The 144,179-nt window shown below is 44.9% G+C and overlaps 1 protein-coding gene and 1 long non-coding RNA gene across 3 annotated transcripts; one reads left to right on the top strand and one right to left on the bottom strand.

Moving 5' to 3' along the window:
* Positions 1-63,771: 63,771 nt before the first annotated feature.
* On the top strand, positions 63,772-134,291 carry LOC141096553 (uncharacterized). The gene is made up of 3 exons (XR_012233712.1): positions 63,772-64,035; positions 76,673-76,784; positions 132,998-134,291. It is a non-coding gene; the product is annotated as an uncharacterized lncRNA (long non-coding RNA).
* On the bottom strand, positions 68,719-132,482 carry UFM1 (ubiquitin fold modifier 1). 2 transcript variants are annotated; one of them, XM_073583260.1, is made up of 6 exons: positions 132,327-132,482; positions 119,946-120,002; positions 105,291-105,348; positions 101,755-101,794; positions 100,821-100,853; positions 68,719-69,196 (listed from the first exon to the last, which is right to left on the bottom strand). In XM_073583260.1, coding segments are annotated over exons 1-6 (216 nt in total). In that variant the 5' UTR covers positions 132,329-132,482; the 3' UTR covers positions 68,719-69,170. The 2 variants fall into 2 exon arrangements, with proteins under 2 accessions (XP_073439361.1, XP_073439360.1); XM_073583259.1 differs by lacking the exon at positions 68,719-69,196 and adding an exon at positions 90,251-91,791 and having other exon boundaries at positions 132,327-132,480.
* Positions 134,292-144,179: the final 9,888 nt, after the last annotated feature.

Below are 144,179 nucleotides of genomic sequence, written 5' to 3'. Positions count from 1 at the left end.
CATTCGGTGGTGTACAGAAGTCTTGCCCAATACAGCCCTTGTTCATTTTTATAAGAGTCAGCCTGTCAGCATTGTCAGTTGACAGGTGGATGCGCTTATCTGTTATAATTCCACCAGCGGCACTAAAAACCCGCTCTGACAGAACGCTAGCAGCAGGGCAGGCCAGGACCTCCAAGGCGTAGAAAGCCAGTTCATGCCACGTGTCCAGCTTGGATACCCAATAATTAAAAGGCACAGAGGAATCCAGGAGGACATTTGAGTGATCTGCAAGGTACTCCCTCACCATCTTCCCAAACATTGCACATCTTGTGCCAGCACCCCTTGCCTCTGTGCCGGCATGATGGGAGGGTTTGAGAAAAGTGTCCCAGAACTTTGCCATTGTTCCCCTGCTTGAGCTGGATTGTACTTCTGTCTCTCTCGCTTGGACTCCTTGGCTGTACAACAAACTCTGACGTCTGCTGCCGGCGTTCTCACATGGGAATTTTTTCATTAATTCTGATACAAGGCCCTATGGAACAGCAACATTTTTGTACACCTCTCTGCCTCTGGAAGAAGAGATTGAAATTTCTCCTTGCAGTGTGGGTCTAGAAGTGTGACCAACCAGTAATGAGTGTCACTGAAAATATTTATAATGCGAGGGTCACGGAAAACGCAGCACAACATAAAGTCAGCCATGCGTGCCATACTGGTAACAGGCAAGACTTCCGTGTCCTCACCAACAGGACAACTGACCATGCTGTCCTCCTCCTCTTCCCTGTCCTCAGGCCATCCCCACTGAACAGACGGTATGACAGCTGTGCTTGTAGTAACGTCTGTAGCGCATGAAAATAGCTCCTGGTCCTCCTCCTCACTGTCTACCAATCCACGTTACAACGACATGAGGCTGGGCTGAGTGTAATTACCCAGTATGTTTCCTTGCTCCATGATCTCTTGCTCTGCCTGCAATGCATCATCTTTAATTGTGAGCAGAGAGGTTTTCAGAATGCTAAGAAGTGGGATGGTGATGCTAATTATGGCGTCATCACCGCTCACTATCTTGGTGCAGTAGAGTTGAGCGAAACGGGTCAGTCAAATTCAAAAGTCGCCGACTTTCGCCAAAGTCGGGTTTTGCCGAGCGAAACCTGACCATAGCGTTAGGTTGGCCATTCGGTCGCCGACCCGAGCGCCAAAGTCGGATTTCCCAGAATGCTTGCACGTGACTTTTTTCAGCCACTGAGCAAGGACGTACACTGTGGGCAACGAGACGACATGTGCAGTGTCCGGGGAGGGAGAGAGAGAGAGTTTTCGTGCACTTTAAAAAAGCGGTCCGGCATGTAGGTGTGTTTACTGTCCTCTACTCCCTGCCGACTTTGCTTCCCCATTGACTTGCATTGGGTTTTGAGTTTCAGTCGGACCTTCGACTTTTCATGATAGTCGGCCAATTTCGTTCGACTCGACTTTTGAGAAAGTCAGGTTTCATGAAACCTGACTCGACCCTAAAAAAGGCAAAGTCACTCATCTCTATGGTGCAGTCCTCAAAGTTCTGGAGGATGGTACATATGTCTGACATCCATGTCCACTCCTGAGGTCTTATGTGTGGAGTCTGAACTGAATATCGATGGCCTTGTTGATGCTGGTACTCAACAACTTCCCTCTTCTACTCACAAATTCTTTCCAACATATGCAGGGTAGAGTTCCAATGCGTGGGGACTAGAGTTGAGCGATACCGTCCGATACTTCAAAGTATCGGATCGGAATGGATCGGCCGATCTTAAAAAAAAGTATCGGTATCGCCGATTCCGATACCGGAAGTCCCATTCAAGTCTATGGGACTTCCGGTATCGGAATAAGAAAAATCCTGTTTTTCCATTGTACAGCCTCTCTGGGGTCTGTACGGGCCTTTCGGGGGGCTGTGCCGGCCTGCCAGGGGGTCTGTGCAGGCTCCGGTGGGCTGTGTCGGCCTGCCGGGGGGCTGTGCCGGCCTGCCGGGGGGCTGTGCAGGCTCCGGTGGTTTGTGCTGGCCTGCCGGGGGGCTGTGCAGGCTCCGGTGGGCTGTGCCGGCCTGCCAGGGGGCTGTGCCGGCCTGCCGGAGGGCTGTGCAGGCTCCAGGGGTCTGTGCAGGCATCGTCCGATGGGACTACAAGTCCCATCGGGCGATGCCTGCTACCATGACAGTGATTGACACATTAGCCAATGATGGGACAGTAGTAGTCCCATCATCCGGCTAATGTGTTGAATGTAAAAAAAAATAAAAAAAAAAATTACATGCTACATACATACAACATGCATACTACATACATGCTACATTCATACTACATGCTACATTCATACTACATATATACTACATGCAACATACATACTACATATATACTACATGCTACATACATACTACATATATGCTACATACATACTACATATATACTACATGCATGCTACATACATACTACATATATACTACATGCATGCTACATACATACTACATGCATGCTACATACATACTACATGCTACATACATACCACATATATACTACATACATACTACATGCTACATACATACTACATATATACTACATGCATGCTACATACATACTACATATATACTACATGCATGCAACATGCATACTACATATATACTATATGCTACATACATACTACATATATACTACATACATACTGCATGCTACATACATACTACATATATGCTACATACATACTACATACATACTACATGCTACATACATACTACATATATACTACATACATACTACATACATACTACATGCATGCTACATACATACTACATGCTACATACATACCACATACATACTACATGCTACATATATACTACATATATACTACATGCATGCTACATACATACTGCATGCTACATACATACCACATACATACTACATACATACTACATACATACTACATGCATGCTACATACCTACTACATGCTACATACATACTACATATATACTACATGCATGCTACATACATACTACATATATGCTACATGCATGCTACATACATACTGCATGCTACATACATACTGCATGCTACATGCATGCTACATACATACTACATACATACTACATGCTACATACATACCACATATATACTACATACATACTACATACAATACATTCATACAATACATACATAGACATACAGTACATATAACATAGAGTAACATACTTACCAATACTTGTCACATTGTTCCCCGAAGCCATTGTCTTTTACGGAATAAATATTAACATAACAAACCACAAAAATACTCACCCACGATCCGAAGCAGTCCACGAGTGTGTCCCACGACGATCTTGGGTAGAGAACTGCAGCATCAGCTGTTGCTGCCGTTCTCTACGGGCTGCAGGAATCCAATGACGGAAGGTAGGTATCCTTCCGCACTGTATTCCTCCGCCACTTAAAAAAAAAAAAGTCCCTAGTCTCACTTTATGCCATTGCTGTGTCATTGGATTCCTGCAGCCCGTAGAGAACGGCAGCAACAGCTGATGCTGCAGTTCTCTACCCAAGATCGTCGTGGGACACACTCGTGGACTGCTTCGGATCGTGGGTGAGTATTTTTGTGGTTTGTTATGTTAATATTTATTCCGTAAAAGACAATGGCTTCGGGGAACAATGTGACAAGTATTGGTAAGTATGTTACTCTATGTTATATGTACTGTATGTCTATGTATGTATTGTATGAATGTATTGTATGTAGTATGTATGTAGTATATATGTGGTATGTATGTAGCATGTAGTATGTATGTAGTATGTATGTAGCATGCATGTAGCATGCAGTATGTATGTAGCATGCATGTAGTATATATGTAGTATGTATGTAGCATGTAGTATGTATGTAGTATGTATGTAGTATGTATGTAGTATGTATGTAGCATGCATGTAGTATATATGTAGTATGTATGTAGCATGTAGTATGTATGTAGCATGCATGTAGTATGTATGTAGTATGTATGTAGTATGTATGTGGTATGTATGTAGCATGTAGTATGTATGTAGCATGCATGTAGTATGTATGTAGTATGTATGTAGTATGTATGTGGTATGTATGTAGCATGTAGTATGTATGTAGCATGCATGTAGTATATATGTGTTATGTATGTAGCATGCATGTAGTATGTATGTAGTATGTATGTAGTATGTATGTGGTATGTATGTAGCATGCATGTAGTATGTATGTAGTATGTATGTAGTATGTATGTAGCATGCAGTATGTATGTAGCATATATGTAGTATTTATGTAGCATGTAGTATGTATGTAGCATGCATGTAGTATGTATGTAGTATGTATGTAGTATATATGTAGTATGTATGTAGCATGTAGTATGTATGTAGCATGTATGTAGTATGTATGTAGCATGTAGGATGTATGTAGTATGTATGTAGTATGTATGTAGCATGTAGTATGTATGTAGTATATATGTGTTATGTATGTAGTATGTATGTGGTATATATGTGGTATGTATGTGGTATGTATGTAGCATACATGTAGTATGTATGTACTATGTATGTAGTATTTTTTTTTTTTTTTTTAACATTTAACACATTAGCCGGATGATGGGACTACTACTGTCCCATCATTGGCTAATGTGTCAATCACTGTCATGGTAGCAGGCATCGCCAGATGGGACTTGTAGTCCCATCGGACGATGCTTGCACAGACCCCCGGACATCAGCACAGCCCCCCGGCAGGCCGGCACAGCCCCCCGGCAGGCCGGCACAGACCCCCACAGGGTGCACAGACCACCGGCAGGCCGGCACAGCCCCCCGGCAGGCCGGTACAGACCCCCACATGGTGCACAGACCACCGGCAGGCCGGCACAGCCCCCCGGCAGGCCGGTACAGACCCCGGGCAGTCCACACAGCCCCCCGGCAGGCCGGCACAGCCCCCCGGCAGGCCGGCAGAGACCCCCGGAAGGCCCAAAATGACGGCGCACACACCGCGCATCATGATGACGTCAGGCTGTCAATCAACTTTGAACTTCCGATTCCGATGCCGACTTCCGATATTGAAAAAATATCGGAAGTCGGTATCGGAATTCCGATACAGCAAGTATCGGCCGATACCCGATACTTGCGGTATCGGAATGCTCAACACTAGTGGGGACATCACACACCAGTCGGTGAGCTGAAAGCTGCAAACGCTGCTGAAGCCCGGCAAGGGCAGCTGAAGCTGTAGCTGACTTTTTAAAATGGGCAGATGGCATACTTTCACTAGCAGATCCAGCAGCTCTGGGTAGCTTTTGAGAAAACGTTGAACCACGAGGTTAAGCGCATGGGCCAGGCAAGGTACATGTGTGAGCTCACCTTGCCTCAGAGCCGCCACCAGGTTCCGGCCATTGTCACACACAACCATGCCTGGCTGTAGGTTCAGCGGTGTCAGTCAAATATCTGCTCTTTCAGCACTGTTTCCCAACTCTTCGGCATTGTGTGGTTTGTCACCTATGCAGATTGGCTTCAGCACAGCCTGTTGCCACTTGGCTGAGCAGTGCTGCAGTGCTTCCAGCTTCTAACTGATGTGTTCATTTCAGAGATGGAGGCTGAAGAAGAGAACGAGGAGGAGGTGCAGGAGCTGTAGACTATTGGGGCAACCCTGATTGATGCAGGGCACGCAATCCTCGGCATGGGGAGGATGTGTTCGATCCCAAGGTCCGACAGGGCCCAGATTCCACTACATTAGCCCAGTGTGCCATCAGTGAGATGTACCATCCCTGCCCACAGGAACTTGTCCACGTGTCCGTGGTTAGGAGGACTTTCCCAGTAACAGCATTGTTGAGGGCACGGGTAACGTTGTGGGACACATGCTGGTGTAATGCCTGTACGGCACAACGGGAGAAATAGTGGCGACTTGGGACTGAGTACCTTGGGACGGCCGCCGTCATCAGGTTGCAGAAAGCTTCCATCTCAACAAGCCTAAAAGGCCACATTTCGAGCGCAAGCAGACGAGAAATGTGTGAATTAAGTACTGTGGCCTGTGGGGCATTGGCTGCGTATTTCCGCTTGCTTTCCAATGACTGGGGTATAGACAAAAGAAGCCTGGGCTGGGACAAGGACTTGGACGGGCTTGATGATGGTGCTAGTTGACTGTGGGCAACAACAGGTGCAGGGCCCGAGGCATCATCACAGGCATGGTGAACTGGGGATTGGCATGTATGCAAATCAGTGGAAGAAGCAGTGTTGTCACCTGCAGACAGTGTTTCTGGAACCTGGGGTTTGGCCCACAAAGTCAGCTGCTTTGCTGCCATGTGCCTAATCATGCTGGTGGTGGTCAGGCTGGTAGTTTTGCTACCCCTGCTGATGCGGGCATGGAAAGTGCTGAAATGGCCTGTTTGGGGTTATCGGCAGAGTCTTTAAAAAATAACCAGACTTGGGAAGATCTAACAATTGGAATAGCAACTTCCGTCATGTTGGTGTTACGGGGAACAGATGCACGCCTTCTGTCTGCGGCCACCACACTGCTTCTTCCTGCCTGTTGTGGTGATATGCCTCCTTCCCCATGTGTGCTGCTGTCCTCGCTCTGCATGTCCTCCTGCCAGGTTGGGTCAGTCACTATGTCATCCACCACCTAGTCTTCCACATCTGCACCCTGCTCCTCCTCCTGACTTTCCAGCAATTGTGTCTCATCATCGTCCACATCTTGTGACCGTGGCTGCTCAAAGATTTGTGCATCGTTACATGGAATATCATCTTGCCCCACTTCAAGTGGAGCGGGCGAGAGGCACAAATCTCCAAATGGGAAACTGAATACTGCTCTTCGGAGTGTCCGAGTGTGAGATCAGTTGTCTCAGGGCACTCGGCATCGTGGGAGGAAGGAGGATCAGTGTGAGTAATATCCGGTCCACACTCACGGCTGCTCAGACTTGACCGTGTGGAAGACATGGTGGTGGTGGCTAAGTGACTAGAAACATTATCCGCTATCAAACAACCGTTTCACACTGCTCTGGCTTCAATAGTGGTGTGGTGTGGTCCCCTAGAAACTGGTCGAGCGCGACGATGTGGGTCTTCACTGTGGCCCACTTTCAGTTTTGCCACGGCCTCATCCTTTGCATGCACCATCAGCATCACGTCCACTTCCCCGTCCCTTGCCTTGTCTATTTTAAATGGACTACTGAAATATTTTAAAAGCTCAATACAAATGGATTTATTTGGAGAAAAATTATATGTGATCAGTATGCCTGCAAAGCGAAGATTTTTCCACCACAGATACACCAGGCCTCAGCCTGAGTTAACTTTTTTGGAGATTTTGTGTTCACTTTTGAAAACCCAAAATAATGAGTAGAACAAGGCTAGCAGACAGAACTATCCAACGTATGACTGCGAAGCAAAGATGAGATGAGATGAGATGAGCTGTCATGGAGATACCACACCAAACAATGTGTGGCCTGTATAATTTTTTTTTCCTAAATACTGCTGTATTTAACCCAAAGTAACAGCCAGGCAGGCAAAAAAAGAAAACAGCCGTAAACTGGCCAAACTTTGAGCATGCACAGATGTGAACTGGCACGGAGATACCACACCAAAAAATGTGTGGCCTCTATTTTTTGTGGGGCTAAATACTGCTGTATTTAACCAAAAGTGACAGCCAGGTAACCAGGCAATAAAAAGAAAACAGCCATAAAACTGGCCAAACTTTGGGCACGCACAGAGATTCCACACCAAAAAATGTGTGGCCTGTAGTTTTTTTGGGGGCTAAATACTGCTGTATTTAACCAAAAGTGAGGGCCAGGCAAAAATAATAGAACATCCGTAAACTGGCCAAACTTTGAGCACGCAGAGATATGAGCTGGCATGGAGATACCACACCAAAAAATGTGTGGCCTGTATTTTTTTGGCTAAATACTGCTGTATTTAACCAAAAGTGAGGGCCAGGCAAAAATAATAAAACATCCGTAAACTGGCCAAACTTTGAGCACGCAGAGATACAGTATGAGCTGGCATGATGATACCACACCAAAAAATGTGTGGCCTCTATTTTTTGGGGGGGGCTAAATACTTTGAGCACGCAGAGATATGAGCTGCCATGGAGATACCACACCAAAAAATGTGTGGCCTGTATTTTTTTTTGCTAAATACTTTTGTATTTAACCAAAAGTAACAGCCAGGCAAAAAAAAAAGAAAAAAGACGTAAACTGGCCAAATATGAGCTGGTACGGAGATACCACACCAAAAAATGTGTGGCCTGGGGCTAGCTATATACGGCTAATATATCCCACAGGTAGCAGCAGCACCAGAATGCAGGAAGGGAATGGACTCTCTTGATGTATGCAATGATCTATATACACACATACAGTGCCTGTAAGCCTTGCACTGATGTGTATACAGCAACGTACACTACCCTGCCTACCTAACACTGGAACCTACACTACCGTTCAAAAGTTTAGGGTCATTTTGAAATTTCCTTATTTTTGAAATTTAACCACAGTTTTTTTTCCAATGAAGCTAACATTAAATGATTCAGAAATAGACTCTATACACTGTTAAAATATAGTAGATGACTATTCTAGCTGCAAACATCTGGTTTGTAATGTAATATCTTCATAGGTGTATAGAGGCCCATTTCCAACAACCATCACTCCAGTGTTCTTATGGTACTTTGTGTTTGCTAACTGTGTAAGAAGGCTAATGGATGGTTAGAATACCCTTGAAAACCCTTGTGCAAGTATGATAGCACAGCGCAAAACAGTTTTGCTGATTAGAGAAGCTATAAACCTGGCCTTCCTTTGAGCTAGTTGAGAATCTGGAGCATTACATTTGTTGGTTCCATTAAACTCTCAAAAAGGCGAGAAAAAAAGAACTTTCATGTGAAACTCGACATTCTATTCTTGTTCTTAGAAATGAAGGCTATTCCATGCGAGAAATCGCCTAGAAACTGAAGATTTCCTACAACGGTGTGTACTACTCCCTTCAGAGGAGAGAAAAAACAGGCTCTAACCAGAGTAGAAAGAGAAGTGGGAGGCCCCGCTGCACAACTGAGCAACAAGACAAGTACATTAGAGTCTTCAGTTTGAGAAATTGACGCCTCACAGGTCCTCAACTGGCAGCTTCATTAAATAGTACACGCAAAACACCAGTGTCAATGTCTACAGTGAAGAGGTGACTCCGGGATGCTGGCCTTCAGGGCAGAGTGGCAAAGAAAAAGCCATATCTGAGACTGGCTAATAAAAGGAAAATATTAATATGGGCAAAAGAACACAGACATTGGACAGAGGAAGATTGTAAAAAAGTGTTATGGACAGACAAATCTAAGTTTGAGGTGTTTGGACCACACAGAAGAACAATTGTGAGATGCAGAACAACTGAAAAGATGCTGGAAGAGTGCCTGATGCCATCTGTCTAGCATGGTGGAGGTAATGTGATGGTCTGGGGTTGCTTTGGTGCTGGTAAAGTGGGAGATTTGTACAAGGTAAAAGGGATTTTGAATAAGAAAGGCTATCACTCCATTTTGCAATGCCATGCCTTACCCTGTGGACAGCGCTTGATTGGAGCCAATTTCATCCTACAGCAGGTCAATGACCCAAAGCACACCTCCAAATTAGGCAAGAACTATTTAGGGAAGAAGCAGGCAGCTGGTATTCTATCTGTAATGGAGTGGCCAGTGCAGTCACCAGATCTCAACCCCATTGAGCTGTTGTGGGAGTTGCTTGACCGTATGGTACGCAAAAAGTGCCCATCAAGCCAAACCAACTTGTGGGAGGGGCTTCTGCAAGCATGGGGTGAAATTTCTCCAGATTACCTCAGCAAATTAACTGCTAGAATGCCAAAGGTCTGCAATGCTGTAATTGCTGCAAAGGAACCATTCTTTGACGAAAGCAAAGTTTGAAGGAGAAAATTATTATTTCAAATAAATATATTTTTTTTAACCTTGTCAATGTCTGGACTAGATTTTAAATTCATTTGGCAACTCATTTGATTAATAAAAGTATGAGTTTTCATGGAAAACACAAAATTGTCTGGGTGACCCCAAACTTTTGAACGGTAGTGTATATACTTCGGAATTAGTCCTTAGAAGGACTGTTGGTTTAGCTGGATGTGAGTATTTAGGATGCTAGACCCCACACTAACTAAGAAATCCCCAATTCTGATCCTATCAAGGCTGCAGCACTCCCTACACTCTCTCAATCCGGAGCTGAATGCGCCGAGCAGGGCGGCATCCTGTCTCTTATACCCTTGATGATGCTGTGCGGCCAGCCAATCACTGCACAACCACAACTAAGATGGCTGTGGCGTTTCATAGCCTGGCAGACAATCCCTGCAACGTGATTGGGTCTCTAAAGTCCACCAAAAATGCTGGGTGGAGACCTGAGTTCCCGCAGAGTAATCCCGGAAATGCTCAGTGCTCGCCGAGTACACCGAATACAGTGATACTTGTGCAAGTACCAAGTAGTGGCGAGTATGTTCGCTCATCACTACTTAATGCACAACAAACTCATTTTTTAATTGCTAGTTCTGTTGAAACCAAGTTTATTTTAATAAAAGAAAAAATGGTCAACTGCAGCAATGAAAGCGTTTTTGTGAGTTTACTCCACCGTAATGTAACAAAGAAAGCAAAAGTGTATGGATGACAATAAAATTCAATCCTGAAAAATGTTTCTATTAGAGTTGAGCGACTTTTGTTTTTTTAGGGTCGCGTTTCGTTTCATGAAACCCGACTTTTCCAAAAGTCGGGTCGAGCAAGATCGTCCGATTATAGGGAAAAGTCGGGGTCGTCCCGAAACACGAAACCCAATGTAAGTCAATGGGGAATAAAAGTCGGCAGTGAGAGGAGGACAGGAAACACACCTACAGTGCCCATTTGAATGCCAAAAGCATCAATTCTTCTTACTTAAGCTTGTCAACCTTAATTAACTTCATAATACAAGTTACGCACTGAAAAATGGGGGTTATTTGGCTAAAGTTGTGGGGGGGGAGGGCTGGCTGCAGGTTTTCATGTGCCCTGGGCGAAAGAACGCCCCTTTAACACATACCACAACTCATCATGCTCCGATACGGCAGAGAAATAGCGGTATAGTACAATGAAAAATACCTCACTTTTTACATCTCATGACGAGGCCCATCTATTTCTCCATACAGAATCATTGGTCCCATATAATGTTTGAAACAGTATATGATGAGCTCCACATAATGCTACAGTATATGTTGGTCCCCATGGATGAAGCTCCACTGTCTTATGGGCCCAAATAATACTCCAAACATAATGGGCCCCATTTCTAATGCTCTAGTGTATAATGGGCCCTGTAAATGCTGCTCCAGTGTCTGATGTCCACCTTTGGAATGTTCCAGTGTATGGTGGGCCCCATCTATCATTCTCCAGAGTATAGTGCTCCCCAAAAATTGCTGTCCCAACATTGAAAACAATCAAATAAGTCTCCTCGCTAGGGAATCCCTGTACTTGTCTGGATTCCTCGTCGTCCCCATCTTCCATCTCACTGCACAGTATTTCAACTTTGCAAGTGTTGTGATCCTGAGCAAGCAGGGGGGGCCCACTCGTTGGCGACGGCACTGGCACAGGGCCCCTGATAGTACGGTGGTGTGTCTGATGGCGGGTGGGCCGAACGTGCACTTTCATCTGCAGCTTCCTCTTTGTCACCGTGTAAGATGGAACTGTATATGGGAAGGGTAACCTGAGTTTCATCAGGGTCAGATTCAGGTCGTGTAGCGTGCGAGGGGAATGTAGTGGTCTGGGTCAATGTACCAGCAGATTCATTGAGCAGTGGCTGGGCATCAGTGCACTTGTGTCGCCCCCAGGAGTACGGTCGCCACAGTGGCATTACCTTCTTCCTAGGGAGTGTGATGTCATGCTTGGGAGCAACGAAGGATCTCTCTAGCAGGTTAACTGATTGGGCGGCGTTATTCCCACGAGTTATGACCCTCCAAACAGCGTTCATGAAGGCAAAGTGTTTGTTTTACGTGGGCAGTATGGTTGCAAAGCTGAACCTTAAAGGAATGTCCAGAAGGGCACCACCAGGAGTGGAGCCTACGGTTAAATTCGACTCCACCTGGGAAACCTCAACCATGCCAGCTACAGAACAGATGCACACATTGCAAGCTTAATTCCGTTAACGAACGAGACTCCGTCATGCCCCGCGGTCCGAGTCCGGCTTACTAGAGGGACACGTGAGGCTCTGGCACATGAGATTGGCCAATAACTGGTGTGTCATGCCCTTACATGTCCGTGGCTGCATGTGCGCTACACTGAAAAGGCCAGCGTTTGTCGCTTACAGGTGCAGATGACCCGCTGAACAACGTTAGTGATGGGGATCACTGATTACAATTATTACCCGCGAACAATGATTTCCCAGTAAGTGCAGGTCAACCGCAGTTCCGGAATTAGGCCTAACCGTCATTCCTGAAAAAATGAAAAACTTACGTGTGCAAACCACAGGTGCTGTAGCTTGCTTAACAGCTCGCCAGCCGTTCTCACGCCCAGTATGGATTACACGTGATTGCACAAAGGTGAGAAAGGGTACCGTATCCCCAGATAACATGTATGGATAGCGTACACATTCAAAATATATGTCTATACATCAGGAGGCAGGCTCAGACGGTGTTAGGCCCAGTATGGATTGCACGTGATTGCACAAAGGTTAGAAAGGGTACCGTATTCCCGGAAAACATGTATGGATAGCGTACACATTCAAAATATATGTCTCAGGAGGCAGGCTCAGACGGTGTTAGGCCCAGTATGGATTGCACGTGATTGCACAAAGGTTAGAAAGGGTACCGTTTCCCCGGATAACATGTATGGATAGCGTACACATTCAAAATATATGTCTATACATCAGGAGGCAGGCTCAGACGGTGTCAGGCACAGTATGGATTTGACGGCCCAGACTACACAGCGGAGGAGCAGGGAGAGGTAAAGATTGCAAATGCTGGGGCCCTGCCCAAGCAAGGGGGGCCCACTCGTGGGCGTCGGTACTGGCACTGGGCCCCTCATAGTACGGCGGTGTGTCTGACGGCGGGTGTGCACCACCACCGTCAGAGACACTTGATTGCACTATGAAGGACCCTGTACCAGTGCCCGCGCCCAAGAGTCGGCCTACCCACCTGTCCAGGGCAACGGCACTCGCATGGTGTCGTGCGCTAGGTGGTGACCCCGGCCATGGGGGGGGGGGCAGCACAGTTAGGGAGTTTTAGAAAGTGGCATATGTTGATGTTGGACATTCAGCTGATGCAAAAGGTGAAATAGGTCAAGTCCCAGGAAGAGGTGGACCAAAGCAAGCCATTTTTCTGTCACCCTATGTGTCATCAGAGGAAGGTGGGACAAAATCCTTGGAAACCCATGCGTGGTTCATTTTAATGAAGGTTAGATCATCCACATTTTGGGTTGACAGACGGGTCCTTTTTTCTGTCAGGATTGATCCAGCTGCACTGAAGACTCTTTCCGATAGCACACTTGCAGCTGGGCAAGCGAGCTCCTGTAAGGCATATTGTGCCAATTCAGGCCAGGTGTCCAGTTTAGCGGCCCAATAGTCAAAGGGGAATGACCTGTGTGGGAGAACATCGATATGGGAGGAAAAGTAGTTTGTAACCATAGTTGACAACTGCTGTCTCCTGTCACTTTCCATCGACGCAGTATTACCAGTTGTGTGAGCGGTACTTGAAAAATCAGTCCACAACATTGTCATGAAACTCCTGTCTCCAACGCCACTTCTGCTGTGTGCACCACGAACACCTCTGCCAAGCTGCCCCCGGCCCGTACGGCTCGTGTGAGAACCATCACCGCTGCTGTGTGCTGGGAATGCCTCAAGCAACCGATTTACCAGAGTTGCTTGTTTATTAGCCAATATTAGGTCAAGGTTCTCCTGTGGCATGATGTTTTGTAATTTGCCTTTATAGCGTGGATCCAGGATGCTGGCCAACCAGTAGTCGTCATCGTTCATCATTTTGGCAATGCGTGGGTCCCTTTTTAGGATCTGCAAGGCATAATCTGACATGTGGGCCAATGTTCCCGGTGTCAATGATGCACTGCGAGTGCTGGTTGGAGGAGCACTTTCTGGCAAATCCACATCCCTCCAGTCACGCACAAACCCTGTACCAGACCTTGCCACGCCAACATTTTCACTTGCCCCACGAGATGCATCCTCCTCCCCTAAGTAATCATCCCCATCATCCTCCTCCTCTTCTTCCTCCACCTCGTCCAGGAGAGGTCCCTGAGCAGACAATGGCTGAATGTCATCAAGGATTCCCTCCTCCTCTTCCTCCTCATCAACATTGGCTGCAGACGCCTGCTCCTTAAGGTGCGTCAAAGTTTGCATGAGCAGACGCTTAAGTGGGATGCTCATGCTTAGGATGGCGTCGTCTGCGCTTACCAGCCGTGTGCATTCCTCAAAACACTGAAGGACTTTACAGAGGTCTTTCAGCTTCGACCACTGCACACCTGTCAACTCCATGTCTGCTCTCAAAGTGCCTGGCCGTGTATCCTCCCACAAATGCATTATGGCCTGCCTCTGCTCGCACAGCCGCTCCACCATGTGCAGGGTGGAGTTCTACCTTGTTGCAATGCCGATAATGAGCCGGTGGTTGGGAAGGTGGAGCAATCGCTGTAGCTTCTGCATACGAACGGAGTGTACAGGCGACCGGCGGATGTGCGCGCACAGTCTTCGCACCTTCTGGAGCAGGGCTGTTAACTCCGGATAATTTTTGAGGAAGCACTGCACCACCAGGTTCAAGGTGTGAGCCAAGCAAGGTATATGGCTGAGTTTTGAAAGGGCTATGGCTGCCACAAAATTACGGCCGTTATCACTAACTACCTTGCCTGCCTCAAGATGTACACTGCCCCGCCATGACTCAGTTTGTCGCTTCAAGTACTCGGCCAGCACCTCGGCGGTGTGTCTGTTGCCCAAACACATCATCTGCAACACAGCCTGCTGACGCTTTCCACTAGCTGCTCGATAGGGGGACACATCGTGTGCAACAGTGGCAGCTGCAGATGGAGTGCTCGTACGACTGCGCTCTGTGGACGAGCTTTCGCTTCTGGAGGAGGAGGAGGAGGAGGGTCGAATGCCTACAGCCAACTGTTTCCTAAACCGTGGGCTAGGCAGCACTGTCCCACCACCGCTGTCCCCTGTGGACCCTGCATCCACCACATTAACCCAGTGCGCAGTGATGGACACGTAACGGCCCTGGCCATGCCGACTGGACCATGCATCAGTTGTGAGGTGCACCTTTCCGCTCACTGACTGCTTGAGTGCATGGACAATGCGGTCTTTCACATGATGGTGGAGGGCTGGGATGGCTTTGCGAGAGAAGAAGTGGCGACTGGGTAGGTCATAGCGTGGTACTGCATAGGCCATGAGTTCGCGGAAAGCTGTGCTTTCCACCAACCGAAAGGGCATCATCTCAAACGAGATTAGTTTGGCAATGTGGGCGTTCAAACCCAGTGTACGCGGATGAGAGACTGAGTACTTTCTTGACCTACTCATAGTGTCTGGGAGGGTGAGCTGGACTTGAGAGCTGCATATGGTGGAAGTAGCGGTGGACAGGGCGGACTGAGAGAGGGTTGATGATGGTGATGGAGTTGGTGTTCTTTCTGATGGCCTAGAATCAGTCTTTCGTTGATATAACAGTGGGATTCCCTGACTGCTGTGGCCTTGCAACGACACCTCAACATTTGCTGCTGTGCTAACCAGTGGGCTTACAGTGGGGGAAACAATGCAGCGTTGCTGACTACCTTCGTTGTGATCAGTTGCACATGTGGCACTTGAGGTTTGGTGTTGTGTCCACGCTTGTAAGTGCATGCTGGTTAAATGTCTAAGCATGCAACTGGTATTCAAATTTTTCAGATTTTTCCCTCGGCTAAAGGTCTTTGCGCACTTCTTACAGATAACCTTGGCCTGATCATGAGGATTTTGTTCAAAAAAGTGCCACACTGCACTCTTCCTACTTTGGCAGACATTTTGCGGCCTAGCACGCTGTGATCTTTTGACCCTCTGGACAAGCTGTCCAGCAACTCTTTTGATGTTTGGAACCTGTCTTTGGAGTGCTCCGGGCCTGCCAGATAACAGCTGTTGCGATGTCGATGTCTGCTGTGGATGCTCCTCATCTGAGCTATTGGAAGCAGCACCCTCTTCCCCCAATGGATGCCAATCTGGGTCAACAACTGGGTCATCCATCACCTCCTCTTCTATGTCATGTGCACCTTCCTCTGTGTCACCGTGTATGGTGGTATAGTGTGCGGGAAGGGGCACCTGAGTCTCATCAGGGTCAGAATCTGGCTCTGTACACTGCGAGGACAATGTAGTGCTCTGAGTGAATGTACCAGCAGAATCATCCATCAGCGGCTGTGCATCAGTGCACTCCATGTCAGATTCATCTTGGCCTGGGTAATTCACCATTTCACTTGATAATCCAGGCATGGTATGTGAAAACAGCTCCATGGAGTAATCAGTAGTATGGCCTGCGTCATCCTTCAATCTTGGTTGGGGTGAAGGACACAAGGAAAGGTGTGGTTCATGAACATGAGCCTCCAATGACGACTCAGTGCTTTTACGTTTTACAACTGAAGAAGAGGAGGCGATAGAGCTGGAGGCTGAGTCAGCAATGTAAGACAAAACTTTTTCCTGATGCTCTGGCTTTAAAAGCGGTTTGCCAACTCCTAGAAAACTAAGCGTTCGAGGCCTTATGTAGCCAGACGATGACGCAGGCTCAGCACCTCCTGCATTCGGTCCTATTTTGCTCTTGCCACTACCATCAGATCCACCACCAACACCATCATTACCAGCTGCCAACCCCCGCCCAATTCCACGGCCTCTTCCACCAGCCTTCCTCATTTTTGGTAGAAATGTAGACAAAATCCAACAAACTATATAGTAATGTAAAACAAGGTACAAGGTGTCTATAGGACAGGGGAGATTTTGAATTTCTGCAGACACTTGTGGACACTGGACACTTTTGGATTGTGTGAGGCCCAATGAATATCTGAGCGCTATGTGACAGGCTCGATGGCACAGCTGTGACCAAAGTGACTAGAGGATAAGGGAGATTTTGAATCTCTGCACACACTTTTGGACACTGGACACTTTTGGATTGTGTGAGGCCCAATGAATATCTGAGCGCTATGTGACAGGCTCGATGGCACAGCTGTGACCAAAGTGACTAGAGGATAAGGGAGATTTTGAATCTCTGCACACACTTTTGGACACTGGACACTTTTGGATTGTGTGAGGCCCAATGAATATCTGAGCGCTATGTGACAGGCTTCATGGCACAGCTGTGACCAAAGTGACTAGAGGATAAGGGAGATTTTGAATCTCTGCACACACTTTTGGACACTGGACACTTTTGGATTGTGTGAGGCCCAATGAATATCTGAGCGCTATGTGACAGGCTCGATGGCACAGCTGTGACCAAAGTGACTAGAGGATAAGGGAGATTTTGAATCTCTGCACACACTTTTGGACACTGGACACTTTTGGATTGTGTGAGGCCCAATGAATATCTGAGCGCTATGTGACAGGCTCGATGGCACAGCTGTGACCAAAGTGACTAGAGGATAAGGGAGATTTTGAATCTCTGCACACACTTTTGGACACTGGACACTTTTGGATTGTGTGAGGCCCAATGAATATCTGAGCGCTATGTGAAAGGCTCGATGGCACAGCTGTGACCAAAGTGACTAGAGGATAAGGGAGATTTTGAATCTCTGCACACACTTTTGGACACTGGACACTTTTGGATTGTGTGAGGCCCAATGAATATCTGAGCGCTATGTGAAAGGCTCGATGGCACAGCTGTGACCAAAGTGACTAGAGGATAAGGGAGATTTTGAATCTCTGCACACACTTTTGGACACTGGACACTTTTGGATTGTGTGAGGCCCAATGAATATCTGAGCGCTATGTGACAGGCTCGATGGCACAGCTGTGACCAAAGTGACTAGAGGATAAGGGAGATTTTGAATCTCTGCACACACTTTTGGACACTGGACACTTTTGGATTGTGTGAGGCCCAATGAATATCTGAGCGCTATGTGACAGGCTCGATGGCACAGCTGTGACCAAAGTGACTAGAGGATAAGGGAGATTTTGAATTTCTGCAGACACTTGTGGACACTGGACACTTTTGGATTGTGTGAGGCCCAATGAATATCTGAGCGCTATGTGACAGGCTCGATGGCACACCTGTGACCAAAGTGACTAGAGGATAAGGGAGATTGGATTGCTTTTAAAAAAGCAGTTTGCAGAGCAGTGGGTAAACAGCAATGTCAGCCTGTCAGGAAGCCTTAAAAGGCAGCCCAACAACCAACACCACTGATACACCACAATATAGCCTCCCCTTGCACTGCACACACAGTGACTGGTGTGTTGTGCAGGCCAAATTGCTAGCAGCAGAAGCAGTTTTTTTTTCTTCTCAGCAGGACAAAAAAAAAAAATTGGGATTGCTTTTAAAAAAGCAGTTTGCAGAGCAGTGGGTAAACAGCAATGCAGGAATGTCAGGAAGCCTTAGAAGGCAGCCCAACAACCAACACCACTGATACACCACTATATAGCCTCCCCTTGCACTGCACACATAGTGACTGGTGTGTTGTGCAGGCCAAATCGCTAGCAGCAGAAGCAGTTTTTTTGTCTTCTTCCCTGCCTAACGCTCTCCCTACAGAATCAGCAGCAACCTCTCCCTATACTGAGATCGGCAGAAGTAAGATGGCGGTCGGCGTGCACGCCCTTTTAGACCCCCTGTGACGCCCACCAAAGCAAGCCAATCACTTGCATGCCCTTCTGAAAGATGGTGGTGACCCCTGCCTATGTCATCACGTTGCCCACAGTGTCCGTGGATCCTGATTGGCTGAAAAAGAGCGCAAAACAAACTTTTGAAACGCGACTTTGGCGCGTAAGTCGCCGACCTCGTGGCCGACCTCATCCTAGGGTCGGGTTTCGTTTCATGAAACCCGACTTTGCCAAAAGTCGGCGACTTTGAAATTTTTCGACCCGTTTCGCTCAACTCTAGTTTCTCTGCTTTTTTCAGTTTTAGAGATCACAGAAATGTTAACAGACCACATAACACTATATATCTGAGAAATGGAAGCCTACAACATTTTAAAGGTTTTTCACTTTCAGCGATGACAGACATGTTCACAGTCCGCGTAATACTGTATGTGTGAGAAATAGAAGCCTACAAAATTTTTAAAAGCTTTTGTTCACTTTTAGAGATCACACAAATGTTCACAAAAATCACATAACACTGTATGTCTGAGAAATGGAAAGCTACAAAAAATTTTTAAATATGAATAGAAATTGGGAAAAGAGAAAGTGCAATAGGGTCTTATCCAATGACAATGGGGTGTCAGGAAAAGGGGGATATACACTCACTTTGCTGAGTTGCTAGATAGCAAATCACAAACGGCATGTAACAGCTGCTGGACAGATACCGATCGAAAGGACGACCACAAGTATAAAAGAAAGACGAATGGAGGTATCACTTATGCGCTGCTGAGATGGAATAATTAGAGTAAAAAAATTTTGTCCTGATGAAGAGGTTCTGTTGTGAGTTAATTTTCCCTCTCCGTCACTGAGGCCTGGTGAACTCCCTATTCTAGTGAAGGAAGGTAGTGAGCCTGATTATCAGGCACCTGGTACTAATGAAGACGATTGGCTGAGTGGAGTCACTGACTGGATTTAAGGCAGCCTACGCCCTTTCTGCCCTGCGGGTGATTTCTCTGTGGACTCTTGGATACCAGTCTGATTCCTGCTCTCCTAAAGCTAAGTTTTCTGTTTTGCCTTTTTGCATTTAAGTTTTGTTTTTGTTTTTCTTGCTTTTTGGATTCTGCCACTCCCTGCTGGAGTGTGCAGTGTTCCGTTAGCTCTGTCTCCTGAAAGTATCTGAGTGCTGATTTAGTTTTTGAAGCTTAGTTGCTTCAGGGCCATTTTTATATCAGCTTGTTGGCTTTTGTCTCTGATAGGGTTTTGGAAGATTGCAGACAGCAGCCTTCCTATCCGTTCCTATCTAGGTAGTTTTTGGGCCCCGTCTTTGCTCAGTCTGTCTTTCTTTCTGTGTAAGTGTTTTCATCTTGCTTCACCGTCATTATATGTGGGGGGCTGCCTATTGCTTTGGGGTCTACTCTGGGGCAGTTAGATTTCCCCTTTCATTCTTTAGGCCTATGTATCTCTCCGGCTGTGATCGAGGGGTCTAGGTCATCATAGGAACCCCCCACGGCTACTGCTAGTTGTGTTTATAGGTTCAGGGGTCTGCAATCTGATAGTTGCCAACTTCTCTGGTTTTCTGGACTTAGCTAGCATTTCTGTTTTTGCCTCCTACGGTGACTCAATCATAACAGAATCACCCGCCTAACCGCAGATCCTTGGGTACTCAATAGCAGGAAAGAATTGTGTTTAAAAAAAAAAAAGGAGTGTGTATATTCTTTCCTCTATATCTCTGAGGCCGTAGGGGGAATTTTTTTTTCTCTCAATGGAGATAAAGCAAGTGTCTGATCGTGTGGAGCAGCTCGCTGCTGAAGTGCCAGGAATTTCCGCCTATCTTGCTCGTTCACATGCTGTTGAACCAAAGGTCCCCACACCTGATGTATTTTTTGGGGATCGATCTAAATTTTTGAGTTTCAAAAATAATTGTAAATTATTTTTTGCTTTGAAGCCTAACTCTTCAGGGAGCCCCGCGCAGCAGGTTAAAATTGTCATCTCTTTGCTGCACGGCCATCCCCAGGATTGGGCGTTTTCTTTGAAACCAGATGACCCTATTCTGACTAATGTGAACTCATTTTTTCAAGCCTTGGGGTTGTTGTATGACGAACCTAATGCTATTGATCAGGCTGAAAAGACCCTGTTAGCATTGAACCAGGGTCGAGAATCTGCAGAGTTGTACTGTCAAAAGTTCCGAAAGTGGGCGGTCCTTACTACCTGGAATGATAGTGCCTTGGCTGCTCTCTTTCGGAAGGGTTTGTCAGAAGCCGTAAAAGATACTATGGTGGGATTTCCTGTTCCCTCTGGTCTTGACGATTCTATGTCTTTAGCCATTCAGGTTGATCGGCGTTTACGTGAACGCAGGATTACACGAGAGGTGTTGCCACCGGTTGAACAGACGTCTGAACCCATGTAATGTGATAGAGTTTTGTCTAAGGCGCAACGTCAGGAATTCAGAAGGCTTAATAAGCTGTGTTTTTTCTGTGGAGATGCCTCACATATTATTTCTGTTTGTCCTAAACGAGAGAAACGCTTTGCACACACGTTTTCTGTTGGTGGGGTTCAGCCTAAGTTTTTTTTGACGATTACTCTGATCTGTTCCCTGTCCACATTTTCCGCCAAGGCTTTTGTGGATTCGGGAGCAGCGCTAAACCTAATGGACTTGGATTTTGCTAAACGTTGTGGATTTCCGTTGACACCTCTGCAGACGCCTATCCCTTTGAGGGGGATTGATGCTACCCCTCTGGCTAAAAATAAACCTCAGTTTTGGACCCAGTTGGTCATGCGGGTCGCCCCAGACCACCAAGAAAATTGCAGATTTTTGGTGTTGCATGGTCTGCATGATGCCGTTGTTCTGGGGTTTCCCTGGTTGCAGATTCATAATCCAGTTTTGGATTGGAAGTCTGTGTCTGTGGTGAGTTGGGGTTGCCGGTGTACCTTTAGTGAGGCTCCGGTTTTTTCCACCTCTCCTCAGTCGCATGAGGTTCCTGACTATTTGGCGGACTTCTATGATGTATTTAGTGAGAATGAGTCTGCGTCCTTGCCTCCTCATAGGAGTTATGACTGTGCAATTGAACTAAGCCCGGGGTGTAAATTTCCTAAGGGTCGGCTCTTCAATTTATCTGTACCCGAGCACGAGGCTATGCGGTCCTATATTAAGGAGGCGTTGGAGAAGGGACATATTAGACCATCCTCTTCACCCTTAGGTGCCGGGTTTTTTTTGTGGCCAAGAAGGATGGTTCTTTAAGGCCTTGTATTGATTATCGTGCCCTCAATAAAATTACTATTAAATATCAGTATCCGTTACCCCTGATTTCGGATCTATTCTCTAGAGTCAGAGGTGCTTGCTGGTTTACCAAGCTTGACCTCAGGGGGGCGTATAATCTTATCCGCATTAAGCAGGGGGATGAATGGAAGACGGCGTTTAATACTCCGGAGGGACATTTTGAGTACCTGGTGATGCCTTTTGGGCTCACTAATGCCCCTTCTGTCTTCCAGTGCTTCATGAACGATATTTTCCGAGACTTTGTCGATAATTTTTGATTATCTATCTGGATGATATTTTGATCTTCTCCAAGGATTGGGATGCTCATGTGGAACATATTCGGACTGTGTTCCGGATCTTGAGAGAGAATTCTCTGTATGTCAAAGGATCAAAATGCCTTTTTGGAGTGCAGAGGATTTCTTTTTTGGGATTTATTTTGTCTCCGTCAACTATTGAAATGGACCCGGCCAATGTACAGGCCATTTATGATTGGGTTCAGCCCACTTCTTTGAAGGCCCTCCAGAAGTTTTTGGGTTTTGCTAATTTTTATCGGAAATTTATAGCAAAATTTTCTAGTATTGCCAAACCATTGACTGACCTGACCAGGAAGGGTGCGGATGTGTTGAATTGGTCTCCGGAGGCGGTTGCTTCCTTTCAGGAGCTGAAGCGTAGATTTACCTCCGCCCCGGTTCTGCGGCAACCTGATGTCTCACTCCCGTTTCAGGTAGAGGTGGATGCTTCTGAGATTGGTGCAGGAGCGGTGTTGTCCCAAAAGGATCCGGTAACATCTAAAATGAATCCCTGTGCTTTCTTTTCCCGAAAGTTCTCTTCATCTGAACGTAACTATGATGTGGGGAATCGGGAACTGTTGGCCATGAAATGGGCATTTGAGGAGTGGAGACATTGGATGGAGGGAGCCAAACATCAAGTTGTGGTCCTCACTGACCACAAAAATTTGATTTACCTAGAGTCGGCTAAACGCTTGAACCCTAGACAGGCTAGGTGGGCCTTGTTTTTTACACGTTTTGATTTTGTGGTCTCTTTCCTTCCTGGAACTAAGAATGTCAAGGCAGACGCCCTCTCTAGGAGTTTCTTTGCTGATTCTCCTGTGGTGACCAAGCCTGCCACCATCTTAGGCGAAGGGGTAGTTCTTTCTGCCATCTCGCCCGATTTGAGACTTGCTCTGCAAGAGTTCCAGGAGGACAAACCTGAGCGTTGCCCCAGTGGAAAGTTGTATGTTCCTGACCAGTGGAAGAAGAGAGTGATGTCTGAAGTTCATTGCTCTGCATTGACTGGTCTTCCAGGTATTTTTGGTACTAGAGATCTGGTGAGTCGCTCTTTTTGGTGGCCCACCTTGTCTCATGATGTCAGGAATTTTGTGCAGTCCTGTGGGACTTGCTCCCGGTCTAAATCTTGTTCTCGCTCTAGTGGGTTGTTGATGCCTTTGCCGGTCCCCAGGAGGCCATGGACCCATATTTCAATGGATTTCATCTCTGATATGCCGGTCTCTCAAAGAATGACTGTGATTTGGGTGATTTGTGATAGGTTCTCTAAGATGGTTCATCTTGTACCACTCCCTAAGTTGCCATCTTCCTCTGAGTTGGTGCCCCTGTTTTTGCAACAGGTGGTTCGCTTGCACGGGATTCCTGAGAACATTGTATCTGACAGAGGAGTTCAATTTGTGTCTAAATTTTGGAGGACGTTCTGTTCCAAGTTGGGAATTCAGTTGTCCTTCTCCTCTGCTTTTCACCCTCAGACCAATGGGCAGACAGAGAGAACAAACCAGACCTTGGAGTCGTATTTGAGATGTTTTTTTTCCGCTGATCAGGATGATTGGGTTTCATTTTTGCCCTTGGCCGAATTTGCTTTAAATAATAGAGCTAGTTCTGCCACTTTGATGTCACCTTTTTTTTGTAACTTTGGGTTTCATCCTCGATTTTCTTCAGGGCAGGTGGAGCCTTCTGCCTGCCCAGGTGTTGACACTGTGGTGGAGAGAATGCACCAGATCTGGGACCAAGTGGTGGATAAGTTATCTCTCTCCCAGGAAAAGGCCCAGCGGTTTTCCAATCGACATAGGACCATTGGTCCCCAGTTTAAGATTGGTGATATGGTGTGGTTATCATCAAAAAATATTGCTATGAAGGTGGCTTCTCCTAAGTTTAAGCCTAGATTTATTGGACCTTACAAGATTGTGGAGATTATTAATCCGGTCTCTTTTCGTTTGGCTCTTCCTGTCACATTTAAGATCCATAATGTGTTCCATAAGTCCTTGTTGAAGAGGTTTGTTGAGCCAGTTGTGCCTGAGGTGGCACCTCCGGACCCTGTATTGGTTGAAGGTAACTTGGAATATGAGGTAGAGAAAATTCTGGATTCCCGTCTGGCTAGACGGAGACTCCAGTATTTGGTTAAGTGGAAGGGTTATGGTCAGGAGGATAATTCCTGGGTCTCTGCCTCTGCTATTCATGCCAAAAGATTGGTGCGTGCCTTTCATCGGGCTCACCCTGATCGCCCTGGTAGCGTTGTTGAGGGTTCGGTGACCCCTCCTCAAGGGGGGGTATTGTTGTGAGTTCATTTTCCCCTCCGTCACTGAGGCCTGGTGAACTCCCTATTCTAGTGAAGGAAGGTAGTGAGCCTGATTATCAGGCACCTGGTACTAATGAAGACGATTGGCTGAGTGGAGTCACTGACTGGATTTAAGGCAGCCTACGCCCTTTCTGCCCTGCGGGTGATTTCTCTGTGGACTCTTGGACACCAATCTGATTCCTGCTCTCCTAAAGCTAAGTTTTCTGTTTTGCCTTTTTGCATTTAAGTTTTGTTTTTGTTTTTCTTGCTTTTTGGATTCTGCCACTCCCTGCTGGAGTGTGCAGTGTTCCGTTAGCTCTGTCTCCTGAAAGTACCTGAGTGCTGATTTAGTTTTTGAAGCTTAGTTGCTTCAGGGCCATTTTTATATCAGCTTGTTGGCTTTTGTCTCTGATAGGGTTTTGGCAGATTGCAGACAGCAGCCTTCCTATCCGTTCCTATCTAGGTAGTTTTTGGGCCCCGTCTTTGCTCAGTCTGTCTTTCTTTCTGTGTAAGTGTTTTCATCTTGCTTCACCGTCATTATATGTGGGGGGCTGCCTATTGCTTTGGGGTCTGCTCTGGGGCAGTTAGATTTCCCCTTTCCTTCTTTAGGCCTATGTATCTCTCCAGCTGTGATCAAGGGGTCTAGGTCATCGTAGGAACCCCCCACGGCTACTGCTAGTTGTGTTTATAGGTTCAGGGGTCTGCAATCTGATAGTTGCCAACTTCTCTGGTTTTCTGGACTTAGCTAGCATTTCTGTTTTTGCCTCCTACTATGACTCAATCATAACAAGGTTCTGTGTGACCTCGAAATGCGTTGACTTTTTACCTGTTCTAATAAATGTTTTTATTCTAAGGATATTCCATCTCAGCAGAGCATAAGTGATACCTTCGTTCGTCTTTCTTTTAAAAAATTTTAAAAGCTTATGTTCACTTTTAGAGATCACAGAAATATTCACAGACCAAGTAACACTTTATGTCTGAGAAATGGAAGCCTGCAAAATTTTTACAAGCTTTTCAGCAGTTTTACAGATCACATAAATGTTCACAGACCACGTAAAGCAGTATGTTTGGGAAATGGAAGCCTACAAAATCTTTAAAGCTTTTTAGCAGTTTTAGAGCTCACAGAAATTTACTCCTCACTACAGAATATTGTATGGCTGAGAAATGTAGCCCAGGAAAATATTTCAATGACTTTTGGGTGTGTTATATAACACAAAAAAAGGACCTCAAAACACATAATACTTGGTGGATCAAAATATATTAAATTTTTTCAGCCACCACAAAAACTGCAGCTATAAATTTGTCAATGTACTACACATGCCTATTTCCTGTCTATAGACTGGATTCTGTCACTCTTCCTGCTCCTGTGACTCTCTCTGACTCCCTAAGCTAAATACAGATTGTATGTAATGCAAACAATTAGCCCTTAGAAGGGCTGTTAGTATGATGACTCAGCTTCAGCACCAGTATCTATGCTACAGGACTCTGATTTGTTATACTGTGCAGACAGGTCTAGACAAGAACTCTCACTCTCCAATACGAAGTGTCACATAGCTCTGCAATGACGTCAGGGCGCCGAGCCAGGTGGCGCCTGTCCTGTAATAATCTCTGCTGATGTCAGACAGCCAGCAAATCACAGTAATGTCACAACCAGGATAGCTACGGTATTATAATGACTTTGAGTTTTACATAGAGCACCACCCATTACTCATCGAGTAACAAGCACAAAAAGAACCGTGATACTTGAGTGATAACCGAGTATTACAGAGCACGTTTACTCATCCCTAATCAAAACACATAGGATCACTGGATTTTAATTTTTTTTGTATTACTTGTGTTCATATGAATAAAATAATTCTAAATGACTTTGAAATGCAGGGGTATCTGACCTTTGAACTGGCTGCTCTTACTCTCTGGATAGTGAGGACAATGGAGAGGGCTAAAATTCTAATGTCACTGAGCGATGAAGCCACCATCCAGTCAAGTGTATTGGTGAGTCAGGGAGTTGTGGTGCCAGCCAAGGAATGTGTGTGCTTCTGCAGGCTAGTCAGCTGGTGTAATTAGCTCCCTTCGGTGACGTATGTGCAGAACTACACCTTAAAGGGAAGGTGCCGCAATTTTATATAATTTGCAAAAAAAGAGTAAGTAACAAAACATGTTGTTTCAGCAAATGTACTAACTAGGATTTATGGTTTGTTTGTAATAATGTTTTAATGTAGCCACTGGGTGCTGCCATCTTGATTTGCAGATCTGTGGAGGACTCATACAGTCTGCAAATATGGCCGTCCCTGGACATAGGAGACTGTGGTCGGTTCCCGACCCAATCTCTAACATTGCAGCCTCATTAGCAGTGAACTGGGCACGCCCCTGTGGGCTGCACCATTCACTGCTGTAGGTGTGGCTGGGCGCCATTTTACTGTAGCCCAGTGCTATCTGCTGAGCTCCACTTTCTGCACTGTGCTTCCTGCTCCACTGTCCTCCTGCTCTGTCTCCGCCTCCTCACACACAGCCCCAGTGATCTCCGGTAATCTGACACCTTCCCTTTTATGAGAGCTTTTATGGCTGTCTGAGGAGGGCAGTGACATATACAGCCCATAGTCTAGTGTATGGGGGGGCAGTTACACCAGTGTGGGCATATCTGTAATACTGTCCTGTGTGATACAGTCTGCTGAGCCGTGTATCTAATCCTCTCCTCTGTGATACTGACAGCTGAGCGTGTATCTAATCCTCTCCTGTGTGATACTGACTGCTGAACTGTGTATCTAATCCTATCCTGTGTGATACTGTCTGCTGAGCCGTGTATCTAATCCTCCCCTGTGTGATACTGACTGCTGAGCTGTGTATCTAATCCTCTCCTGTGTGATGCTGACTGCTGAGCCGTGTATCTAATCCTCCCCTGTGTGATACTGACTGCTGAGCTGTGTATCTAATCCTCTCCTGTGTGATACTGTCTGCTGAGCTGTGTATCTAATACTATCCTGTGTGATACTGACTGCTGAGCTGTGTATCTAATCCTCTCCTGTGTGATACTGACTGCTGAGCTGTGTATCTAATCCTCTCCTGTGTGATGCTGACTGCTGAGCCGTGTATCTAATCCTCCCCTGTGTGATACTGACTGCTGAGCCATGTATCTAATCCTCCCCTGTGTGATACTGACTGCTGAGCTGTGTATCTAATCCTCTCCTGTGTGATGCTGACTATGGAGCCGTGTATCTAATCCTCCCCTGTGTGATACTGACTGCTGAGCTGTGTATCTAATCATATCCTGTGTGATACTGACTGCTGAGCTGTGTATCTAATCCTATCCTGTGTGATACTGTCTGCTGAGCTGTGTATCTAATCCTATCCTGTGTGATACGGACTGCTGAGCTGTGTATCTAATCCTCTCCTGTGTGATACTGACTGCTGAGCTGTGTATCTAATCCCATCCTGTGTGATACTGACTGCTGAGGTGTGTATCTAATCCTATCCTGTGTGATACTGCTCTCCTGAAATACTCTGTGCTGCTGTCACCCTGCTCCATCCCCCATATATCTCCCTCTGTGCCCCCCATAGACCAGCGCACTGCTCTCCTGAAATACTCTGTGCTGCTGTCACCCTGCTCTCAGAATCCTTTCTGCCTGCCATCCTCGATGACTGTCTACTTGTCAGTATAACTGTTCAGTCACCTTCAAAATGTCTAATCACTGTGTTCCTAGATGTCATCCTCTCTTCTCCCTTAGCAAACACCCAGAAGGGGGGAGAGGAGTGACATCACACCCATGTCAGCAGACTCCGCCCATAATTACTGCAAGGCAGTAATGTGAGCTAGTTGTACACTAGGTTCTTGTGTCAACTTTCAGTAGCTGCTCCCCCTAGTGTTAACAAGTGGAAATGCCAAACTTTTTAAAATTATTTTTCATATTTTGCTAAATTATAAACAAATGATAATATTTTTTTAAGAAAATTTAAACATTAATTCTTTAAAATGTTTTCAATTGCTGAAAAAAAAATTTTTTGATGGCACCTTCCCTTTAATTAAGCTACTAGCTATCTGCTGGGAGATCTAAGTTATAAGTGTATACTTGCACTGGTTTGTGTCTTCTGTTGAACTCCGCTACCTGACCTAGTGGTTTGATACCTGTTGCTGACTTTGGAATGACATAATCATTCATTTGTTTGATTATTCTGACCTTCTTGTGTAGTCTGCCCATGGGAGCTGAAATAAGAGCTGATATATTTCTATGACGTTTACTCTTACATAAGAGTTGTATAATAAATATTTTGTCATCATTGGTCTATTTCTCCCTTTATTTGGGTTTTGGTTTTTGATCAAAACAGCCACATCACAAAGAAATTAACAAATAATTAATTGTGACTGACTCATGCATTCCTGTGATTTAACATATAGTTGCTATTGCCTTAGCTTTTCCTACCTTATTCCACAGATGAGCATGGCATTGATTATCTCCGGCAGATGATCTGAAATCTTCTCTGATACTGCCTGTGCCTTCTACTCAATTTCTTGTTCTCTGCTTATTAACTTTGGCTACAATGCCACCTTTACCACCTGCTCCTTGAATACATCGGTAATGAGGTCTGGCCTCATCCAATTGTTCATCCATGGGGATACAGCTCACATTTCACTGAACAATGTCAAACAATGTCAAGAATACTTGTTTTACTGTCTGATTTCTTCATGCAGTTCTGAGATTCCACTCAGTCACATTTAAGTGATAGGTTAAATGTCATGTTCTGTACTCTATGTATTGTGAATATTTTAATGATATACTTGCTATACATACAAACCATGCAGCCAATATCAGACTGGGTTTTCTTGAAACTAGAAGAAATAAGTCTGAGGGCTCACCTCTTCCCATCCACAGAACTATGAAATGTCTACTTTTAATGTCCAAAACCATGATAATAATAAGATGTATGAATAGCAAACATTATTTAAAATTGGAGGTTTCACGTTTATTGATATAAAAAGTAATAGAAAAAAAATTGTTCTTACATACAAACATTGCAACAGCAATTACTTAGGGCAGTATCTTTAGAAACGCTAAAGATTCAGAAAAAAAAGTAAAATAAAGTTTTATAAAAAATACAGCAAAATCTGTGGTATTGAGGGGTTAAAGGCCTTTAAAATAAAGATGTCTAAAAAACATTTTACAGGCAAAGCAGGTACTGACTGTTTTTTTATCTTCACTTTACTGCTTCAGCCAATCGATTTATACAGAAGATTGTCTGTTAAAATAATCTTGTTCCAACTGCTGAGGTGGTGCTTTGAGGCCTCAATCAGATGTGTTTATATCTACACTGCTCAACAAAATAAAGGGAACACTCAAATAACACATCCTAGATCTGAATGAATGAAATATTCTCACTGAGTACTTTGTTCTGTACAAAGTTGAATGTGCTGACAACAAAATCACACTAAAATCATCAATGGAAATCAAATTTATTAACCAATGGAGGCCTGAAATTGGAGTCACACGCAAAATTAAAGTGAAATGTAAAGTCCTTAAAACAAGACTAAATGAGGCTCAGTAGTGTGTGTGGCCTCCACGTGCCTGTATGACCTCCCTACTTTACATCGCCTGGGCATGCTGCTGATGAGGTTGCGGATGGTCTCCTGAGGGATCTCCTCCCAGACCTGGACTAAAGCATCCGCCAACCAGTCTGTGGTGCAATGTGACGTTGGTGGATGGAGCGAGACATGATGTCTCAGATGTACTCAATCGGATTCAGGTCAGGGTAACGGGCGGGCCAGTCCATAGCTTCAATGCCTTCATCTTGCAGGAACTGCTGACACACTCCAGCCACATGAGGTCTGGCATTGTCTTGGATTAGGAGGAACCCAGGGCCAACCACACCAGCATATGGTCTCACAAGGAGTCTGAGGATCTCATCTCGGTACCTAATGGCAGTCAGGCTACCTCTTGCAAGCACATGGAGGGCTGTGCGGTGCTCCAAAGAAATGCCACACCACACCATTACTGACCCACTGCCAAACCAGTCATGCTGAAGGATGCTGCAGGCAGCAGATCGCTCTCCAAAGTGTCTCCAGACTGTCACGTCTGTCACATGTGCTCAGCATGAACCTGCTTTCATCTGTGAAGAGCACAGGGCGCCAGTGGCGAATTTGCCAATCCTGGTGTACTGTGGCAAATGCCAAGCATCCTGCATGGTGTTGGTGTGTGAGCACAACCCCCATCTGTGGATGACGGGCACTCAGACCATCCTCATGGAGTTGGTTTCTAACCATTTGTGCAGACACATGCACATTTGTGGCCTGCTGGAGGTCATTTTGCAGGACTCTGGCAGCACTCCTTCTGTTCCTCCTTGCACAAAGGCGGAGGTAGCGGTCCTGCTGCTGGGTTGTGGCCCTCCTACGGACCCCTCCACGTCTCCTGGTGTACTGGCTTGTCTCTTGGTAGCGCCTCCAGCCTCTGGACACTACGCTGACAGACACAGCAAACCTTCTTGCCACAGCTCACATTGACGTGCCATCCTGGATGAACTGCACTACCTGAGCCACTTGTGTGGGTTGTAGAGTTTTCCTGCTACCACGAGTGTGAAAGCACAACCAACATTCAAAAGTGACCAAAACATCAGCCAGAAAGCATTGGTACTGAGATGTGGTCTGTGGTCCCCACCTGCAGAACCACTCCTTTATTGAGGGTGTCTTGATAATTGCCAAAAATTTTCATCTGTTGTCTATTCCATTTGCACAACAGCATGTGAAATTGGTTGTCAATCAGTGTTGCTTCCTAAGTGGACAATGTGATTTCACAGAAATGTGATTGACTTGGAGTTAAGGCCCCGTCTCACATAGCGAGATCGCTAACGAGATTGCTAATGCGTCACCGATTTTGTGATCTTGCCTGCGATCTGGCTACATGTGACACTCAGCAGCGACTGGCCCCCTGCTGGATATCGCTGATCGTGCAGGAATGTCCTGGGCCATTTTTTCATCGTCGGCGTCCCTCTGGCCAGCATGCATCGCTGTGTTTGATTGCTGGATCGTTGCTACGTCGCTGAAGAGATCTGCCTGTTTGGCAGCTTACTAGCGATCATTTAGCGACGCACCAGCGATCCCTACAGGTCGTATCATTGTCGGGATCGCAGGTGCGTCGCGAAGTGAAACGGGACCCTTACACTGTGTTGATTAAGTGTTCCCTTTATTTTTTTGAGCAGTGTATATGAGGGTGCTCACATGTCCATGTTGTTTGCTGTCCTAGTATCTGCAAAAAAGTAGACAAAAATATTTGAGTAGAGATGAATGTATCATTTGAAATTCAAGTTTGCAGGTTTCAACTAATTTTCCCCCCAAAATTGATACACAGTGAATAAATTTGCATGAAACACATACTTGAAAAGCCTGTAATTGCCTGAAGAATATGTGTAGAGCATTGGGAGTTCACCTTAGGTTGCCTCCTGATGTACCCTAATATAAAAGTGTAGGGCGAAACGTGTTGAGGTGATAATACCAAGGTGTGACAGGGCCGATTATCAAGGATCTGCACCTTTGTTAGACTGTGAACACATTAGTCCCATATTGAATTACAGGGATAATATGTGTCTAGGAGGGGTGGCTTCTAGGGGCCGAATGAGTGTGAGATGAGCTATTCAGTAAATGGATGTCATTCTCTTACCTTAAGGCTGTGTGCCCACATAGCGTTTTTTAAGCGTTTCTGCAGCGCTTTTAGACAAGCATTTCTGCTGCAGAAATGCTTAAGAAAAGCATACAATTGATTTTTAATGAAAAACGCACATGTTGTGCCAATGGTGCGTTTTTTACCGGTGCGGAAACGCTTAGCGATTAAAAACGCAGCATGTTCATTAATTTGGCAGAATCGCATGCGATTCCGCATACCATCAATTATATGGGCAAAAACGCTTAAGAAAACGCATGCAAAAACGCTTGACAAACGCTTACAAAAGCGCCTCAAAAAGCGCATGTGTTTTCCCGGGAGCAGGGTGTGCGATTCTGCTCAGGTTTATTCTGCTTCAGAATCGCTGCGTGGGCACATAGCCTTAAGGAGTTTTTAGTTGTAGTCTTTCAATCTAGTGACACTATATCAGAACACTAGGTGGTGCTATAAATGTGTCACTGATTTTCTAATGAGATTGACACATTTAATGATGTGTAAGAAATAGAATGATGACATTGGCTGGATTATAAGAACCACATTAATATGTCCAACGGTGAGAATGTGCAATAATATAAGCACTTTAGCCTATTGATTGTCTTTTTATGAATTGGCAGTCAATAATTATGAATGATAATAATAATAATAATAATAATAAATTTTATTTTTATAGCGCCGACATATTCCGCAGCACTTTACATTTCAGAGGGGATTTGTACAGACAATAGACATTACAGCATAACAATAATCACATACAGTAGATTATAACAAATACCAAGAGGAAAGAGGGCCCTGCTCGCAAGCTTACAGTCTATGAGGAAAGAGGTAGACACGAAAGGTGGGTGGTAACAGTTACCCTGATTGTATGGACCAGTCATAATGTTAAGTGTGTAACAGTACAGACACAGAGGGCTAATGGAGGCATAAAGCATGTGGGAACATGATGCGGGGAACCTGGTTATGGTAAAACTTTTGGCTCTGCCACACAGGGATAGATTAGGTTAATGTGTTGGGGTGGTAGGCCAGTCTGAATAAATGCGTTTTCAGGACACGCTTAAAATTGTGGGGATTGGGGACTAATCGTATTGACCTGGGAAGTGCATTCCAAAGAATTGGCGCGGCACGTGTAAAGTCTTGGAGACGGGAGTGGGAAGTTCTGACTATTGAGGATGCTAATCTCAGGTCATCAGAACGGAGGGCGCGGGTAGGGTGGTATACTGAAACAAGGGAGGAGATGTAGGGTGGTGCTGAGCCATGGAGGGCTTTGTGAGTGAGGGTAATAAGTTTATACTGAATTCTGGAGTGGATGGGTAGCCAGTGTAATGACTGGCACAAGGTAGAGGCATCGGTGTAACGATTGGTGAGGAATATGATCCTGGCTGCAGCATTCAAGACAGATTGGAGGGGGGAGAGTTTGGTAAGAGGGAGACCGATTAGAAGAGAGTTACAATAGTCGAGACGAGAATGAATAAGAGAAACAGTAAGAGTTTTTGCAGAGTCAAAGGTAAGAAAAGGTCGAATTCATAAATGTTTTTGAGGTGCAGATGACAAGATCGAGCCAGTGATCGAATGTGGGGGGCAAAGGAAAGCTCGGAATCAAGTATGACCCCAAGACAGCGGGCCTGTTGCTGGGGAGTAATAGTGGAACCACACACAGAAATGGCAATGTCGGGTATAGGTACATTAGTAGAGGGAGGAAACACCAGTTCAGTCTTTGACAGGTTCAGTTTCAGATATAGTGAGGACATGATATTAGACACAGCGTTTAGACAATCGCCGGTGTTTTCTAGAAAGGCTGGCGTGATGTCAGGAGAAGAAGCGTATAATTGGGTGTCATCAGCATAGAGATGGTACTGGAAATCAAATCTACTGATTGTTTGACCAATAGGGGCAGTGTACAAGGAGAAGAGGAGGGGACCTAGAACCGATCCTTGGGGGACCCCAACAGTAAGGGGAAGATGAGAGGAGGAGGAACTGGCAAAAGATACAGTAAAGGAGCGGTCGGAGAGATAGGAGGAGAACCAGGAGAGAACGGTATCCTTGAGGCCAATGGAACGGAGCATAGTGAGGAGGAGCTGATGATCCACAGTGTCGAATGCTGCAGAGAGATCCAAGAGAATTAGCATGGAGTAGTGACCATTTGATTTAGCTGTTAGCAGATCATTAGAGACTTTAGTGAGGGCAGTTTCAGTGGAGTGTAAAGAGCGGAAACCGGATTGGAGAGGGTCGAGAAGAGAGTTTTCTGAGAGATAGCGGATAAGACGGGAGTGGACCAGGCGTTCCAGGAGTTTAGAGATGAAGGGAAGATTAGAGACAGGTCTATAGTTAGCGGCACAGTTTTGGTCGAGGGATGGTTTTTTAAGTAGTGGATGTATGATGGCATGCTTAAATGAGAAGGGAAAAATACCAGAAGAGAGAGGTTAAATATTTTAGTTAGGTGAGGGGTGACAGCAGGGGAAAGGGACTGAAGGAGCTGTGACGGAAACGAGTCACTGGTGCAAGTAGTTGGGCGAGAAGATGCAAGGAGCCTGCTTACTTCTTCTTCTGTGACTGGTTCAAAATCAGAGAGTGAGTTCGATGCAGTGGGGGAGGGAGGACAGTGCATGGTATGAGGTGATTGGGAGATAATTTCCTGTCGGATCTGGTCAATTTTTTCTTTGAAGTAATTGGCCAGATCGTCAGCTCGGAGCTCCGTGGTTGGGGCCTGTACTCTTGGATTGAGTAGAGAATGAAAAGTGTCAAAGAGACGTTTCGGGTTATTGGACAGTGAGGTGATGAGGGTGCTGAAATAGGTTTGTTTGGAGAGGTGAAGGGCAGTGTTGTATGTTCTAAGCATAAACTTAAAATGGATGAAATCTTCGGGTAGACTGGATTTTCTCCACAGACGTTCGGCGCACCTGGAGCACCGCTGCAGGAAACGTGTTTGCACCGTGTGCCAGGGTTGTCGCCGTCTGCGTTGTGGTGTTCTATTTATAGGGGGTGCAAATTCATCCAGGGCACTTTGAAGTGTTTCATTGTAATGCTTCAATGCAGAATCAGGACAGGAGAGGGAGGAGATAGGGGCCAATGAAGACTGCAAGTTCTTCATAAATTTCTGGGTGTTAACGGCCTGTATGTTTCTATAAGTATGGACAGTGGGGGTGACCTGAGCAGCATGGCAGTTCTTGATAGAGAATGAAAGAAGATTGTGGTCAGAGAGCGGGAGAGGGGAGTTTGCAAAATCATCCACTGCACAAAGCCGAGAGAAGACCAAGTCGAGGGAGTTTCCGTCTTCATGCGTTGGAGAATTAGTAAGCTGCGAAAGGCCAAATGAGGAGGTTAGAGATAAAAGGTGAGTAGCAGATGGTGAGAGGGGAAGAGCAATGGGGATGTTGAAATCACCCATGATGAGGGTAGGGATGTCACAGGAGAGAAAATGTGGAAGCCAAGTGGCAAAATGATCCAGGAACTGATGGGAGGGGCCGGTAGGACGATACAGCACCGCCACTCGCATGGAGAAGGGGGTGTAGAGTCTGACGGCATGGACCTCAAAAGAAGGGAAGACAAGTGAGGGTACTTGAGGGATAACCTGAAAGGTACATTTTGGTGATAGGAGCAGACCAACGCCTCCACCAGCTCTATTGTCTGATCTTGGGGTATGAGAGAAGTGAAGCCCCCGTACGAAAGAGCAGCAGCAGCGGTAGTGTCTGACTGCTGGATCCAGGTTTCAGTAAGAGCCAGGAGGTTAAGAGAATTAGAAAGGAAAAAGTCATGAATGAAGGAGAGTTTGTTACACACTGAGCGAGAATTCCAAAGTGCACAATTAAGAGAGACAGATGGCATGCAGGGAATATTAATAAGATTAGAGGGGTTTCTGAGTGTAGCAGTCGGGAGGTTTGACTTTCTATAACATGGGGGACCAGGGTTGGGAGCAATGTCTCCTGCGACTAGGAGAAGGAGGATAGAAAGAGTGAGCAGATGGTTAAGTGATTTGTGAGAGCGTCTCTGATGTTGAATGGTGGGACTGACTGGATCTGTGCAGTTTAACAATGTGAAAAGAGCATGAGTGCTATACATAGGAGAGGAAAGAAGCGAGGGGCCAATGTGGATGGAGTGTAGAGAGTTAATGCCAGGGCTGTGGATGTGTGTGAATGCAGCGGCCAGGATTAAAATTACACAAATGCATATGGTATATATTTGTTGTACTCCAAATGTACAGGGAGTAGATGTATATAAATGTCTTACCTGTCTCCTGCCCAACTGCCATGTTATAACTGCCAGTACTTTGATAAACTGTACTTGGATAAAGTGTGCATAAATGCCCCCTGCATAAATGCTATCCCAAAGCTATGTCTGAATATATAGGAGGATAAGACTTAGAACTTTTTTTTTTTTTGGGCTCTCTCTCTTCTCGTTAATCAATCACACTAAATTGAGACACCAGGACCCAATAAAATGTTGTGGTCAAATAAACACATGTCCAGCACTACATGGATCATAAAGCACTTTGAAAAGTTTCTTGACCTCACAACATAAGGGGACAAGCAGAGTAAGTTGAAAAAAACTATATACCATATAGAAGCTTGCAGAGTTGAAAACACAGAGATAGCATTCAGGATTAACTGCTTGCTGACATTGAATGGAGACACAGGAGTGGATTCAGAGCAGAGATTGGAAAAGCTGGTTACCATATAGAAGCTTGCAGAGTTGAAAACACAGAGATAGCATTCAGGATTAACTGCTTGCTGACATTGAATGGAGACACAGGAGTGGATTCAGAGCAGAGATTGGAAAAGCTGGTTACCATATAGAAGCTTGCAGAGTTGAAAACACAGAGATAGCATTCAGATTTAACTGCTTGCTGAAATTGAATGGAGACACAGGAGTGGATTCAGAGCAGAGATTGGAAAAGCTGGTTACCATATAGAAGCTTGCAGAGTTGAAAACACAGAGATAGCATTCAGGATTAACTGTTGCTGACATTGAATGGAGACACAGGAGTGGATTCAGAGCAGAGATTGGAAAAGCTGGTTACCTGTATGAAGAGAATAGAGATGCGTGTCACATTCATCCATGTTATAACTGCCAGTACTTTGATAAACTGTACTTGGATAAAGTGTGCATAAATGCCCCCTGCATAAATCATATGAATGATATATGCACATGAATGATATATTAATATATCCTCAAGATATGGGTACGGTGCAATAACTGTTAAGCACATCTCGTAATAAAGGATACCTAGTGTTACTTTCCCTCATTATTAGAGATACAGTGGTGTAGGAGATGATTAGAGGGAAAGGTTCATGTTGGAGTGTGTCCATGAATCTGATTATATAGTGTCCTAATTTTACCTATATCATTGTCCTCAGTAAAGTCCCAAGAATAAGGGTCTGGTGGACAGATTGCAGATAAGCACGATGGATGATTTATTAACAATACTATTAAAAGTTAAGTTTTATTATTTTTCCACCACAGTCAGTGATTTGTGATTGAGATAATGATCTACTTTCTCCTCGCTAATACCGTTGCTAGAGGCAAAAGGAAACCAAATGTGACTTGCGTTTGGCACTACTACTGCTGGGATGGTTGCTGCCGACACTACCGGTGGTGCTAATGCTACTTTTGGTGGCAACCACATTCTTAGCTATAATGCCAGGTTTTTTCTATAGCACTTCCACATCCAAGTGGTGCCAAGTTTTGGTTTATCATACATTTTGGACAAAAGTATAACATTTGATTTGCTTATAAACCTTTTCAACAAACTTAATCAGAGGTCTCCTCTACTTGTCAAAAAAAGCTCAACACAAAATAAAGAGATCGCTATGTAGGTACATGCATGGAAAGTAATTTGTGGCAAGAGCCAACAGTATTGTTATGGCATCTGCGATTATTAAATGCAACTTCTCAAACAGTTGCATAACTTTAACCTCTAACAGTTGTTTTTTGTTTGTTTTTTTCTTTTTTTTAATTATTTTTAAATAACGAAGATCAACCAAAATGAAAACTAATTTAATGAAACTACTTGCAGCTTCACGACCGGTAACGAACAAGCAGCAACAATGGCAGTATGGTTGTGGGGTGTATGGTATCTAAAGTAGAAAATTAAGACAGGTATTCCAAAAGTAAAAAGGGACCTTTTATATTAAAGGTGAAGAAAAAAAAAGGCCTCGTATGTCTACAAAAATTAGATTACCAGCAATTGTAGGCAGAATCGCATCCCGCTAGTACCTGAAACTGGAACTGAAGCTGAAACTGTAGCATGTGTACGTGTCTAATATTAGACTTTTAGAGCAGTGAAGAGGGCTCAAAAATTATTTAGAACATCGTGCACACTTCAGTAGGCAAACACTTGTGTTAAAGCTTCAGTATTATGGATATTTATATTTATTTTTTTAAATGGAGTTTCTCAAAACACAGGGATCACATATTCATTTACAAACAGAATTTCAGAAATTAAGTTCAGTTGCAAAATTTGGTGCTGATGAGACGGCTACAAGAGTTCACAGTGTGTCACCTTAATCTTGGATTTTTATTCCCAGGCTGAAACTATCACTCCCATTCTCAATATTGTATATAAGCATTGAAGTAGTAGGCCGGGGTCACACTAACCGATGCAAATACGGTCCGTAGATTACAGGTGTAATACGGAGAAACGTCCCCTAAATAGTGCTCCGTATGTCATCCGTAAGCAAGGTGTGGTTGCGTATTCTGCGCATGTAAGCATCCGTATGCCATCCGTATGCTGAGATTTTCTCGCCGGCTTGCAAAGTGGACATATAATGGAGCCCTATGACAGGTTTTATAACACAAAAGAAAGAATAGATATAGACACATAGAATACATATATATATATATATATGTCATTGAGACACATATATATTTATATATTTATATTTCACAGAGTTCTTCATAACAGAATAGCCGCTAATTCAATTGCCGGCTTTTGTCAAATCATTCCCCAACCCGACATGAAATGACACATGGTTTACATACAGTAAACCATTTCATTTCATGTTTTGTTTTGTATGTCTTTCATTAGTAATTAGATGAGGGTTGATGTGTAAAATTTGGGAGGTGTAGGTGTTAATTTAAGGGGTTAATTCGTTGTAAAAAAATGTGTGGGCTCCTGTGGTAATTTGTCAATGAATTAACGAATTACAACGAATTAACCCCTTAAATTAACACCTACACCTCCCAAATTTTACACATCAACCCTCATCTAATTACTAATGAAAGACATACAAAACAAAACATGAAATGAAATGGTTTACTGTATGTAAACCATGTGTCATTTCATGTCGGGTTGGGGAATGATTTGACAAAAGCCGGCAATTGAATTAGCGGCTATTCTGCTATGAAGAACTCTGTGAAATATAAACATATATATATATATATATATATATATATGTTTCTCAATGACATTTGTATATATATATATATATATATATATATATATATATATATATATGTATGTTTTCTATGTGTCTATATCTATTCTTTTGTTTGTGTTATAAAACCTGTCAGTGTGATTTTACTGTATCTCGCACTGAATTGCCGGCTTTTCTAAAGGACACTGGGTGCGTATTTCTCGCAAGTCACACATCTGATCCGTGTGTAATGCGTATTTTTTGCGCACCCATAGACTTGCATTGGCGTACTACGGGCGTAGTACGCTGACAATCACAGCATGCTGCGATTGGCACTGACCGTAAAATACAGATGAGAAATATACGGCTGTTGGGAGCTGCCCCATAGAGAATCATTTGTCCGTGTGTAATGCGTGCTTTTAACGCCTATCACTCGACCGTATTCCTCGCCAGTGTGACCCCGGCCGTACACCACAATTGCATTAGGCATTTTTCTATCCCTATGCTGTGTGCTCTGAGCTCCAATCCCTAGACAGTACAGGTGTAAAGATGGCATTCCTTGGCTAGCCCTTATATTTTATACTGCCTATGATAGCCCCCAATTGACTGTGTTGCATCATGTGATCGAATTGTTACAGGGCCTTATGAAGAAGCCTGTGCTTCCATACCTGATGCTATTAGCACTGAGCATGCAGCATGTGTGAAAAGGCATTGGGCAAAACGGCTCATTCAAATGAATGATGTCTTATGCATGTGAGCATGTCAGTGATTTTTCCATTTGAGAAAATCCGTCCTGGTTTCATCAGTGTTTCTGATCAGAATTTCATTAGATTTTCTTTGGCGTGTCAACAGCATTTCATCAAAGTTTGGTCTGATAATCACAATTTTTTTTGCTGATAAGAAAAAAAAAAGTTTTTCCACCTTCAAAGTATCAGTCCGTGAAAAACGGATAGCACGTAGATGGCATCCGAGTGCTGTCCGATTTTTTTTTTTCATTGCCTAGTTTGATCCAACACTTGGATGATTAGCTTCGGCCATGCCTACACAGACCACTCGGTCTGCAAAAAAAAAATCACATACATGTGAACAGCCCCATATACTATCATAAATATGAGTGCTGTCAATGAAAAACACAAGACTCGTACATGAAAAACTGATGACTGAAAAAGCCCAAGGTCTGTGAAAAAAACAGAACAGCACACCTCATGCGCTGTCTGTTTTTTACTATTTGTTGGGCAAGAAAAGGTTGATTTTTTTTCTTTTCACATACTAGATGAAAAACTGAAGGCATACTAAGGCCGGGGTCACACTTGCGAGTGTGATGCGAGAAACTTTCGCAAGTCTCTCACATCAATACTCGGCACCGCCGCCGGCACTCGGGACTGGAGCGTGCGGCTGCATGTATTTCTATGCAGTTGCATACTCTGGTCCCGAGTGCCAGCGGTAGTGCCGGGTATTGATGCAAGAGACTCGTGCAAGTTTCTTGCATCACACTCGCAAGTGTGACCCAGGTCTAAAGGTAAAAATGAACAAAAATTTATGAAAATGGCATCCAACACACTGATAAAAAAAACTTGACGTCTGAATGAGCCTGATGGCTGACACTGAGAGTGGGAAAGTCTAGTTCCTGATTTTGAGAAACTGCCAAATGTGGTTGTGGTTAATATCAGTGCTATGCATGCAATCTCAGCTATAGGCCGGGGTCATACTTGCAACTGCAATGCGAGAAACTCGCGCAAGTCTCTTGCCTCAATACTCGGCACTGCTGCCAGCGGCACTCAGGACTGGAGTGTGCAAATGAATGTACAGCTCTGGCAAAAATTAAGAGACCACTTCACAGTTTTATAAAAATCAGCTTCTCTACATGTCTGACAGCCATTCCATTCCAGTGTCAGTTGAATTCCAACCAGAGTACACCTCATTCTACTTAATGTGCTTCTGATTAGGTGATCACCTGAACCAAATCTTATTTAATGAAGGAAAGTATAAAAAACCCTGCTGTGGTGTTCACAATCCTCTTGCAATAGGACGAGCTGGATGGCAAAACAAGTGCTAGTAATATCCCAAAAGTAATAGGAATGAAATAATAACTTTTAACCATGCCAAAGGAGTTGAAAGAAATGTTTTGAGTAAGGAAAAGAGGGGCTCAATTCTGGCTTTACTAGCAGAGGGATGCAGTGAGCATCATGTTGCCTCCATCCTTAAAATTTCTAAGACGGCAGTCCATTACAACAAGGTCAAGCAGCAGATATTGTGGACAAATACACAGACCGGCAGAGGGCAAATATGACTCTCCACTGACCGGGATGACCGTCATCTTATTCAAATGTCACTCAGCAATCACAGGATGACATCAAGTGACCTACAAAAGGAATGGCAAATGGCGGCTGAGGTGAAGTGCATGGCAAGGACCGTTCGTAACAGGCTCCTAGAGGCAGGGCTCAAGTCATGTAAAGCTAGAAAAAAGCCTTTCATCAACGAGAAGCAAAGGAGAGCCAGGCTGAAGTTTGCCAAAGGCTATACGGATCGGACCATAGAGGACTGGAGTAAGGTAATCTTCTCTGATGAGTCTAATTTTCAGCTTTGCCCAACACTTGGTAATCTAATGGTTAGACGGAGACCTGGAGAGGCGTACAAGCTACAGTGTCTTGCACCCACTGTGAAATTTGGTGGAGGAGCGGTGATGATCTGGGGATGCTTCAGCAAGGCTGGAATTGGGCAGATTAATCTTTGCGAAGGACATATGAATCAAGCCGCATACAAAATTATCCTGGAAAAACAGTTGATTCCTTCTGCTCAGGCAATGTTCCCCAACTCTGAGGACTATTTTTTTCCCAGCAGGACAATGCACCATGCCACACAGCTAGGTCAATGAATGTGTGGATGAAGGACCACCACATCAAATCCCTGTCATGGCCTGCCCAATCTCCAGACCTGAACCCCATTGAAAACCTCTGGAATGTAATGAAGAGGAAGCTGGATAGTCACAAGCCATCAAACAAAGAAGAACTGCTTACATTTTTGCACCAGAAGTGGCATAAGGTCGCCCAAAAGCAGTGTGAAAGACTGGTGGAAAGCATGCCAAGACGCATGAAAGCTGTGATTAAAAATCATGGTTACCTCCACAAAATATTGATTTCTGAACTCTTCCTGAGTTAAAACATTAGTATTGTTGTTTCTAAATGATTATGACCTTTTTTTCGTAGCGTTATTTGAGGTCTGCAAGCACTGTATTTTTTTGTTATTTTGACCATTTCTCATTTTTTAAAAATAAATACAAAATTTAGTGCTTGGAAATTCAAAGACATGTAGTCAGTAGTTTATAGAATAAAAGAGCAATTTACATTTTACTCAAAAAATATACCTATAAAGAGGAAAATCAGACAAACTGAAAATTTTGTAGTGGTCTCTTAATTTTTGCCAGAGCTGTAAATGCAGCTGAGCGTTCCCGTCCGAATCACTGGTGGCAGTGCCGGGTATTGATGCGTGATTTTCTCGCATTGCAGTTGTAAGTGTGACCCCGGCCATAGTCTATAAATATACAGAAATGTGGTGCACTTGTATTCTTTTTCTTTGCAGTGTGCAATGTACAGTATTTATTAAAGGTGTGCTTTTAGCATTGATAAATGCAGTGTAACAACTAATCTGCACCTTGCTTCCCTATCCCACGACAGGCAGGGTTTCATCTATTATAGCTTTCCGCCATTCACCGTGGGAAATTGCCATTATTTTCTTGTATGAATAAGTAGCGCTGTATGGGAGTATAAAGCTGCATGCAGTTATGACATTTATTGTGACATTAAACCTACTGAAGTGTCAAAATGCACTGAAACAACCCAATAAGTTAGCAACTATAGCATCAGTATGACTGACATAACATGACAATAATAATAGCAATAAACATAGCGGTAATAAAAAACATCACACATATAAGCACAAATCATTGTAACAGCTCATGCAAATAGCAGCTCCAAACAATCTTCAAGTTGAAAACAGTTATAAATATAACATAGCAGCCATAGCAGTCTACTGTGATGTCAAATGTAACATGGACCTACTTACTCAGCCAACCTCCACAGTGTAGTGTTGTACAGAGAACCATATGCAATATGCCACTGCTTACAGTCATAAATGCTTTGTACTCATGGTTCTCCAATATGTAAAAGCCCTAAGAAAAATATGTATAAAGTTGGACAATAATAAACTAATACCAATGAATAATTTTAACTGACCAATGTTGAGTTTTGTAGTTCAGATTACTACAGGGTACGTGCACACTTCAAGTTTTTGGCGCAGAAATTTCTGCACCATTTCTGAAACTCTTGGCAATGCGACATAAAATACATTTTTGATGCATTTTTTACATTTTTGTGCTGAAAGAATTTACATCCTAAAAATTTAAATCTGCACCAAATCTGTATGTCAGAAATGAGTAATGTGCACACGAGACTTCAGGATTCTCATTCACTTTGTCTGGAATCAGAAAACCCATCAAAATTGCGCACAAAAAACACAATAAAGGCCGGGTTCACACATTCTCATATTTCTGGTACTGTAAAAAACGGTACTGGAGATATCAGTGTCCGTGTGTGTACTACGTGTGTGTACTACGTGCGGCACACATGTGGCATTAGGACCACATGGACCGCCGCCAGGGAAGTAGCGTTACTGTAAGCAGCTGTCCCCTGGCGGCTGGTGCTGAAGCCAGCAGTCATCCATTCTCCCCTGAGAGCAGAGGAGAATGAATGAATGAATGAATGAAAAACTGACTTGGTGTGACCGAAGGACCATGAGAGAGAACGCAAGTGATGAGGTCACTGTGTTAGGCTGGTTTCACATTTGCGTTTTTTAGCGCTGGAAAAAAACGCATACCTGCGCATGCGTTTTTTCCCCTATATTTAACATGGGTGCGCATACCTGCGCGCTGGTAAGCGCATGTATGCGATTTTCATGCGCTGCGTTTTTTTGGGGTGTGCGTTTGGATTTTCCAGACGCAGCATGTTGCATTTTTTGGCCCTGCAAAAAAGCGCATGCGCACATATGCGCACGTTTTGCGCTAAAAATGGCCATTATAGCCTATGGATGCGCATACATGCGCACTGGCATGCTCATGTATGCGTTTTTTTGCACATGCGTTTTTTTTTTTTAACCATGGAATTTAGGGGTTTAGGGTTAGGGTTAGGGTCAGGGTCAGGGTTAGGGTTGGGGTTAGGGTCAGGGTTAGGGTTAAGTATGGTTTGGTTAAGGGTCAGGGTCAGGGTTAGGGTTGGGGTTAGGGTCAGGGTTAGGGTTAAGTATGGTTTGGTTAAGGGTTAGGGTCAGGGTTAGGGTTAGGGTTAGGGTTAGTTTCAGGGTTAGGGTTAAGTATGGTTTGGTTAAGGGTTAGGGTCAGGGTTAGGGTTAGGGTTAGTTAGGGTTTAGGGTTTGGGTTAGGGTTAAGTATGGTTTGGTTAGGGTCAGGGTTAGGGTCAGGGTTAGGGTTAGGGTTAGTAAAGTCATGGTTTGGGTTAGTGTGAGGGGTCAACTAATGTTGGAAAAAAACGCAAACGCGGTAAAAACGCACTAAAAACGCATACAAACGCATAAAAACGCTGCGTTTTTTTCATGCATGCTCATAAAAATGCTTGAAAAAAACGCAGCAGTTGTATGCTTTTGTATGCGTTTTTTCAATGCGTTTTTTTGCGGGAAAAACGCGCTGCAAAAAAAAGCAAGTGTGAAACTAGCCTTAGAGCTTGAACTGCCGTGACCTCATCACTTGCATTCTTCCATGATCCGAAGGTCACAGCAGGTCAATTTTTCATTCCTTCCTTCTCCTCTGCTCGCCGGCAGAGCAGGGGAGAATGGATGACAGCCACGTTCTGCATCTGCCACCGGGGAACAGCGTCTTACAGTAGTGCTACTTCCCCAGCGGCTGTCCAGCGTGCACTGTTCTCCGTGTGCACTGTTCTCCATGTGCACGTGTGTGGCACATGTGTCCCGGTGAAAACAGACATGTCTGCGTGTTTTGCACATGGACACATGGTCCGTGAAAACACGCTGACATGTGCATAGTCTACGTGTATCAGTATCTCCGGTACGTGAGAAAACTGTCACCACACATATCGGAGACATTGACATGTGAAAGGGGCCAAAAATGTGACAAATACACAAGAAAAATGCAACAAAAATAAGAAAAGTGCAACATAAAAGCAATGTGTTCACATAGTCTTGGTTATTCTTGTACCCAGATGATTCATTTTGAAAAGATCATTACTTTTCAAATAAAAAAAATTGTACTGATCTTTATAACTAGCACAACGGCAATTCTCTAAATATATGTTTAACGTGGTACTATTGAGATATAAAAGATATTACAAGTAAAAGATGAGATCAGCCAAAAATGAATAATTAGTAATACTACTTTTGTCTGGTAAAACAGAAACCAGGATTAGCATATTAGTCTATTTATGAAAAAATACATAAAACAATCAATGAGAAAACATGAAATGACCCTGCAGTTGGGACATATTGTTTCTGTGTCCTCTATAACTTGTGACATTTTTGTACTATACCTTGTACTATACCGATTCCTTTGACTCTAGGGATAATGTGGAATAGAGCATTACTACAAAGATTTCTTCTGAGCATATGTAGTAAATCTACCTGTATACATAATTAGAGAGTTATAAAGTATGAAGAATTTTGGTTCTTTGGTGCATATAACAAAGTCTCCAGAAGTATATTTACAGAGCTCCAAATATCTTCCAAAGATATATAGTGTAAAATAATAATTGCATATAAATTGTACACAGTGACCTGGAAATGGTGATTGGAGGTATCCCATGATGAAAGGAAACCTATCACCAGATTTTACTTTGACATGTAAGAGCAGCATGATGTAGGGACAGAGACCCCGATTCCAGTGATAAGTCACTTCCTGAGCTGCTTCAGGGCTGCCATCAAGGCATTACTGCCCTAACTGGCGTATAGGGCCCGATCAGCAGAGAGGGCTTGCATCGGGCCCCATCACCTCTACCAATCGGGCCCCACTGCCCTGTCCCCAGCGGCAGGATGCTGCCGATCAAGTAACTGCACCTGCGTCCAGGACGTCCAGGATGCACAGGGAGCAGGATTTGAGATAGATGGGGTAGGATTGGAGACACAGGGGGCAGAATGGAGACACGGGGCACGATTGCAGACACTGGGGGCACGATTGCAGACACTGGGGGCACGATTGCAGACACTGGGGGCACGATTGCAGACACTGGGGGCACGATTGCAGACACTGGGGGCACAATTGCAGACACTGGGGGCACGATTGCAGACACTGGGGGCACGATTGCAGACACTGGGGGCACGATTGCAGACACTGGGGCAGGATTGCAGACACTGGGGCAGGATTGCAGACACTGAGGACAGGGTTGGAGACACTGTGGGCAGGGTTGGAGACAGATGGGGCAGGGTTGCAGACAGATCGTACAGGATCCTGAGGCAGGAAGTATACTATGGAGACAGATGGGGCAGGATGGGGAGATCATATGGGGCAGAATGGATACTCATGATGAGGGTGGGATGGGAGAACATATGGCTGAATCCAGGAATGATTCACACGGGGGGGCCAGGATGGGGGATATTATTACCAAAGGGGCTAATTAAGGGATATTATTACTGCAGTGATGAATTTATTTTATTTTTTGAGTATAATGTTTTAAATGGGGGGGCGGTCTTGTTACTTTGTAGAATGATACTATGTTGCCTTTATTTCTTCATCTGGTGTAGTGTAGAAGTTGTGAAAAAAATAAGTAATGTGTTCTGCAAGCGGAGTTCTAGATAACTGTGTTATTTCCTGCAGAGACGAGTCCTGGCTGGGAGAAGTGATGGCGATCTGTGCTGGTTGAAAGATGAAAAGCAAAGATGAACTTCACCTAGAGATGTCACTGGTGAGTCAGTGTGTTACCTATACAGTGAGACTATACACTGTATACTATATACAGAGCTCCTGAATAGAGTTGAGGGAAACGGGTCAGCTAAATTCAGAATCCGCCGACTTTTGCTAAAGTCGGGTTTCGCCAATCGAAACCCGACCATAGCGTGAGGTCGACCATGAGGTCACTGACTTGAGCGCCAAAGTCGCGTTACCCACAATGCTTCCAGCGCCTTTTCTCCTCCAATCATCAAGAACGCACATTGTGGGCAACGCGATGACATTGGCAGCGTCCACCACCATGTTAGAGAAGGGCATTCAAGTGATTGGCTGGCTTTGTTTGGCGTCACAGTTCCTATAAAAGGCCGTGACCGCCGACCGCCATCTTACTTCTGCCGATCTTAGCATAGGGAGAGGATGCTGCTGCTCGTTCTCAATAGAGAGAGTGTTTAAGCAGGGCAGAAAAAAAAATTGCTTGTGCTGATAGCGAATGTCACTGTACAACACATCAGTATAGTGTGCAGTGACAGGGGAGGATATATTTGTGTGCAGCAGCTCTGTTGGATATAAGGCTGCCTTATAAGGCTCCCTTATAGCTGCATTGCTGTTTGCACACTGCTGTGCAGAGTGCTAGTTTAAAAGCAAAAATATTTTTATTCCCTTTCTCTGCAGTCACCAATCCTTCATTTTTTCACACTTTTTTGTGCAGCAGCTCTGTTGGTTATTAGGTTGCCTTATAAGGCTCCCTGATAGCTGCATTGCTGTTTGCACACTGCTGTACAGACTGCTTTTTTAAAAGCAAAAATCCTTGTATTCTTTTTTTTCTGCACAATAGATAGTGAGTGTAAATTTTTTCACACACCGTATAGAGGTGTACGCTCCTCACACACTACCGTGTACCGGCTGGTATCATGGACAAATACATGCTATATGTGTGTGACTCCGTAAAAAAATACACGGAGATTAACATTTTTCCATACATACACCGTATAGAGGTGTCCGATTCTCAAACAGTATCGGATATCTGGTGTTCTTATTACGGTCACATCTACGCAGAGTCAGCGCGTGTGTGACACTCCATAAATACATATACGGACATTTCCATTTCTCTATACACCGTATTGAGCTGTCCGATTATCAAACAGTATCTGATATCTAGTGTTCTTATTACGGTCACATCTACACAGAGTCAGCGTGTGTGTGACACTCCATAAATACATATACGGACATTTCCATTTCTCTATACACCGTATTGAGCTGTCCAATTATCAAACAGTATCTGATATCTGGTGTTCTTATTACGGTCACATCTACACAGAGTCAGCGTGTGTGTGACACTCCATAAATACATATACGGACATTTCCATTTCTTTATACATCGTATTGAGCAGTCCTATTCTAAAACAGTATCGGATATCTGGTGTTCTTAGGCCGGTTTCACATTTGCATTAAAGGCCGCAGCGTCGGCCTGTGCGCGGCCACCGCTAAGCCCCACCCCCTGCCATGCCTCCGCCGGTAGCTCCGCCTCCAGGCGCCTGACGCTGCATCTTTATCACTGAGGACGTAGGCCATGTGCAGTATGCGTTTGGCGGCGCCTGCATCCTTTTGACGGTGCGCCGAGCACAACCAAATTGCAACAGGTTGCACCGTCAAAAGGACGCAGGCGCTGCCAAAACGCATACTGCGCATGGCCTGCATCCTCAGTGATAAAGATAGGGGATGCATGACGCATGCAGCGTTATGCGCCCGGAGGTGGAGCTACCGGTGGAGGCGCGGCAGGGGGCGGGGCTTAGCGGCGGCCGTGCGCAGACCGACGCTGCGGCCTTTAGCGCAAATGTGAAACTGGCCTAATTAAGGCCACATCTACACTGAGTCAGCGTGTGTGTGTGATATTCTGTAAATACAGATACGGAGATTGACAGTTTCACCAACAACGTATGCAGCTGTACACCTCTGATACAGTACTGTATATCTGCTTGTTGGATTACGGTGAAATACATACTGGGTGAGCGTCTGTGACTCACAAAATATATACGGAGATTTCACTTCTTACATACACCTTACACAGCTGTACGCTACTCATACAGTACCATTTCTCTGCTGTTATTTTTGGTACATTTTCCCAAACATGAGGAAGTCTGGTGGAAGAGGCCGCAGATGTGGGCGGGGGAGCGCAGCTGGTACTGATGGTTGTGGTGGTGCATCGGCTGGTTCTGGCAAAAGCACAATAGCAGCTAAGGCAGGAGGTGTTGAGCCTGTGTCATCATCTGGCACAAGAAGGCCTTTAAAGTTCCCTTTTCTGGGAGTAGGTAAACCACTTTTAAAGCCAGAGCATCAGGAACAGGTTTTGGCTTACATTGCCGAAACAGCCTCCAGCTCTATTGCCTCCTCTTCTGAAGTTACAAAAACTGCAAGCACAGAGTCGTCAGTGCAGGCCTCTGGTCAGGAACAACACCTTTCCTTGTGTCCTTCACCCACACCAAAAGTGAAGGATGCTGCAGCACACACTTCAGATTACTCCATGGAGCTCTTTTCACATACCATTCCTGGGTTATCAAGTCAAATCCTGAATTCCCCAGTCCAAGATTAATCTGACATGGAGTGCACTGATGCACAGTGCTAGATGAATCTGCTGGTACATTCACCCACATCACTATATTGCCCTCGCAGTCTACTGAGCCCAAATCAGACCCAGATGAAACTCAGGTGCCCCTTCCTGCATACTATACCACCTTACACGGTGACACAGAGGAAGGTACAGAGGAAGGTGCAGATTACATTGAAGACGAGGTCATGGATGACCCAGTTGTTGACCCGGATTGGCATCCATTGGGGAAAGAGGGTGCTGGTGACAATAGGTCATAACAGGAGAAGGATCTGCAGCAGGAATCAACATCACAGCAGCGGTTATCCGGCAGGCCCGTAGCTGTCAAAAAACTTGGCAAGAAAACTAAAAGAGTTGCAGGACAGCTTGGCCAGACGGTCAAATTAGCACAGCATGCAAGCCCTGAAAATTTGTACCATAGTTGGAAGAGTGCAGTGTGGCACTTTTTTGAACAAAATCCTAATGATGACGCAAAGGTTATCTGTAAGAAGTGCCAAAGGACATTTATCAGAGGTAAAAATCTAAGAAATTTGAAAACCAGTTGCATGCTTAGACATTTAACCAACATCCACTTGCAAGCGTGGACGGACTACAAAACCTCAGGTAGCACATGTGCACCTGCTCCGACTGAAGTTAGCCGGCAATGCTCCATCACTTCCCCCACTGTAAGGCCACCGCTAAGCACACCACCTTCAAGAAATGTTGAGGTGTCGGCGCTAGGCCAAAGCAGTCAGGCAATCACAATATTTTCGTGAGGAAACACTGAATCTAGGCCATCAACACCCTCACCATCACCAACCCCTTCTCAGTCCGTCATGTCCAATGCTAGTTCCCCCATATGCACCTCTCAATTCCAGCTCACCCTACCAGACACTCTGAGTAGGACAAGAAAGTACTCATTCTCTCATCCGCGTACACTGGCTTTGAACGCCTACATTGCCAAACTGATCTCATTAGAGATGATGCCCTTCCGTTTGGTAGAAAGCGAAGCTTTCCGAGAGCTCATGGCCTACGCTGTCGCACGCTATGACCTACCCAGTCGGCACTTCTTTTCTCGAAAAGCCATCCCTGCCCTCCACCGGCATGTGAAAGACCGCATTGTCCATGCACTAAAACAGTCAGTGAGTGGAAAAGTGAACCTCACAACAGATGCATGGACCAGTAGGCATGGCCAGGGCCATTACGTGTCCATCACTGCGCACTGAGTTAATGTGGTGGATGCAGGCTCCACAGGGGACAGCGGCGGTGGAACAGTGCTGCCTAGCCCACGGTATAGGAAATAGTTGGCTGTAGGCGTTTGACCCTCCTCCAGAAGAGAAAGCTCGTCCACAGAGCACAGTCGCACGAGCACTCCATCCACATCTGTCAGTGTTGAACACAAGGTGTCCCACTATCGAACAGCTAGTGCTAAGCGGTAGCAGGCTGTTTTAAAAATGATGTCTTTGGGCGACAGTAGATTACTTGCATCAACAAACTGAGTCATGGCTGGGCAGTCTACATCTTGAGCCAGGCAAGGTAGTCAGTGATAATGGGTGGAATTTTGTGGCAGCCATAGCCCTTTCAAAACTCACACACATACCTTGCCTGGCTCACACCTTGAACCTAGTGGTGCAATGCTTCCTAAATAATTATCCGGAGTTAACAGCCCTGTTCCATAAGGTGTGAAGACTGTGCTCGCACATCCGTCGCTCAAACGTCCACTCCAGTCGTATGCAGAAGCTGCGATCACTCAACCTCCCCAAGCATCACCTAATCATAGACGTTGCTACAAGATGGAACTCCCCTATGCACATGGTTGAGAGGCTGTGCGAACAGAGGCAGGCTGTAATGCATTTGTGGGAGGATACACGGGCAGGCAGTTTGAGGGCAGACATGGAATTGTCGGGTGCGCATTGGTCAAAGCTGAAAGACCTCTGTAAAGTCCTTCAGTGTTTTGAGGAATGCACACAGCTGGTAAGCACAGACGACGCCTTCATAAGCATGAGCATACCACTTATGCGTCTGCTCATGCAAACTTTGACGCACATTAAGGAACAGGCATCGGCAGCTGAGGAGCAACAGGAGGAGGAGGGAAGCCTTGATGACAGTCAGCCATTGTCTGGTCAGGAAACTGGCGTGGACGAGGTGGAGGAAGAAGAGGAAGATGAGGAGGAGGATGAGAGGGATGATTATTTTGGGGAGGAGGATGCTTCTCATGGGGCAAGAGAACATGTGGGTGTGCCAAGGTCAGGTACAGGATTTGTGCATGACTGGAGGGATGTGGATTTGCCAGAAAGTGCTCCTCCACCCACCACTGATAGTGCAGCATTGACACCTGGAACATTGGCCCACATGTGTGACTATGCCTTGCGGATCCTAAAAAGGGACCCCCGCATTGCCAAAATGATGAGGGATGATGACTACTGGTTGGCCAGCTCACATCAGCGGAGCTGGTTCTCTCACGAGCCGTAGTGGGCAAAATGAAAGAGGTGTTCGTGGTGCACACAGCCAAACTGGCGTTGGAGACAGCGGTTTCCTGACCATGTTGTGGTCTGATTTCTCAAGTCCCACGCACACGACAGCTAATACAGAATCGATTGCAAGTGACAGGAGACAGCAGTTGTCAACTATGGTTACAAACTAATTTTCCTCCCATATCGAGGTTCTCCCTTACCGGTCATTCCCCTTTGATTAAAACTGGACACCTGGCCTGAATTGACACAATATGCCTTACAGGAGCTCGCTTGGCCTGCTGGTAGTGTGCTATCTGAAAGAGTCTTCAGTGCTACTGGATCAATCCTGACAGAAAAAAGGACCCGTCTGTCGACCCAAAATGTTGATGATCTAACCTTCATTAAAATGAACCATGCATGGGTTTCCTTTTTCAAATAATTTTATTGAAGGGTTTTAACAATGATGGGGAAGGGTAGGGAGATTGGGAGAGGGAAAGGGAGGGGAGGGGAGGGGGATGGGGAACAAAAGGAGGGACCAAGTGGTCCTATCATATTCATGGTAAACTGATAGATTATGATTCAAACAATAACACTTGCATGGGTTTCCAAAGATTTTGTCCCACCCTCCCCTGATAACATAGGTTGCCAGAAAAAAGGGTTGTTTTGTCTTCCTCCTCCTCTGACTTCTCCAATTCCTCCATTTGCAGCAGCTGAAAGTCCAGCCTACGCATCAACATATGCCATTTTTTAAACTACCCTAAATGGGCTGCCCCCCCAGGCCTGGGAGAAACACCTGCCGCACCCGGGCAAGTGCTGTTGCCCTGAAGAGGTGTGTGGGCCCACCCTTGGGCGACGGCACTGGCACAGGGCCTCTCATAGTACATTAAAGTGTCTCTGACGGTGGGGGGGCCCACTCGCCATCAGACACACTGGCGTACTATGAGGGGCTCTGTGCCAGTACTGGTGCCCATGAGTGGGTCCCCCCTGCTTGCTCTGGGACACAGCACTTGCAATACTTACCTCTCCCTGCTCCACTGCCGTGACGTCTTCCGCCTTTCCTGAAAGTGACATTCAGGTTACAGAGCATGATGACATCACATCTGTATGCCCTCTACTGAAACAATACAAGTGCAGAGAGCTTGAAAATGGCAATGCTGAGGAGTCCAGAGTAGAGCAGTGCCCAGCAAGGAGAGGTATTTAATTTTTTTAAATGTTGGGAGCATTTTTTGGGGAGCAATATACATTGGAGAATGATATATGGGGCCCATCATACACTGGAGCATCATCCATTTGGCCCATCATATACTGGAGCATTCCAAATGGGGAACATCAGACACTGGAGCACCATTTATGGGGCCCATTATACACTGGAACATTAGAAATGGGGCTCATTATATATGGAGCATAATTTGGGCCAATAACACACTGGATCATCGTCCATGGGGACCAACATATACTGGAGCATTCCAAATGGGGGACATCAGACACTGGGGCAGCATTTACGGGGCTCATTATACACTGGAGCATTAGAAATGGGGTCCATTATATATGGAGCATAATTTGAGCCCATAACACACTGGAGCATCATCCATGGGGACCAACATATACTGGAGCATTCCAAATGGGGGACCTCAGACACTGGAGCAGCATTTATGGGGCCCATTATACACTGGAGCATTAGAAATGGGGCCCATTATATATGGAGCATAATTTGGGCCCATAACACACTGGAGCATCGTCCATGGGGACCAACATATACTGGTGCATTCCAAAGGGGGGACATCAGACACTGGAGCAGCATTTACAAGGCCCATTATACACTGGAGCATTAGAAATGGGGCCCATTATATATGGAGCATAATTTGTGCCCATAGCACATTAGAGCATCGTCCATGGGGACCAACATATACTGGAGCATTCCAAATGGGGGACATCAGACACTGGAGCAGCATTTAGGGGGCCGTTATACACTGGAGCATTAAAAATGGGGCCCATTATATATGGAGCATTATTTGGGCCTATAAGACAGTGGAGCATCATCTTTGGGGACCAACATATACTGGAGCATTATGTGGAGCTAATCATATACTCTATGGAACATTATATGGGACCAATTATTCTGTATGGAGAAATATATGGGGCTCATTATTCTGTATGGCGCACTAGGTGGTGGCCATAATACTGTATGGAGTAATATACTGTCCGTTTTTTGAGCTATTGTAGAATTTAAAATAGATATCAGTCATGTCATGTAAGCAGTGAAGTATTTTGCATTGTACTATACCTATATTTCTGTGCCGTATCGGAGCATTATGAATTGTGGTATGTGTTAAAAGGGCGCACTGACACTCTTTGGCCCAGGGCACATGAAAACCTGCCGCCAGCCCTACCCCCCACAACTTGAGCCAAATAGCCCCCAGTTTTCAATGCGTAACTATTATTATAAAGTAAATTAAGGTTGCCAAGCTTAAGTAATACAAATTGATGTTTTTGGCATTGAAATGGGCACTGTAGCTGTGTTTACTGTCCTCCACTCCCTACAGACCTTGCTTCCCCATTGACTTGCATTGGGTTTCGTGTTTCAGTTGGACCCCAATTTTTCCCTATAGTCGGCCGATTTCGTTCGACCCGACTTTTAAGAAAGTCGGGTTTCGTGAAACCCGACTCGACCCGAAAAAAGGAAAAGTCGCTCATCTCTACTCCTGAGTATAATGTCACTGGTGATCACTGTATTACCTGTGCACAGACACTGCATACTAAGTACAGATCTCCTGTGTATAATGGCACTTATGGTGATAGTATTGTTTTTTTTATTACTGAACAGTATTGTAGTATTCAGTCACTATGTGGTGGTAATATGTGGTCTGGACATGGTGTGGCGGTATTTGTCCCTTGTATGTGCTATTATTTGGTCATTTTGTGGTGGTAATATGTGGTATGGTCATGGTGCGGTGGCATTTGTTCCTTGTATGTGATATTATTTGGTCACTGTGGTGGTAATATGTGTTCTGGTCATGGTGTTGTGGTATTTGCTCCTTGTATGTGATATTATTTGGTCACTGTGGTGGTAATATGTGTTCTGGTCATGGTGTTGTGGTATTTGTTGCTTGTATGTGGTATTATTTGGTCACTGTGGTGGTAATATGTGGTCTGGACATGGTGTGGCGGTATTTGTTCCTTGTATGTGATATTATTGGCCATTTTAAAAATTGAAAAATAGATAAAAATATACCTAAATTGTATTGCTTATTTTAATAAATGTTTAATAGGTTACAGTAGAGTAGAGCCTGGCCAAAAGTGTCTACAGTGTTATGGTGGCGGCTTAAAAAATATTTTGGCAAAAACAAAAGCTGCTGGCTATATGTGTGATCTGGTGATAGGAACTGTTAATGTGTGATTGGTGAGAAGTGGAGTTTTTCCAAGAGAGAGCGGTGGGGCTGTGGAAAGTTCGAGGGGTGGAAGCAGAGCTGGGGTGGAGCCTGGGCGGAGTCTCAAGTGGGTCCCAAAAATGTTGCCAGTATGTGGCCCTGAAATTCCTGGTGGCAGCCCTGGGCTGCTTGCTAAAGTTTTGATAAAATCACTGTTTTATCTGCTGCAGATCTACAAGTTCTCTAATTGATAAACTCTGTATAACCCTGCCCACATCACTGATTGACAGCTTACAGTGTACACTGTGCATAGTCAGAAATCTACCAATCAGAGGTGGGGGCGTAGTTACACAGAGCTTCTGAAAATGAAGGATTACCTGGCAGCAGGTTTATTAGTCCTCTAATGATAATTTCTTGCTTATAAAATAGTGATTTTATCAAAGCTACAGCAAGCAGACCAGTAAATTATATATCCCTGAAATCCAGGTCTCTTTGCTACAGTGTGCTACTCACAGATTAGGTGGCAAAAACCCAGTGACCCTTTTATTGGTCGATGTACTTTCTGACATCTTGATCTAGTTTGTTAGATAGTGTGATAATGTGTAGAAAGGTGGGCATTCAGTTTGGGGCAGAGAAGCCATCAGAAAATGGCAGAAACATTGCATGCAGGGAATTGAGGAAAAGGAAGTTTCAGCACCTATAGAGCTATAAAAAAGGAACCACTCACTCAAAAAGAGTTAACGTCAAGTTATAGAACATTAGACCTGTAAAGCATTTTAAGTTTATACATTTGTAAAATCAGATTTTGTGTGAGATGAGAATTTTTAATACTGAACATTCTAAATAAAGCGAATTTTCATTTGGTGTACTTTTTAATTTTTTTAAAACAAAAAAAGCCTAGATATTGATCTAACATGCATGTTTTGGTGCTCTCTCATATTCTTTTGATTTTCATTCCGTAAATGCACATAATGTGTTCTGTGATGGTGGTGACACAAGCTGACTAGCCCAGTCCAATCTGTAGATCCTCTTGTACTTGGATAATCAGTGGATTCCTGCTACTGTTTAGACCTGCCCCTGAGATTCGATCCGCTAGAAGTAGCTTCTCCGAGTCCTCACCATTACTGGATTCATTAGATGGACATTCTGAGAGGGAGCAAAAAGAACAGGGAGCACCACAATAAATATGCCACAGCAGTATTTCAAAACATGGTCAATTTGCCTAAATGATTAACAAATTAATTTAATATATTTACAAATTGTTATTATGTACTGTCAGGTTCAACAGAGGAATGTCAAATTTAATTTATCCATCTGTTAATGCACCTCTCTTCTCGCTACTTCTCTGCTTTTCCCCTTTACAAATACCTTCATTGGCTTCCAGATCCATAACAAATCCAGCTCAAACTACTAACATTGACCTACAAGGCCATCCATAATCTATTACCTTCATACATCTCCAAAATAATCTTTCAATACCTACTCACACAAACTCTCTGCTTCTTTGAATGCCTCCTCTTTTCCACACTTATATGTTCCTCACCCAATCACCTGCAAAACTTCTCCTGAGTGTCCCCCATCCTCTTGAATTCTGTGCTTCAACACATCCAATTACCAGCCACATTCAGAATCTTCATATGGAATCTGAAAAAACGATTTCTTCAAGAAAGTTTACAGCCTGAATTAATCCCGCTTCCACCTCACCAGCACTGGAACTGCTGCAACCCCCAATCTACTGTTTGCTTCCATGTACACTGTAAGCCCATGAGGGCAGGGTCCTACCAGTCTGACATTGTTAGTTTGATCATTGTAATTTATATTTGAATTTTGTATGTAACCCCTCCATGGTAGAGCACCATTGAATCAATGTTGCTCTAAAAATAAATAATAATATTTATTCAAAGAACAACCACAACCCCTTAACATGTAGAATGGCGAACCTAGTAGCACCAAAAAACTTAAAATGGTATCCAAAGTTGGACATTTATTTTATATTTTACAAATGAAATGGAAAAAAAACACATCAACTACAAAAAAACACGTTTTTTTTATTTTAGAGTTAAAATTTCTCCAAACCTATAGAGGAACAATGTAGTAAAAAAATCCACACTGTAACATAATGCTGCAGACAGTTCAATGTTCAGGAAGTTAAGGACTTAATTAATATGTTCTATTTAAAATCCAGGACCTCTGACTTCCACTGCCAGTTAAAAGTCCATCTGCTCTGGTTCTGTCTTGCGGTTTCATTTCATATTTAGCTTATTGGTATTCCTGTTCTCTGACTATGGCCCATTCCCTGACCATTCTTTAAACTTTTGATTTTTTACATTGACTGTCATCCTGATACATGACCACTCCTGCCAGCCAGCACCATGTGCCAGCAGCTGACTCTGTGGCTCCAACCCATGGGCCCCTGTGTAAGTCTAGATCCTTGCACAGGCATGAAAGGGGCAAGGCCAGGGGAAGTGACTTGTGCTGTTTCTACAGCTACCAGGTGATCACTGACAGAGATGCAAATAGATTAAACAAAAGTATTATGTTAGAAACAGTATTCAAGAGTGTATATTGTATACAGGGGCATGTTCCATCATTGCGTGTGATTTCAATTTTTTTACTTTAATTTTTGGGGTGATTTGCAATCCAGCCATCAGTTGGTCGATGATTTTGGTTTCCATTTGTACGTCACTTTGTTCTCAGCGAATTGTGCATTTTCTATCAGTAAAGATTTTTAACTTTCATCTTTATAATTTTTATAAGCAGTGTGTAGAGATTTATTTTGTTTCACCACAGTCAAAAAAATGACCCATAAATGGGATTATAATGCTGGATTCTCAGCACAGTCATGTACTTAATATTTTGAATAGTTGTTGTTCTAAAGCAACGTTTAATATTCAGAAGAATACGCACCCTGTGCATTGGAATACTTTCAGGCAACTTTTTGACTGTGCTTATATTAAATTTTGGCTGATACAAACATCTTGAAATAGCTGTAATTTGCATTGTGAGCTTGGGGATATGATTTTTCATTAATGCTCTTTGCAGAATATCAATGCAAATATAAAGGATCAAAAACATCATTACAAGTGACAGTAGCCCTTTCATCGAATATGAATAAACATCCCTTGGTGATAGCAGTTCCATTGTTTTAAGAATAAAAAGAACACAACTTTTCTGTATGAAAATTGTTTATTTCCTTCAGGCCGATCCATATGTACTCTTGCTTTCTCAGGTCAATGGATTCATATTTGAAAATGGAATCTATCTCTACATTGATGGAATTTTTCCAGTTGCATAAAATCAATTACAATAAGTTCAAATTAACCAATAAATTGAAGAGAAATTTAAATAATTTATTTTCGTCTTTGGTTGTGATCATATGACGTTTTTTCACATTTTGCACTGTAAGTGATTGGAGTAGTGCGAAAGGGCAGTGGTTTGGAATTATGCCATAAATGTAACAGTAAGTAGTAGCGTAACCATCGCAGACGCAGAAAGGAGTGACCGCAACCAGGACCGTGTGGGATAGGGGCTTGCCAATGTCAGCGCCTATTTTCAATTAAATGTGTGTTCGAGGATGCACATTCAGCTGAAATGTAATACATGGCAGAGACCAGCCGGCTTCCAACAGTTGGATAAATGCGGAACATAGCATTGACATTATGCGCTGCCCATGGCTAGCCAATGTCAGCAGCAGGCTATAGGCCCATATCATGGGAGTGGAGGAAGGTAAGAAGAATCATTTATTTTGTGTTGAAAAAAACTGCAGGATGGACATTATACCAGAAAGGGGCACATGATAGGGGACATTACACAAGGAAGGGGCCAAGGATCTAAGTAATTATTCCAGAATGAGGGTCATTATACCAAGTAGGTAAACAGGAGTGAAATGACTCAAGTACTCAGAATATACGCCAAAGCATTTGTGGGCAGATGCTGCTATCTAGCAGTCAGAGGCAATAGACATAAGCACCAAAAGAAAGGGCACATGTACAGGAAGAAGACAGAAGCTGGATGGATCAGTGACATGTGACCTGCTGTGAGGCAGCAGAAAAATGTAAAAGACCACAGGGGCCTGGGCAGGAGTCAGTTGTCGCCCAGACTTGTAATAATTCACCTGTGGAAGAGAGACCTGCACTGGGTTACTTCTAAACCCTATAGAAGCGCGTTTGAAAATACAAGGTCATCATCAGAAGTGGATGAAGAAAGGAGTGAAGAGCCTTTATGGAGGATAGGAGATCCTGCTTTTTATGGCTAAGATAACAGACAGCAGAGGCTGTATTGAGGAATGGAACCTTGATCATGTGAACAGAGGCCCAGTTTGAGGAACACAACCTCGATCGTGTGAGCGAATGCACAGTTTGAGGAACAGAACCTCGATCATGTGACCAGAGGAGAGCATGAGTCGTCTCTCAGGATTGAAGGCAACAAAAGTAGGTCAGTCACAGAAGGAACTGTCTGCGGACTAAAGTGAGGGACTTCCGGTCTAGCAGGAGTGTGTAGTGATGCTTCAGTTAGGGCATTGAGTGGTGACTGCCATTAGAAGATGAAGCAGGCTGGAAGAGACCCTTACGGATTCTACTCAGGTAATGATGGCTGACAGTCCAGAGTATCCTTGATATGATGGTTTAGTGTACATTTATACAAATATTTATATATCAATATATGCAGCATGTGCTTGTAAGGACTGGGATTGTATATGTTTTGTCTGCTCTTGCCCTTACTTCTGATGGATTCTGCCCTTAACCAAGATGGAGTTGCTGGCTTCACGGGGCCATCTTGTTTCCTGTCTGAGACTCCTTGTTTCCTGTTTGCTGTATACATAAGGGAACTCTGAACACTATGCATTGCTTGTGTATCTTGTTCTTTACTTGCTGCCAAGCTGGAAGGACTAGCAACCTGTTTGCCCCTTCTACTCTTCGGGATACCCCGCTTGCTCCCGTATCTACGTACCACAGAAGGACTTTGCTGCTATACCTGCTCTGCACCCACCTCTGCTATGGTCTGCTCTCCATTAGGTCCGGGCTCTGGGTCCTGAATTCCGCATTGCTGGACTGGTATTCGCACCCTCAGTCTGTACTATTACTTGTACATACTACTGAGACTGTCTTATTGTCTGCTTTGCATCTGTCAGCTGAAGTGCATATTTCTGCAATAAGATATATATACATCTTGAACTGTGATATACCGTGTCTGTCTTAATTTCTGACCCACGTCATCAGGCTCCATAGAATTCTAGTATAAGCTTCAAACAGAATACACAAGCCACAAAAGATGGAGCTCACTGGGTCAGATACGGTGGAGACACGAATGGAAAAGCTGTGCTCATATGTCACAGGAATGCATGGGGAGCTGCAAGCAATTAAGACTAAGCTGGGGGCATTAGAGGCTCAAACTAATCATAATGCAAATGTAGCTGATAATTCCATCCAGGCTATAACCTCTCGCCTCTCAAATGTGGAGACTACAGCTGCAGCTGCGGTTCCAGTCCCAGCTCCAACTCCAGATCCGGTTTTCCCCAAATTCCCACCATTCAGGTTTGGTGGAGAAAGAGAGAAATTTCGTGGCTTTCTGAATCAATGTCAGCTGTATTTTTCTGCACATGCGGCTCAGTTCACAACTGATCGTCATAAAGTATTAACCATGATAATGCTGCTGACAAACAAAGCTTTAGCCTGGACAAATCCTCTAATTGAAACCAATGATGCATGTTTGAATTCTCTGAATGACTTTATTGCTGCTATGTGTCAGATGTTCGATGATCCTAACGGAAATGTCACGGCAGAAACTGTATTATTAGTACTTTGCCAAGGAAAGCGTCCTGTTGTGGAATATGCTATAGAATTTCGGAGGTGGGTGCTGGACACTACATGGTGTGACTCAGCAAAATATGCACTGTTCAGGAGGGGTTTGTCTGCTACTATTAAAGATGAACTGGCTCGGGGTGAATCACCTACTAACCTGACTGACTTTATAAATCATTGTATCCGGATAGATATTCGTCTCATGGAACGCCGGCAGAAGAAGTGCGCTGAGGCCAATCGTAATAACCCCATATTCCTCCCATCTTCCTCCAGGGAAACTCAAAATAAGTCGTCTTCTTCGTCAGAGGATGAACCTATGCAGATTAATGTGGTTCGGAGGAGTACCATCGACACACGCAAGGAACATCGTTTCCGAGAAAATTTATGCTTATACTGCGGAAAATCGGGTCACTACATTTCGGTCTGTCCTGGAAAAAATCTCAAATCCGCAGCTGCAGTAATCGAATGTGACTTTTCTGATATATCTTCTGTTGGTTCTCAGTTAAATACTTGTAGGAGGGTGTGGCAGGCGAAACCACAGACTTCCCTGACTCGAGTTCAGAAGCATCGTCATCTGTGGGTGAGGAGGTTCTCTCAATAAGTACCACTATGACGGTCTCAGGCGAAGCCGGAAAGGATACACTTTGTACTATTCCCATTGAAATCTGGGTGCAATCCCGTTGGATTACTAGTACAGCCATGATTGATTCTGGGGCTAGCGGCAATTGCATGGACATTGCATTTGTTAAAAAACACGGTATACACTCGCAGAAGAAACATTCACCAGTGTTGACGAAGACTATAGATGGGTCCCCATTGGTATCCGGGCCGGTAGACTCTCAAACTACCCCTCTGAAGATTCGTATGGGAGCAGGTCATTATGAAAAACTGTCGTTCTTGCTAATTTCCTCCCCTAAATTTCCTATACTTCTAGGGTTTTCATGGTTACAGCGGCAGAACCCCACTATCGATTGGAGGGCAAAAGAATTGCAGTTTCCAAGTACACAGACATGATCCCGAGAATTAACTTCAATCAGACCAGGCTCTCACAATGGGAAGACCGACGCTCTGTCCTTAATTCATTCGCATGACGTGACCTCGGCTTCGCCTCCAAGGACCCTACTGTCAGAGCGAAACCCCGTAAGTGTGCTGCACAATCAAGACCTATTAAAAGATATTAAAGAGGCCTACGCCACAGATTCACTTCTGATTCAACCATTTACTCAGGTAAATTTAACCTTAAAAAACGGCCTTTGGTTTCAGAGACAACGTCTGTATGTCCCGGAAACAATAAAATTAAGGGTATTGAAACTAATGCATAACTCTAAGATCGCCGGTGATAGAGGAATTCAGAAAACTCAAGAATTTGTGTCTCGCTTCTTTTGGTGGCCGACTTTCCGGAAAGACGTTCGACTGTATGTGTTATCATGTGAGGTATGTGCCAGATCAAAAGTTCCTCGCTCCTTATCTACTGGACTATTGCAATCTCTTCCTCGACTTCTGATAAACATGTCTGTGCCTGCGGTAGCCGACCGCACTTCATCTCTCCAGGAGAATCTGGAAGTTCCGAAGCAGACACTGGCAGCAGACAGATTCCGTAAACCAGTACCCACATACAATGTAGGAGACATGGTTTGGCTTTCAACGAAGAACTTGAAACTCAAGGTTCCAATATTAGAACTGGGGCAGAAATATGTTGGTCCATACAATATCAGCAGCATAGTGAGTTCTGTAGTCTGTCGACTCAAGTTGCCTAGCTCTTTAATCATACATCCTGTTTTTCACGTCTCTCTGCTTAAACCGTTAGTGGCAAATCCTTCCTCTGGGCGCACCTCTGCTCCTCCTGGTCCAATTCTCATTGACAGGCAGGAGGAATTCATCGTGGAGAAGATCATTAATTCTCGGATCCGTTGGGGACGACTCCAGTATCTGGTAAAATGGCAAGGATACTCGTCTGAAGAGAATTCCTGGGAACCTATGGAGAATATTCACGCTCCTCGTCTGATCAGACAGTTCCACAGCAGATACCCCAATAAACCAGATGTAAGATCATCCAGAGGACATCTTTAAAGAGGAGAGTAATGTAAGGACTGGGATTGTATATGTTTTGTCTGCTCTTGCCCTTACTTCTGATGGATTCTGCCCTTAACCAAGATGGAGTTGCTGGCTTCACGAGGCCATCTTGTTTCCTGTCTGAGACTCCTTGTTTCCTGTTTGCTGTATACATAAGGGAACACTGCACACTATGCCTTGCTTGTGTATCTTGTTCTTTACTTGCTGCCAAGCTGGAAGGACTAGCAACCTGTTTGCCCCTTCTACTCTTCAGGATACCCCACTTGTTCCCGTATCTACGTACCACGGAAGGACTCTGCTGCTATACCTGCTCTGCACCCACCTCTGCTACGGTCTGCTCTCCATTAGGCCTGGGCTCTGGGTCCTGGATTCCGCATTGCTGGACTGGTATTCGCACCCTCGGTCTGTACCATTACTTGTGCATACTACTGAGACTGTCTTATTGTCTGCTTTACATCTGTCAGCTGAAGTGCATATTTCTGCAATAAGATATATACATCTTGAACTGTGATAGACCGTGTCTGTCTTAATTTCTGACCCACGTCATCAGGCTCCATAGAATTCTAGTATAAACTTATAACAGAGCTTCTAGTATAAACTTATAACAGAGCTTTATGTGAATATTGATGTTATAGTGATAGTTGTGTCCAGTATATGTTTTTAGCTCAGCAAGGGTGTAATTGAGTCACACAAGGTTTAGTGAATCTCAGACAGTGGTTACTTGAACCAGAGAAAGTTAGGGATATATAGTCGACGATTAGTTTATTGGTTTCGCACTTCTCAGTGCGGTAGTGCTGGGTTTATTATTTCATAGAGCAGTGTTCATGGCACAAGGGTCAGAATCAAGACCAGGTGGTAACCACTAGGACAAAAGAGAGAGTGCAGGGATCACGCGGTATTGTTAGTTTTGTCATCAAAATATGAATTGTCATTTCTTGATATTGAACCTTGCCTTGCTAAACCTGTAAATGGTTAATAAATAACAACTTGATTTATTTTACCACTGAGCCTGCATTCTCTGAGTCGCTGCATTCCCGCACCTGTTAACACCAGAAAAGTGCTCATGATGGGGGACAGTATACTAGGAAGGCAGGAAGGGGTTAAAGATGGGGGGAATTACACCAGAATGTGGGACATTGTTACAGGAAAGGGCAAGGATAGGGTACATTATTACAGAAAGTGGCCCAGGGCAGGGGACATTATACCAGGAAGGGACCCAGGATGGAGGACATTAATATTGTAATGGGCACAGGATGAGGGACATTATACTAGGAAGGGGACCATGATGGGGAACATTATACCAGGAATGGGGACATTATATGGCTTTAGTCCTAGCCTCTCATGGTTTGTGGCTATCAGACACCTAAAAAACACATGCAGGGATTGCTTTTGCATGGCAGACAATCCCAGTATGTTTTCTTTGTCTGTCTGACAGCCTCAAAACATGCAGAGCAGAGACTCAAGCATGTACTTGAGCACCCGCGATACTCAGTATATACCCGAGCACCCTGATGCAAACTTGAGTAGAGAGCACTTGTAATCAACACTAGTCATCATATCGTCGTCTTTTTTAACTTTTGAAGAAAACATAACCCCAACCCTAGCAATAAGCCTAAGCCCAATCACAACTCTAACGACAAAGAAAGAAATAAAAATTTTAAAATAAAATTAAAGTAATCTCACTTAAGCCCCCATCACACACAGCGATCTCGCTAGCGAGATCACTGCTGAGTCACAAGTTTTGTGACGCAACAGCAATCTCACCAGCAAGATCGCTGTGTGTGACAGGTATCAGCGACCGCCTCCCCCCCGCCCGGTCATGCTGGAATGGCCAGGACATTTTTTTGGTCGCTGGTCTCCCGCTGGCCAGCCCGCATCGCTGCGTGTGGCAGGCAGGAGACCAGCGATCAGAAGCTTGTAACCAAGGTAAACAGCGGGTTTCTAAGCGCCCCGCTAAAGGCCCTTTTACATTTAGCGATGCACCAGCGATCCGACCAGCGATACGACCCGGTCAGGATCGCTGGTGCATCGCTAAATGATCGCTAGTGCGCTTTCACACAGAAAGATCTCACAGCGATGCATCAGCGACGCAGCGCACGATACTCACCTTTCACACACAGCGATCCTGACGTCCTCCCGCCCGCCTCCACGCGCCGCTCGTCTCACACAGCAGGAAGCCCAGCAGGAAGCAGACGACGAGAAATGGAGTCGCCCGATCTCGCGCGATCAGCGACGGACAGCGGGGGAGCCGGTCAGAGGTAAGTATCACACATAGCGATATCGCTAGCAATATCGCTATAACATCACAAAATCACTGACGTTTTAGCGATATCGCTATGTGTAAAACCCCCTTTAGTGAATTAGTTGATTAGTGAACGTGATAGGCCGCTCTGAACAAATGTGTTTTGAGGGAGCGCCTGAAACTATGCAAATTGTGGATAGTCCTAATTTCTTGGGGTAGAGCATTCCAGAGGATTGGCGCAGCACGGGAGAAGTCTTGGAGTTGAGAGAGGGAGGTACGGATTAGTGCAGAGGTTAGTCGAAAGTTGTTTGCAGAGCGCAGCGGTCGGTTAGGCTGATAGACAGAAATGAGGGAGTAGATGTAGGGGGGTGCTGCACTGTGGAGAGCTTTGTGGGTGAAAACAAGTACTCTGAATTGGATCCTATAATGAATGGGCTGCTAATGTAACGACTGGCGAAGAGCGGACGTGTCCGAGTACTGATTAGTACAGATCCTGGCCGCTGCATTAAGTATGGACTGGAGAGGGGAAAGTCGAGTAACGGGGAGGCCAATTGATAGAGCGTTGTAGTAATCCAGGCGGGAGTGGATCAATGCTACAGTGAGGGTTTTTGTTGCTTCCATGGTGAGAAACGGGCGGATTCTAGAGATGTTCTTTACGTGTAAGCGGCAAGAGCAGGCAAGATATTGTATATGGGATGTCAAATGAAATGTCATCAGGGGCAGTGGTTGCGGTCGCAGTCTCTGTCCCCACCCTGAAACTAAGCGTTATCAGTGACCTCTATTTCAGGGGCTGGGCTAGTCCCTGCTCTACTGAGCACGCATCAATTGTCAATTTCAATATATGCACAGTATGATTTTGTCACAGTGCAATATTCTTCCCAGTGCACAGAGACAATGCGCCTCCTCGCCGACTCAGATGAGAAGTAATTAGCTGAAAAGAACGCACCATCAGTGCACATTATAAGGAGAAATGGCTGTCACTTGTGGGGTTGGGGATGGTCTCTGCTTGTCAGATTTTCTCCTTACAATGCTCACTGACAGTGAGTTCTTTTGCTGACTCGGCAGATCCTTTGAGATAGCGCACTGTCACTGTGCTTTAAAAAGAACATTGGACAGTGACAATATTCTACTGAGCATACAGTGGGGAAAAAAAGTATTTAGTCAGTCAGCAATAGTGCAAGTTCCACCACTTAAAAAGATGAGAGGCGTCTGTAATTTACATCATAGGTAGACCTCAACTATGGGAGACAAACTGAGAAAAAAAAATCCAGAAAATCACATTGTCTGGTTTTTTTTTCATTTTATTTGCATATTATGGTGGAAAATAAGTATTTGGTCAGAAACAAAATTTCATCTCAATACTTTGTGATATATCCTTTGTTGGCAATGACAGAGGTCAAACGTTTTCTGTAAGTCTTCACAAGGTTGCCACACACTGTTGTTGGTATGTTGGCCCATTCCTCCATGCAGATCTCCTGATGTTTTGGCTTTTCGCTTGGCAACACGGACTTTCAACTCCCTCCAAAGGTTTTCTATAGGGTTGAGATCTGGAGACTGGCTAGGCCACTCCAGGACCTTGAAATGCTTCTTACGAAGCCACTCCTTCGTTGCCCTGGCGGTGTGCTTTGGATCATTGTCATGTTGAAAGACCCAGCCACGTTTCATCTTCAATGCCCTTGCTGATGGAAGGAGGTTTGCACTCAAAATCTCACGATACATGGCCCCATTCATTCTTTCATGTACCCGGATCAGTCATCCTGGCCCCTTTGCAGAGAAACAGCCCCAAAGCATGATGTTTCCACCACCATGCTTTACAGTAGGTATGGTGTTTGATGGATGCAACTCAGTATTCTTTTTCCTCCAAACACGACAAGTTGTGTTTCTACCAAACAGTTCCAGTTTGGTTTCATCAGACCATAGGACATTCTCCCAAAACTCCTCTGGATCATCCAAATGCTCTCTAACAAACTTCAGACGGGCCCGGACATGTACAGGCTTAAGCAGTGGGACACGTCTGGCACTGCAGGATCTGAGTCCATGGTGGCGTAGTGTGTTACTTATGGTAGGCCTTGTTACATTGGTCCCAGCTCTCTGCAGTTCATTCACTAGGTCCCCCCGCGTGGTTCTGGGATTTTTGCTCACCGTTCTTGTGATCATTCTGACCCCACGGGGTGGGATTTTGCGTGGAGCACCAGATCGAGGGAGATTATCAGTGGTCTTGTATGTCTTCCATTTTCTAATTATTGCTCCCACAGTTGATTTCTTCACTCCAAGCTGGTTGGCTATTGCAGATTCAGTCTTCCCAGCCTGGTGCAGGGCTACAATTTTGTTTCTGGTGTCCTTTGACAGCTCTTTGGTCTTCACCATAGTGGAGTTTGGAGTCAGACTGTTTGAGGGTGTGCACAGGTGTCTTTTTATACTGATAACAAGTTAAAACAGGTGCCATTACTACAGGTAATGAGTGGAGGAAAGAGGAGACTCTTAAAGAAGAAGTTACAGGTCTGTGAGAGCCAGAAATCTTGATTGCTTGTTTCTGACCAAATACTTATTTTCCACCATAATATGCAAATAAAATGAAAAAAAAACAGACAATGTGATTTTCTGGATTTTTTTTTCTCAGTTTGTCTCCCATAGTTGAGGTCTACCTATGATGTAAATTACAGACGCCTCTCATCCTTTTAAGTGGTGGAACTTGCACTATTGCTGACTGACTAAATACTTTTTTTCCCCACTGTATGTCGGAATTGACAACTGGCGCATCCACTGGGGGTTCTCAAATGAAGCTTCCTCAAATAGGTAGTAAGTAAAAATAAAATAAAGCAGTTAAGATAGCACAAAGAAGGAACAATATTGACTTTTAATTAAAGTATATTAGAAAAGACATTAGATTATGATATTAAATAGACATTTAGGATTATAATAAATGTTAGTTTCGCACCATCCCTTTAAATTTTAAATTGTATTTCACTTTTTTTTGTTAATCATTTAATGCTAACCTAATGTTAGACTTTTTTTTATTTTACAACTGATCTAAATTTTGGACATATCACATGTATTTTAGTGCGTATTCAGATATTCATTTTGTACACAAAAAATAGACTGTTTTTCACCTATGTGCTACTGTAGATCCGATTTTCATCCATTGTTTGTCCATGTGTCCATTTTTAATAACTATGTAGATCTGTTTTTCTCGTATTCAAAAAGAAAAAAAATTCAGCTCTTCTCCCATCTTTAAATCATTTCCCACAGTCCCTTTTTACATTTTTTTTCTATATTCTTTATTTCTTCCTTTCTTTCAAGAGTAATAATTCTGTGTATGTACTGAAAGACAGGAAAAAATTCCAAGTTTAGTGAAATTGTGAAAAAAATGCTATTTTGCCACAGATTTTGGTTTTACAGTGTTCTTTATGTGGTAAAAAAAGACCTGGCTGCAAGATTTTCTAAGTTAGTATAATTATGGTGATGACAATTTTCTATAATTGTTTTACATTGTTTAAAGGGGTATTCTCATGTTATTAAATTGCTTTATCTAGATAGCATGAAAATAAGCAGTTTGCAATTGACTTGCTTTTTCTCTCTGTTGTCATATCTCTCTGCTGTCAATGTGAACTTTATTTTTCATACAGCTTGTCTCCATGAACTTATTTCCTTGAATTTTAACTGGACCCAAATTCCTGTTAAAATACATCCATCTCAGTAACCTTACCCCCTCCTGTTCTCTTACAGGTATTACATGTGTATTTGTTTTTTCTCAACCCCTTCTTTACAATCACATTCAAAGATCCATAACATTTTTATTTTTCCTTTGTCATAACCGTATTAGGGCTTGCTTTTCGTGGGATGAGTTGTATTTATCAATGGCCCCATTTGGGGATATTTTTAAAAAACTTAAATAACTTCATGGGAAGTAATCTAATTTTTACATTTTAACTTTATTCTATTCACAGTACTGCATAAATCCTATTTCTGTGTTGTTTGTGTTGTGGGCTGCCAATAATTGTTATGGTAACCCGAGGTCAAAAAATGACCTCCATGATGGCTTGTTAGATCATACCAGGAGCATGGTCTAAAAGGCATTCTGTCAATTTCACACTGATAGGTGTAATTAATTTCAGTAAATGTGTATTGCAAAGCATTACCTTAGTGATCAGACTAATAAAAGTTAAAGCCCCATGCTGATCCAAAGAATAAAGCTGTCTTAGGCTGGCTTCACACTTGCGTTTTTTAGCGCTGCGCCTTGTGCGCTATTGTGCGCATGCACATTGCTCCCCTATATTTAACATGGGTGCGCATGGTCTAGTGCATGCACGCGTTCATATGCGTTTTCGTGCACATGTGTTTTTTGTAGTGTGCGCCTAGGCGCGCCCCGGATGCAACCTGTTGCATTTTTGGTCCATCCGACCTGTCTCAAAAAACGCATGCACATGTTAGCGCACGGAATGCGCAAAAAAACAGCATTACAGTCTATGGGAACGCACGCGTGTGCTAGGACATGCGCACGTGTGCATTTAAAATCGCATGCGTTTTTGAGTTAACATGGTGACAAACTGGTTAAATCGCATGTGCAAAAAAACAGCAAATGCATGCAAAACGCATGATGCGTTTTTTGCGTGCGTTTGGTATGCGCACGAGGTGCAGTGCAAATAAACGCTAGTGTGGAACTAGCCTTATCACTTGTACAATACGGTGAATGATGTAAAAAAACAAACACAAAAAATTCCTGAATTGCTTTTTTTTCCGTCAATTTTGCCAAATAGTGGTATAGAAAGTGATGAAATAATATTATGTGCCTAAAAATGGTACCAATAAAAACTCATCCCGCAAGAAACAAACCCAAACATGACTTCATAAACATAAAAAAATAGACTTCAAAATATTATGATGCAAAAAACCTTTATTTTGCAAATAAGCCTTTTTAGGGTGTGATGGTAGCAAAACCTAAAAATCAATATAAATCTGGTATTGTTGTAATGGCACAGACCCAAGGAATAAAGCTGTCTTATCACTTATCTAGCACGGTGAACAGCATAAAAAATATTTAAAACTAATTCTTGAACTGCTGCTGATTTGTTCATTCTGCCTCCCAAAGATCGCAGTAAGGATTAGAGTACGTTTATCATGCGTGATTACGCCAGGGATCAAGTGTAAATTCACTGTAATGAGGCAGATAGAGTCACTTTGAACTCTTGACTGGTTTGAGATAGGGTGGTGTTCGTCTTCTTAAGCGTCTTTTTAGGCATGCACAAAAGAACAGTCAACCATAATTTTGTGCACCTTTGGAAAGACGGACACCACTGAACAGAGGCCAGGCAGAGTCCAAAGCAATTCTGATGTCTCCTTATAGTGAATAGATCTGTCGGGGTTTAATTTGAATCACATATTTTAGAGACTTAGATTGAAACCCTGATATAAGTGCTCAGCGTAGGTTACAGGATAAATATGGACTGATCCCAAACTTTTTGTAGCCCAAAATGCTACCAATAAATGCTTCAACTCAACTCTCACAAAAAACAAGACCCCACTCACGTCTGTCACCTGTTAATGGAAATATAGGGGGCTTCCACTTTGCTGGTACCACAACGGCTTTGGGAAAATGATTTGGTTCCTGCCAAAAGAAATCCAGTCAAACCTGCACTTCCAAATCAAAATGCTCCCTCCCAACAGTGTGCCTAAACCACAGCTAGCGTACACATGTTTGGCATTACTATTGCGAGGAGAGTTCACTTAATTAGCAGAGTCAATGTCTCCAGAAGCACAAGCTTGGACCAATGTATGAGCACTACAATGGCATCCATGGGTGTTTTCGAAAAGCAAAAGTCTCTATATTTGTATATGAATTCCTAGAGGGGTGTAATTTCCAAAACCGGGTCACTTGTGGAGTGTTTTTGCTGTTTTGGCACTTACGAGGTCTGCTAATGGAGTCAGCAAATTATTGCAGGAACATCTGTGCTTGAAACGTCAACTAACGCTCTCTCCCATTCTCTGTTGTGATCAAACAGTACTGCACTGCCACATATGGGGTATGCCATGTTCAGGTGAAATTGTGAATTAAATTATGGGACCATTTTTACATATTTTTCCCTTGTGAAAAATGGAAATTTGGGGCTAAAACATAATTTTAGTAGTAAAAATGTAAGTGTCAATATATTCAGTCCCAGGTGAATTCACTGATGGGTGTAGTTTGCAAAATGGGATCATGAGGGATTTCTGTTTTGGAACCTCAGGGGCTCTGCCAGTAAAAGGTCATAGCCATGAGACCCGGTGGGCGTGGCTACAGACCATATATGGTGGCCAGGGTAGGTCACCTGGTGTGAATGCTGGGACCTGATTGGTCCAGTTTGGAAGGTCCTGTGAGGAGAAAGATCTCCTCACTAACAGCCTGTGGAGCAGCTGTGTGAACAATGGCAATGTGTGCCTGAGAGCTCCCTGGAGGGAACTAACGTATGCGATGGTGAAGCCGCATAAGGAACCCTGACGGGTGAGATAATGATGAGGCTGAATAGCCTATATAACGGAAGCTATGCTGATATGAACTTTGTGGTGCTTCCTTTGGTTTATGCTGAATAATAAACCTCACGGACTGATATGGTTTTATGGAAAGCCCGTACCGGATGTGATTTATTTGCTGCCAAGCGAGTGTCCCCAACCTTGAATGACAGCGCTACCTCACAATATATATATATAATTGCCTTAAATTGTCCGTCATCCACTTCCATCTGGATGTCCCCGAATCCCACAATCCACTGCGCTACACGGAAGTACGCCAACCATTTTGGAACACTGCCGCTCGGATCCAGGTTGTCGCTGTGATCCCGAATGCCGCTGCGATCCCGATCGCCGCTGGGATGCCAGCGGCTGCTCTGATCCAGGTCGCCTCTGCGATCCCGAACGCCGCTGTGATCCTGACCGCCGCTGGGATCCCAGCTGCCGCTCGGATCCAGGCCACCACTGCGATCCCACCCACCTCCGTGCAGTCACAGCCGGCAGGAAAGACTGCGGCTTGAGGCCTGTGCTGGAAATTGGGTGTGGCCACCCTCTGGTGGCGCCGCACACCATCTCCAGCACAGGCCGCAAATCAACATCTTTCCTGCCGGCTGTGAGAGGGGTGTAACGAGAGGGTGTAATGAGGAGGGAGCAATGAGAGGGATGCCGCCGCCGGACCCCCGCCTGGGCCCACCGCCTGACTACACGCACCAGATCCCGCCGCTGCCTGCCCACCCACCTCCGTGCAGTCACAGCCGGCAGGAAAGACCGTGGCTTGAGGTCTGTGCTGGATATTGGGTGCGGCCACCCTTTGGTGGCGCCGCACACCATCTCCAGCACAGGCCGCAAAACACCATCTTTCCTGCTGGTTGTGACTGCACAGAAGTGGGTGGGCCACCACCCCCAGCGCCACAAAGCTGCCCCGTCGTGATGTTACTGCGCACACATCTAGTGTGTGTATACGTGCATATATATATATATATATATATATATATATATATATATATACACACAGTGTATATATATATATATATATTTTTTTTTTTTTTCATCTTTTACATCTTAAAAATTACAAAAAAGAAAATGGGCTGATGCAAAAGTTTGGGCACCCTGCATGGTTAGTACCTAGTAGCACCCACTTTTGCAAGTATAATAATAATCTTTATTTTTACATAGCGCTAACATATTCCGCAGTGCTTTACAGTTTGCACACATTATCATCACTGTTCCCGATGGGGCTCACAATCTAGATTTCCTATCAGTATGTTTTTTGGATTGTAGGAGGAAACCCACACAAACACGGGGAGAAAGTATCACAGTTTGTAAACGCTTTTTTGTAGTCAGCCAAGACTCTCAATTCTTGCTTGAGGGATTTTCATGCATTCTTCCTTGGAAAATTATTCCAGTTCTTAGAGATTCCTGGGTCGTCTAGCATGCGCTGCTAATTTGATGTCTAGCTGCAGATTTTCAATGATTTTCAGAACAGGGAGTGTGAGGGCCATTGTAAAACCTTCAGCTTGCGCCTTTTGAGGTTGTCTATTGTGGATTTTGACGTGTGTTTAAAATCAGTATCCATTTGTAGAAGCCATCCTCTTTTCAACTTACCGTAAGCTTTTTTTTACAGATGGTGTTATGTTTGCATCAAGAATTTGTTGAAATTTCATTGAATATATTCTTCCGTCTATCGTGAAATGTTTCCCGTGCCATTGGCTGCAACACAACCCCGAAGCATGATTAATCCATGCTCACTGCACCCCTAGGTGGTTCTTTGTGGGTTGTAGTTTACAATATGGGCTCAATTGTGGGGGTTTCTATTGTTTTGGCATGTCAGGAGCAACATGTTGTCTATAATCTGTTTCAGCCAAAATTGCGCAACAAAATTCAAATTATGCTCCTTCCCTTCTGAACCCTGCCATGCTCCCAAACAGTAATTTTCCACTACATATTGGGTACTGATGTACTCAGAAGAAATTACACAATACATTACATGGTCCTTTTTATGCTATTACCCTTTTGAAAATAAAAATTATGGTGCTAAAGCAACATTTTTGTGAAAACAATGTAATTTTTCATTTTCACGTCCCAATCTTATAAAGTTCTGTGAAGCACAAGTGGACTCTAGATGCTCACAAAACTCATACATGAACTCCTTGAAGGGCATGATTTCCAAAATGGGGTCAATTGTGTGAGATTTCTATTGTTTTGGCACATCAGATGCTCCAAGGCATCCACAATTTATTCCTGCCAAAATGGGGCTTCAAAATTCAAATAGAGCTCTTTCCCTACTGAGCCACTCTGTGTACCCAGACAGTTGTTTCTGACCACATATAGCAGGGTTTCCCAACTCCAGTCCTCAAGGCACACCAACAGATCATGTTTTCAGGATTTCCTTTGTATTGCACAGGTGAAGCAATTATCACCTGAGCAATACTAAGGAAATCCTGAAAACATGATCTGTTGGTGTGCCTTGAGGACTGGAGTTGGGAAACCCTGACATATAGGGTATCGTCATACTCAGGAGAAATTGCACAACAAATAGTGTTGTCCATTTTATCCTGTGAAAATGAAAACTTTGGGACTAAAGCAGCATTTTTGTGAAAAATATGAAATTTTTCATTTTTACACCTGAATGTTTTTAAAATTCTGTGAAGCACCTGTGAAGTCACTGCACACCTTGCTGATTTCCTCGAGGGGTGGTTTCCAAAAGGTTGTCAGTTGTGTTATTTTTTTTATTGCTTTGGTACCTCTGGGACTCAACAAATGGGGCATGGTATCCGCAATCTATTTCAGCCAAAATTGTGCTCCCAAATTCAAATTGTGCTTCTTCCTTTCCAAACCCTGCTGTGTGCCCAAACAGTAGTTATTCTCTACATAACGGGGATTGTCGTGCTTAGGAGAAATTGTGAAAAACAAAAATTGTGCTGTGATTTAGTGAGTGTTAGGTTTTGCGCTTTGTAAAAAAAAAAAAGAAAAGCCACTGTGTGTACTCTGCAACCAATATCTGTGGGAGTACTGTGGCAAAAAGCCTCTTTGTGTACTGTGCACCTTCACGTGTGGGAGTACTTTGCAACCCAGCCGAAGGGAGTAATGTGCCAAAAAGCTTGTGTACTCTGCAACCACGCCTGTTGGTGTTCCATAAATTAAAGACTCTGTGTGTACTCTGCACCTCGGCTCCGGGAGTACTGTGCTTTAAAGCCTTTGTATGTACTCTGCAACCCCGCCTGTGGGAGTACTTTGCAGTTAAGCATCTGTGGGTGCGCTGCACCCATCTGTGGGAGTACAGTGCGTTTAAGCCTATGTGTGTACTCTGCTACCCTGCCTGTGGGAGCAGTTCCAAAATGCCTGTGTATTCTGCAGCAGTGTCTGTACTAGTAGTGTGCCCCAAAAATGTTCTCTGCAACCATCTTTTTGTGAGTAGTGTGTCCAAAAATAAAATCTAGTATGCAGCTGTCTCTTTCTGATTTGTAGGCCGTAAAAATTATTTAATTCTGCCACTGTGTCAATATGAGCAGTGTTTCTAAAGAAATGTTTCTACTATGCAGCCGTGTTTTGTGAGTAGTGTTTCTTAAAAAAAAAAAAAAACATTCTACTATGCAGCCGTCTCTTTCCTATTTGTGGGCCGAAAATATCTTATTCTACAGCTGGGTCTATCTGAGTAGTGTATCTAAAAAAATGTTCTACTATGCAGTCATTTGTTTCCCATTTATGGGACGAAAAATATATTTTATTTTACCACTGTGTCCATACGAGTAGTGTTGGTGAAAAAATTTTCTATAATGCAGCCATGTTTTTGTGAGTAGTGGGTTTTTTGTTTTTTTTTTAAACTTCTACTATGCAAGTCTTTTTCCCATTTGTGGGCCAAAAAAATTATTTATTTCTACTGCTGTGTCTATACGAGTGGTGTTTATAAAAAATCTTTCTACTGTGCAACCGTCTTTTTGTGAGTAGTGTGTCTAAAAAAAAAAAAAAGCTAGCATACAGTCCCCTTTTCCCCATTTGTTAGCAAAAAAAACTTTGTACTGTACCAAAAAACCTGTTTGTACTGTGCCAAAAAGTTTCTGTGTACACTGTAGCTGTGTCTGTACAAGTAGTGTGCCTAAAAAATAATTTTATTCTGCCACTGTGTATGTATGAGTTGTGGTCTTTGTTTCGCATCCTAAATAAAGAGTTATACTCCGCACCCGTGTTTGTGGGAGTACAGTGCATAAAAACAAATTTTTGTAAATTGCAACTGTGTCTGTGGGAATATTGTGCCAAAAAAACCTGTGTGCAGCTGATTCTGAACTTCCTCTTCATGTTCGATTTTGTCTGAAGGCAGAAACAGTGATGACAGAGCCGATTGAGCGCTAGAGTCTCGGCACAACACCAGACGAGAACCCCGGTGAGAGCGACTGCCGACACCACAGGAATGGCGCCAGCACGTCAGGTGAGCATAGGCTTTATTATTTTATGGGGGTAAAGAGAGGGGTATGACAAGAATTTGTTACACCGATGCCTCTACCTTGTGCTAGTCATTACACTGGCTACCCATCCACTCCAGAATACAGTACAAACTTATTACCCTCACCCATAAAGCCCTTCATGGCTCTGCACCACCCTACATCTCCTCCCATGTCTCAGCCTACCACCCTACCCATGCCCTCCGTTCTGCTGATGACCTGAGGTCATCATCCTCAATAATCAGAACCTCCCACTCCCGTCTCCAAGACTTTACACGTGCTGTGCCAATTCTTTGGAATGCACTTCCCAGGTCAATACGATTAGTCCCCAATCCCACAATTTTAAGCATTCCCTGAAAACGCATTTATTCAGACTGGCCTACCGCCTCAACACATTAACCTAATCTATCCCTGTGTGGCACAGTCAAAAGTTTTACCATAACCAGGTTCCCCCCATCATGTTCTGACATGCTTTATGCATCCATTAGCCCTCAGTGTCTGTACTGTTACACACTTAACATTATGGCTGGTCCAAACAATCAGGGCAATTGTTACCACCCACCTTTCATGTCTCCCTTTTTCCTCATAGACTGTAAGCTTGCGAGCAGGGCCCTCATTCCTCTTGGTATCTGTTATAATCTATGTGATTATTGTTATGCTGTAATGTCTATTGTCTGTACAAATCCCCTCTGAAATATAAAGTGCAGCGGAATATGTCGGTGCTATAGAAATAAAATTTATTATTATTAATTTGTCTAAGTAGCAGACAACTTCTATAAGGAAGCACTGCACCACCAAATTCAGCAAATGCGCCAGGCACGGGAGGGATGTGCGTCAAACTGACTAAGCCCAGAGCTGATATGGCATTTTGCCGGTTATCGCTCACCCCCAGGCTGTGCTTGAGTTAAACTGGCACCAGTCATATACAGTGCCTTGCAAAAGTATTCGGCCCCCTGGAACTTTTCAACCTTTGCCCACATATCATGTTTCAAACATAAAGATACCAAATGTAAATTATTGGTGAAGAATCAACAAGTGGGACATAATTGTGAAGTTGAACGAAATTTATTGGTTATTTTAAACTTTTGTGGAAATTCAAAAACTGAAAAGTGGGGCGTGCAATATTATTCAGCCCCTTTAACTTAATACTTTGTTGCGCCACGTTTTGCTGCGATTACAGCTGCAAGTCGCTTGCGGTATGTCTCTATCAGTTTTGTACATCAAGAGACTGAAATTCTTGCACATTCTTCCTTGGCAAACAGCTTGAGCTCGGTGAGGTTTGATGGAGATCGTTTGTGAACAGCAGTTTTCAGCTCTTTCCAGATTCTCGATTGGATTCAGGTCTGGACTTTGACTTGGCCATTCTAACACCTGGATACGTTTATTTGTGAACCATTCCATTGTAGATTTTGCTTTGTTTGGGATCATTGTCTTGTTGGAAGACAAATCTCCATCCCAGTCTCAGGTCTTTTGCAGACTCCAACAGGTTTTAAGAATGGTCCTGTATTTGGCTCCATCCATCTTCCAATCAATTTTAACCATCTTCTCTGTCCCTGCTGAAGAAAAGCAGCCCCAAACCAAGATGCTGCCACCACCATGTTTGACAGTGGGGATGGTGTGTTCAGGGTGATGAGCTGTGTTGCCTTTACACCAAACATATCGTTTGGCATTGTTGCCAAAAAGTTTGATTTTGGTTTCATCTGACCAGAGCACCTTCTTCCACATGTTTGGTGCTTCTCCCAGGTGGCTTGTTGCAAACTTTAAACAACACTTTTTATGGATGTCTTTGAGAAATGACTTTCTTCTTGCCACTCTTCCATAAAGGCCAGATTTGTGCAGTGTAGGACTGATTGTTGTCCTATGGACAGACTGTCCCACCTCAGCTGAAGATCTCTGCAGTTCATCCAGAGTGATCATGGGCCTCTTGGCTGCATCTCTGATCAGTCTTCTCCTTGTCTGAGATGAAAGTTTAGAGGGACGGCCAGGTCTTGGTAGATTTGCAGTGGTATGATACTCCTTCCATTTCAATATGATTGCTTGCACAGTGCTCCTTGGGATGTTTAAAGTTTTGGAAATCATTTTGTATCCAAATCCAGCTTTAAACTTCTCCTCAACAGTATCACGGACCTGCCTGTTGTGTTCCTTGGTCTTCATGATGCTCTCTGTGCTTCAACCAGAACCCTGAGACTATCACAGAGCAGGTACATTTATACAGAGACTTGATTACACACAGGTGGACTATATTTATCATCATTAGTCATTTAGGACAACATTGGATCATTCAGAGATCCACAATGAACTTCTGGAGTGAGTTTGCTGCACTGTAAGTAAAGGGGCCGAATAATATTGCACGCCCCACTTTTCAGTTTTTGAATTTCCACAAAAATTTTAAATAACCAATAAATTTCGTTCAAATACACAATTGTGTCCCATTTGTTGTTGATTCTTCACCAAATATTTACATTTGGTATCGTTATGTTTGAAGCATGATATGTGGGAAAAGGTTGAAAAGTTCTAGGGGGACGAATACTTTCGCAAGGCACTGTATGTCTGTTGATTCCCATCCACAGCTCTTGCATGGTGTGTGAATTTTCCCACATATTACTCGGGCCTAAGAAATGGCACAAAACGTCCTGTTACCAGTGTGCACCAGAGGAAGGTATTTCATTCGGGCGCATAGCAGGCACATATTGACAACGGCCTCTGTCTCTGCAGCAGCTACACCACAAGCATAACTGCTCCTATTTGAAGCTCTCCTCATTGTTTTCACCCAAAAAGTTGCAGAATAGTGGTGAGCGAGTATACTCGTTACTCGAGATTTCCTGAGCATGCTAGGGTGATCTCTGAGTATTTGGATGTGCTCGGAGATTTAGTTTCTGTCGCCGTAGCTGCATGATTTGGAGCTGCTAGACAACCTGAATACATGTGGGGATTTCCTAACAAACAGGCAATCCCCACATGTATTCAGGCTGGCTAGCAGCCGTAAATAATGCAGCTTCGGTGATAGAAACTATTTCTCCGAGCACATCCAAATACTTGGAGATCACCTGAGCATGCACTGGAAATCTTGAGTAACGAGTATACTCGCTCATCTCTAGTGTAGAGTATTAGACGGCCTGTATACAGAAAGCGGCCAGCAGATTACTACACTCCCTGTTTTCAGAGTACCTTACAAAAAAAACACAAAAACATTGTTAGTTACCGCATACGCCTTTTCCACCTACACACTGCCACCTCCTCCTCCACCACTTGAATCTCCGCCTCCTGATTCAAGATTATTTCTTTTTTTACTGCTATTTTAAGTTGTTTCCCTATCCACAATTTACAGGACAATGGTCCTGCTTTTACCATCATTTTGCAGCCACCTAGACCTTTCTATGATTTTACAGCCATTTTAAAAGTACCAAAGTTTGGGTTGCCATTGACTTCTATTGGGTTTGGGGTCAAGTTTGGATACCGAACTTTCAATTAGAGTTCGGACGAACTTGACCATCCATGGGTCATCCCTAGTCCTGATTTTTCCATAAAGACCACTTCTAGACAAACTTCTGCAAACATTAAGTGGGTATAGCCGTGTCCAGATGATTGCTGCCAACTCTGAGCTCAAATCCACGCGTGCTTGTAAATGTGATGTGCAAGTCTTCTTCTACTATATTGATTACATGTTAATTAGAATAGACCGTTGAAGACGTGATGTTAATTTGGAGAGATAGCAAGTTAGAGAGATTTCATAACTCTTTTGAAGGTAACATAGATGAGAACATAGCAATCTTAGATAATCGGATAGGATGTAATTGCTTAGACGGCATGTCAGCTCGGTTTACAAGACCTGCTTTTTTATGAATCATATAATGAAATAATGTAGTTATGGTATATCAGTATCATACAGGACTACTGTATGCAATCTGGTAATAAATTGTAAGCCAGGAAGAATGAGAACAGAGATGTTTGTCGGGGAATCTTCCTCCATGTAATCTTTAGAATAGGAGTTGCTAAGGGAATCCATTTCTTCGTTGACATATTAATCAGGAGTAGGGAAAAGACCAGAAAGCAATTTTTCACAGCTCACTTTTTTTCATTTACTTGGTAAATCTGATAAAATGCAAATACGGAACTTGTATGCAACACAGAAAAAGTGTGTATGCATGTAAGAGTGCAAAACAATTGAACAGCTGACGCCTCCTCTAACAATTGACTAGATAGAATGGATGTCATTCAGATGTTAATGTTAAAAGACGGATTCACAATCAAGGGGTGACAATGGTTCCATTCTTCTGGTAGACTTTGCAATTTTACTTGGAGAAAAAAAAGTTGAAGGAGAAACAATGATGATTAGCAAAATGGCTCGATGAGTCTTTGGAAAATTACATTGTGCGTTAATGGTTAGAGCCATTGCAATGCGTCATTGACATTGTGCTTTGTTTTGGGATGAAGATTCCTCTCCACTTATATAGGTGTCAGAAAACAATGGCAAGTAAGGCCTAGCAGTGCTTTTTAGTCTTCATCAGCTTGGGCAACAAGGTATGCTTGATGATGGCTGACACGCCATTACAGGGAAAAGATGGTGGTAAACTGATTGTCTGGTGCACCAGTATCACCCCCACCACACTGGTAAAGAAATAACTAACATATTAAGAGACAGCATTAGTGGGGGTATCTGATCTGGGGTCTTCACTGATCATAACAATGTAAGAGCCGACTCAAGCCCCTTAGCCCGAACATAGGTGGAATATAGAGAACTGGAGGCATTAGAAACTCAAGTGTCGCATCTCTCAGTTGAGTGCTTGGGACTCCACTAGATTTGAGCACATCAGCCAAATTTGACCTGGAAATTCAAATTACATCACATTTATTAAAATTTGAATCAAATTATTGCTAAAAAAATGTTTATTATGCTCAGATGTCTCTCTGGCCCAGAGAAAATAATAACCTGAAGGATTAAAAAATATTATACTCACCTTGTCCTTCACCTATCCTGATGTTGTAGCTCCCCCATCCGGTCCACCACTGGCCAGCTTCCCTCTCTCCAACACCAGTCTTCTCTTCCCTCTATGGGGGATCCGGCGTTCATTATGCCTCCTGTCATTTGGGCCCTACTCAGCATTGAAGAGTGGAGATGGAAGAGAAGACTGCAGGGAAGAAACAATCCAAAGGAGGCCCATGCAGGAATCTGCGGTGCCAAGACAGGCGAGATCAGTATAATGTTTTTTTTATTTTTAAACTAATTGCTGGTCATAAAAATAATAAACTAAAGCAGTGGCCACTAGGCCGTTATTTTGCATGAAATTTAAAAAAAAAAAATCAGGTTATGCCAAATCTGATTTTTTGGTAAAATTTTAAGAGAATTCAAAACAATTCACTTATTTGTAGACTTAACAAAAATCGAAAAGCAATAATAATGCCCAGCTTCAATGTATTGTTTGCTATGGATTGCCTCTGGAAAGTGATGCCATCTGTATACTTGTGCCTTTACGCTTGTCATACACAGTAGATATTTGTTGGTGGATCCTACTAAAAGAATTTATTACTTGTATATTTATAAGGCATCTGAAATTGAGGCACTAGCAGGTGCAGACAGAAGTGGGCCCCTGTGCAAGAACTTAATATGGGCCCTTTACAGCCGAATAGTGCATCAAAATACACAACTAAACATGGTTTGGAGGTGGAAAGAGACCCCCTTACCTCTTGGGCCCCTGTACGACCGCACAGGTTGCACCAATGATATGTCCATCCCTGAATGTAAATAACATGCGTGGTCAGCCAATGTGAATGTGCACAATAATATGAAGTCAGGGAAGATATCACAATGATCTTTTAATTATTATACTCCCCATATTTTTGGAGTATTATTATAGCCCAATGTTCCTCGTATGTCCCTCGGTACAGTAAGTTTCAGCCTGTTCGATCCGCGATTATCTACTCATCAGCATATCGTCATTATCTTCTCTCTGCTCTGAAATGGTGTTACAAATAGCTGTCCGCTTATGAGTGACTCCGCTGTTGGATATGTATGCAGGGCGCATTCTGCACTGGGAAACCATAATCCTGTGTATTAGCAGAAAATATGATTTACAGAGCTTCTATTTATTACAAAGGCGCCTTCCACTACCTTGAAGCAATGGGCAGAGAGCTCATTCAATAAAATGGGATTATTCCACCCCCATGTGATAAATTAAGATGTATTGGATCAATATTCAAAACGGATTTGATTTTACCTTGAGATATTTTATTTGACTTTTCACATTTGCATTTTTCATCATAAGCGTGCAGCTCTTTGTATGTGGCTTGTAGGTCCATTCTATCAGCTGTATGTGACCAGATATCAGTCAGCGAAAAGGGGTAGTGGTTTGAGGATTCAGTACGACAGGGAAACAAAACGGATAGAACTTTATACCCCACTGGCTTGGCAAAAATGGTGACGAGGCTAATGGCAATATTTATGAAATAGCTTCAAGCGGTATCAGTGCTGAAGTGCAGGCTATCAGATGATCAGGCTAAAATTTACGATCTAGTGAAATGAGTTATTAACCCCTTCACCTCCAAGGGTGGTTTGCACGTTCATGACCGGTCCAATTTTTACAATTCTGACCACTGTACCTTTATGAGGTCATAACTCTGGAACGCTTCCATGGATCCCGGTGATTCTGACATTGTTTTCTCATGACATATTGTACTTCATGTTAGTGGTAAAATTTCATTCAAATAACTTGCGTTTGTGAGAAAAACGGAAATTTGGCGAAAATGTTGAAAATTTCGCAATTTTCCAACTTTGAATTTTTATGCCCTTAAATCACAGAGATATGGCACACAAAAAACTTGATAACTAACATTTCCCACATGTTTACTTTACATCAGCACAATTTTGGAACCAAAATTTTTTTTTTTGTTAGGAAGTTATAAGGGTTAAAAGTTGACCAGCGATTTCTCATTTTTACACCATTTTATTTTTAGGACCACATAACATTTGAAGCCACTTTGAGGGGTCTATATGATAGAAAATACCCAAAAGTGACACCATTCTAAAAACTGCACCCTTAAGGTGCTCAAAACCACATTCAAGAAGTTTATTAACCCTTTAGGTGCGTCACAGGAATTTTTTTGAATATTTAAAAAAAAATGAACATCTAACTTTTTTTCATAAAAAAAAAACTTCAGGTTCAATTTTTTTTATTTTCCCAAGGGTAACAGGAGAAATTGGACTGCAAAAGTTATTGTGCAATTTGTCCTGAGTACGCTGATACCTGATATGTGGGGGGGAACGACTGTTTCGGCGCATGGCAGAGCTCAGAATGGAAGGAGCGCCGTTTGACTTTTTCAATGCAAAATTGGCTGGAATTCAGTTCGGACGCCATGTCACGTTTGGAGAGTCCCTGATGTACCTAAACAGTGGAAACCCTCTACAAGTGACCTCATTTTGGAAACTAGACCCCCCAAGGAACTTATCTAGATATGTGGTGAGAACTTTGAACCCATAAGGGCTTTACAGAAGTTTATAACGTACAGCGGTACAATTAAAAAATCATATTTTTTCCACAAAAATGATCTTTTCACCCCAATTTTTATTTTCCCAAGGATAACAGGACCCTAAAAGTTATTGTGCAATTTGTTCTGAGTACGCTGATACTCCACATGTGGGGGTAAACCACTATTTGGGCGCATGGCAGAGCTCGGAAGGGAAGCAGCGCCATTTGACGTTTTTGGCTGGGATTGAGATCGGACACCATGTCGCGATTGGAAAACCCCTGATGTACCAAAACAGTGGAAACCCCCCACAAATGACACCATTTTGGAAACTAGACCCCCCAAGGAACTTATCTAGATGTGTGGTGAGCACTTTAAACCCCCCAGTGCTTCACAGAAGTTTATAACGCCCGGGCGTGAAAATAAAAAATTCGTATTTTTTCCACATGATCTTTTAGTCACCATTTTTTTATTTTCCCAAGGGTACCAGGAGAAATTGGACCCCAAAAGTTGTTGTCCAATTTGTCCTGAGTATGCTGATACCCCATATGAGGGAGAAAACTACTGTATGGGCACACGTCGGGGCTCGGAAGGGAAGTCGTGACGTTTTGGAATGCAGACTTTGATGGAATGGTCTGTGGGTGTCATGTTGCCTTTGGAGAGCACCTAATGTACCTAAACAGTGGAAACCCCCCACAAATGACCCCATTTTGAAAACTAGACCCCCTAAGGAACTTATCTAGATGTGAGGTGAGCACTTTGAACCCCTAAGGGCTTCACAGAAGTTTATAATGCCAGGGCATGAAAATAAAAAAAACGTATTTTTTCCACAAACATGATCAATTAGTCCCCATTTTTTTTATTTTCCCAAGGGTAACAGGAGAAATTGAACCCCAAAAGTTGTTGTCCAATTTGTCCTGCGTACGCTGACACCGCATATGTGGGAGAAAACTACTGTATGGACACACGTCGGGGCTCGGAGGGGAAGCAGTGACGTTTTGGAATGCAGACTTTGATGGAATGGTCTGCGGGTGTCATGTGCGTTTGGAGAGTCCCTGATGTACCTAAACTATTGAAACTCCCCACAAGTGACCCCATTTTGGACACTAGACCCCCCACGGAACTTATGTAGATGTGTGGTGAGCACTTGGAACCCCCAAGTGCTTCACAGAAGTTTATAACGCTCGGACGTGAAAATAAAAAAATCATTTTTTTCCACAAATGATATTTTTGCCCCCAATTTTTTATTTTCCTAAGGGTAACAGGAGAAATTGGACCCCAAAAATTGTTTTGCAATTTGTCCTGAGTAGGCTGATACCCCATACTTGGGGGTGAAACACTGTTTGGGCGCAAGGCAGAGCTTGGAAGGGAAGGAGCACCATTTTTTTCAACTCAGAATTGGCTGGAATTGAAATCAGACGCCATGTTGCATTTGGAGAGCCCCTGATGTGCCCAAACAGTGGAAACCCCCAATTCTAACTCCAACCCAAACCCCAACACACCCTTAACCCTAATCTCAGCCCTAACCCTAACCCTAACCCTAATGGAAAAATGGAAATACATTTTTTTTATTTTATTATTTTTCCCTAAGGGGGTGATAACGGGGGGTTTGATTTACTATTTATGGCGGTTTTTATATTAGGCAGCTGTCGCACGCTAAAAGACGCTGTTTATTGTAAAAATAGTTTTTGCATCACCACATATTGAGAGATATAATTTTTCCGTATTTTGACCCACCGAGTCATGTGAGGTCTTATTTTTTGTGGGACGAGTTGACGTTTTTATTGGTACCATTTTCGGGCACGTGACTTTTTTGATCGCTTTTTATTCCGATTTTTGGGACGCAGAATGAACAAAAACCAGCGTTTCATGAATTTCTTTTGGGGGGGTGCGTTTACACCGTTCCGCGTGCGGTAAAATTGATAAAGCGGTTTTATTCTTCGGGTCAGTACGGTTACAGCGATACCTCATTTAGGTCTTTTTTTATGTTTTGTTGGTTTTATGCAATGAAAACTATTTTATATAAAAAATAATTATTTTTGCATCGCTTTATTCTCCGAGCTATAACTTTTTTATTTTTTCGCTGATGATGCTGTGTGGTGGCTCGTTTTTTGCGGGACAAGATGACGTTTTCAGCGGTACCATGGATATTTATATGCGTCTTTGATCGCGCGTTATTACACTTTTTGTTTGGCGGTATGATAATAAATCATTATTTTTTGCTTCGTTTTTTATTTTTTAAGGGGTTCGCTAAAGGGGTTAACTAATGGGACAGTTTTATAGGGCGGGTCGTTACGGACGCGGCGATACCCAATATGTGTACTTTTATTTTTTTTTTTTTTTTATTTCCAAAAAATGGATTTATTTGGGGGAATATATATTTTTTTTTTTCTATTTGGTGATTTTTTTAAAATTATTTTAACTTTTTTTTATTTTTTTTTTAACTTTATTAAATAGTCCCAGGTGGGACATCACTGTCCTGTGACAGATCGCTGATCTGTCACATCACAGATCACTGTGACAGATCAGCGATCTGTCACAGGCAGTGCAGAAGGCTTCCTCACGCCTGCGCTTTGCAGGCACTGAGGAAGCCAGCTTCCTGCAGGCCCCCGTCGCCATCTTGGATTCGGGGGCCAGCAGGAAAGGAGCCCCCCGCAGCAGCGCTGCACATTGCGCTGCCATGGGGGGCTCAGGGAAGCACGGAAGGAGCCCCCTCCCTGCCGATGCTTCCCTTTAACCCCCGGTACACCGCGATCATGTTTGATCGCGGTGTGCAAGGGGTTAACGTGTCGGGGGCGGTCCGTGACCGCCCCTGACACATTGTGCCGGGTGTCAGCTGTGATAATCAGCAGACACCCGGTCGCGATCAGCGGCGCTCACCACGTGGGCGCTGCTGATCGCGGTAGACGTACTATCCCGTCCATGGGCATAGGGGCCCGGGTCCCATGGACGGGATAGTACGTCGGATGTCAGGAAGGGGTTAAACCAGACAAATGGTTAGTTTGGCTACCTTTAACATTTCGTCATATCAACCATCACTTGGATGCAGCAAAATGGAAAGAAAACATTCTATCACAATTATATATTCTTTACTTAATCAGAATGGAAGAAAGACCCTGTGTTGGCAAATAGACAATTCTCTTAAAAGGGAATCTGTCACCCCTTCTTTCGACTATGGGCTGCCGGCACCGACATCAGGGGCTTATCGACAGCATTCTGTAATGCTGTAGATAAGCCCCCATGTAACCTGAAAGAGAAGAAAAAGGAGTTATATTATACTCACCGGGGGGCGGTCTGGTCTTGGTCCGATAGATGTTGCAGTCCGGCGCCTCCCATCTTCTAACGGTGACGTCCTCTTCTTCCCTTCCTGTCGTGGCTCCGGCCCAGGCGCACTGCTCTGCCCTAATGAGGGCAGAGCAGAATACTGCAGTGCGCAGGCGCCAGATCTATCCCGACGCCTGTGCACTGCAGGACTCTACTCTGCCCTCTAGGGCAGAGCAGTGCGCCTGCGCCGGAACCACGACAGGCAGCAAAGAAGAGGACATCACCGTTAGAAGATGGGAGGCGCCGGACCGGACAGCGACACCCATCGGACTGAACCCCCCCGGGAGAGTATAATCTAACTCATTTTTCTTATCTTTCAAGTTACATTGGGGGCTTATCTACAGTATTACAAATTGCTGTAGATAAGCCCCTGATGTCGGTGCAGGCAGCTCATAGTCCAAAAAAAGGGTGACAGATTCTCTTTAAGAGTCTGAGTATTAAAATTAACAATCTCGGGAACAGGGCACACAAGGGTCAATGGATTAAAAGTGAATATCTGTGACTACTGCTGCATGTACGGTCTATAAGAATGGTGGTAGTTGAAAAGGCAATACTTCATCCCCACGGGAGACTACGGCTCCCTCAAATTCCATGAAGGTCTCTGCAGCCAGACACACAGTGATCTTACATTTTTCATCCTGTTGATTGCTAACATATATTTATGGGACAATCCCTTTAAGCTGCTATACATTAGTTTTGCTGCAGAAGTTTAATATTACATGACAATCACTGAAATAAATAGGCATGTGATGGATAATGGCGACGAGTCAATGATTGCTGAAATTACTCATTGTAGCAGCTTATACAAACTTCTTAAAAAACAATGGCACAAATATAAAAAAAATCTTTATGTTCACATATTACTACAGAATTTTTACAGATGTCCGCTAATCTAGCAAAAAGATAAAGTGAAAATTTCAGACAAAGTTTTTCCTAATTTATTTTGGCCATCAGACTGCACCCTTTATCACCTTCACACCCTTGGACGTACCCAGTATTCTCTCACCTCCGCGATTGGTACTGACGCATCTGGAATAAATACCAGCTAATCCCTTCAGTGAACACTGTAGTAAAAATTAAAAACCAGAGCAAAAAATACTTTTTCATCATACTGCAGAATTAAAAGTGGAATAAAATGTGATCAAAAAGACAAATGTAAATAAAATGGTGTCGCGGAAAAAGTCATTTTGTCCCGCAAAAAACAAGCGATCATACAGCTCCATCAGTGTAAAAATAAAAGCTATAGCTCTCAGAATAAAGCGAAGCAAAATAATAATTAGTGTGTAAAAGCGGCAAAACATAAAAAAAGATATAAATGAAGTATCGCTTTAATCATACTGACTCGAAGATTAAAGCTGCCTTGTCAATTTTACCACACACGGTACGGTATAAAAAATTGCTGCTTTTTTCTTCATTCTGCATCTTAAAATTTGAAATAGAAAGCAATTAAAAAACTTTGTGGCCTGGAAGATGGTACCAATAGAAACGTTAACTCTTCCAGCAAAAAACAAGCCCTTGTGTGACTCTTTCAGCAGAAATATGGAAAACGTACAGCTCTCAAAATATAGAAAAACCTTGTTTGCTTTTTTAGATGAAAACCCCAATGTAAGTGCTCAACATAGACCTCCAGATAATTGTGATCCAAAATGTTATGTAAACATGCATGGAGAGCCTGTGTGTTGTGACTGTAACTCAGCCACGACACGTGCAGCTCCGGTACTGATCAGCAGATCAGCCAGCGTGCTCCAGGTATCCGGGTCCCCTCTGCAGCTTATTCGGTAAGCGATATAGCTGGCGAATAAGAGGGAACCCGAACAAATTCACTCAACTCTACTCAGAATTGAGAACTGTAAAATTTGGCCTGGTCAAAAAGGTGAAAACAGGCTTGGGTGATAAAGGAGTTAAATATTGACTAAACCTTTAATAAATAATATATATATATATATATATATATCTAGATATATATATATAAATATATACACACACACCCTTTTTTTCCTTAATTGCCAGCAAATTGGTGGTCCCCGAAATCCCCCATCAATCACTCAAACCCCCCCCCCACTTCTCCCTGGAGAGTTTCGCAGCTCAGGCAACTGGAGAGCACAACTCCTGCCTGACCGCATACACAGACGGAGTATGGATTTAATATGTATGATCTTGTTGCTTAAGATATGTACCACTTTGTTGGGTTTTTTTTTTTGAGCGACTGGTGGGGGTCTCAGGTCATAAGCCCTATCGATCTGCTTGCAATTAATCGGGCACATAGGTCCCTGGCCACCAGTAATGTAGTAGGGGGAAGACCTTTGTAGGGCAGAGCCAGGATTTGTAACAACGGTACAGCAATCGATTTCAGCTACAATGCCTGCCACCATCTCCCATGGATCTTATATTGCAGGGAATCTGTGAAAACTATCCCCAGCCCCATAGCGTTTATATGGTCATATTTCTCTTAGAAAGATAAATCAAGCCACCTGACTGCACAGCAGACTTGATCTAGAGCGGTGATTGAGCATGTCAGTCCTATAGTCCCTACAGGGAGCTGAAATATGTATTGTTTTTAAAGGGGAATCACCCAGCGCTCCTATTAATATGCAGAAAAATCACAAGATAAGAAAACATTAAAAAAGAAATTTCTACAACTTATACAAACACTAAACTACCACGTAGAAGCAGTTGAATAATATTTAATCTATAACATGAACATTTTTTAGAACATTTATTTCTTAGAAAAAATAAGCAATTGCTTGCTGTATGGTGGATTCTTGAATGAAGCCTTGGTCATATTTTAGTTGATCATATTTGGGCTTTATTGCAGTTCGGTAGCATCTCTTTGTAGGCAGCGGTTATTGGGCACGTACAGAAGTCTATAGGGCTGCACAAAGCTTTGATTTCATAAGAGGGCAATAAAAACCCCCAGTATTAGAGATCATTTCCTGCAGACTTGTCTATAGCCGAGACTCTCTCTGTGTAATACAATGCTGTGTGGAGGGACAGTCATAGGGATTATTAGACATCTGGCTCTCTAGTGCCACCTATGACATTCTCTACACCAGCTTGGAGCTTTGCACATGGAGAAACTTTCACCCACAGACCTCTGTCAGCCAACCAGTAGCCTATTCTGCAACGAGGGTCATGAACATGTGGCAAAATTCATCGTAGTGTCGGTATTGACTGGTGGTTACCTCCAATTGGTGAAACTAGAGAGCAAGCAGTTTTCCTCTTATACGGGGGCCAATTTACATATCTTTTTTCACCCCCCAGAAGGCACCTTTTGACCTGTAAGACTTCCTATATTTGGCAATCCCACCAGGAGAGACTTTCTGGAGGTCCAGAGGGTTACGTATCATAGGCAACACGATGAAGGGGTCCAAAATCGCTGAGAATTAATCATATCGTTAAAGGGGTGAGTTACTACTATGATATTGACGACCAACACTTAAGAGTAAGCTATAAGATATCAGATCGGTGGGGATCAAACATTTGGCACCCCCAAAAACCAGCTGTTACCATTTCTACATCTACACAGCATATGGAGAAGAACCCGAAAAGCTCCATCACATTGTTTTGTGACCGCTACTATTGACCAGAAATGACCACTAAACATTGTGACAGATCTTTGCCTTTTCATACCAAACACAGTTTACATCTGGCCTGTGCTGGTAAGAGCAGATCGGCGGGGGTGTCGGTGTACCACCAATCTGAACCTCTCCTGAAGATAGGTCATCAGTATCAGGTTGGTGGGAGACATCAATATCATGGTAGTGGACAAGCCCTTATATATATTTGCTTTACAATTAACTCCATGTACAAGATAAGTGTTAAAAAAAACAGCAATTCTTTTACATAGTGCTACACATTATAATAAAATATACACTGTGAACTCCGTTCTTCAAAAGTGGCGGACTATATTGATAAGATTTGCAAAAGCAGAATGGTTTTATAGACATGACAGGCAATAATTAAACCTTACAAATCTTTACTCTTCAAAGTCACTTTCATTTTAAAGGGAAATTGACCATACTGAATTAAATCTTAAAACCGACTTAAAATTCAGAGTCTGATCTTTTCTTTAAGCCTGGAATAAATTAGATACTTTTTTGTTTGTTTGCAAAATAAATTTGTATAGTAAGATGTCCGAATATTAACAGCTGCCCACTCGGTCTCTGGGAATGAGTCTAAGTTCTGATCCGTGTTTAAGGAATACATTTCCTAGAAAGAAAAAATAAAGGACAAAAATGAGAATTGAAAGATCCTTCATGACTATAGAATTCTAGCCCTTTAATAATGAATAATTCATAAAAGAAACCACAAAGTACTTTTTAAGAAGCTCAATTTTCCTCCATGCAACAAGGGTGACATTAGAAAGTGTATTGTAAGTGGCTACAAAAAACAAGATTAAAAATGCTACTAAAAGGAACCGTATAATTGAGCAAAAAGTAACACAAATTTTGGACAAGATTTCTGCATTAAAGGGGTTTTCGCATCGATATAAGTGCAGAATGTTTGCACCCATTCAATATAAACCTTTATTGACAACAGTTTCTAGAAATGAGGCGTCGATCAGTGAGTCTATTACATGACCAGTTCAGATTTGTCTCCCCTATATGCAGCGTCGGACTGGCCCACCGGAGAACCGGTGGATTCTCCGGTGGGCCCTGGCATCTGGTGGGCCCTGGCACCTGCTGGCATACAGGGCCAGCAGTTGCCTAGGGCCCCCGCTGCTCCAGGGGCCCCCAGCCAGTGGTGTGTCGCACACCATGCAGCTGCTATGGGGGCCCCTGCCAGCGGAGCAGCAGCGGGTGTCAGGAGGCAGGAGCCCCTGTCCCCGCTGCTAAAGAGAAATGAATATTCACTGCGAAGCAGTGAATATCATTTCAGGTCTCCACCCCCAGAGGCCCCGCCCCCAGCCCAGTAAGCTGCTCTGCAGACTACAGCTGTAAATCAGGGCCGGCGCCGCCCTCAGTCCTCTCTGCTCCTGGCTCACAGCCAGTGGGCGATGACGTCACTACATCGCGCACCCGCTGTGTGTCTGGCAGAGGGGGCAGCTCCTGACACTGAAGCCGGAATCAGCGTGGGAGCGAGGAGGAGAGGTGAGTATTGTGTTTTGTTTTTTTTGTTTATATCTCTCTCTATTTGTCTCTCTCTATCTATCTATCTAGCTCTATATATCTCTCTCTCTCTCTTATATCTATCTTTCTATCTCTATTATCTATATCTATCTATTTCTATCGCTCTATCTTTATATCTATCTTTATATCTCTACATCTATCTCTATATCTATCTATCTATCTCTATATCTTTCTATATATCTCTATATCTATCTATTATGTCTATCTATATCTATCTATATCTATCTATCTCTATATCTATTATCTATCTAGCTACCATCTATATCTATCTATCTATATCTATATATATATATATCTCTATCTAATATCTATATCTATCTATCTCTATACCTATCTATTTATCTATCCGTTATCTATCTCTATATCTTTTCTCTGTATCTATCTATCTCTATATCTATATCTCTCGCTATCTATCGCTCTATCTCTATATCTATCTTTATATCTATATCTCTATATCTATATCTATTTCTCTCTATATCTATCTATAGATCTCTATCTATCTATCTCTATATCCATCTCTCTGTATATCTATCTATCGCTCTATCTCTATATCTATCTTTCTCTATCTATTTATCTCTATATCTTTTCTCTGTATCTATCTCTCTCTATATCTATATCTATCTCTATATCTATTATCTCTATATCTATATCTATTTCTTTCTATATCTCTCTCTATATCTATCTATTTATCTCTACATCTATCTCTCTGTATATCTATCTATCTTTCTATCTCTATATCTATCTCTATATCTATCTTTCTCTATCTATCTCTATCTATTATCTATATCTATCGCTCTATCTCTATATCTATCTTTCTATCTCTACATCTATCTCTATATCTATCTTTCTATCTATCTCTATATCTATCTATATCTATATATTATGTCTATCTATCTATCTCTATTATCTATATCTACCTATCTCTATATCTTTCTATCTTACTCTATCTCTATATCTATCTGTTATCTCTATATTTATTATCTATCTATCTCTATCTATTATCTATATCTATCTCTCTATCTATTTATCGATCTCTGTATCTATCTCTCTCTATATCTATCTCTCTCTCTATCTACCGCTCTCTCTATCTCTATCTATATCTCTCTATATCTATTATCTCTATATCTATCTACCTATCTATCTCTATATCTATCTCTATATCTCTCTCTCTATAGCTATCTATATATTATCTCTATATCTATATATTATCTCTATATCTATCTATCTATCTCTATATCCATATCTATCTATCTCTATATCTATCTTTCTATCTAACACTATATCTCTATATCTATCTCTATATCTCATTATCTATCTATCTCTATCTATCTATTGATCTATCCATCTATCTCTATATCTATCTCTATATCTATCTATTATATCTATCTATTATCTCTATTATCTATATCTATCTATCCATCTATCTAGCTATCTCTATCTATCTCTATATCTCTCTCTATATCTATCTATCTTTCTAACTCTATACCTATCTCTATACATATCTCTATATCTAGCTATTATCTCTATATCTATCTCTATATCTATCTTTCTATATCTATCTGTCTCTATATCTATCTCTGTATCTATCTATCTCTATATATATCTCTATATCTATTTTTATTTATAGCCATCTATCTATATATATTTATCTCTATATCTATCTATATATGTCTATATTATTATTATATCTGTATATCTCTATCTATTATCTATCTCTATCTATTATCTATCTCTATCTATCTATCTCTATATCTTTCTATCTATAGCTATCTATCTCTATATCTATCTATCCATTATCTATTTTCTATCTATCTCTATATCTATCTACCTATCGATCTATCTATATCTATCTTTATATCTATCTATATCTATCTTTATATCTATCTCTATCTATCTCTATCTATCCATTATCTACTTTCTATCCATTATCTACTATCTATCTCTATATCTATCTATTTCTACATCTATCTTTCTATCTATATCTATCTAACTCTATATCTATATATCTATATAGCATTATACCCTATGAGGGGGCAGCATTATACCCTATGAGGGGGCAGCATTATACCCTATGAGGGGGTGCATTATTCCCTTTGAGGGGGCAGCATTATACCCTATGAGGAGGCAGCATCATACCCTATGAGGAGGGCAGCATTATTCCCTATGAGGGGGGCAGCATTATTCCCTATGAGGGGGGCAGCATTATTCCCTATGAGGGGGGCAGTATTATACCCTATGAGGGGGCAGCATTATACCCTATGAGGGGGCAGCATTATTCCCTATGAGGTGGTGCATTATTCCCTATGAGGGGGTGCAGTATTATACCCTATGAGGGGGGCAGTATTATACCCTATGAGGGGGTGCATTATTCCCTATGAGGGGGGGCAGCATTATACCCTATGAGGGGGGCAGTATTATACCCTATGAGGGGGTGCATTATACCCTATGAGGGGGTGCATTATACCTTATGAGGGGGGCAGCATTATACCCTATGAGGGGGGCAGTATTATATTCTATGAGATGGCTGCATTATACTATGTGAGGGGGCTACCCCAACTCCTGCTACATAATTAAGACATGTACAACCTTATATTATACCCGGATATAAGTGTGTTTTACCGCATAATTGGTGGTCTGGTATTTAACTCTATGCAGCTACATAGTGGGCCCCAAGAATGATTTTCTCTGGTGGGCCCAAGGTGTTCCAGTCCGACGCTGCCTATATGTAAACATTAATGATTCCAACACAATGAGAGCATGAGATCTTAAAAATGGCTAGAAAAAAAAAAATCCAAATTTTCACCTATCAAAGGGGTATGATTGTTAGAAAAGTGAGGGTCCCACCAATCACTACAATTTATGTCACTGGTTCATCAGTGAAAGCAACAGTGGAGTGGCTGTTCAAGCTTCCATGATAGTCACATTCATTGTTATGGCACTTGGCTAAACTACTTCATCACCACATTACTTTGTATTGATGTTCTAAAATGTCAGTGCAGTCTTAGGCTGTGTGCACACGCTGCGGATTAGGTGCGGATTCATCCGCGCGGATTTTGTAAAATCCGCAGGTGAAACCGCAGGTCAAAAGACCTGCGGTTTTACCTGCGGATTGCTCTGTGGTTTTGCCCTGCGGTTTATCATCTCCTCAATAGAGGAGATGGCAAACCGCAGGAGAATCCGCAGAAAGAATTGACATGTCAATTCTTTCTGCCGATTGAAAACCGCAGATAATCCGCGCGGAAAATTCCGCACCGTCTGCACTGCGGTTTTTGATTCCCATAGGGAATCATGGTACTGTACACCGCAGCAGAAACTGCTGCGGGTCCGCAGCGGCCAAAACCGCTGCGGAACCGCAGCAAAATCCGCAGCGTGTGCACACAGCCTAAGCAGCTTGCCCAAGATCATGCAGCTGTGGGACGGAAGTTGGCTGTCAGACAAAGGCAGGCTTCCCAGAGAGAACATAACAGAGCTAAACCAGATCTTGTGTATACAAATTAGGAAGCGTTAGCACTGACTGTGCTTCCTCCTCTGGACCCAGAGAACATGTCATCACTGGGTGTATAGAGGGAGCAGGGGCTGCTGTGTGCTAGGAGACAGTCAGCTCTGCTATGTAGGCTGAAGGATGAAATTTTCCTGTAACTGGGGATAATGTACCAGTGCTAGGCTTGAGGGTATACAAGTTGGTGACTCTAGATTAAGCACCTGTTCACACTTAGTTTATACTTGGATGTGACAGTCAGTTTTTTGAAATTTGTATTCATTAACCTTCTGACTGAGCACTCCACCTCTTAGCCGCAGGCGTTTTTAATCACAGCAGTACCATCACCCCTACACAGAGATATAGATTTCAGTCTAAGGAGAGGATTTACATAGGTTCCCATACAGATGAAGAGTTTAGTCTAGGTGAGGATGGGCATTAGGTTAGGGTCCTGGAAAACGAGAAAGGCCTTAACGTGGCTTCCAGGTACACATAAATTGGCCATTTTATGCGCTAAGCTTTATGAATTTTTCATATTTCTAATGCAGTAATGCAATTAATTTTTCATGTTTGCATGCTATGCAAGCTGTGATTCCTTTTTGCTTGTGCTTTGCTATGTAGGCAAAAGAATGAAATGCCCCTGTAACTGAAGGTAATGTACCAGCCCCAGTTAGCTGCTGGGTGCTAGAAGACACAGTCAGCTTTGCTATGAATGCAAAAGGATGAAATTCCCCTGTAACTGGGGCTAATGTACCAGCCCCAGTTAAAGGGGAAATAGGCAAAAAAAAAAATGCTTTAGTATATTTAAATACAACCCTCTCTTAAGGTCTTTTAAGACCGTATGGATGCACACTGTGGAAAATAAATGAAAAAAAAAGAAAAGAAGTAAAAAAAAGAAAATCGAATAAATAACACTAAAAAAACTACCAGTCTGAATCACTTTTTCTAGATCCGCCCCCACTGGAAAAAAAAATCCAATAAATAATGTCTATTGAGAGGGGAATGCAATTTAAAATGTTTTCACTAGTTCCATGTGTTTGTAAAAAAATAAAAATGTGAAAAATGGCCAAGTATTTTCCTTTACATTTTCCTCCAATCAGAAAAAAATAGAAATTACATAAAAATGAAGACCCTTGTTTCGTGAAAAAAAGGGGACAAAAATGATTTGAATAACTGAACAAGAAAATCTTTTTAGCTGTTAAACACACAATAAAACATAAAAATGCACTGGTCTGAAAAGGAGCCAAAACATCCCGGACATGAACTGGTTAAAGTTAATCTCCCGCACAATAATTGCAGCGGTATTGTACATGAGCTTCCGACCACTTCATTCGACTTCTCCTTGCCCTAGTTAGGGGAGAATGAAGAACAAAGATCCCCCATTCTGGAAACAGCAGGGGTCCTAGAAACGGTACCCACACAGATCTAACAAGTAGCACCTTTATCCGATGTACAGGAGATAATTTTTGGACAATGGAATACCCCTTTAAGCCTTACTACTCTTTATATATTGAAGATGCATGAACTTATTTTGGTACTTTACAGAACAGAAAAGCACTCAGTTCAAGAACATTTAATGCTGGAGAGGGTCATTAAACAAGCAAATGACAGGTATATTAATTACACAGTAAGGGACCCCAATTAATTGGTTCACGCGTGTTGAAATTGCATCTTGATTTTCGTATGATGTGTGAAGCTCTTTGCCCACTGTTGCTACGATGCGCCCTGTTGCTGCTGGGACTAAATATTTAATGGCGATGTGGAAAAAACCCATCAGGATGAATTTTATATGACTCGGGATCAAAAGGTCTGAAATTAATTTCGAGACTTGCGTGAACGCAGAGAGAGTGTCGGCTGAAGTCAATTACTGTATCTTCCGACAAGCGAATCACAGGACATGTTTATTGTTGTTCAGGGAAACGGTAAAACACAGTCTGAAGCGTTCGCACTAATTTGTGGCAAATGTAAAGACAAGAAACTGCTAAAGCATCCGTCATGTAGATATAGAAAAGGGAATATTATACCATATGGAAATGAGAATAAAAATAGAAATAAAAGTATGTAACATGTTTAACAATAGGAGAAATTTATCTCTAATGTTTAATTTTTCACTAATTGCTAATTACTTAAAGAAGTTGTACCAAGTTATCCCTCTCCATAAAATTTGGGGAGAACTTATTGATCGCTGGAGATCTAACCACTAGGATGTACTGATCGGTGTTCTGAAAAGCACCATCTAAAAGGAGAGGTGGTCGCGCATGTGCACATCCATTCAATCACTTATAGCCGTTTCGAGTGTGAACCACGCTTCCTCTGACCCCTGGGCTGAGATGTAGCGGGCTTCACATGCAAAACGGCTGTCAGCCATTGTCGCCACTAGGGATGAGCGAATAGCTTCGGATAACTCCTTATCAGAATAGCTATAGCGCTTACCGAATAGCTGCATCGGAAACCCGTATATCTGGATTTCTTCCGATAATCAACTGATCGGCGCCGCAGCTGCATGTGTTATGGCTGTGTGACATCACAACACATGCATTGAGAGCCTGACTGTCACACAGCCGGGACACATGCAGCTGTGGCGTCGAACAGCTGGTTATCGGGAACATTCCACGTATCCGGGTTTCCGATGCAGTTGTTCGGTAAGCGCTATAACTATTCGGATAAGGAGTTACCCGAAGCTATAAGCTCATCCCTAGTCGCCACCACATTCTGTTTTATGGAACTGCAATAAAGGTAAATTTTAACGTGAGGTGGTGCTTGCCTCTTTGTTCTTCGCATTTCTATTCAATCCCTTTATGTTAGGAGGACTCTCAATGATAAATTGAACGCATTGTGCCCTGCAGCTGGGACCCCCAGAAAGCAGCTATAATTTGTGGGTGGGAGAGACACACAGCAAGTGTCCAATTACCTTGCAGAGTCACCACAGAGGAAATGAAGTATTACATGATCAACATTAAAGGAAACGTGTTAGGTTTGATAACGCCATTAACCTGCAGATACAGGGTTAATCTGCAGGTTAATAGTGTTATGAAGGTGCCCGGCTGCAGTACTGAAAGTGTAGCACCAAGAAAATTAACTTTATTCCTCCAGCGAGCTGTTGGCTTTCAGTCATGCCTGGCACAACTACAGTCACAGCAGTAAGAGCAGCAGCTGTAACCACACCTCAGCACTGACTGACAGCCAGAAATACAGTGCAGAGCCGGTTGTCAGTCAGTGCCTGGGCATGTTTACAGCCGCCATCCCTCATAGCTGTGAGCGGTGACTATAATTGCTCCGGGCATGACTAAAAGCTGGTGGTTAATTTTCTCCTGGGTGCCACACTTTCAGAAGTGGCCAGGCACCTCTATAACGTCATTAACCTGCAGATTAACCCTCCATCTGCAAGCTAATAGCTTTATCGGAGCGGACAGGATCCCCTTAAAGTGAACCTGTCAGCAGTTTAAGATATAAGATATGGCCTCTGCCTTTCAGGACTTATCTACAGCATTCTATAATGCTGTAGATAAGCCCCCGATCCGACCTGCAAGATAAGAAAAACTATACTATACTCACTCGGGGGGGGGCAGTCCGGTCCGATCGGTGTTGCAGGTCCGAGTCTGGCGCCTCCCATCTTCTTGCGATGCAGCCCTCCTGCTTGCTTCATCGCTCCCCAGCATTGCGCTCCTGCGCAGGCGTACTTCTCTGTCCTGTTGAGGGCTGAGTAAAGTACTGCAGTGCGCAGGTGCTGGGTCTCTCTGACTTTTCCCGGTGCCTGCACACTGCAGTACTTTGGCCTGCAGGAGCGCGATGCTGGGGAGCGCTGAAGTAAGCAGGAGGGCGGCATCGCAAGAAGATAGGAGGTGCCGGACAAAGACCTGCGACACCCATTAGACCGGACCACCTCCCCGGGTGAGTTTAATAAAATTTTTCTTATCTTTCAGGTCGGATCGGGGGCTTATCTACAGCATTATAGAATGCTGTAAATAAGCCCTGAAAGGCGGTGGCCGTATCTTATATCGGCCAAAACTACTGATAGGTTCCCTTTAAATCATTTGGTAATAGGTGCCACCATGTCTCTGTTCCACACTACTTCTGCATTCTGAGCACCCCTTTCTAGTAGTTTTAACAATCGTTATATATTTTCAAAATCAAGTTTCTTCTGCATTCTTGCTATGGTAATGTTTCAGGAATAGTGAACCGGGCATTGGTTTCCCTGGACTAGTCCCAAGCCCCATCTTGTAAGCAAACGTTTCCATGCACAATTTACCACATTTTCAAGAGTGAAGTCACATTAGGCTGTTAGCAACTCTGGGGTGATATTTTGTTTCCTTGAGCGCTCACAGTGCGCATTGAAGCTGGTGAGTGTACATCTTGCTTAATTGTGCACTTTGAGGAAGGCAGACTACCGGGCGCATGTATGCCACTGAAAAGAAAACAACGGTGATTGCAAGTTATGTAAATCGAGCAGAGAGGTGCAGGGTGGCTATTTTTGAAGGCAGCTGACAGGTTCCCTTTCCGGAAAGGAATTAGATTTGAAGCAGAATATATTCACTTCTAAACACAATTTATCATATTCTATGCACGGATTTCCGAAACGTGGATACAAATTTCGAACCCAGAGCTGCCCAGTTCTATCCAATGGCACTTACCAGCTGTCTGTGCTGGATTTAATCCTACTCCATCTGTAGAACAAAATCACACAAAGGAATTTAGAAATAAATGAATAGTAATCTGACTGATATGAAGAATCATACAACCACCAAACCCAGAAAATACAAAAGGAGATGAAATATTGAGTTCATATATTATACAAATTTTTACAGCTTGAACCAATGAATCTTGCCAGGGCACTCATGAAGTCTCAGAGCAATAATCCGATTGAAGGATTTCCTATCCCAAAAATGATGGCGTTTTACTTTGATAAAGTCCAGCCCCCCACTCATTTTAAGGAAGGGGCCGCAACGCTGGATAATAACTTTTCGCTGGCACAGTGGAACTCCTCATTCTAGGGATCTGCTAGGGTGAGATCAGCGAAACTCCCACCAATCAGAACATCTACTTTATGACTACATGACCCCGTTTAAACCGGAGTCCTTTACTAGGGCTCATTCAGACGACCGGTTTTTCTTTAACGAGTTCTGTGTTTTTCACAAATAGAACCTGTAACTTTTATAATCCATGAGTCTTTTCACACATCCGAGTATTTTTGATGACTTAATGGTCCGCAGAACATCATGGAGATCTGTCCAATTTTGACCAGGGTCCCGAATCAAACTCGCCAATGAGTCCGTGAAAAAAAAAATCAAACAGCATTAGAAAAACTGATGAAACTGACGGTAAAAACTGACACTGACCGAACTCTCATGACACTCAATCAAATCAAAATGATGAATCGCGGGTCGTCTTTTGAGGACGAGAAAATCACTGACATCTGAATGAGGCCTTAGAAAAAAGGATTAGCCATGAATAAGAAAAAAGGAAACTTTTTTTCAATCCTGGATGAATCCCTTACCTAGAACTTGCTTGATAGTAACTGACGGGCAATACACAATATTGTAATAAGGAAATATTAAGCCCACTTACCATTGGTTATGATGGCGCTGGTTTCTGCAGGGACCTTAAACTAAAGGAAAAGAAAGAACAGGGCATTTTACCCCCATTTATGACCAAGCTCCACAGTAAAAGTCAAGATACTTTTGCTTCTGTCTTTCCTAATTGGGATTTAATACAGGTAGGTAATTGCATGCCGTTCATGAATATGTGCAAATAAAACAATGTTTGTGTTTTCATTCATTGCTTGCTGTAATTATAGGGGCATTTCAGGTTTTGGAAATAAAATGTTTTACTTATTATATAGATGATCTCTTCATTCCGTGACATGTCTGTGGGAGGAAACACTGTACTTATTCTCAAAGTCAAAAAAACAACATCCCCGAGCATCTTTTCTTAGAACTAAGTTCAGCATTGTTCCGGTTACTCCTCATGTGAATGTATAAACTGACAACTGGGTGTAGCCATGTCCCTTCCCAATAGAGAGCCTCCTACACATTCAAACTGGAGAGAGAAGTGGTTTAATGGCATAAATGAGGTGCATTCCACCCTTAACAGCCTCCCATTGGCTACATATAACATGTTGGGGTGGTGTTGGGTTGTTTAAAGACAGACTGACTACTTCCATGTTCTTTAACACAATTGTTCTGTGTGCTTAGTATATCAGCAGGATGATGTGCTGCCGAGAAGGATGAATCATAAAACATGCTTAGAAATCATATCGGGCTATCAGCAGCCTGTGTAGATAGGCAGATCATTGGGAAGGAGCTTTCGCAGTGTATATGGACCAGAAAGGGAGCTGGTCAGGTCGAATAAGATGGTTAATCTGCAGGTTGATAGCGTTAAGAAGATGTCCCAGCTGTTGTACTGAAAGGGCGGCTTCTGGGAGAAAACTAACTTTATTCCTCTTAGAGCTGCCGGCTTTTAATTTGCAGCTATAGTCACTGCTCACAGCACCATAAGCTGCAGCTGTAAGCACGCCCCAGCACATTGACCGACAGCTCACTGTGCACTGCAGAGCTGGCTGTCAGTCAAAACAACAGGGTACGCTTATAGTCAGTGCTCACGGTGCTGTGAGTAGTGAGTGGACTGTGGCCGCTCACAGTACCTGTATGAATGAAAGCCAGTGGCACCAGGAGGAATAAAGTTCATTTTTCTTCAGGGAGCCGTGCTTTTAGTTTGGCGACCAGCACCTTTCTAAGTTAACACTACTTAGGCCGGTTTCACATTTCACATACCGGCGCATGACGCTGCATGCGTCCCCTATCTTTATCACTGGGGGCGCAGGCCGTGCGCAGTATGCGTTTGGCGGCGCATGCGTCCTTTTGACGGTGCGCCGACCAGCACCAAACGCAACCTGCTGCAGTTTGGTTGCGCTCGGCGCACCGTCAAAAGGATGCATGCGCCGCCAAACGCATGCTGCGCACGACCTGCACTCCCAGTGATAAAGATAGGGGACGCAGGACGCATGCAGAGTCATGCGCCTGTAGGCGGAGCTACCTGCGGAGGCGCGGCAGGGGGCGGGGCTTAGCGACGGCCGTGCGCAGGCCGTCGCTGCGCTCAAAAGCGCAAATGTGAAACCGGCCTAACCTGCAGATTAGCCCTATATCTGCATGTAAATAGCACTATCAGACCAGACTGGTTCCCTTTAAATCCATTGTCAAAGGAAATAGTAATACTTAAAATTTCATTTCATTCATACATTTCAAGGGGAACATCAGAAGATCGGCATAACACAATTCTAAGAAAACATTGTTATTTTATAGAGAATGCATGTAGTAAACAGAGCACCACTGCTTGTACTCAATGTACGCATCCTGTTACTGTCTATGCAATCCACAGGGGAACCCAAAAATTGTCCTGTCACATAGCGGACACACAGGTTCATGACTCGTTACCAGTAGTGATGAGGGAGCGTGCTCGGATAAGGTGTCATCTGAGCATGCGCGTATCCTAATAGATAGTCTTCAAGCACGCTGAAGACTATGTCCAAGCTGTCGTGGCACCATGTCTCGCGGCTGTTCGGCAACCGCAACACATGAAGGAATTGCCTGTTTGTTAGGGAAAGCCGCCTCTTACCTGTCGACGTCCGTGGTTCTTTTTGACTAACCGGCCAAAACGATGTCGTTGTACCGGGGCCAACTAATCAAAAGAGCTGTGGATGCTGGCAGGTAAGAGGTGGTTCTCATGGCTCACTGCAACGCTTGCGTGGAAAAATTGCAACTTGAAAGCCATGAAGAATGGATAAAAGATGCAAGATAGAAACCTGAATTTTGTTTTATTGTAGAACAATTAGGCTTTCACTGCGGAAACCAGACTAAAGAGGTTTTCTAAAAAAATTAACCAACAAATGCTGTGTGACAACCATTATTGGCAGCAGTCGAGGCCAGTCACGGTGGTCTCCAGAAAGTGACCCTATGACCAGGGCTGTGGAGTCGGAGTCGTGGAGTCGGAGTCGGAGTCTGTGCTCATTTTGGTGGAGTCGGAGTCGGTATAAAATGGACCGACTCCGACTCCTAAAATATATAATAAATTGGGTACAGTAATTCAATGCAGGATGTGCTGAATATTTATTCATAGGAGTTTGGGAAAGTTATGAAATGTCCTATAAATGGCTGTTATATTCCTGATCTAAGGCTACATTCACACACAGCGTTTTTCCTGTGTTTTTTGAGGATACGTTTTTCAGCTGCAAAAGTTGATCATCTTTTTAAAAAACTGCATCACCTGAAAGGTTTTTGAGCTCATAGATAATGTTCTCAATAGCAAAAGCAGATTAGAAATCTGCTCTATCCATCCATTTATCCATATCTGTCTATCCATATCGTATCTGTACCAAAAAGAATGAAAACCAGGTTGTACACCAATATATATTCTGTTCTATCTAAATATCTTGATTATTGGATCATAAAAATGATTAAATGTCTGAGGTTCACATTGTACTACAATAAATTTTTCACTTAAATATAAGCAATATGTGTGGGAGTCGGAGTCGTGGAGTCGGAGTTGGAGTCGGTGTAAGGGAAATTGAGGAGTCGGAGTCGCAGGTTTGGCTTACCGACTCCACAGCCCTGCCTATGAAGACAGTACAATAGCAGGTGATCTTTCGCTCTACATACAGATTAGCAGCCAGGTGAGATACCAACATCTAGCTGGTGACTAGTTACTGGCAGGGACGGGTAGGGGGAAGCCGGTCAGATTCTTCATGTCATCGTCACAATAAAGGTTTCTATGGAAACCTGCTCCGGCATTGACATTTTAATCAGCTGGTAAAAAGGAGCAGGAAACAATCTTTTCCAGCCGACTTCCCTCATTTACTTTGCCCATCTCATATAAGCACATTACGGAAGATTCACAAATGCAGCTAGAAATAATCCGCAAGTTGGAAAGCGCGATGGAAATGCAATGAAACAACGACTTCATCACTTTAATAGTTAAGGGAGGGAGAAGAAATGAATGTCAGTGCCACCAAAACGATCGATAGACGACCACAGAGGTCTCGGTATGCTGGGTTGGCACATGTAGTACCGAGAACTGGCGTTATATTAAAAGATTAGCTCTGTACTCACCTCCTCTGCTGCAAACTTCAGAACCGCCGTGAATGGCGTACTCTCCGGGACACACAGCCTGCCGATGAAATGTGACAACCTTAGGGAACGCTCATGGGTACAGCAAATCCGGATTAATATGATGCAAGTTTGCCACTCCACATTGCATTACAAGGATGGTTATCACTGTTCCACAAATAATGCCAAGCCATTTCTCAAGTGAAGAAACTGACGAAGGGGAGGCCCAGAACCATCAGCTTATCGCAGTGAGAGACATAGTTAGAAGAGTTGTCCACTACTCAGACAACACTTTTTCAGTGCCAATGTTTCCCCCTTGAGACATGATCACCTCCGATGCGGTTCGAGCACTGGCTCTCCTAATTGCCCGTCCTCCGGATGTTTTATTTGTCATTAAGAGGTGAAAGTGTAGCCAGCACTGATTGGCAGCAAGGATCACGTGACAATGTGATCTCTGAGACAGGGAGTGCCGACACTGCCAGAACGGCATCAGAGGGGAGTACAATTGTTATTATTTTACTGGGAGAAACATAGGTATTGACAAGGGGTTGTCCCAGGAATGAATGTCCCCTTTAAGTAAGAAAGTCTAATAAAATTGATAAAATCTGTATATTAACAGCACACGTAATCTTTCGTCATTTTGACCCTGTAACCCGACCTTCATTCTGTATTGTATTGCCTACATACTAGCCTCAATACAAATTCTATGAATGTGCACTGTCTGCCCCATGCATGTGCTGTGAAGCTGGGCATATTATTCTAGGCTCCACATGCTCAGAGAGCAGCAGTTATTAACAGGTTTCCCAGCCTGAACTGTAAAGCGAGCCGGCAGAAAGTGCGCAAGTGTAGCATTTATACAGAGAGTCATGAGCAGTTCAGCCCATCAATGAAACCACAGGGGGGTGTGAACAGCGACTCTGAAGCTTGACTGGTTTGGGATCCAGCATCTCCCATATGAAAAGAAGCAGATAAGCAAACTAAGTGTTAACCCAATAAAAGCGCCTTCTTGGAGAAATGCAGGGGTAGTTTAGTGTTACCATACCATGTAGGGAATACAGGCCGAAAGACAAAACCCTGGGGACAGCAGGGGGCCAAAATGATGGGATAGGTTGAAAAGAATTAGAAAAACACAGATGCTTTGTTTGAAAAAAAAAAAAAAAAAAGAGAGTGCCACCCCTGGCCATGGGTTGTACATGGTATTGCAGTTCAACTCTATTCACTTCAATACACCCAAGTGGCAATTCTAGACACCACCTATGGTCAGAAGTGGTGCTGTTTCTGGAAAAAAAAACATGTTTAAGCATGGATAAATTCTTTTGACTTGGCTCTTGTGACATTTGTTTTAGTAAGTACTTGTACTCTTCATTACATAACAATTCGAAGGTATCTTTTCTTACACCTACAGGTTGCGCTGTTGCTTGGTCATTCTTATAGAAAGTTATGAATAAATTGACATTTGGGCGTTACCTGTTGGGGGGTATCTCTGTAGACTGTGACACTGTCCAATGAGACCTTATTGGAACACACCTCTTTGACAAAGAGAATGCCAACACTCAGTTCTTAAGTAATTAAAACATTTCAAGGAGAAATAACAGTGGAACAGAGCAAGAAAGGATGCTCCAGAACTGCTATTTTATGGGGACAAGTAATTAAACTGAGCAGAAATGACCGGAGCAGTGATAGGTCCTCTTTAAAGGGAACCTGTCATCTTAAGTCCCAAACCGCAGGCAGCATGAATGCAGTCAGGTACATTTTATTATTATTCTCAAAAACGCACCTGCAGCGGCGCTGGAAAGAGCCGGCCAGAGGGGCAGCTGAACTAGTCTCATCTATGCTACTATATTCCCCGGGCATCTTTACAGTACATCTTTATTTTCTCTCAAATGTCATTATTTCACAGCAAAAAAAAAAAATACCAGCCTGCATTAATTCAGCCAGGCTCCGAATCATACTGCCTGCGGTTTGGGCGACATTTATCAGATGACAGTTTCCCGCTAATGGAAATTTATTGCTGTGACTGCCCCCCTGAATTTCCAGGACAGGCAGTCATTGTGCACCATGTTTGGAAACTCGCTGTCGTAACAAATATCTAGGTGCACCTAGACCTCTGAACTGGGTTGTTCCTCCAATATTCCTCCTGGAACGGTATGAAATAGGAATTGGCTGCTACCAGTCTCCTTCATCTCCCTCCACGCAGAAACATTGTGTTATCAGGACTGACTGTATGCAATCATGTAGGAAAAAACCTGACAAGGCGGAATTTCTGCAATACTTCTATAGCTTAGGATATAGGTTGTAAAGCTATGTAGAAATGGATGAGTGCAGACGTATATGTGACATGCTGAAACAGACAAGCGATGAAATTAAACAAGATTTGTTTCCCTTTAGTGCAGTGGTAGATGGTACAGGCACACTCCTACTCTCACACTTTAGTGCAGTGGTAGATGGTACAGGCACACTCCTACTCTCACACTTTAGTGCAGTGGTAGATGGTACAGGCACACTCCTACTCACACTTTAGTGCAGTGGTAGATGGTACAGGCACACTCCTACTCTCACACTTTAGTGCAGTGGTAGATGGTACAGGCACACTCCTACTCTCACACTTTAGTGCAGTGGTAGATGGTACAGGCACACTCCTACTCTCACACTTTAGTGCAGTGGTAGATGGCGCAGGCACACTCCTACTCTCACTTTAGTGCAGTGGTAGATGGTACAGGCACACTCCTACTCACACTTTAGTGCAGTGGTAGATGGTACAGGCACACTCCTACTCTCACACTTTAGTGCAGTGGTAGATGGTACAGGCACACTCCTACTCTCACACTTTAGTGCAGTGGTAGATGGTACAGGCACACTCCTACTCTCACACTTTAGTGCAGTGGTAGATGGTACAGGCACACTCCTACTCTCACACTTTAGCGCAGTGGTAGATGGCGCAGGCACACTCCTACTCTCACACTTTAGTGCAGTGGTAGATGGTACAGGCACACTCCTACTCACACTTTAGTGCAGTGGTAGATGGCGCAGGCACACTCCTACTCTCACACTTTAGTGCAGTGGTAGATGGTACAGGCACACTCCTACTCTCACACTTAGGCCATGTTCACATGTTCAGTTTCTATCAGTATTTTACATCAGTATCTGTAAGCCAAAATCAGGAGTGGATGAAAAATCCAGAAGTGGTGACGTGTTTCTATTATACTTTTCCTCTGATTGTTCCTCTCCTGGTTTTTGCTTACAAATACTGATGTAAAATACTGACCAAATACTGAGCGTGTGAACGTGGCCTTAGCAATGCCAATCCAATAATTCATCCAGGCATACTTCGACGCACTTTCGCCTTGACAGCTGCCTGGCTCAACACAGGAGTAATCTGCTTCACTCACTTCCGTATCGGGAGGTGAGCAGGTCTGGCGATGTCACATCTACAGATATCTGCCACGGGGAGAAACATAGGAGAATAAGGAGTACAATATAATAAAAAAAAAAAGTTTCAATTTTAATTAAAGTAGTTCATAACAATTAGAATATAACATGACACCTTTCAGGAAAACAACAAAACCCATGGAGGGACTACTCACAAATCCATCAATATTGCACATCCTGTGATGCTAAAAAGTGCAAGCGTGCCAATAGATGAGTTAAGGTAAAGAACCACATAGTGACATTCAGTAGAAAGGTAAATAGAAAGCCCAAACTAGGCAGGTTCTTACCCAGACAAGATGAGTAGAGCCCCTGGCCAGGTGGTAAAGCCCCAACACGCGTTTCGCATGCGTATGACGCCGCTTTCTAAAGGGGATGATGATCACATCCCAGGATGCATGGGATTTGTGCAATATTGATGGATTTGTGAGTAGTCTCTCCATGGGTCTTGTTGTTTCCTGAAAGGTGTCATGTTATCTTCTAATTGTTATGAACTACTTTAAGAAAAATTGAAACTTTTTTATTTTATTCACCGGTGTACTCCTTATTCTCCTATGCTTCTCCACTTTCTTGGAGTTGGTGTGGATCTTTATTGCGGCCAGACCACCATTGTGTGGTACTGCCCTGCATATAGCATGCAACTGAGGTTTTTGTTTGCAGATATCTGCCACACCCTGATGGCAGTCAACTACAGACGTGACTATATTTAGTTGAGCAAAGCCGAATTGCCCTATTAAGGGAACTTTTCTCGCTTAAACCTTTGGCTATGTACCGAGATGTCTGATCCACCACGGATTTCCTAAGGAAGTGCTGCAGATTTGCCCCCACAAAATATATGGTGAAATAAGCAGTATAAATTGACAACGGCATCATCAGTCAATTTACACTGCAGGCATTTTCCACAGCATGTGAGTCGCATTGTGTTACAGCCAAAATGTCGCTACAATAATATTTAATTTTCGGACAGGAAAATCTGCAGCGTATACACTAGTTATTACTACACAAAAAGGTCCTTGACAACCCCAAGTAAGTTAGTCCACTCTGAGCAACTTATATTACATAATCACATACTTCAAAAATAAACTACCCATTTGTTTTTTGAAGAAAAAGGAGTGAGACATATTTAATATAAAAATAAAAATCTAAATCTTTATTAATCCATCCATTTAAATATTAAAATAAGAAAGGTTTAGGAACAGAAAGAGAGGGACAATGGGTCTAAGATAATTTATGCCACCTGGTAAGTGCCATGTTCAAAAAATGGTTCTATGAGTTCTGATTCATATGCACATAACCATGGAGCAAATTTAAAGCAAAGCGACACATTCACCATTTAAAGATCTATATCAGATTAACATTAGTTAGGTATCCCAATGCCTTAAAATATGTTATACAAAGAAAAAAATTTTTTGAATAATTTTCATTGCACCATCGCACATTATTAGATGCCCGTTTTACTGTGCATTAAAATCCATGTAAAGTATCATTATATTATTCAGACTCATATGAAACCAATATATCTCCCTTGTGAACAAACACATAGACGCTCCCATGACGATGAAGCTGGGCGAAACGTGCGCGTCGGGGCAGAGGGACTGGGTTTTCCTTCACAGTCATTTAGCCACCAGGATCCAGGTAATGTGTCCGTGATCATTAATCCCCCTATGTTTTGGGAGCGTCTATGTGTTTGTTCACAAGGGAGATATATTGGTTTCATATGAGTCTGAATAATATAATTATCATTATATTATTCAGACTCATATGAAACCAATATATCTCCCTTGTGAACAAACACATAGACGCTCCCAAAACATAGGGGGATTAATGATCACGGACACATTACCTGGATCCTGGTGGCTAAATGACTGTGAAGGAAAACCCAGTCCCTCTGCCCCGACGCGCACGTTTCGCCCAGCTTCATCGTCATGGGAGCGTCTATGTGTTTGTTCACAAGGGAGATATATTGGTTTCATATGAGTCTGAATAATATAATGATACTTTACATGGATTTTAATGCACAGTAAAACAGGCATCTAATAATGTGCGATGGTGCAATGAAAATTATTCCAAAAAATTTTTTCTTTGTATAACATATTTTAAGGCATTGGGATACCTAACTAATGTTAATCTGATATAGATCTTTAAATGGTGAATGTGTCGCTTTGCTTTAAATTTGCTCCATGGTTACTGTGCATATGAATCAGAACTCATAGAACCATTTTTTGAACATGGCACTTACCAGGTGGCATAAATTATCTTAGACCCATTGTCCCTTTCTGTTCCTAAACCTTTCTTATTTTAATATTTAAATGGATGGATTAATAAAGATTTAGATTTTTATTTTTATATTAAATATGTCTCACTCCTTTTTCTTCAAAAAACAAATGGGTAGTTTATTTTTGAAGTATGTGATTATGTAAAGCGTATACACTAGCCAGCTTCAGACATCAGACTTCATAGCAGCTCCGATTACTCCTGCATTTACATTTAAGGTCCACGCACGCAGGACGCTTCCTCTGCAGCAGCCAAAAAAACCCACAGTGCCAAGATTAGAACCAAATAGTAGAAAACTTTGCTGGGAAAATGCTGCTATTTCCTTCTGATTTCAATGTCGCATCACATAAGGCAATGGTAAAAATCTACAGTAATAAACTGAAAGACTGAGAACGGCAAATATTCAACGTCAATCAGATTTTGGTGCAGATATTTTTATCCGCAGTTCAGGGATAAGATTTTACTAAATATTTAGGAAGGTCTAAAGGACAAATGTGCTGTGTATATAACCTAAGGACATTTTTACAAATTAAAGGGAATCTGTCGGATGAACCCTCCTAAGCCGTCTATATGGGCATGCTAGTCATAGGAAGCTGAATAAAATGATATCTTGATATCTGCGATCTGATCGATTATCCTTTTATTTCTAAACAATGTTTCCGGTGATTCCTTTGTATCTCCATTCATACTGCACCCACACACACAAATGATACACCATTTGAAAGGTAAACTTGCCCCCTTCAGCATGAAACGAGCCAAACAAGCCACATATCCATGATTTGATCACAAAATACAGTTTAAACATTTTCATAAACCTGCAGCAAGGAAAAATGACCTGCAGGTGGCACCACAGTACCCCAGTGCACACTAACAAAAAGCTGCTTACAGACATCACAAACAAATCCAAACATTTGCCTTTGGGTCTTTCCAGCTTAGCTTACTCAAGTGCTTGCCCAGCCTATTTCAGGCACATTGGAGGATTGCACACTTCACTGCAGGTGAGTCACATATGCAAACACATTTGTATACATGCACTGCTTCTTCACTGATTACTTCGCCCCACACACAAACGGCGAGTCACATATGCATACACATTTCTATACATGCACTGCTTTTTCGCTCATTACTTCGCCCCACACACACGAAACACCATTTGAAAGGTAAACTTGCTCCATTCAACAAGAAAAGAGCCAAACAAACCACACATCCACGATTTTATCACTAAATACAGTTTAAACATTCATTTTCATAAACCTGCAGAAAGACACAATGACCTGCAGGTGGCACCTCAACCGGAAGAAACTTTTTGGCCTGTACTTATCGAAACAATTTATTGCATTACCAATCTACATATATAAATACCTGTCTGTGTTCATCAGCTCATGAAACACATTTACATTTGACCAGCTTGCTTTTTCTGAAATTGTCTGGGCCCACAACGACCAATGTGCGAAAATTTCGCATGGGCCAACTAGTTCCACAGAAATTCAGGTTTTTATTAGTATGTAAATGAGCTGTTAAGACCTATGGGTCGAACATAGATCTCCCTGAGAATCTGCCTCCAGACCTCTTTTTTAATAAAAGAAGGAATTACCAGTGTGAGACATGTAATGACTAACAGGCTGCTCTACTGATCAACATGTCTAACAATGGTAACTCCCCCTTTCATTTACAATAAGCTCTGGAGGCAGATTCTCAGGAAGATCTATACTCCCCGACAGAAGTTGTGTCGCTTATCCATGTTATGTAAATAAAAGCTTATAGCCTGACGTTAAATTCATCCATTGGTTGTATAAATTATTCTTTTGAAAGCTGAAACCCTCCGAAATGTGGTTTAGATTAAGAAAATATATTGGCATCAATGCAGAAATATTGATCATTTAATGGACACAGAATGGTCAGATTTTGGCAAGACAAAAGGTTTGTCGGCCACAGAAAGTAATGTGATATTCAAACAAATAATTAACTTAAAATACAAATTTATGTTGCATAACATTGGTGAATGAAGTTGTGGTGTTATTAGAGTCATATTTAATATTTTGTGTGACTTCCATGAGCTTGAAGGACTGCATCCATGCAGTTCTACAATGAACCAGGGGAAGAAAACCAGGGGAAGAGTCTTGAGGAGATCATTTGCATATTCCCAGTGCCTTCTGGGATAAGTGAAGAGTCTCCGCGAGCTCAACAATCACTGGGTTTTGGCCGTTGCAGCTGAAAAGAGGAAATCGGAAAAACCGAATTTGGGCTCATCTTTCATCGTTTTTAAGAAATCTCAAGATGGAAGAGGCCAGGAGCCATTTGGTGAGCTGCATTTCTTGCTACATGTTCACAGACTTACCAGTGGAAAAGCCAAACTTCACATGCCACAAATGCAAGCTTGTGTCCCTGTTGGAGGAAAAGTTGCAAAATCTCGAAGAGAGGTTAGCTACGTTGAAGATCATTAAGGAAGGTGAAGAGTTCTTGGACAGAGCAGAATTATCTCTTCATGTTACAGAAAGAGAAGAAATTCGAAGTGCACCTGAAGAAACAGAGGAATGGAGACATGTGACCCAGAGAAGCAGGAGGATCAGGAGGCAGTCAGCACCCATACTGCTCAGAAACCAGTACCAGGCTCTCACGCAGGAAAACAATGAAGAAATACATCAGGATAAGACTTTGCCAACAAGCAGCAACCTTGTACGCCTTCAGAGTCCTCCTGGATGGAGAAAGAAAAATGTTGTGAAGAAGAAACGGAGAGTGGTGGTCATGGGGGATTCCCTGTTGAGAGGAACTGAGGCCGCTATCTGCAGACCGGATATAACTTCAAGAGAAATGTGTTGTCTTCCAGGTGCAAAAATTAAAGATGTGTCTGACAGGATATCAGGACTCTTCAGACCTACAGATGACTACCCATTCCTGCTACTACATGTGGGGACAAATGACACTGCAAGAAACGACCTGGAAACCATCTGCAGAGACTTTGAAGACTTAGGCAAGAAAGTGAAAGAACTGGGAGCGCAGGTGGTCTTCTCTTCCATCCTCCCAGTGGATGGCCATGGAACAAGGAGGTGGAATAAGATTCTGCAGGTGAACAACTGGCTACGTCGATGGTGCCGTCAGCAACGATTTGGATTTCTGGATCACGGAGTGAACTACTTATACGATGGACTACTTGCTAGAGATGGGGTGCACCTTACGAAGACTGGTAAGCATGTATTTGGAAGTCGCCTTGCTACACTTGTAAGGAGAGCTTTAAACTAGAACAACATGGGAAGGGAAGCAAAAGACCAGAAAAAGCCATACACCTGACAAATGCTATTGAGAACTCTGCTATTAGAAGTGGAAAGGAAGAACAAAGACGAAAGAATCTAATTAATAAAAATATTGGAGAAAGAGAAACCAATCACAAACTGAAATGTTTCTATACTAATGCACAAAGCATGGGCAACAAACAAGGAGAATTGGAACTACTAACACAGGAAAAGAAATATGATGTCATTGGAATCACTGAAACTTGGTGGGACAATACACATGATTGGAATACAAGACTAGAAGGATACAACTTATTTGCAAGAAACAGACTTGATAAACGAGGAGGGGGTGTCGCATTGTATGTTAGAAACGCGTATATCTGCACAGCGATTGAAGCTTCAGAGACTGGGAGTTCTGTGGAAACTGTTTGGGTAAGAATACAAGGACAGAACAATGGAAAGGACACCATTGTAGGCATTTACTACAGGCCGCCTGTGCAAGCTGAAGCTATGGATGAACTCTTTATGCATCAAATGGCCAAGTTCTCCAAAAAATATGACATAGTTGTCATGGGAGATTTCAACTATCCAGACATTTGTTGGGAATCTCTCTCAGGCAAAACTAACAGGTCAAGGAAATTCTTATCCTCTCTTGCTGACAACTTTATCTTCCAAAAGGTAAGGGAGAAAACAAGAGGAACTGCTACCTTGGATCTAATCCTTATAAACAGGGAGGAAATGGTTGAGGAGGTAAAAGTGGCTGGGACCCTAGGAGGTAGCGACCATGCTATTTTAGAATTTTGGATAACTAGAGGCGGAAGACCTGTGAAGACTCAGACGTCAAGGTTAGATTTCAGAAAGGCAGATTTTAAGGGATTCAGAAAGAGAATTGGAGGGATCCAATGGCTGGATATCCTTAAAGACAAAAATGTCCAGGAAGGATGGGAAATCTTGAAAAATGAAATTCTCAAAGCACAGTTGTTAACAATTCCGAAAAGAGGGAAGAATAGGAAGCAGTTAAGGAAACCAGGATGGATGAACACAGAACTTAAGCACATGCTAAAAAGGAAGAAAAAAATGTTTATAAAATGGAAAGAGGGAGGCATATCTAAAGAAGAATATAATGCTGTCTGCAGAACCTGCAGGGCACAAATCAGATTAGCTAAAGCTGAAAATGAATTGAGGCTTGCAAGAGATGTCAAAAGCAATAATAAAGGATTTTGGGGATATGTCAAAAGTAAAAGAAAAGTCAAAGATGCTATAGGATTTTTACAGGATGAAAATGATGAAATGGTAAGACAGGATGTTGAGAAGGCTGAACTTTTAAATTCCTATTTTGCATCTGTTTTCTCTCAGAAAGGAAATGTAACATCAACTGTTATTCACTGTCCTATTAAGGGAATAGAAGAATCCAGGATATCTATAAACAGAAAGATAGTGAGGAAACACTTAGCTAGCCTAAATGAATTCAAGTCTCCAGGTCCAGATGAATTACACCCCAGAGTACTGAAGGAGATAGCAGAAGAAATTTTTGAACCCCTCTCTATAATCTTTGAAAATTCTTGGAGAACAGGAGAAGTGCCAGAAGACTGGAGAAGAGCAAATGTTGTTCCTATCTTCAAAAAGGGGAAGAAGGTGGACCCAGGTAACTATAGGCCGGTGAGTCTGACTTCTATACCAGGAAAGATCTTTGAACAAATTATTAAACAACATGTATGTCAATACCTGGATAAGAATGAAGTGATTAAACAGAGTCAGCATGGGTTTGTAACTAATAAGTCATGTCAGACTAACTTAATTTCCTTCTATGACGGTATCACTGATTGGGTGGATCAAGGAAATGCTGTAGATATAGTATATATTGACTTCAGCAAAGCATTTGACAAAGTCTCTCATACAATCCTTATTGAAAAAATGATTAAGTATGGAATGGACAAGGCAACTGTTAGGTGGATTCATAACTGGCTTAGTGATCGGACCCAAAGAGTGGTCGTAAATGGCTGCACGTCCAGTTGGAAGAATGTCTCAAGTGGGGTTCCACAGGGCTCTGTCCTGGGCCCTGTATTGTTCAACATCTTTATCAACGATTTAGATGAAGGAATTGAGGGTAAACTGATTAAATTTGCTGATGACACAAAGCTAGGAGGGATAGCTAATACTAGAGAAGAGAGAGAGAGGATTCAAAAAGATTTAAATAAACTGGAGAAGTGGGCAGCAACTAACAGAATGGTTTTTAACAGGGAGAAATGCAAAGTACTACATCTGGGCAATAAAAATGTAAAAAGCATATATAGAATGGGAGGAATAGGGCTAAGTGACAGCACATGTGAAAAAGATTTGGGTATACTAATAGATCACAGACTGAATATGAGTCAACAGTGTGATGCAGCAGCAAAAAAGGCAAATGCAATTCTAGGATGTATTAACAGAAGCATACAGTCTAGATCACGTGAAGTCATTATTTCCCTCTACTCCTCTTTGGTCAGACCTCATATGGAATATTGTGTCCAGTTTTGGGCACCACATTTTAAAAAAGACATCAACAAACTGGAGCAAGTTCAGAAAAGAGCGACCAGAATGGTGACCGGTCTGCAAACCCTGTCTTATGAGGAAAGGTTGCAGGATTTGGGAATGTTTAGTTTGCAAAAGAGAAGACTGAGAGGAGACTTAATAGCTGTCTACAAATATCTAAAGGGCTGTCACATTGTAGAAGGATCAACTTTATTCTCATTTGCACAAGGAAAGACTAGAAGCAATGGGATGAAACTGAATGGGAGGAGACACAGATTAGATATTAGAAAAAACTTTTTGACAGTTAGAGTGATCAATGAGTGGAACAGGCTGCCACGAGAAGTGGTGAGTTCTCCTTCAATGGAAGTCTTCAAACAGAGGCTGGACAGACATCTGACTGGGATGATTTAGCGAATCCTGCTTTGAGCAGGGGGTTGGACCAGATGGCCCAGGAGGTCCCTTCCAACTCTACGATTCTATGATTCTATGATTCTATGATTCATACAATTTATTAATGAAGTCATCAGGAATAGCAAAGAATGCAGTCTTACATGCCTCCCAGAGTTCATCTAGATTCTTTGGTTTTGTCTTCCAAGCTTCTTCTTTCATCCTACCCCAAACATGCTCAATGATGTTCATGTCTGGTGGCTGGGCTGGCCAGTCCTTGAGCACCTTGATCTTTTTTGCCTGGAGGAACTTTGCTGTAGAGATGGATGTATGAGATGGAGCACCATCCTGCTGCAGAATTTGACCCCTTTTATGATTTGGAATATAAGAGGTAGCTAATACTTCTTGATATTTTAGGCTATTGATATTGCCTTCCACCTTGCAAATGTTTCGCACACCCCCATACTAAATGTAACTACCGTGTCCTCCGGGTCAGGGACTCCAGGCCAGATGGCATACTCCTTTCCAACACTCCGCCAACATGTGCCTTTCTGAACGTCTCCTCTTATAGCGCCTTTAAATGAAGTACTCCTAGTACTGAGTTACACTGGAGTTCCTCCTGTCCGATGTTATTATGAACTCTACTTGTACGGCAGACAGCTGTAGCCTGCTTCGGGGACTTCTTGCTACTAAGTCCCGGCTCACTATCCAGTTGCTGTTGTGCCCCCCAGTCTTGTGTGGGAATAAAGTGGTCACTACTTCTATTCCTCCGGTGTCTGCTGCAGGACCATTAGTATCCATACAACCTCGGGGACTGGGCCCCGGCCTTGCGCTTGGAACTTCTAGGAAGGGTTCTCTTCTAACCCACGTCCTCTGTTCCCTTTTATTCATCATGTTCCGTACTAATCTTTCTTTCTATGGAGAATCAGGCTTTCAGTCTATGTTGCTCTTCCTCTTCCTTTCCCGTGCCAGCAGACCCAGGTCACTGGGATCTGCTGCAGCACTTCCATCCATCTATCCCTCTCTCCAGGGATCGTCTCTCCAACTCTCTAATCAACTGACCTCTCATCCTAAACTCTTCCAGCTCCTTGTAATGTAATCTAACTCCACCCACCTCCCAGCACGTTTCGTGTTCCAAGCAGGGAGCCACCAATGGGTGCTTTGCTATACTCCAAGCAGGGAGCTGCCGAAGGTGCTTTGCTACACTACTTTGTGGTGTGGGGTGCAGGTGTTGGAGTGTGGTCAGGAATCTCCACCTTACCTGGATGGTGGGATACCACACCTCAGGAGGAGGTGCAGTACCTCTGTGGCTACTGAGCCTCAGGGGCGCCACATAACCCCAGACCATGATCTTTCCACCACCAAATTTAACTGTTTTCTGGGTGTATTTTGGATCCATACGGGCTCCAGTAGGTCTCCTGCAGTATTTGCGGCGGCTGTGGTGTAATTCTACTGAAGATTCATCAGCGAAATCCACCTTCTGCAACTTTTCCTGCGTCCATCTGTTTAGGAGGCTGTGGAACTTTGCAAATACCACACGATTTTTTTATTTGCCTTTCGTTTAGTGCTGGCTTCTGGGCACTGATTCGACCATTGAGGCCATTTCGAGACAGAATACTACAAACTGTTCTAGTTGACACAGGGACTTGAGGTGACCAGGCCTGTTGGAGCTCTGCTGCAGTGGAAGAGGGGCTTGCTTTGGATTTTCTAACCAACAATCGTTCCTCCTGAGCAGTTGTCTTGTGGGGTCTGCTGGACCTGGGCTTGTCAAACACATCTCCAGTCTCTTTGAATCTTTTTTTAATTCTTTGTACATGACACAGACACAAGGTGCCAGCCACCTCTGCAGTGGATCTGGTCTTCAGTCTCTTGATAATCCAGGCTTTGGTCGCAGGATAGATTGTTGGCATGTTGTCAGAGCTCAAGTTGCAGCTCAAGTGAAGGTCTTGGGTGCTGGGTTTCTTTTTATACACACCCACTAATTAACCGATCATTTACTGAGCACAGGTGAGGATGTAAACTAGGATTGGGTGCAATATATGACCAGGAGACAAAACTTTTGGCTTGCCAAAATCTGACCATTCTGTGTCCATTAAATGATCAATATTTCTACATTGATGCCAATTTATTTTCTTAACCTAAACCACATTTCGGAGGGTTTCAGCTTTCAAAAGAATAATTTATACAACCAATGGATGAATTTAACATCAGGTTATAAGCTTTTATTTACATAACATGGAAAGCGACATAACTTCTGTCAGGGAGTGTATGTCCGCCCCATAGATCTTAACAGCTCATTTACATATTAAGAACAACGTAGATGTCTTTGATATCTAGGTATATTATTCAGCTTCCTATGACCTACATGTCATATAGACAGTTAGGAAGATTCATCCTACTGATAGATTCCCTTTAGAGGAAATTGGTTGCTTTATTCACACAGGTTGGCTTAATAAAAATGTATGTTTTGCTCTAAAATGTTGTGGTGTGTTCCTGCGTCTCTCCTCTCGCTCAGCTAGAACAACAGGTCTCTTCCTATAGTTGATCAGACAGGGATAAGTCAGCTCAACTATAATACCTCTGTGATTAGTCCCTGGCTGGACTATGTTTTTTTCTGAAGTGCTACAGCAAATTAGAGTACAACATTCATAATTAGAATGCAGGAGCCGCTCTCTGATTCCTACTGCTTCACTATACCAACCCCACCGGAGAAAGTAATGCCATTAAACAGGGAACGTATGATAGCAGTCTACTGGCAAGAAGACGGTTAAGTCAGGGCAGGCAGGAAGGGGTTACAGTATGACAGCACATAGGACGGGATTGTACTTACACTTTGTAGGGAAGTCGGGGGTCCGCTGTAAGCGTAATTTTAAACGTTACTTTTGACCTGAAATAACAAAACAACATTACAGTACTTACCGCGCTGACATTTCCTTTAATCTACCAACACTGAAAGCAGCTGACATTTCACGTGCAGTCATTGGCCATCACATAACATTATACTGATTTATCTAACATAATACACTAGCTGAAGAGCCCGGCGCTGCCCGGGAATAGTAACTAACTGGGGTTAGTTATAACAAATTATAATGAATATCAGGTCTGTGGAGTCGGTAAGCCAAACCTGCGACTCCGACTCCTCAATTTCCCTTACACCGACTCCGACTCCAACTCCGACTCCACGACTCCGACTCCCACACATATTGCTTATATTTAAGTGAAAAATTTATTGTAGTACAATGTGAACCTCAGACATTTAATCATTTTTATGATCCAATAATCAAGGTATTTAGATAGAACAGAATATATATTGGTGTACTACCCCGTTTTCATTCTTTTTGGTACAGATACGATATGGATAGACAGATATGGATAAATGGATAGATAGAGCAGATTTCTAATCTGCTTTTGCTATTGAAAACATTATCTATTAGCTCAAAAACCTTTCAGGTGATGCAGTTTTTTAAAAAGATGATCTGCTTTTGCAGCTGAAAAACGTATCCTCAAAAAACACAGGAAAAACGCTGTGTGTGAATGTAGCCTTAGATCAGGAATAGAACAGTCATTTATAGGACATTTCATAACTTTCCCAAACTCCTATGAAAAAATATTCAGCACATTCTGCATTGAACTACTGTACCCAATTTATTATATATTTTAGGAGTCGGAGTCGGTCCATTTTATACCGACTCCAACTCCGACTCCACCAAAATGAGCACCGACTCCGACTCCACGACTCCGACTCCACAGCCCTGATGAATATATTGCACATAAATACATTTCACATCATACAGTTATGGCCAAAAGTATTGACACCCCTGCAATTTTGTCAGATAATACTCAGTTTCTTCCTGAAAATTATTGCAAACAAATTCTTTGTATTATTATCTTCATTTCAAAAAGAATTGTCCTAAAGCCAAATTGGATATAATTCCACACCAAACATAAAAAAGAGGGTGGACAAAAGTATTGGCACTGTTCGAAAAATCATGTGATGCTTCTCCAATTTGTGTAATTAACAGCAGCTGTAACTTACCTGTGGGACCTAGCAGCTGTTGGCAATGACTAAATCAGACTTGCAGCCAGTTGACATGGATTAAAGTTGACTCAACCTCTGTCCTGTGTCCTTGTGTGTACCACATTGAGCATGGAGAAAAGAAAGAAGACCAAAGAACTGTCTGAGGACTTGAGAAACCAAATTGTGAGGAAGCATGAGCAATCTCAAGGCTACAAGTCCATCTCCACAGACCTGAATGTTCCTGTGTCTACCGTGCGCAGTGTCATCAAGAAGTCTAAAGCCCATGGCACTGTGGCTAACCTCCCTAGATGTGGACGGAAAAGAAAAATTGACAAGAGATTTCAACGCAAGAATGTGCGGATGCTGGATAAAGAACCTCGACTAACATCCAAACAAGTTCAAGCTGCCCTGCAGTCCGAGGGTACAACAGTGTCAACCCGTACTATCCGTCGGCGTCTGAATGAAAAGGGACTGTATGGTAGGAGACCCAGGAAGACCCCACTTCTTACCCCGAGACATAAAAAAGCCAGGCTGGAGTTTGCCAAAACTTACCTGAAAAAGCCTAAAACGTTTTGGAAGAATGTTCTCTGGTCAGATGAGACAAAAGTAGAGCTTTTTGGGCAAAGGCATCAACATAGAGTTTACAGGAGAAAAACATGGCGGAGGTTCCCTGATGTTTTGGGGTTGCTTTGCTGCCTCTGACACTGGACTGCTTGATCGTGTGCATGGGCATTATGAAGTCTGAAGACTACCAACAAATTTTGCAGCTTAATGTAGGGCCCAGTGTGAGAAAGCTGGGTCTCCCTCAGAGGTCATGGGTCTTCCAGCAGGACAATGACCCAAAACACACTTCAAAAAGCACTAGAAAATGGTTTGAGAGAAAGCACTGGAGACTTCTAAGGTGGCCAGCAATGAGTCCAGACCTGAATCCCACAGAACACCTGTGGAGAGATCTAAAAATGGCAGTTTGGAGAAGGCACCCTTCAAATATCAGGGACCTGGAGCAATTTGCCAAAGAAGAATGGTCTAAAATTCCAGCAGAGCATTGTAAGAAACTCATTGATGGTTACCGGAAGCGGTTGGTCGCAGTTATTTTGGCTAAAGGTTGTGCAACCAAGTATTAGGCTGAGGGTGCCAATACTTTTGTCTGGCCCATTTTTGGAGTTTTGTGTGAAATGATCAATGTTTTGGTTTTTGCTTCATTCTCTTTTGTGTTTTTTATTTAAGACAAATTAAATGAAGATAATAATACCAAAGAATTTGTGTTTGCAATCATTTTCAGGAAGAAACTGAGTATTATCTGACAGAATTGCAGGGGTGTCAATACTTTTGGCCACAACTGTATATACAACACTACAGATTTCCAACACAAATGAACTAAATGATTACCCAAGTATTGCTACACCTCATGTTTCTGCTTTTTACACAGCCTCCTCCTGCACCTCACCCTTCTCCTTTTAGTATCAGCCACAGGGGATATACAGTATAGTAGTATCATCCACAGGGGATATACAGTATAGTAGTATCATCCACAGGGGATATATAGTATAGTAGTGTCAGCCACAGAGGATATATAGTATAATAGTATAAGCCACAGGGGATATATAGTATAATAGTATAAGCCACAGGGGATATATACTATCCCGCTCTCCTCTCGCGGTCCCACTCCCTCCCTCCGAAGCCCAGCTCTCCACCTGCCGTCTCACATTCTCTCTCAGCAGCCCAGTTCTCCATCCACCGTCCCGCTCCCTCCTTCTGCAGCTCCTGTCTCCACTGGCCATCCAGCTCTCCATCCACCGTCACACTCTCTCCTTCCACAGCCCCACTCTCCAATCGCCGCCCTGCATTCTCCCTCAGCAGCTCGTCTCCTCTGGCCGTCCCACTCTCTCCCTCCTCAGCCCCGCTCTCCACTGGTCGTCCCGCTCTCTCAGTCAGGTGGGGTGTGGGTTCGTCATGTGTGGTAGTAGCGGTGGGATTTTGCGTGATCTCTCTGGTGTCATCCTTCACAGGTATTTTATTCAGCTTCCTATGACCTGCATATCCGTATAGACAGCTTAGGAAGGTTGATCCTACTGATAGATGCTCTATAATATATGGAACGAAAGGGCCTTTTTGGTCCCCATGGACTTCAGGGCCTGAATGTGACTGCAATCCTGGCATTTATTATACTTAAACCATTGGATAACACCTCTGATGGCCGCTGTACAGAGCGCCATACACAGTTTAGTGGTTGCTGCCGGTTACTGCAGGTCAGCTCCGCTGGAGCTATGGTGTTCCATTCATACACGGTTTACTGCCGTCCAACTGAGGTAATCACTGCAGATTGGTGGAGGTACCGGAGCATCACGGATCTTAGATAGATGACCCATTCTAAAGATTTTTGCGATTTGCGGACCACTGGGAAACATTTGCCAAGCTTCTACTTTGCCTTTGGATAAGCAAATTTGTTCTCATTTTATTCTATACAGCAGCAAGTAGAGATGAACAAAATGATTTGCAGGACCCTGGTCAGGTGTCCACTTTGGTACTCCGTGGCAGCCGGACCTGGGCAGTGCGAGCTTGCCCTGTCGGCACATGAACATTGGCATCCCGGGTGCCTCTTCTAATTACAAGGCCCCCATAACGTCACATTGCTGCAGTGAAACATACATTATCATGATGTTACAGGGGTCTAGTAATTGGATGGGGCGCATAGGATACCGGTAGTGCTTTCTGGGAAGTGCACTGGTCTAGCTACCACCGAGTAACGAAGTGGATGCCGGACCAAGGCCATACACTCTACCTGTGAGTCTACATTAATAAGTCCATAAGAAATCCTGCCAGATCTGAGCACAAAGCTCTGCCGAGTCCTGTATGGAATCCTCTACTCCTCACAGTTGGTGTCTCTGAGATTTTGTAATGCCCATGATCCTGATTTACAAATGAATGTACTGTCACATTTTTGTGTTTTTAGCCGGAAGTGATCGGTCCTCTGTAAAGGGTTACCAGACGCCTCACTTCTGCATCTTGAAGCGAGAGGCCCTTCTAGTTGTGTCATAGTGGCATGCACCACTGTGCAGCCGTAATGTATTAGTATGTGTCACACATACGAGTGTCCGAGCTGGCCGCAGGTCTCCTCACCAGAACTCGACACTCTCATAACCTGTACTCAGAAGCTGGAGATCAGACAAGGGATATTGGTCATAAAGTAAATTCACCAAGCTCCGTGTAATGCCACCTGGGAATCCATCCGCAGCTAACCCTATGAAAATCTACTCCAGGTCAGAGGAGCCACTGAACAGAATAGTGTGGGTCCCTCTACAGACTCCTGGACAGTCCACACAGGAATATTAATGCTGTGGATTTTATATGGGGATTTGGAAAATTCCCAGCGGATTAGAGTGCCAGCCTTGAGATGTGAACACAGCTCACCCACCCGTTGTGGAATAATTCCTCACATCATCTGACCTGTGGAACCTTTTTTTTCATAAATACCTCAGTGTGTCCATATCTGTTGCAGATTTATACTGTGGATTTCGCACCTTTTAAAGTAAGACTGTCACTCCTAATACTCAACGTACACCACTTACGAAGTCCTATAGGGGACTTAGACCCTATTAAAAAATAAATCATTCGTGCAGGATAGATTTCACTTCTTTAGTTTTTCAGAAAAATTGTCTTATTTAATTAACAAATGTTGGCTCCTCGATGCACCTTTGTGGCCGAGGATTCAGTGCGCGGTTTGGTCCCCTTAACCACCAGGCTAAACACTTCTCCTTAGCTTGATTGACACTGCTTGCTTGCCTGGAGCAATCGCTGCCTGAATGGACTCCCTGGCGATGCACCTCTGCTCTGACACTGTAGGAGCCTAGTGCAAGCACAGTGTCAGTGCAGACGGGCTCTCCTCCCAATCTCCTGTCTGTATCGGACACTCGCCGCTTTGTGATCCTGAGTGCAATGAAAAGACCCTGAAGACAGGAGAGAGGGAGGAGTGCGTGCCTACACCAACGCCATGGGGGGAAAAACCTGCTGGACCGACACTACGGAGGGGGGGGGTCGCCTGCAACCTACACTGCGAGGGGGGGCCTGCACCGATAATGTGGGGTGGGGCGCCTGCACCGACACTGCGGGGGGGGGGACTCCTGCACGGACACTGCGGGGGGGGGACCACCTGCACCGACACTGCGGGGGGGGGGGCACCCGCACCGACACTGCGGGGGGGGGGGGGGACACCTGCACCGACACTGCGGGGGGGGGGGACACCTGCACCGACACTGCGGGGGGGGGGGGACACCTGCACCGACACTGCGGGGGGGGGGGGGGGGGGGACACCTGCACCGACACTGCGGGGGGGCACCCGCACCGACACTGCGGGGGGGGGATGACACCCGCACCGACACTGCGGGGGGGGGGATGACACCCGCACCGACACTGCGGGGGGGGGGATGACACCCGCACCGACACTGCGGGGGGGGATGACACCCGCACCGACACTGCGGGGGGGGATGACACCCGCACCGACACTGCGGGGGGGGGGGGATGACACCCGCACCGACACTGCGGGGGGGGGGGATGACACCCGCACCGACACTGCGGGGGGGGGGATGACACCCGCACCGACACTGCGGGGGGGGGGATGACACCTGCACCGACACTGCGGGGGGGGATGACACCCGCACCGACACTGCGGGGGGGGGGGATGACACCCGCACCGACACTGCGGGGGGGATGACACCCGCACCGACACTGCGGGGGGGATGACACCCGCACCGACACTGCGGGGGGGGATGACACCCGCACCGACACTGCGGGGGGGGATGACACCCGCACCGACACTGCGGGGGGGGATGACACCTGCACCGACACTGCGGGGGGGGATGACACCCGCACCGACACTGCGGGGGGGGGGGATGACACCCGCACCGAAACTGCGGGGGGGGACGAGACCCGCACCGACACTGCGGGGGGGGGGGGATGACACCCGCACCGACACTGCGGGGGGGGATGACACCTGCACCGACACTGCGGGGGGGGATGACACCTGCACCGACACTGCGGGGGGGGGACATCTGCACCGACACTGCGGGGGGGGGGACACCTGCACCGACACTGCGGGGGGGGACACCTGCGCCGACACTGCGGGGGGGAGGGGGCACCTGCGCCGACACTGCGGGGGGGAGGGGGCACCTGCGCCGACACTGCGGGGGGGAGGGGGCACCTGCGCCGACACTGCGGGGGGGAGGGGGCACCTGCGCCGACACTGCGGGGGGGAGGGGGCACCTGCACCGACACTGCGGGGGGGGGACACCTGCACCGACACTGCGGGGGGGAGGGGGCACCTGCACCGACACTGCGGGGGGGAGGGGGCACCTGCACCGACACTGCAGGGGGGGGGACACCTCCCCCGACACTGCGGGGGGGGAACCTGCACCGACACTGCGGGGGGGACACACCTGCACCGACACTGCGGGGGGGACACACCTGCACCGACACTGCGGGGGGGGGACACACCTGCACCGACACTGCGGGGGGGGGACACACCTGCACCGACACTGCGGGGGGGGGACACACCTGCACCGACACTGCGGGGGGGGGGACACACCTGCACCGACACTGCGGGGGGGGGGACACACCTGCACCGACACTGCGGGGGGGGGGACACACCTGCACCGACACTGCGGGGGGGGGACACACCTGCACCGACACTGCGGGGGGGGGGACACACCTGCACCGACACTGCGGGGGGGGGACACACCTGCACCGACACTGCGGGGGGGGGACACACCTCCCCCGACACTGCGGGGGGGGAACCTGCACCGACACTGCGGGGGGGACACACCTGCACCGACACTGCGGGGGGGACACACCTGCACCGACACTGCGGGGGGGGGACACACCTGCACCGACACTGCGGGGGGGGGACACACCTGCACCGACACTGCGGGGGGGGACACACCTGCACCGACACTGCGGGGGGGGGGACACACCTGCACCGACACTGCGGGGGGGGGGGACACACCTGCACCGACACTGCGGGGGGGGGACACACCTGCACCGACACTGCGGGGGGGGGGACACACCTGCACCGACACTGCGGGGGGGGGGACACACCTGCACCGACACTGCGGGGGGGGGGACACCCGCACCGACACTGCGGGGGGGGGGACACCCGCACCGACACTGCGGGGGGGGGATGACACCCGCACCGACACTGCGGGGGGGGATGACACCCGCACCGACACTGCGGGGGGGGGACACCCGCACCGACACTGCGGGGGGGGGACACCCGCACCGACACTGTGGGGGGGGACACCCGCACCGACACTGTGGGGGGGGATGACACCCGCACCGACACTGCGGGGGGGGGACACCCGCACCGACACTGCGGGGGGGACACCTGCACCGACACTGCGGGGGGGACACCTGCTGCACCGACACTGCGGGGGGGATGACACCTGCTGCACCGACACTGCGGGGGGGATGACACCTGCTGCACCGACACTGCGGGGGGGATGACACCTGCTGCACCGACACTGCGGGGGGGATGACACCTGCTGCACCGACACTGCGGGGGGATGACACCTGCTGCACCGACACTGCGGGGGGATGACACCTGCTGCACCGACACTGCGGGGGGATGACACCTGCTGCACCGACACTGCGGGGGGATGACACCTGCTGCACCGACACTGCGGGGGGGGATGACACCTGCTGCACCGACACTGCGGGGGGGGGATGACACCTGCTGCACCGACACTGCGGGGGGGATGACACCTGCTGCACCGACACTGCGGGGGGGGGGATGACACCTGCTGCACCGACACTGCGGGGGGGGGATGACACCTGCTGCACCGACACTGCGGGGGGGATGACACCTGCTGCACCGACACTGCGGGGGGGATGACACCTGCTGCACCGACACTGCGGGGGGGGATGACACCTGCTGCACCGACACTGTGGGGGGGATGACACCTGCACCGACACTGCGGGGAGGGGATGACACCTGCACCGACACTGCGGGGGGGGATGACACCTGCTGCACCGACACTGCGGGGGGGGGGGGATGACACCTGCTGCACCGACACTGCGGGGGGGGATGACACCTGCTGCACCGACACTGCGGGGGGGGATGACACCTGCTGCACCGACACTGCGGGGGGGATGACACCTACTGCACCGACACTGCGGGGGGGGATGACACCTGCTGCACCGACACTGCGGGGGGGGATGACACCTGCTGCACCGACACTGCGGGGGGGGGGGGACACCTGCACCGACACTGCGGGGGGGGATGACACCTGCTGCACCAACACTGCGGGGGGGATGACACCTGCTGCACCGACACTGCGGGGGGGGATGACACCTGCTGCACCGACACTGCGGGGGGGATGACACCTGCTGCACCGACACTGCGGGGGGGGGGGGGGACACCTGCACCGACACTGCGGGGGGGGATGACACCTGCTGCACCAACACTGCGGGGGGATGACACCTGCTGCACCGACACTGCGGGGGGGATGACACCTGCTGCACCGACACTGCGGGGGGGGATGACACCTGCTGCACCGACACTGTGGGGGGGGGGATGACACCTGCACCGACACTGCGGGGAGGGGATGACACCTGCACCGACACTGCGGGGGGGGATGACACCTGCTGCACCGACACTGCGGGGGGGGGGGATGACACCTGCACCGACACTGCGGTGGGGGGGGAATGACACCTGCACCGACACTGCGGGGGGATGACACCTGCTGCACCGACACTGCGGGGGGGGATGACACCTGCTGCACCGACACTGCGGGGGGGGATGACACCTGCTGCACCGACACTGCGGGGGGGATGACACCTGCTGCACCGACACTGTGGGGGGGATGACACCTGCTGCACCGACACGGGGGGGGGATGACACCTGCACCGACACTGAGGGGGGGGGGGATGACACCTGCACCGACACTGAGGGGGGGGGGGGATGACACCTGCACCGACACTGAGGGGGGGGGGGATGACACCTGCACCGACACTGCGGGGGGGGGATGACACCTGCTGCACCGACACTGCGGGGGGGGATGACACCTGCACCGACACTGAGGGGGGGGGATGACACCTGCACCGACACTGCGGGGGGGAATGACACCTGCTGCACCGACACTGCGGGGGGGGGATGACACCTGCTGCACCGACACTGCGGGGGGGGGACACCTGCACCGACACTGCGGGGGGGATGACACCTGCACCGACACTGAGGGGGGGGGGATGACACCTGCACCGACACTGAGGGGGGATGACACCTGCTGCACCGACACTGCGGGGGGGGATGACACCTGCTGCACCCCGACACTGCGGGGGGGGATGACACCTGCTGCACCGACACTGCGGGGGGGGGATGACACCTGCTGCACCGACACTGCGGGGGGGGGGGATGACACCTGCTGCACCGACACTGCGGGGGGGGGGGATGACACCTGCTGCACCGACACTGCGGGGGGGATGACACCTGCTGCACCGACACTGCGGGGGGGGATGACACCTGCTGCACCGACACTGCGGGGGGGGATGACACCTGCTGCACCGACACTGCGGGGGGGGGACACCTGCACCGACACTGCGGGGGGGGGATGACACCTGCTGCACCAACACTGCGGGGGGGATGACACCTGCTGCACCGACACTGCGGGGGGGATGACACCTGCTGCACCGACACTGCGGGGGGGATGACACCTGCTGCACCGACACTGCGGGGGGGATGACACCTGCTGCACCGACACTGCGGGGGGGATGACACCTGCTGCACCGACACTGCGGGGGGGGGATGACACCTGCTGCACCGACACTGCGGGGGGGGGATGACACCTGCACCGACACTGCGGGGAGGGGATGACACCTGCACCGACACTGCGGGGGGGGGATGACACCTGCTGCACCGACACTGCGGGGGGGATGACACCTGCTGCACCGACACTGCGGGGGGGATGACACCTGCTGCACCGACACTGCGGGGGGGGGGGACACCTGCACCGACACTGCGGGGGGGATGACACCTGCTGCACCGACACTGCGGGGGGGATGACACCTGCTGCACCGACACTGCGGGGGGGATGACACCTGCTGCACCGACACTGCGGGGGGGGATGACACCTGCTGCACCGACACTGCGGGGGGGGGATGACACCTGCACCGACACTGCGGGGGGGGATGACACCTGCTGCACCGACACTGCGGGGGGGGGATGACACCTGCTGCACCGACACTGCGGGGGGGGGATGACACCTGCTGCACCGACACTGCGGGGGGGATGACACCTGCTGCACCGACACTGCGGGGGGGATGACACCTGCTGCACCGACACTGCGGGGGGGATGACACCTGCTGCACCGACACTGCGGGGGGGGATGACACCTGCTGCACCGACACTGCGGGGGGGGATGACACCTGCTGCACCGACACTGCGGGGGGGGATGACACCTGCACCGACACTGCGGGGGGGGATGACACCTGCTGCACCAACACTGCGGGGGGGATGACACCTGCTGCACCGACACTGCGGGGGGATGACACCTGCTGCACCGACACTGCGGGGGGATGACACCTGCTGCACCGACACTGCGGGGGGGGGGGGGATGACACCTGCTGCACTGACACTGTGGGGGGGATGACACCTGCACCGACACTGCGGGGAGGGGATGACACCTGCACCGACACTGCGGGGGGGGATGACACCTGCTGCACCGACACTGCGGGGGGGGGATGACACCTGCACCGACACTGCGGTGGGGGGAGAATGACACCTGCACCGACACTGCGGGGGGGGATGACACCTGCTGCACCGACACTGCGGGGGGGGATGACACCTGCTGCACCGACACTGCGGGGGGGATGACACCTGCTGCACCGACACTGCGGGGGGGGATGACACCTGCTGCACCGACACTGCGGGGGGGGATGACACCTGCTGCACCGACACTGCGGGGGGGGGACGACACCTGCACCGACACTGCGGGGGGGATGACACCTGCACCGACACTGCGGGGGGGATGACACCTGCACCAACACTGAGGGGGGGGGGGATGACACCTGCTGCACCGACACTGCGGGGGGGGGATGACACCTGCTGCACCGACACTGCGGGGGGGGGGATGACACCTGCACCGACACTGCGGGGGGGGGATGACACCTGCACCGACACTGAGGGGGGGGATGACACCTGCACCGACACTGCGGGGGGGGATGACACCTGCTGCACCGACACTGCGGGGGGGGGATGACACCTGCTGCACCGACACTGCGGGGGGGGACACCTGCACCGACACTGCGGGGGGGGATGACACCTGCACCGACACTGAGGGGGGGGGATGACACCTGCACCGACACTGAGGGGGGGGGATGACACCTGCACCGACACTGAGGGGGGGGGGATGACACCTGCACCGACACTGCGGGGGGGGGATGACACCTGCACCGACACTGCGGGGGGGGGGGATGACACCTGCACCGACACTGCGGGGGGGGGGATGACACCTGCACCGACACTGCGGGGGGGGATGACACCTGCACCGACACTGCGGGGGGGGGGATGACACCTGCACCGACACTGCGGGGGGGGGGGGGACACCTGCACCGACACTGCAGGGGGCGCTCACTATGCTCCTGCAGTATCATTGCTGACGCACAGAGCTGGGAATTCATGTCAGGCACTGCTTGCTCTGGCCATATGAGCACTTGAGCACTGAGAGTAAAGCTAAAGGGAAGTACATAGCACGGTCGGTGGCTTTAGGGGCAGAATTATGTGATGACGTTTATGGGGGCAAAGACCTGTTTGCGGGGTATGAATACAGTTTTGGGGCACAGACTTCCCTTAATGTGAGGGGTAAGATCCACATCACATTTTTTCCTGTGGATTTGTGCTGTAAAATTCCAGGCGAAAATTCACAGTAAAGAAAACTCCAGCAGAAATCTCCCTGCTGTGCAATGTGCGGATCTGCAGCTCTTGTACTCCGCCATGGAATGTGGCATCCCCCCTACCAGGCACTGACTGCTTTGCTGGACTTGGGGCAGTGCCCATAGAAATATGACCCCAGCCTGCAGATATGTAACACTGCAGTCCCAGGACTCTGCTGACATGCCAGCTGTGCCACTGTCCAGAGCCCGGTGTAAGGCACGGCTATGGAATATCACTGCTGCCTGCAGGACACAAGGCGCCGCCATTATACTCACATGTTGTAGGAAGATCAGCGCCCCCCAAAGTATCAACCACTCTGCCCAACACCGCAGCAGCCGCACCGACGTCTACGTCACTCTCTTCCACGGCTGTCTGCAATGATGCCTGTGCAAATATGCTGCACAAATGAGCGCAGACGGCAAAGCAGTCACCACACATCTCTTCGGTATTTTCAGAAGTCGCTCCACTGACAAAAGCTTCCAAATATTTAAACATAGAAAAAGGATATTTATTATGCACCCTGTATAGGCAGGCTAGGACACCCCTCAGAGGGTCCTGACATGTTATTACGTGTCCATTGGATTCTAGTCAGGCCGTCACGTGACGTCACTGTGTATGAGTCATCTGGCGGCCATGTTTAGTGAGGGCAATACACTGAAGTAAGTGAATTTCAAGTGTAAGTTTCTGGAATATCTTTCCTGCAGCTGATGCGTTTTTTTTTTATCAAGAGACGAATAAAACAGTTAATAAATAATGATGATATGCAGAAGGTATGGGATATACATAATATGATATTTTCAGACACTTCAGCTATCTAGAGATGGTGAGAACATAGTAAATAAATACAGAGATGAGTCAAGTGTATATAATCTTGGCATCATAGTTTTCAGATAAACAAAAAAACTTATTGCCTTTGTAGAGCATAATGTGAAATCTCTGCTTACAGAACAACTGGACGTGTCTTCAGAGTCTTCCCTGGGGCCTGTATTTTCACAACCTTCCTCCCAGATGCTGCCAGTCACAACTCTGCAGCTGATCTAGCAGTCTCAGATGAGCACGTGACAGAGTCTGGAGACGCCGTGGAGAACGTTATGCTGCCTGCAACATCCTCCAGCATGACCGGTTTGGCAGTGGGTCAGTAATGGTATTGGGAGGCATTTCTTCGGAGGGCCACACAGCCTTCCATGTGCTAGCCAGAGGTACCCTGACTGTCAATAGGTACTGGGATGAGATCCTCAGAACCATTGTGAGACCATATGCAGGTGCAGTGGGCCCTTTTTTTCCTTCTGATGCATGACAATGCTAGGCCTCATGTGGCTGAAATGTGTCAGCAGTTTCTGCATGATGAAGGTATTGATGGTATGGACTGACCTACTTTTTCCACAGACCTGAATCCAATCGAGAACATCTGGGAGATCATGTTTCTTTCCATCCACCAACACCACATTGCTCCACAGACTATCCAGGAGGTGACTGATGCTTTAATTCAGGTCTGGGAAGAGAGCCCTTAGAAGAACATCCACCGCCTCATCAGGAGCATGCCGAGATGTTGTAGGGACACCTTTCAGGCACGTGGAGGCCACACACATACTACTGAGCATCATTTTTTTGTCTTGAGGCATTCACACTGAAGATGGATCAGCCTGTAATTTGATTTTGCAGTTTGATTTTGAGTATCATTCCAAATCCAGACCTGTATGGGATATCAATTTTGATTTACGTTGATCATTTTCATGTTTTATTGTACTTAACGTATTCCAGTATGTAATGAATAAAGATTTGCAACTGGAATATTTCATTCAGTGATATCTTAAGTGATGAGAACATAGCCAGGATTCAAGACCAGCATAGATGACATATTAGAACAATGAGATACTCTCTATAAATCATGAATTATCATCAGAAAACTAAAGATAGCTTACATCTCCAAAAGTTGAGCACAATAACATGGCAGAGAATAAGAAAAAGTCAACTAATGCCAAGTTTATGCAAAAAGTGCCAATAACTTTATTAAATGCAAACAGGGCAGAAAAAGTGCTTACAGTAAATACCATGAAGGAAATACGAAATCATTAAAAAACAGTGGATAATGATGCAACTATGGTGTGACTAAACAGGCATCATTGAATTGCCAAATCAGGGAACAGAAATAAACGTTACAAGAAATGTATATGAACAACCCATAGTTCCACTGATATGGGCTGAAAAAGTTACCACAATAGGACAGAAGAGGACAAGCGTATATACCCAAATGTAAGAAGGGAGGGAAAATTACTGAAGTGAAAAGATCCCCTCAAAGAGATGGGATGGACAAACTCAACCACAATAGTGTGGATCACTTAAAAAAAATCCCAAAATCCCCGACAAGCCAGACCTCTCACTAGTTGTTAGGAGTGGCGGAAGGCACTAAATAAAAATTATGAATAAAGTGCCTTCGCCACCCGGGGTCCACCGTGCGGCAGATGGTAAGACCGCTGCTAGGAGATGGCAGAATATAAGGCGGTAGAGTACACGGGGTTAACGTCACCCTGGTGCACTAGGCAAGCTCAGTTTAGCTCACAGAGCTGCCAAGGATAAACAAATGCAAAAGTGCTGAGTCTGTCTAACTCACAGAGGATCAGCTACACATCGGCTACGTCGATGGTGCCGTCAGCAACGATTTGGATTTCTGGATCACGGAGTGAACTACTTATACGATGGACTACTTGCTAGAGATGGGGTGCACCTTACGAAGACTGGAAAGCATGTATTTGGAAGTCGCCTTGCTACACTTGTAAGGAGAGCTTTAAACTAGAACAACATGGGAAGGGAAGCAAAAGACCAGAAAAAGCCATACACCTGACAAATGCTATTGAGAACTCTGCTAATAGAAGTGGAAAGGAAGAACAAAGACGAAAGAATCTAATTAATAAAAATATTGGAGAAAGAGAAACCAATCACAAACTAAAATGTTTCTATACTAATGCACAAAGCATGGGCAACAAACAAGGAGAATTGGAACTACTAACACAGGAAAAGAAATATGATGTCATTGGAATCACTGAAACTTGGTGGGACAATACACATGATTGGAATACAAGACTAGAAGGATACAACTTATTTGCAAGAAACAGACTTGATAAACGAGGAGGAGGTGTTGCATTGTATGTTAGAAACGCGTATATCTGCACAGAGATTGAAGCTTCAGAGACTGGGAGTTCTGTGGAAACTGTTTGGGTAAGAATACAAGGACAGAACAATGGAAAGGACACCATTGTAGGCATTTACTACAGGCCGCCTGTGCAAGCTGAAGATATGGATGAACTCTTTATGCATCAAATGGCCAAGTTCTCCAAAAAATATGACATAGTTGTCATGGGAGATTTCAACTATCCAGACATTTGTTGGGAATCTCTCTCAGGCAAAACTAACAGGTCAAGGAAATTCTTATCCTCTCTTGCTGACAACTTTATCTTCCAAAAGGTAGGGGAGAAAACAAGGGGAACTGCTACCTTGGATCTAATCCTTATAAACAGGGAGGAAATGGTTGAGGAGGTAAAAGTGGCTGGAACCCTAGGAGGTAGCGACCATGCTATTTTAGAATTTTGGATAACTAGAGGCGGAAGACCTGTGAAGACTCAGACGTCAAGGTTAGATTTCAGAAAGGCAGATTTTAAGGGATTCAGAAAGATAATTGGAGGGATCCAATGGCTGGATATCCTTAAAGACAAAAATGTCCAGGAAGGATGGGAAATCTTGAAAAATGAAATTATCAAAGCACAGTTGTTAACAATTCCGAAAAGAGGGAAGAATAGGAAGCATTTAAGGAAACCAGGATGGGTGAACACAGAACTTAAGCACATGCTAAAAAGGAAGAAAAAAATGTTTATAAAATGGAAAGAGGGAGGCATATCTAAAGAAGAATATAATGCTGTCTGCAGAATCTGCAGGGCACAAATCAGATTAGCTAAAGCTGAAAATGAATTGAGGCTTGCAAGAGATGTCAAAAGCAATAATAAAGGATTTTGGGGATATGTCAAAAGTAAAAGAAAAGTCAAAGATGCTATAGGATTTTTACAGGATGAAAATGATGAAATGGTAAGACAGGATGTTGAGAAGGCTGAACTTTTAAATTCCTATTTTGCATCTGTTTTCTCTCAGAAAGGAAATGTAACACCAACTGTTATTCACTGTCCTATTAAGGGAATAGAAGAATCCAGGATATCTATAAACAGAAAGATAGTGAGGAAACACTTAGCTAACCTAAATGAATTCAAGTCTCCAGGTCCAGATGAATTACACCCCAGAGTACTGAAGGAGATAGCAGAATAAATTTCTGAACCACTCTCCATAATCTTTGAAAATTCTTGGAGAACAGGAGAAGTGCCAGAAGACTGGAGAAGAGCAAATGTTGTTCCTATCTTCAAAAAGGGGAAGAAGGTGGACCCAGGCAACTATAGGCCGGTGAGTCTGACTTCTATACCAGGAAAGATCTTTGAACAAATTATTAAACAACATGTAAGTCAATACCTGGATAAGAATGAAGTGATCAAACAGAGTCAGCATGGGTTTGTAACTAATAAGTCATGTCAGACTAACTTAATTTCCTTCTATGACGGTATCACTGATTGGGTGGATCAAGGAAATGCTGTAGATATAGTATATCTTGACTTCAGCAAAGCATTTGACAAAGTCTCTCATACAATCCTTATTGAAAAAATGACTAAGTATGGAATGGACAAGGCAACTGTTAGGTGGATTCATAGCTGGCTTAGTGATCGGACCCAAAGAGTGGTCGTAAATGGCTGCACATCCAGTTGGAAGAATGTCTCAAGTGGGGTACCACAGGGCTCTGTCCTGGGCCCTGTATTGTTCAACATCTTTATCAACGATTTAGATGAAGGAATTGAGGGTAAACTGATTAAATTTGCTGATGACACAAAGCTAGGAGGGATAGCTAATACTAGAGAAGAGAGAGAGAGGATTCAAAAAGATTTAAATAAACTGGAGAAGTGGGCAGTAACTAACAGAATGGTTTTTAACAGGGAGAAATGCAAAGTACTACATCTGGGCAATAAAAATGAAAAAAGCATATATAGAATGGGAGGAATAGGGCTAAGTGACAGCACATGTGAAAAAGACTTGGGTATACTAATAGATCACAGACTGAATATGAGTCAACAGTGTGATGCAGCAGCAAAAAAGGCAAATGCAGTTCTAGGATGTATTAACAGAAGCATACAGTCTAGATCACGTGAAGTCATTATTTCCCTCTACTCCTCTTTGGTCAGACCTCATCTGGAATATTGTGTCCAGTTTTGGGCACCACATTTTAAAAAAGACATCAACAAACTGGAGCAAGTTCAGAAAAGAGCGACCAGAATGGTGACCGGTCTGCAAACCCTGTCTTATGAGGAAAGGTTGCAGGATTTGGGAATGTTTAGTTTGCAAAAGAGAAGACTGAGAGGAGACTTAATTGCTGTCTACAAATATCTAAAGGGCTGTCACATTGTAGAAGGATCAACTTTATTCTCATTTGCACAAGGAAAGACTAGAAGCAATGGGATGAAACTGAATGGGAGGAGACACAGATTAGATATTAGAAAAAACTTTTTGACAGTTAGAGTGATCAATGAGTGGAACAGGCTGCCACGAGAAGTGGTGAGTTCTCCTTCAATGGAAGTCTTCAAACAGAGGCTGGACAGACATCTGACTGGGATGATTTAGCGAATCCTGCTTTGAGCAGGGGGTTGGACCAGATGGCCCAGGAGGTCCCTTCCAACTCTACGATTCTATGATTCTATGATTCTATGACGCGGTAACTGGTCACAGGAGAGGCGTGAGCTGACGGCACCAACTCCGTCTAGACCTACCGTATACGTCTGTGACAGAGACGTTGCAACTGCGAACGTACACTGTGCTGCTACAGCAGCGCGGCAGGAACGCAACCGCTAAGAAAACTCTGCTATCAGGCAAGCGCAAGCGCAATGTGGACGCTAGGCTGCTGAGGCAGGGATGCAAATGGCGCGCTGGCGCTGTAACTGACTAAGACCGACACACTGTCACCATTCGTAATAACCAAGGGAAGGGGTTTCATAATAAGTCAGTCACCAGTCCATGCATCCATCACCATACACACACAGCATAATATGCTTCACTAGCGCATGGCGGAACGGCCATGCGCACCTTTTATAGCGCACGGGACCTTCCGGAAATCTCCAGGAGTCGAGGAAGAGCCAATAGGAGCTCGTCCCGTGAGCATGCCCAATAGATGGAATAAAGGACTTAGCCTCTGGAGACAGTTGTTGTGAGACAATCTCCTCAGCAATCCCTTCTGCTGCAGCAGATGGGCAAGAGACTGCAGCATGTGAGAATCTGGATTTCTGTATAGACGTGTCAGAAACCAGATTCCTAACATTACCCCCCCTCCTAGGGCCCCCCCCTCCCTGAACCTTCCGACCCATCACCCTGTGCCTAGCGGTGGCACAGGGCTCAAACTCGCCTATAGACGAACTTGGTGTCCTGGTAGGTGACATGGTAACCCGGGACACATGGAAGGTACCAGCGGAGGCAAGATCGCCCGGTTTCAGGAGGGAAATCTGGGAAATGGCAGGAGCGGGAGTGGCCGTGGCATGCCGCCGTGTATCGACGGTCGTCGCCCCACTCCGCCTAGAGAGGCTATGCCGAGCAGAAGAGGTACATGCCTGAATGAACCTCTTAACATCCCAAGCCCTATGAGGCCACCAATATGCTCCGGCTAAGAGCTTTGAGACCTGCATGTAGCCTCGGTGGTGAGACGCATTGGATGCATGCGCCCAAGCGAGTACCTGAACCCTAAGATGAGGAGGGACAAAGGTCTCGATAACCGGTTCAGACTCAGACCATTGCGGGGAGCTGGCTTCCGGAGAAACCGCACATACGTGGTGACAACCGCAAACAGATTCCTGGTCTGAGTCTGTGTTAAGATCAGTACGAGACACCTCCATGGGCTCAGGAGGTAGGACCTCTGGCTCAGGTGGCTCCAGCGGCTCGAAAAATTTGGGAAGCGGAGTACCCTTCCGTTTTGAGTGAGCACGCTCTAGGCCGCGTTCCGAAAAACGGAGGTCAATGCGCGAGGAGATGGAAATCAACTCTTCCAAGGTCGTAGGAATATCTCTGGTAGAAAGAGCGTCTTTAACATGCTCCGCTAACCCTTTCCAAAAGACAGGGATAAGGGCCCTATCAGCCCACTCCAACTCGGACGCCAGTGTCCGAAAATGTACAGCATACTGGCTCACCGAGAGGGATCCCTGAGAGAGTGCAAGTAGCTGCAGGGAGGTGTCGTGCGTGACCCGTGGGCCGAGGAAAACCTGCCATCAGCAGGTGCGCTGCGGTTCGTATATCGGGATCACCACGCTCCCATAACGGCGTAGCTCATTCCAGCGCCTTGCCCGACAGTAGGGATATAATGAATGCCACCTTGGCCCGTTCCGTAGGGAATTGCGCAGCCAGCAGCTCCAGATGGATCGAGCACTGGTTGACAAACCCCTACAGGAGGCGCCATCCCCGGAAAACTTATCGGGCAACGGGAGGCGGGTTACTGTCGGCGCAAGGGTGGACATGGACAAACGCGCTACTGCATCCGTTAACGCCTGTACGGCAGCATCTGTAGCTTGTGCAGCTAAGAGAGACTTCTCAAGAGCGGCCACCTGGTCGCCGAGCTGCTTAACGCATTGCAACGATTGCTGCTGATCTGCCATCCCTAGCCAGACCCTGGCGCTAGTGTAATGTTAGGAGTGGCGGAAGGCACTAAATAAAAATTATGAATAAAGTGCCTTCGCCACCCGGGGTCCACCGTGCGGCAGATGGTAAGACCGCTGCTAGGAGATGGCAGAATATAAGGCGGTAGAGTGCACGGGGTTAACGTCACCCTGGTGCACTAGGCAAGCTCAGTTTAGCTCACAGAGCTGTCAAGGATAAACAGAAATTCAAAAGTGCTGAGTTTGTCTAACTCACAGAGGCTCAGCTACACAGACGCTGTAACTGGTCACAGGAGAGGCGTGAGCTGATGGCACCAACTCCGTCTAGACCTACCGTATATGTCTGTGACAGAGACGTTGCAACTGCGAACGTACACTGTGCTGCTACAGCAGCGCGGCAGGAACGCAACCGCAAAGAAAACGCTGCTATCAGGCAAGCGCAATATGAACGCTAGGCTGCTGAGGCAGGGATGCAAATGGCACGCTGGCGCTGTAACTGACTAAGGCTAGTTTCACACTTGCTTTTTTTTGCAGCGCGTTTTTCCCGCAAAAAAACGCATTGAAAAAACGCATACAAAAGCATACAACTGCTGCGTTTTTTTCAAGCATTTTTATGAGCATGCATGAAAAAAACGCAGCGTTTTTATGCGTTTGTATGCGTTTTTAGTGCGTTTTTACCGCGTTTGCGTTTTTTTCCAACATTAGGTGGCCCCTCACACTAACCCAAACCATGACTTTACTAACCCTAACCCTGACCCTAACCCTAACCCTGACCCTAACCCTAACCCTAACCCTGACCCTAACCCTTAACCAAATCATACTTAACCCTAACCCAAACCCTAAACCCTAACTAACCCTAACCCTAACCCTAACCCTGACCCTAACCCTGACCCTAACCCTAACCCTGACCCTAACCCTAACCCTGACCCTAACCCTAACCCTGACCCTAACCTTTAACCAAACCATACTTAACCCTAATCCTGACCCTAACCCTGACCCTAACCCTTAACAAAACCATACTTAACCCTAACCCTGACCCTAACCCTAACCCTGACCCTAACCCTAACCCTAACCCTGACCCTAACCCTTAACCAAACCATACTTAACCCTAATCCTGACCCTAACCCTGACCCTAACCCTTAACCAAACCATACTTAACCCTAACCCTGACCCAAACCCCAACCCTAACCCTGACCCTAACCCTAACCCTAAACCCCCTTAACTAACCCTAACTCTAACCCAAACCCCTAAATTCCATGGTTAAAAAAAAAAAACGCATATGCAAAAAAACGCATACATGAGCATGCCAGTGCGCACATATGCGCATCCATAGGCTATAATGGCCATTTTTAGCGCAAAACTTGCGCATATGTGCGCATGCGCTTTTTTGCAGGGCCAAAAAATGCAACATGCTGCGTCTGGAAAATACAAACGCACACCCCAAAAAAACGCAGCGCATGAAAATCGCATACATGCGCTTACAAGCGCGCAGGTATGCACACCCATGTTAAATATAGGGGAAAAAACGCATGCGCACATATGCGTTTTTTTCCAGCGCTAAAAAACGCAAATGTGAAACCAGCCTAAGACCGACACACTGTCACCATTCGTAATAACCAAGGGAAGGGGTTTCATAATAAGTCAGTCACCAGTCCATCCATCCATCACCATACACACACAGCATAATATGCTACACTAGCGCATGGCGGAACGGCCATGCGCACTTTTTATAGTGCACGGGACCTTCCGGAAATCTCCAGGAGTCGAGGAAGAGCCAATAGGATCCAGAGCGGGACCTGAGCACCTGACTCCCGAAGTCCAATAGGAGCTCGTCCTGTGAGCATGCCCAATAGATGGAATAAAGGACTTAGCCTCTGGAGACAGTTGTTGTGAGACAATCTCCTCAGCAATCCCTTCTGCTGCAGCAGATGGGCAAGAGACTGCAGCATGTGAGAATCTGGGTTTCTGTATAGACGTGTCAGAAACCAGATTCCTAAAACTAGTCATAGAAGAGTATGGTAAGTTGCTAAAAATTAAACAAATTCATATCCATAATGCGGTGCCTGTAGATCACGCCGAGGCCCCTACGTACGTTTCGCTGTACCGCTTTCTCGGAGGACATACTGCCCGTAACTGTGGTAACTTTTTCTGCCCATATCAGTGGAACTATGGGATATTCATATACATTTCTTATAACGTTTATTTCTGTTCCCTGATTGGACAATTCAATGATGCCCGTTTAGTCACACCATAGTTGCATCATTATCCACTGGTTTTTATTGAGTTCGTATTTCCTACATGGTGTCAGAGACACCGCACTACACTTGCTCATAGAGCCAGTGCGCGTGTCCTGAGTACAGAAGCAGTGCTAAGAGTTACCTGGGGAGCAGGGCAGCAGAGGTGACCAGGCGTGCTTCAAACTATTAGTGTCAGGGTCCAGTCAGCGCTGGAAAGTAAATAGGCACAGGACCTGCGGACACTGAAAATGAGCAAGCTGGCACAGGACCTATGGTCATGTGACTGCAAGGGGGCGGGGCTTAGCATCCTGCTTTCAGATATGACAGGACACCATACAACAACTCAGAGTCAGGCAAAACGGAGGTCACAACAGTACGGGCAAACGAGGTACAGGAGGGACAAACAGACGGGTAGTCAGACAAAGCCCAAAGGTCATACACAAGAGGGCAGCGTGGTACCAAGGGGACAAGCAGAGAGAAGTCGGGTCACAAGCAGAGAGTCATACACGAGAGGTAGCGCAGTACAAGAGGGGCAGGCAGAACTCGTAACAGGGACAGAACCAGATCACAACCAAGCAGGCAACAAGTTATCAGGCACAAGGCACACGTATACAAGAGGTCACTTAACTCAGCCGAGGGCAGGAGTATAATTGACACCGGACCCAGGTCCAGTGAGCACTAAATAGTCTCCTTCTGCCAGAGAGAGGCAGCACAATTAACCCATAGTCTAACCAGGACGGGTCAAAGCGAAATCCCGTCCTGGATCATGACAGTACCCTCCTCTCAATGGGGGGGCCACCGGACCCCCAGGTCTCTCAGGGTACTTGGCGTGAAAGGCTCGGATCAACCGATCCGCATGAACTGATCGAGCAGGGACCCACGAGCGTTCTTCAGGACCGTAGCCCTTCCAATGTATCAGATACTGAAGGGCACGACGGACCAACCTGGAGTCGACAATTCGTTCCACCTCATACTCAGCCTGCCCGTCTACCAAAACCAGTGGCGGGGAAGATGATGATCCCTCCCCACCGGACCTTACAGGTTTCAAAAGGGCCTTATGGAAAACATTAGGGATCCGTAGAGATGGCGGGAGACTCAACCGAAAATCCACCGGGTTAACTGCTTCAGTAATTTCATAGGGACTTATAAACTTGGGTCCAAGCTTCGCAGAGGGGACCTTGAGCCTTATATTTTTGGTGGATAACTATACCTTATCCCCGACCTGAAACACTGGACCTACGGATCGTTTTTTGTCCGCAAAAAATTTAAATTTGTCCTGGGCCTTCGTAATGTTATTCTGGACCTGCCGCCATCCCTCCCCTAGCCGCTGGATCGTCTCATCCGCCCCAGGACACCCAGAATTCAAACGGGAAAATTCTCCAAAATGAGGATGAAACCCATAATTGCAAAAAAATGGAGATGTACCTGTAGACTGGTTAATACGGTTGTTAAATGCAAACAGCCAATGGTAACACAGAACACCAATCATCCTGTCGGGCTGAGGTCAAACAACGCAGAATTTGCTCCAGAGACTGATTGGTCCTCTCAGTCTGCCCATTAGTCTCTGGATGGTAGGCGGATGAAAAGGACAGACCAATACCCAACCTCCTACAAAAAGCTCTCCAAAATCTGGACACAAATTGCACTCCCCTATCAGACACCACATTCAAGGGTACCCCATGCAACCACACCACATGCTCCACAAACAATCTGGACAATGTTTCCGCATTAGGTATAGCTGCCAAAGGTACAAAATGTGCCTGCTTACTAAACCTGTCCACTACAACCCAGACCACGGTATTACCCTTGGAGGGGGGAAGGTTGGTGATGAAATCCATGGACAGATGAGTCCATGGTCTCTCAGGAATTGGCAGTGGTACTAATTCCCCGGCCGGCCGGTTATGGGGAGTTTTCGCACGGACACAAACCTCACACGCAGACACATACTCCCCAACATCAGAGGCTAAAGAAGACCACCAGAATATTCTAGCAATGGCCTTCCGGATGGCTGAGATCCCTGGATGTCCACCCAGAAGTGAGTCATGGAACTCCTGGAGGACCTTGAGACGCAACTGAGCTGGCACAAAAAGATTATCCCCCGGCTTAGCTGGAGGTGCAAGAGACTGGGCTTCTCGAATCTCCCTCTCCAACACATTAGAAACATCTGCCACCA

Source organism: Dendrobates tinctorius, unplaced genomic scaffold, assembly GCF_039654945.1.
Source record: "Dendrobates tinctorius isolate UK_male_01 unplaced genomic scaffold, ASM3965494v1 ptg000075l, whole genome shotgun sequence".
NCBI lineage: Eukaryota > Metazoa > Chordata > Amphibia > Anura > Dendrobatidae > Dendrobates > Dendrobates tinctorius.
The sequence above is the reverse complement of the archived record's forward strand: the minus strand, read 5'-3'. Positions and strand labels throughout refer to the sequence as shown.

Bases quoted from the DNA above. Each gene is read 5' to 3' on its own strand.
- UFM1 (XM_073583259.1), bottom strand. The intron at 100,854-101,754 runs GTAAGTGGGCTT...TTTGTTCTACAG, and splicing joins CAGCGCCATCATAACCAATG to ATGGAGTAGGATTAAATCCA. The intron at 91,792-100,820 runs GTAAGTGCCATT...TTTTCTTTCTAG, and splicing joins AAATCCAGCACAGACAGCTG to GAAATGTATTCCTTAAACAC.